Here is a 144,179-nt window from a genome sequence, read left to right on the forward strand (position 1 = left end):
GGCTTAAATCTAGGAATTGGCTTTCTCCACTACTCATATCTTAAATAAGATGAAGATGATAAGGTAGGATAGTTAGAAGGAAGAATAATGAAATCCCTTAAACCCTCTTATCTTCCCCACTTTTGATATCATAGCCCTTGTAGGAACTCAAGTCCACTAGCCTTGGTCATCAACATTTTATTAACATTAAGTAAAAAAAATGCAATGTTTGTAGCATAATGTATATCTACCTCATGGTGATCAATATAGTAGAAAATAAAAATATCGATGCATTTTTTATCACAATTTTAATTTCAAACTTTTCAAGGATAAAAATTGGGATGTTATAGGTTTTATAATGTACTCGCCCCTTATGGTTTCCCTAAGACATGGTTAAACTCCATCTTGATTATTTGTTTTCATTCGCTACATAATTAATGAGTTTTTTCTCCATATGTTACCCTAGAAAACCAGCATTCTTTAACCTTGGCTATTTATCATGCAACATGGTGGAAGAACCATGAGTGATGTTTGAAATTTGTTTCAAATGTCTCCTCCCAATGTCACCAAATAACAACAATTGAATGGCAAATATGAATATTTTTATAAAGCAATGGGTTGGGATGGGAAACATACTCAATCAATCTAAAATAACATCTCATTATACCCATTTAATTCAAATCCATCCAAATCACAAAACAACATTGGCCCAAAATAGAGGCCTTATTTGTTGCACTATCATATCACATGTTGTGGAAGAGACACTAAATCAAAAGCCACGAGCCAAAGTTAATAGTGAAAATATTATTTAGCTCAAGATAAATCTCTTAAATAACTTCAACTCCAAATGCTAATTTAGCACCAAGATCACTCAAAGGCTCAAAGAAATACATTTTTCCATCCTCATCACTTATAGGCTAAAGTGGGAAACAGGTGAGTATGAAGGTGATGAAGTAACACATCTTGATGCACTTCATTTGGATATAGAATTGGATGTCAACTATGTTGAAGTGGAACTCTAGTGGGAAACTAATTTCATAAAAATCATGTGCAACAAGAAATCAAAAATTTGCAAGATCATCGTTTTGAATCATAATTTCCAAAGTACTTCATGAGTTGAGAAACTTAGTTATCATGTTGCAACATAGTTCATAGGAGCCAACTTGTACTTTTTTTAGTTTACAACACTAGTGTTACTAAATCAGATTAGTTGTTTCAAATGTTTGTTCACTTTCAATTTTCCATTATCATATTAGTGATTTCTCTGAGAGGGAAAATTTGTTGGATTATTTGCCTAAAGTTTGGTGGATATCTTACATTTGGCTCCTTGTGAGTAGTGAGGGAATCAACATTGGTTCAACTGACGTTGATGTATCTAATAAACATATATGGGATAAAGAACTTGGCTGAAGATATGAAGGTTTTTGGAATCATTGGAAATCTAGTAGGTCACAACAAAGCCTGGTCAATTCTACACAATCAAGAAACCAATGGCATTAGACTTCATGTAATATCTGTATCTTTCCTTATTGATGGCCTTTCAAGTTTTTCTAAGGACTTATTTCTCCCCTAATTTTATTGGTTTCAATGTTACAATACCCCATAAGGAGGTTGTTGTTAAATATTATAATTGTTTAGTTTATTGGAGTAGTAAATACAATAGTGAGGAGGTGAAGATATTGAAAAGTTATTGGGTATAACAAAAACTATATAGGTTCCATTTATGCAATTGAGTATGAACTAAAAAACTAGTTAAATTGGCAAGTTCCCACTATCATTAGTAGTATTGTAACTTAATTAACAATTAGTTGTAAAATTATTTTTCTCATAAATAGACTTGAAAATTCTACTGTAAGACTTCAGTTTGATTATCTAATACATGAAGTATATTATATAAGTATTTGTTGAGAATGTTACACTAATTTCTAGACTATTTCTCAATAATATATTTTTCAAAGTCTTAGACCATTTTCATGATATTCGACATATTCTTTAGACAATGTCTATGGTCTTCCTAGAAGGGTTATCTTCCAAAGTGATAAAAAGTATAACCTTTATTTTCCATGGGACAATGTCTACATTGGTCCAGATATGTGTAATATTTTCTTCTTCTTCTTTCTCCTTTCAAAACCTATATATATATATATATATATATATATATATATATATATATATATATATATATATATATATATATATATATATATATATATATATATATATATATATATATATATATCAAAAAAAGTAGTTAGTGATAACACCCAAGTACATAGGTCTTTTTTAGAGATTAATAGCACAAATTATAAGAAGCTCTTTGATATTACATAGAACAAGTTACTACAAGCTACAAAGAAAATAGTCCATCTTCTTCTACATGTTTCCATTGTGACAAAAATACATTTAGTACATGAATAGAATCACACAAATTGACTACAAAGAGAAATACGCAAATAGAAAATAATTATCTAAAATAAAGTCAATGATTTTCTGATTCCTATGTGAATATTATTTTATGTATCTTGATCTATCTTGTTAATATTTGACTTCCTTTCCCCAAGTTAAACGAGAGGAGGGGCGTAGAATTTATTTCAAGAACTTCTACAAAAGAAGGTTGAAACCTGAATTATCATTGACCTTCAATTTATCCTTCATCCAATTCATATTTTGGTTCATCCTCTTAGTATCCCAAGTCCTTCTCTTGAGGGGTGGAAGGCCCCAAATGATGGTTCTTCTGCAGTTGGGGGAGAAAAATTTTGTATTTCCTTTTGAGATTTGGCCACTGGAACAAAGTGATCCTTTGTACTTTATTTTCTTCTTCCTCTTGATCATTAAGGATTTCAAATATATTATTGTTAGGATCAAATAGTTATTAATGAGGATTTGCATGTTAGGATCCTTTGGATTGTTGCTTCTTCTTACACCTAGAAATACTTTTCAGTTTTATTGTTAATTGTTGTTTTGAGAGGGTGGAGTTTGCTTCAAGGGAGGCTGTGATTTTTGTTTATTTAGGCATCTCTTTGTAAAATGGTTGTATTCATGGAAATTGTTACACTTAAATGGAATTTTTTCGTAATTAAGGACTTGAAGGTGACTATAGTGTTTCATATTAAGTTGAATTGCTTCCTCTAAGTCCACTTCCACAAATATTGTGGTGTAGATATACATTCTTGGTTTCACCTTAGCTTGGTCAACAAACCAACCCAACTTGTCTCCAATCACTTTGAGAATGGATTTGTTCCAAAAGAACATGGGGAGATGTAAAATCATGACCCATATATTGGTAGTTGAGATGTCCATATTAGAATCAAAATCAATGGTCCCATGGGAAATAAATATTCCCCTATAACGCATGAATTATGGTCATGCTTTACAGATATGACCTATATCCTTTTCACTTTCAAATATGAACAAAAAACCCATTGCCTTATTAAACATGTTGACATGGAAGGTCCAAATGCTCTATGGTCCATATCTAAACTACTCAAAGGTTGGGCCATAGACCTATAAACTTATTGGTTATAGCTTGATAATGCAACTTAATGAATTTTTTGTTTCCTCTAGAGTTGAGATTTTCCAGCTTAGGGATGTTTTCTACCCTTTTAACAAATTTTCTCTTTGTTAGAAATTTTCCTACTATGTATTATCATTTATGATAAGAGAAGCAAAAGATTCCTCCTCAAATATAATGGAGCTTCCATTCTTTGAAAACCCCACCAAAATCTTATTTTAGTGTATTAATGATACCCTACACACTTCAAACTCCTTCACAAGATCCAAGGAGATGGGTATTTGTGCAACTCCCTCCCAAGAAATACAAACTAGACCCCAACATTCCTGCAAAAACCAATTGTTATCCTATGAGCCGACCTCTCAATTTTTTCCTACTAACATAGACGACAATTATGGATTAGGGTAAACCTTAGCTACCTAGGGAGCTTGACCTAAGAGCATCCATCCAAGCCATTCCAAAACATATATGCAATTTTACTAACTATACAATCTGGTGATAAAATAAATGTGTTTAATTATAAGTTTGCAATATTTATGTATGCCTAATGTAAGTGATAAATGTAATTCAATATATTTCATAATGTGTCATTGAAATTTTTGTACTATGTGCTAACATGTCTAAAGTTTTAATGTTGATGGATACAATTATTTCACATCATCAACAACAAATTCTATTGCTTCTCACACCTTCCAAAAAACCCATAAAAATCGTCACCCCTCCCTCAATTTGAATTAACATTTCCATCTACATTTATGAACAATAATATAGTCTTGTTAATTGTAAAAGCAATAGGCCAAAATTTATAGGTCTCTTGCATTGACCATGTGGAAATTGTAATAACAAAACTCCCTTGATCGTGTGCCTTGTTACTTTTTGGTTACCAAAAGTGGCATTCCTTCATTTTGGAGCTACCTTATACTTTACAACTCAACTCCTTTTAGAAATCATATAGGACTACTATACAAAAAGGAAGTGACGATTGATAATATTCGATAACAATAATTTACACAAGCCACTGACAACATTGCATTTCCTTTATTCTTCTTAGCATTGATCCACTTTGGCACTGTTATAGTGAAAAGATTACCCTTATTCTCCCCTTTCTGCCATAAGAATGTGGATTGATTTGTTGTTGGTAAGCCTTTTTTCTTCACCATTCCTTTGTTGTGTAAAAAATAATTATATCATTTCTTATGACTTCAATAGCACATATCATACTTTCTCTAAGGCCATATAGATTGATTTGATGTTGGAAAACCTTTTTTTTGCACTCCACTTTCATTATGTAATGAATAACTCATGTATCTTTTCATATGAATTCAATAGGGCAGATTGTACTTTCTATAAGGCCATACTAGGATGTCCAAATGTTATCAATTATTCATCAATGGTCTTAAACTAGTCAATACTCGACATCTTTCTTTTATAAATATTGATTCTCACATAATGTCTTGTAGTAACGTCATATGAAATGTACATTCTTATTAGCCAACCCCTTGCATTATGTATCATTTACAAAAAAATTACGATGCATGCAACAACATTATTATTTCTATTTATTCAATGATTTTTAATCATTGGTGCTCTTAGGACTTTGCATTGCACAATCTTGAACAGATCATTTTCAAAGAGTATACATGTTTTCAAAATGTGTACTTACATGAAATTTATTCAATTTTTATGCTTATTGTCTATTTCATTTTTTGCATCATATTGAATTTTAATGATAGTGAAATCAATTAAAAGTGCCAACTTTTGCACATATGTATATGTATTAATATTAGAAAGTGAAACCTTTTGCACATAGGAATATGTATTAATAGATATACCTATGTTTGTTCAAGCAAATATTTGTTTTGTAGGGATTCTAACCAAATCAGTTGTGATTACTGATTAATTCATTTTCATTTGATCCTAGATCAATTTCTTTCTAGGTTGATAATTTATGTAGCAATACATGTTAGGAATCCCAAGTTAGTGGTTTGATTTCAATGATTTATTTGGACCTAGGGAAAGGAACAATTGACTTTTACGATTGTTTCTTGTTGAATTGGAAGTCCAACTTGATTTCTTATTCATTTCATGAGTAGATCCTTTCTAATTTATAATTATTCACTAATTCATATATGGTATGTTGGTCATTGTAGAACTATATATAGTTGAGAATGCCTTATTGAGTAGGTGCAAGGGTTTCTTATGCTCATTAGAAGGTTTGGTCTTGAAATATTATGTCAACCCTTCAGTAGAAAGGATCACTATAATAAATGATAATATTTTGAAGGTGTAATTCCTAAAAGTAATTATAAGTTGTTTGACTCCAATGAAGCAACTCGCTAAAAGGCATAATTGTTGGGCGCAACTCAACTTGGCCTGGTTTTTGGCAAAGACTCCACATTTTGTGGAGAAAAGTGCGCAATGGAGCGTGCAGCGGAGTGCGAAGTGGACCACGTAGTGAAGCAGTTATAATATACCATGCAATATAAGGTTCAGAGTGGATCGAATCCACTCCTTTTTGTAACATCATGTGATAATGTAAAGGATCAATGGTTTTAGTTGCTTGTTTTAGGGAATCCATGGTATGTGGACCATGGTATTGTAATGATGTACCCTTGATGTAATAGCATATATAGGGTCAAATAATAAGAAAAGAATAATCGAATTGATCAATATATGTGTTATGGTCGAATTATTGTTATCTGTAGTTGGAAGAATACGTGAGGCTATGCAGCTGAGTGCGCAGAGGCCTGAGCCTGCAGTTGAGTGCACAGATGATCTACAACTTAGTGTGCAGGTCAATAATTGTTTCTTGTACAAAGAATCATTATATTAGCAAAAGTTCTTGTGGACATAGCCCCACATTGGGGTGAACCATGGTAATTTGGTGTCTTCATGTGTATATTTTCTTATTATCTGTTGTAGCATATCCGTTTATTACATTTGCACTTTATTTCAGCACAGTGATGATTTATGGCTTTATATGATATGTTTAAGTGGTTAAATGAATGTGGCAAAGTAATTTGTAAATGTTAGGAATAATAAAACATAATAATACCACATCTCCACATCCTTCAAGGCTACAAAACCTTGTTCTACATCCTCCCATAGTCACTTCGTGTGAGACTACGATATGTTTGCAGGTCATTGCTGAAAGGGCCAGTGATTGAGGGTTTTCGTTGGTGTGCTATATAGATCGAACCTGGGTCAGCCCAAACCATAACGAAAAAATGGTTCCATTTCTAGGACCAGGATCTGTTTGAGGGATGTGTGGATGTGGCACCAGTGGAAGAAGGAAATTCAAGACTGGATAGAGCTGAAAGAGCGAGAATTTGCAGATCAATAGAACAGAAACCCTAGTCTGACATCTAAATCTTGGTTACAGAAGTATATTTTCAAAGATCAATACGAAAAAAAAAAAATGCAGCATTTCATGTCGAACTGTACAAGTAGATATCAAGGTTGATTAAAAGAAAGACTTGTTTTAAAGGCAAAGAACCTACAGTGTGGGCTCCTGAACTGATACAGCGATTCTAGAGCACTAACAATAGGATTTCAAGGGTTGTTGATTTCTGGATTTATAGCATCTTGGGAGGATTCACTACTAAGTTTGCACTAGACTCGATTATGTCCTACAGCAAAGAAAAACGATGATTCTTCAAAGGACCATGAGGAAAGTATTTAAAATATTTGGAACATTAGATTAGGATGCTTCTATATGAAAAGGGAGTTTTATGGAAGTAATCAGATTGTTATTTTACTTATGTTTGGAAGAACAGAGAATAAATCTGAGCCAGAGATCGCAATAATGCGAAGTGGAAAAAGATATAGAATAGATACCAGAAAAAGAGCTCATGGACAAGACCCGAAGACCTTTGTAGAGACTGAGTATACTCCTCTTTTGAGTGCATATGAAAGTGAAAGAGAATATAGTCACCCTAATAAACCCTAGGTAACTTCGCAGTATTCATCTTACCAGCCTGAGAGTCCACAGAAGCTAGAAGCTAGGGTGTTTTTGATTCTCCCCCTCCCCCTCCCCCTTCTCCCCCTACTCCCCCTACCCCCCATCCCCCTCCCCTTACTCATCCCCCTCCCCCTCCAAGAATAAATATGGTTGATGATATTAAGCTACCTATTTTCAAAGGAACTGGATCGGAGGATCCATAACAGATTTGGTTCTTATGCAAAGTTGTATGGACTGCGAAGCAAATCAATGATAAAAATATAAAGAAAATGTATCTCATCACTATGTTTTGATTCAAATAATCATATCAGAACATTTACAAATATTAAAGAAACATTGATCAAAGAATTTAAGAAGCCAAAGTCTGAGTCGCAATGCATCATTGAATTGAAAGAAATTAAACAGAAACTTACTGAGTTTGTTTGGGAATTTGATCAGAGATTTAAGGTATTGCTGGATCAAGTGAGCTTCGACAAAGCTCTGCAACAACATCAAGAATGGCTTATAGATGCAATGTTATCGCATATCGGATTACCATTAATGAAACAAAAGATAACAAGTCAAGTCGAATCTCTACAGATTGCGAAGAAGTTGGAAGATTTTCCTATAGAAGATACTAATGCAGGTATGCAACAGATTCAGAGTTAGATGGTGAACTTAATCCTACAGATACAAGATATCAAGAAAATAAAATAAGTCAGAGAAGAAGTATGGTGTACGAAGTGCAAATCGGAAGGTTGTTCTAAAGAACAATGTCATATCTTTAGTGATTACATGGCTAGTGGGGCACCGAATCCCTTAAATGCAGGATCCAGCCTATGGTGTGAGATATGTAAGACCAGAGGCCAACTCAAAATATTGTTACCTGTTACAAAAATATGTGCAGAATCCAAGGAACCTATATTGTAAATTATGTAAATCACTAGGATGTGATGAGAATAAATGTCGAGCTTATGAACTAATGATGGAGCACTGTGCTGACACTTATATAATGCAAGAAAAAGAACATGGACATGAAAGCAGTGGAAAGTGTGGTGGTCGAGGAGGCTACCAAGGAAGATTTCAAAGTGATAGAGTTGTTCGAGGCTGTGGACAGATCATTTGCTACAACTATGGCCAAGCAGGTCATTTTGCGAGAGATTGTCAGAACCCTACAATGACATGTAAGTATTGTAAATCCTTTAGCCATGTAATTGAAGAATTCCCTGTACTTATGGTAAAGATGCAAGAAAAAGGGAATCAGCAGTTGATACATAATATTTAAATGATGAATGTTGAAAGGAGGACCGATGAACCTCGAATTAGTATTGTCACTAGAAGTGAATTTGCAACTAGAAGTGATAAAGCAGAAGAGAAGAAAGAATATGAAAGTACATGGGTTAGAAAAATTTTTGAGAAAGTTCTTGCTTTTTATATTCAGAAGGAAAAAGAAGTATTTATGGAAGAAAAGTGAAGATTTATGGATGATGGATCTTTGACCTCCAGTGCACAGCCAAAGCAGAGAACTAGTTGCGACGTGTCATCAGCTTTGGCATAGAATCAAGCTTCGACATAGAATTGAGCTCCGACACAGGATCGAACTCTGACACAAGACCAGGATTTAGTAAATCAAGTAGGTATTTTAAAGTCTTTTCTGCAGACTTGTATGAAATTATTAAGAGATCAAAAGTTTGTAGAAGGGCTTCAAGAGTTGATAGATTCTTTTGCATCTAAGGAAACATTGTGAATTGAGATGCGCGCAGTCAATAATTTTCATTGACATAAGAGAACTGGAAGAGAAATGAGGCTTAGTGCGCAGATAGAATAATATGAGATGGATCAAATTATTTTGGATCTTGGGATCTGATGCTAATGTCATGACGAAGAATACATGGGAATTAATGGGTAAGTTGAAGCTACAATGGTCACCTATTCAGTTAAGGATGGCAAATCAGCAAAATATATTCCCCTTACGAAGACTACTAGGTGTAATAGTGGACATTGAAGGAGTTTGCACTACTACTACGTAATAGTGGACATTGAAGGAGTTCACACTACTACTGATTTTCAAGTAATAGAGATCGTTGATGGCAGTAACCCTTATCTTGCATTTCTTGGACTTGATTGTGAATTTGAAAATATGGCTATAATTAATCTAAACAAGAGACAGGTGATATTTGAAGGGAATAATATGAGACTAATTACTCCCTTGGGTCCATTAGAAGGAGTAAGATATGCAGGACCAGTTAGAGAAGAATATTGCGTAGCTGATATAGATAATATCTATCAAATAAAAGCAAAGGAACATGATTTTGTTAACCCTACTGCAGAGGGAAAGGTTAGTTGGGAACATGATAGTTCTTGTACCTTAGACTCAGAAGAAGAGTTGGAAAACTGGCAGAATAGGTTGCACGAAGTATCCACAAGGAATTGTGAAAGAATTACCAAATCAGTTCGATGTATGACATTTGATGTATGTAACATACCTTCTTATTATGGTTTAGGTGATGTAAATATTTTTCTTGATGATTATGAAGAACAAGTTCCAGAAGATCAAAGGTTGCCAGCCCTGGATATATCCCTAAAATCTACCCCTGCTAGATGGTGGAATGTACACAAGAAGAATATAGAAGGCTGGAAGGAATGTCAAAGATTGATTTAGATAAGGGTTGGATATATAGATAGATAAATAGAGATAAAATATGATGATGAAACTAATCGTAGGAAGCATATCCAGCTATGCACTACATCATGGAAGGAAATTCCACAGCAAGAATGGGTACATGGATTCATTCATACATTAGAGACAATCCTTAAGAACAGGTACCTAGGAACATAGCTTTGACATGGTATAATAAATTGGGCAAACATGGTTGATGGCTTCATATTAACATTCATCTTTGATGATGATTATCCATACATAGATTTTGCTCTTCAAACAGTAAAGAAGAAGATCTTTGAGAATGTAACCCCACTGACATGGAAACAACTTGATTGGGTTGCACAGATAGAAAATGTACTAGAGTGTTATAACCTCACTGCAGAAGAAGAAGAAGATCCTTGCAACATTGACATAACAGAATCAGAAGGATACCGCGAAGTAACTGGACATGAGCCTGAAATACCAGATATAACGAAACCATTGAAGACCAAGAAGGTGAACATAGGATCAGAGAAGGAACCTAAGTTTGCAACAATAGGAGACTATTGGGATGAAGAGATAGTCAGTAAAGTTACAGAGTTACTTCATGAATACCAATAAATGTTTCCCACCAAGTTTTCAGAGATGAAGTGTATAATAGGAGATCTAGGAGTCATGAAGATTCCCCTTAAGCCTAACGTGAATCCAGAAAAACAAAAACCTTACAGGATGAACCCGAAGTATAAGGATAAATTAAAGATAGAGCTTGATAAGATGATAGAAAAATGAATTATTGAACGAGTAGAAGAATTAGAATGGGTGAGTCCTATGGTGGTGCAACAAAAGAAGACTCAAGGAGAGCTTAGGATTTTTGTGGATCTAAGAAAGTTAAATGATGCATCTTTACATGATCCCTTCCCTACCCCTTTCACACATGAAGTCCTAGACAATGTAGAAGGTCAGGAAGCTTACTCATTTACAGATCGATTTTCAGTTTATCATCAGATTAGGATTACACCTGAAGATCGAAATAATACCACATTTTCTTCAAAATGGGGCTCATATCAATACACGGTAATGCCTTTCGAATTAAAGAATTTCCCTGCTATATTTTCTAGAGTGGTGGTTACAGCTTTTAAGGAATATATCCTCACATTTTTAGAGGTATATTTTGATGATTGGATAGTATTTGGGTTGCTAATAAAACATACTGGAAGTTTAAGACTTATGCTCGACACTTGTAGACAGTATCAGATCTCTTTGAACCTAAAAAAGTACATATTTTGTGTACCCTTCGGCATGTTGTTGGGACATATTGTTTGCAAGAAAGGACTAATGGTGGACCCTTACAAGATTGTTATCATTGTGAATTTGCCTCCACCTAAGACAGTAAGACAAATTTGCACTACATTGGGACATACTAGGTATTACAGGAAATTCATCAAGGGGTATGCTCATATTACTGCGTTTACATAGAAATTGTTGAAAAATGATGCAAATTTTCAGTGGAATGAAGAATGTCAGAAGAGACTCGACACATTGAAAGAAAAAATGGTAGTTTCACCTATATTAGTGTTCCCCGATTGGAATAATGAATTCCATGTCCATGTGGATGCATATTGTATAGCTTTGGTAGTAGTATTGGCACAACCTGGTGTAGGAGAAATTAATCATCCTATATCTTTTGCAAGTAACAAGTTATCTAAAGAAGAAACAAAAATTACAACACTACATATAAGGGAAGGATTGGCCATGGTGTATGCTTTACAGGAATTTAGACACTATGTGCTAGGATCACACTGTAAAATGTTTACAGATCATTATGCACTAAAGTATTTGGTTAATAAGCATGTCTTAGGAGGAAATATTTTCAGATGGTAACTGTTATTCCAGGAATATGGATTTGGAATCATTGTTAAACCAGGAAGATTGAATGCGGGACCTAATCATCTATGAAGATTAGAAACAGGGGAAGAACCAACCAGCATAGAGGATAATCTCCCTAATGCGTAGTTATTTGCAATCAGAGTTGCAGATGACCATTTTGTAGATATCATTCAGTTTTTTACCACAGAGATGGCTCCTTCAGAGTATACTACGCAAGCAAAAGAAATAATTAATGGTTAAGGCAGTTGAATTTTCATTAATAGAAGGAAATTTATATAAGATGGGACCAGATGAAATATTGCACAAATATGTTCATGAACATGAAAGACAGATAATTCTAGAAATATCTTATGGTGGGGCGTTGGTGGACACTATGTAGAAAAATCTACTACACATAATATTTTTAGAGCAAGATTGTGGTGGCCTACACTACATAAAGATGCAAATGAGTATTGCAAAACATGTGATATGTGTCAAAGGCCAAGAAAACCTTCAAGGAGAGATGAGATGCCATTGGTAACACAAGTTACATAGCAGATATTTGATAAGTGGGATATTGATTTTGTTGGACCCATCAACCCACCTGGAAAGAGGACTAGTGCAAGGTAGATAATTACAGCAACTGATTACTTGACAACATGAGCTGAAGCACAACCAGTAAGGGACTGCAGCGCGGAGATTGTTGTGAAATTTATATTTTAGTATATATTATCTAGATTTGGATGTCCAAAGGTTTTGATGAGTGACCAAGGTTTGCACATCCTGAATAAGACTATTGAAGCATTGACTGAGGAGTTCCAAGTCTATCATTAGAAGAGTACCTCTTATCATCCTCGGGAAAATGGAACAGTAGAAGCATTTAATAATATTTTGAAGAATGCACTTACTAAGGTATGTAATGTGAATAGACATGATTGGGACCTTAGAATTCCCACAGTTTTATGGGCTTATAGGACCACATGCAAAAATTTGACATGTCAGAAACCCTTCAAATTAGTTTATGGGAAAGAAGTTGTGATGCCCATGGAGTACATCATGCCTACTTTGAGGATTATATCTTTTAGAGATATGGAAGGTTCTAGTATAATGAAGGAAAGAATGGCGCAGTTGCTTGCTTTGGAGGAAGACAGATTTATAGTAGGAATTCATCAACGGGTACAGAAAGCAAGAGAAAAGTCTTGGCATAACAGACATATTAAGAAAAATAAGTTCCAAGTAGGAGACCTTGTTCTCCTCTATGACAATAAGTTTGTAAAATTTCCAGGAAAATTCAAGATGCATTGGTTGGGCCCATATATTATCAATCATTTTACTGATGGAGGCGCAGTTCAATTAGAAAAGTTAAATGGAGAGTAGATTCAAGGAAGAGTAAATGGAAGCATGTTGAAATTGCATAGGGACAACCTTGTCCCTACAGCCTCGCTCCAAACTAGAAAGGGGAAAAGTCTTAGTGCCACTTGCAGTTGAAAATAGGCAGTGGACTATAAACTACGTTGCAAAGAGATTCGACGTAGGAATTTACTTCGCTGCAGTATGGATTATGTCGAAGTACATAGGAGTTGCGACATAAGAAGGGTTGTTCGCTACAATATGGGATGCGTCGAAGTTTGCTAGAAAAATACGACAGCGAAAAGGGAAAAGTTAACATTAAAACACGCGGAAAGTTACATTATGAGGATAGATTGGCAAGATCTAGGGATAGATATGTAGTTAATGAACACAATATGAGCTAATGATGAGGTTAGAAACTCGAAATTTCTATAAAAACTGTATCCTACCAAGATTTAACACTTTGTTGAATTAAGAATTTGAGAGTTTCTATTGTGAAGAAATTGCAGAGAATTTCCACATCAACATCCTATCCACTAAAGAATTTTTTTGTATATTCAATGAGAAGGGCTTAGCCGGAGTTATGAAAGCAGTAGCTGGTACACTCGTAGCATCATTTGAGATGCCCACAATAGCATCAACCGCAGCAACATCATCAAAAAAACAACGGAGATCTCCACGGAAGAAACCAACCAAGGAACAGAGAACAAAGAAGAGACAAGATAAGAAACTTGTCGAACCTACACAACAAGCCAAGAAATTCAAAGACAATGAGGAAGAAGTGGAGCACACAAAGTAGATGGAAACAAATGGCGCGTCAATTCCATCGACTCTACCACCATACATTCCACCAAGAAAAATGAAATCTAAGCCAGTGAAATACTCGAAGGATGCGAAGTTTGGCACCTTCACACCCCTATTGCCAGAGGAAGTATCATTCAATAGGGAATTACTTGGGAAACTACCGCAGCTGAAGTTTGCAGACTACGACTTCAACGACATGAAAAATACCCATAGTTCACACTAGATCGATATTTGAAATAAGTAAACTACCCAAAGAGTGGTGTGACAAGGTTAGAGCTGGAGCAGTGGGAAAATGGATTGGCACAGTCAAGATTGATGAACATCCTGAATGTGTTGCATTTTGGCAGAAGTTCAAGGAGCACGGCTTGTGTGTGACAGTTTCTCATGCTGCTGCATGATGGATGCTTATGGATGGTAAATAAGATCCCTATATATCCAATGTTAATATGGAGAATCACCAAACTTCCATATCAAGGGCGAAACCCCACGGAAGAATTCATTGGAAAAGATCAGGATGGCGCCATCGCTAACAGCATGAAGAAGAAGTTTGGTCTGACAAAAGGAAAAAGGGGATATGATATAAACTCAATCAGAGACCAAGAAGTTCGCTTCACAGCACACATATTGTCTGGGAAGATCATGAGAAAGTGTTGAGCTAATAAAGTCCCTGCAGGGGTAGTTTCATTAGTTGCGCAGTGCCCCAATGAGTTTTAGTACAACTGGATCGAATACCTTTGCAAAGAATTTTTGGAGGATTGTCGTGAAGCCCAGGAGAAAGGTACCACATTTCATTATGCATCGCTAATTTTTATAATTGCAATGTTGGCATGGAGAGAGTCGGAGGATTCATAATTCCCTCCAGTAGCTTCAAATGTCTGTGAAGTCGTGCGGTATGACTTACTATGGTATATCACTTAACCATCGTGAGAAAATGAGAACAGGATGTTTTTCGTGTTATACCATATGGATTTGCATATGTTGGTGAACCATCATCCTCACCTTTCATCGAGATTATACAAGTAGTATAGCGTTGTTGCGAATTATAAGGTCGATTTCCACAAAGTCTATATACAGGCTTGCAGAGATGCAAAGAAGAAATGGCATCCCCTACCATATGTGGTAAAATAAGATGATATCTTAGTGAAGATACAACGGTGGCCGACAGAATGGATGATTGTGCTATAAACACAAGAAGAAGATATTGTGGCAGAGGAGGACACATCGCAGCATGGGGAAGCGAGTGGAAAGGACAAGGATAAGGACTAGGATGAGCACAAATTAGAGGAAGAGGAGCAACATGATGAGGTCACTAGGATCCTCTTGAATGATATGAGAAGAATAAGGAGTCAGAAAAGACAGAGACAGACCCACTATCGCAGAAAAGAGGAAGGCAGGTGCCAAATTTGCCTCAAGAACTAAAAATAAGTAGAAGGCAAATAAGACGAATAATATCACACCAGTGGTCCTTACTGATGGGGACCTAGAGAAGATTGGGGATACAAGTCAGGAGGAAAAAGCAGAGTCGTGGAATAAGTGGGAAGATCGCTACGGTGCACTTCTCATAGGTGTGCAGGAGCGGATCGCAGAACATAAATTTTTGGCACAGATAGTTAGACAGCTCGCGCAGGTATTGAAGAGGATTGGTGAAGAGAGGAAAATAGAGCCTACACTTGTAGTGAGGTTAGCACCAATAGCCACCGGAGCCCTACAATTTGAATCCGTTGAGGTACAGTAGCAAGAAAAAGGGTGGAAACATGTCAACATGAACATCACAACACTACCATTGTAGAGATTACATAAGCTACACTAGGAAATAATAAAGGAGTTGAAGTTGTGCGAACAGCACACTTCGCAGCTGAACATTCAGGTAGAAAAAGAGTGGGCTTTGCTACAATAGAAGCTCGAGCAAATGATCCAGGAAAGGGATCAAGCATTTTAGCAAAAATATAATATCAAGGAGGTGATTGAAGCGACATGCAGAGAGATTTTGGACCTTGAAGTCCAAGAAGAAGAGCTAGTAGAGGACAAGGTCGCGAAGCTCGGCCTTGCAGTGAAAGGATATAAGGAAAATATCAATGCATTACAGTTTAAATATGAAATGAATATCAGTGAGATGCAGATGAAGATGTAGCAAACTATGCCATAGGAAGTAAGAGAGCAGAGGGAGACTAACCTAAAGGATGCAATGGCAAGCATCTCCGCAATAGTGGAAGACTGTGGGAAACTTTTAGACGAGAGTCTATAGATTTGTACTTCGCTATACGAAGATCCAAATTAAATAAACTATAGGAAGACATTCAGTAGAGGCAGCAACAATTGGAAGAGATTCGGGTAACTTCGAAGACCTTAACAATCTCGCAAAAGCTTACCAAAATCAATGAGGGAAAGGCCCTCCAGAAAAATATTAAGGAACTGAAGAAGGAAAATGAGTTTTAATAGAGAGGACTCATCCATCGCAGGATGAGGCTCTCCAACTATCACAGGTAGTAGATGAGAAGCTTCAAGAGCTTTGATAGAGGGAGACAGGGATCGTGCATAATGTTATGAAACTACCTCACAAAAATATAGAAAAGATAGATCAACGCCTTAGAATTGAGCCTCTTCGAGGGGGCAACCTCCTTTACATTACACAAATGAACAATTCTTGGATGATACAAATGAAAAAACCTCCTTTCTATATATAGGAGTCTAAGGGGTCACAACATAATACAAAGGCACAAAAATAACAATAGTGGGATTCTATGAGGCACAATAATAATAATAAGGGATACAATGACAATAGTAATGGGGGAATCACTAGTATTATAGGGACCTAACAGCCCCTCTCCTTCAAAAAAGTGTTGTCCTCAATAATTGATTAGTTTTGGATGCTTCTATATAAAATTCTCATCCTCCCATGTGGAATCTTTAACAGGTAAGTTCTTCCACTTGATGAGATACTCTGAAATTGATCGATTTCGTAGCTGTCGAGTTCTTTTTTCTTTGACTTCTTTAGGTTCCAATATGATTTTTCATTCCTCATCAAGTTCTGGCAATATTGTTTGAACTGGAATCTTGTCACCTATAACCTTCTTTAAGCATGAAACATGGAAAACTAGATGCATTCGAGAAGCTGCAGGAAGCTCCAATTTGTATGCCATAGTACCTATCTTTTGCAACACCTTGTACGGACCATAATACTTTGGTGATAATTTATTATCCTTCTTAGCTTTCTTGAGGGACATTTTTTTATATGGTTGTAGTCGTAGGAATACCCAATCACCTACAACAAAACTTCTTTCGTTGCGATGTTGATCTGCCTACTGTTTCATTCTATTCTGCACAAAGGTGAGGTTATCCTTTAAGAGTTGGAGAACTTGTTGATGATGCTCGATGTGATCTTCCACTGCTTGAACCTTATAATTTTATCTTAAATATGATGTGATGTATGGTGGATGATATCCATAAAGTGCCATAAATGGGGTCATTTTTGTTGCAGTATGGAAGGAAGTGTTATACCACCATTCAGCCAGAGGCAACCATTTGACACATTGTGTTTGTTTATCAAATACAAAGCAACGAAGATATCCTTCCAAACATTTGTTTACTATCTCAATTTTCCCATCAGATTGAGGATGATAAGATGAGCTATGAGCTAACTGAGTACCAAGACAAGAAAATAATTTTTTCCAAAAATTTCTAGTGAAAATGGGATCTCTATTGCTTACAATAATCTTTGGGTTTCCATGTAGCTTTTGAATTGTTTCCATAAATGCAGTAGAAACTGTACTCGCTTTAAATGGATGAGATAATGCACAAAAGTGTGCATACTTGGCAACTCTGTCAACTACCACCATGATAACACTTTTTCCTTCGGACTTGGGTAAACCTGTGATAAAATCCATTGAAACCTCCTCCCAACGTTGGCTTGGAATCGATAAAGGTTGTAATAGTCTTGGGGTCTTAATTGTTTCAACTTTATTTTGTTGGCAAACCAAACATTCTGCCACAAAATTTTGAATATCCGATTTAAGGCCATCCCAAAAAAAATCCTTCTTTACCCTGTGGTAGGTATTTAGAAATCCTGAGTGCCCTCCTAAGGGAGAGGCCTGCAATTCCCTAAGAATATTTTGTTTGAGTTGGGAATTCTTACATAGGTATAACCGATCCTTGTACCATAATGAATCATATTTCCAGCTAAATGTATCAGATGTACTAGGATCTTGTTGTATCATTTGAATGAGTGCCCACACTTTCTCGTCATTCTTCCATTCATCCCTTGCTTTGTTTATCCAATCTAGTTGGATAATAGAAATGGCACAAAGAAATGCTTCCACATCCTCATCCTTTCTTGAGTGTGCATCTCCCACAACATTTTGCTTCCCTTTTTTGTAGATGATTTCAAAGTCATATCCCAACATTTTTGTGACCCATTTTTTCTGGTCTTCTAAAGATAATCTTTGTTCTAAAAAATATTTAAGACTGTCATGATCTGTTTTACCTTGAAATGTCTTCCCATTAGGTAGGGTTTCCATTTCTTAAGTGCATGTAGTATTGCTAGCATTTCCTTCTCATAAATAGCTTTGTGTAAATACTTTCCTTTGATTGGACAACTTTCGAAAGAAATGGGTCTTTCTTTTTGCATTAAAACATCACCAATTCCATTCCCTGAGGCATCTCATTCCACAATAAAGGTTTTTATGAAGTCCAGTGTAGCTAAGACTGGTGCTTGGAACATTGCCTCTTTAAGATGTTCAAAGGCCTTTGTTGCTTCTGGAGTCCATGAGAATGCATCTTTCTTCAATAATGTTGTTTGAGGTGCTTCTACTCTCCCATAATTCTTAACAAACTTGCGATAATACCCTGTCAACCCGAGAAATCCTCGTAGATGCTTTATCGATGTCGGGATTTTCCATTCCTTAATTGTTTTAATCTTGCTAGGGTCTACCTTAACACCTTCATGAGATACAATATGACCCAGATATTCCACCTCTTGTACTCCAAAGAAAAATTTGGAAATTTTTGCATATAATTGTTTCTCCTCCAATAGTTTGAGCACCATGTCAACATCTTGGACATGATCCTTTCAAGACTTGTTGTGGATTAGTTTATCATCAAAAATTACTAACACAAATTTTCTAATGAAGGGTTTGAAAATGGAATTCATCAAACCTTGAAATGTACAAGGTGCATTAGTAAGGCAAAAAGGCATGACCAAAATTTCATAATGACCCTCATGAGTTATAAATGATGTTTTTGGAATGTCTTCAGTCTTCATTCTGATTTGATGATATCCTCAATGAAGATACAACTTGGTGAAGTAAATTGATCCATGCAATTCATCCGATAATTCATCAATGACAGGAATGGGAAATTTATCTTTAATAGTGAACTTGTTGAGCTCCTTATAATCTGGACACATGCACCATGATCCATCCTTCTTGTGAACCAATACTACTGGAGTAGAGAAAGAACTTTGACTAGGTTGAATTATACCTGCCTCTAGCATTTCTGCAACCATACGTTCAATTTCACTCTTTCGGACATAGGGATATTTGTAAGGCCTGATCTTTGAAGAAACACTTCCTGGAATCAAATTGATAGCATGATCATGATCACGAATAGGTGGGAGGCCTTTGGGAGTCTCAAATACCTTGGAATGATAGTCCAAGACTTTTTGGAGATCTGGAGAAATGGATGATTTCAATGTGGGAACCTCTAGTGAAAATAATTGTGCAATTATGCCTCGTTGTTCTTTCTTTAGAATCTTTTCATTCCGTTAGAGCTTATTATCTTTCTCGGTTTCCCTGCAATACCCCTTAATTCAACTTCCTTTCCTTCTACAGAGAATTTCATGAAAAGTTCTTGAAAATTAAAAGCTATTGTACCCAAGGATTGTAGCCATTGGACTCCTAGTACAACATTAGCACCACCCATTGGAATGGAAAGCATTGGGCTATTGAATACATATTATCCCATGGATAGCTTGATATTATGGCACTTTCCTGAGCAAATTATGTTCCCTCCAATTGCAACCATCACTTGACACTCTGATGCTAGATATAGGAAGAAATTCAATTCCTTGGCTATCTTACAATGAATAAAATTATGGGTATTTCCCAAATCAATCAACACTATTACCTTTTTCTTCTTGATATGCCCTTATATCTTGATAGTTTGAGGAGTGGTAATTCCAACCAATGCATTACAAGATATGGTCGGATTCATTTCTTATTTTTCTAGGGTTTGTTTCTGGTGTATATCCTCTTCTTTTGACATTTCTTGTTCCTTTTCTTCCTCCTCTTCAAAATCTATGTAAAATAATTTCTTCTCGGCACACTTATGACCTTTAGTGTATTTGCTATCACAACTGTAACAAAGCCCTTTTGCTCCTTTTTCTTCCAACTGTTGTGGTGTCAACCTTGTAGGTTGTGGATGGCTAAGGGCAACAACACTTCCATCTTTATGACTGTGAGTGGTAGAATTCCTTGTTGCCATAATTTTGCTTTCCATTTTTCTTGCCAACCTGAATGCCTTCTCCAATGAATCTGGTTCCCAAAGGCGAACCTCATTTGGATGTTATCTTTTAAATCCCCTATGAACACATCAATCCTATACTCCTCTAGAATATCTTTTACCCTTATATTCAATTTTTGGAAGTCCTCAATGTGCTCCATCATTGAAAACTTTTGTTTGAGATTTATCAATTGGCTAAAAAAAGTGTTGCTCTATGTATCCTCATAATGTGCTATCATTTCATCCGTAAAAATATCCCAAGTGACAATTTGTTTACAAGAGTAAATCCATCGATGCCATAAAAACTGATTTGGTTCCAAATATAAAGTTGCGATGCATACCTTTTGTGTGTTTTTCACATTATGGAGATCGAAAAATTGATGCATCTGTATTATCCATGTTCCGGGATCCTTTCCATCAAACTTCCTCATATCGATCTTTGGAACATGGTGGTTCTTTGATCCAACATTAGAGTCTATGAAATCATGATTAACATTTATTTTTTTCTCATCATGGGTTTCCTTTACTACCCTTTCACCATTAGTAAGCATTTCTTGTAGAAACTTTGTCAAATCTGTCTTCAAATCTTCCATGCTTGTCTTCAAATCTATCTTCAAATTTGTCTTCAAATCGTCCATCTTAGCTTGCATGCCGTCCATCTTAGCTTCCATGCCTTCCATCTTAGCTTCCATGTCATTCATCTTAGCTTCTACGCCTTTCTTTAAACCATCCCTCTTAGCTTCCACGTCTTTCTTTAAACCATCCATATTAGCTTCTACGTCTTTCTTTAAACCATCCATCTTATTTTCTGTTACTTTTTGTGCGAGTGAAATGTATTTCACTTGGTCTCATAATTTTAACATATCATGTTGCATTTCTTCCTCTTCTTCATGAGTCATGCTATAGCTTTCATGTTTCTTACTAGGTGTTTCCATTTTCTTTCTTCGGGGCATCAATTACCAATAATAATGCTTCACTATGCCCTTTGAATTCCTTCAAACTAATTTTTCAAACCAAGGTTATGCAAAAATTTAAAAAAAACTACACACATTTTTTCACTTTGTAGGAGCTTGATATTGAATCTGATGTATCTCTGTAATTTTGGATCTCCCAGGTCTGAAATTTCTTCTTGCGGTAACCCTCTGAGTAATATTTCTAACCCCGCAAGTCTGATCAAGATTGGATTCTCCAATGAAGATTTATGCCAAATCTCCCACGATAACCTGAGTATAGACTTGTTCAGTAGAGCAAACTTGTACGACGTGTCGTGGGTCAATGTTTCAACCTTATGTTATGAAAATGGTACCAAAAAAACTACAATCTGTCCTATTTCTGCAACTCCTTACGAAAATTCAATCTGATGCTCAGAGAGAAATTTATGACGATTTTCCCAAGGTGATCTATTTGGAATGTAATTCGGGGGTCTACAAAAACCCTAACTTCCTCATATTACATCTCTGAAAATATAGCGATACAGTATCTAAAATTCGGAGCCGAGGTTTACACCGATTTCTTCTCAAATGGGTTTTTTTGTTAGCATCTGAAACTTCGTAGAGAAAGCGTTATAGCGAACATTCGATGATGACCTGTTTTAGATGAAATTCTAGAGCTTGCAGAAATCCTAATTTCCTCATATCATATCTCTAAAAATATAGCGATAAAGGATATGAAATTCGAATCCAAGGTTCAACAAGATTTCTTCTCAAATGGGTTTTTTTCACTTTTGAAACGTTGCAGAAAAAAAGTTTATAGCGAAAATTCCACGATGTCCTGTTTGGAGCAGCGAAACCCTAGAATTGAAAGATCTGATACGAAATGTTATGAAACCAGCTCACAAAAATATAGAAAAGATAGATCAACGCCTTAGAATTCAGCCTCTTCGAGGGGGAAATCTCCTTTACATTACACAAATGAACAATTCTTGGATGATACAAATGAAAAAACCTCCTTTCTATATATAGGAGTCTAAGGGGTCACAATAGAACCAAGCCGACCTAACAATAATAATATAAAGGCACAAAAATAACAATAGTGGGATTCTATGGGGCACAATAATAACAATAAGGGATACAATGAGAATAGTAATGGGGGAATCACTAGTATTATAGGGACCTAACACATAAGGCTGCAGAACATGTGACAAAAGCACTATTGGAAGAGGTGCACAACGAAAAAAAGCAGGTCACAGAAATTTTGGAGCAGTTTACCAATACCTACAATAGTATTGCAGCAAAAATTAGAGGCAAAGTAGTTGAGTGACTCGGGAATATTCACATGTGATTGTTGGGGACCTGTTGGGTGCAACCCAACTTGGCCTAGTTTTTGGCAAAGACTTTGCTGTGGAAGCGAAGTGCGTAGTGGAATGTGCAGTGGAGTGTGAAGTGGACCATGCAGCGAAGAAGTTGGAATATATTGTGCAGTATAAGGGCTTCGGAGTGTGTCGAAGCCTCTCTTTTTTGTAAAAGCATGTGATAATGTAAAGGATCAATGGTTTTAGCTGCTTTTTTTAGGGAATCCATGGTACGTGGAACATGGTATTATATTGATGTACCCTTGGTGTAATAGTATATATAGGGTCAAATAATAAGAAAATAATCATCGAATTGATCCAGATCTATGTTATGGTCGAATTCTTGTGATTTGTAGTTGGAAGAGGAGGTGAGGCTTTGTAGCTAAGTGCGCAGAGGCATGAGTCTGCAGCTGAGTGCGCAAACGACGTGCAACTTAGTGTGCAGGTCAAGAACTGTTTGTTGTACAAAGAATCATTATATTAGCAACATTTCTTGTGGACATAGCCCCACATTGGGGTGAACCACAGTAATTTGGTGTCTTCATGTGTATATTTTCTTATTATATGTTGTAGTGTAGCAGTTTATTACAGTTGCACTTTATTTCAACACAGTGATGATTTATGGCTTTATATGATATGTTTAAGTGGTTAAATGAATGTAGCGAAGTAATTTATGAATGTTAGGAATAAGAAAACATAATAATACCACATCTCCACATCCTTCAAGGCTGCAGAAACCTGGTTTTGCATCCTCCCATAGTCACTTCGGGTGAGACTGCGATCTGCTTGTAGGTCATTGCCAAAAGGGCCAGTGATTGAGGGTTTTTGTTGGTGCGCAGTATAGATCGAACCTAGGTCAGCCCAAATCATAACCAACAATAATCCCTAGTGCAACATTGTGGGTTGTTTTATCTTTGGTTTGTGTGTCTTGAATTAACTATGATATAGTGTAATGATATGAATACCAAAATAAGCACAATAAGAAATGTGTATATCAAAATAATCACCTTATGGTAGAGAAATAAATTACTGAAAACTAGCTAACTTGAAAATTGTGTTGACAAAACTCTTCAATGGAGATCTATTTGCATAAATACCAATAAAGATTGAAAAAGATGTAATCTTTGAAGTGGTGAAGCAAGCTACAAACAATCGCAAGGCATGAGAAGCCAATACTTAATAACATAATCCATTGGCATTGATACTATGTTGAAATTATAAGTAATAAATCAAGATCAAAAAGAGTCTCCACCCAAAATGCATAATACTACCCAAGACACAATATCTAGGAAATTAACATATCATCCAAAATATGCATGAAAAATCAATTGACAATGAATGAAATAATAAAGAAGATCTCATAAGTTGATTAAAGTGGAGCATGATTACACATGTATATGTATGTTAGAATCTAACCTTAAGATGTGGGAGCACTATGGCCACTCACAAGAAACCAATGCAACCATAGGCCAACCACTAAATATTGAAATGTGTAACCTAGATGGCACACAATATGCCCAATAAGGACCGCATGCCAAGTCCCAAGACACTCCTTTGTGTATGTGTTATTTTTTTGGACATCTAAATACCCATAACATGAGTGTCAAATACTCACAAGACACATGTTCCAATTGACTAAGTGGCATGGATATCAATATGAAAATGGCTAAAAAAAAATTATAAGGATATGATACGATTAGGGTATGTCAAATACATACAAACATATATATAAAAGAAACTAGGAGGAAAATTTCAAAATACTATTAAAGAATTTCAAATTTGGAAAATAAGACAAAATTAAAGTTATCATAAAGAGAGGCCCGAGCTCTTTATCAACCAGTCGATTTGTAAGGAACTACCTTAGCATTCTTTTTTTTAACATTGAATGTACTCATTTTTTTTAATAAGTGTCCAAAAAACCAATTGAAACGATCGATAATCCAACTAAAATCACTAAAACATCAACTGAAATGGTTGATATCATTTCAAAACTCTAAAACACTATTGAAACATTTTCCATTGTGTTCTAGAGACATTTAGTAACAAGGAAACAATTTCAAATGAGGAAACATGTTTTGAGCACAATGAGGAGGAGTTTTTCATAACATAGTTTGATAGGAAAGCATGGGTAGTGTGTGTCCAACACTCAAGTCACACACCTTCTAATGTTGTCCAATGGATAATGAGTTGCGCATTGGAATTGGTTAGTTGCATTCAAAGTATCAATACTAGATCTTAATGAATCAATCTTCAACGAGTCACTTCTAGTGATGGTGAACCTCTCAAGTAATCATTCCACATTAGATGTGAGCTCACACTAAATACGTTGGATGAGGGAGGATAACACAATCATAGTGGCCAATGGTGATGATCCTAATGATTTTTATTATGAGATATAAGGTGTAGAAATTAGGTTGTATATTTGCAACTGCTCATGAAAATTTAATCAAAATCACAAGACACAAACCTACACCATTTCTCTATGGACATTAAATCACAATTTAGAATAAAAATCTTAGACATGCAAGAAGGAATAGCACATATGCAACCAGTATTTTTATCTAGGGAAAGAAATCTGCTAAAGACCCTAATGCCATCTTGCATTAATCAAATGAATAGAGATGTATTACAATTGTTTTTTCTCAACTGAGCTCACCCTGCAAGTGCACAAGCTATCTCTCTATTCATTGAAGGCCTCTAACCTAGACTTACTCAAATTTTGCCTTGGCTTGAGCTCCTATTTCCTTATGTTGTTCCTTGAGGAAATAACCCCTACTATTTAGGAAATTCCTCTAATTGAATTGCGTAATTCCTTAGGTTGATCATCTTGCTGCATGAAACACTTGTACACTCAAGACTAGTCTACATCTGATGTTACATTGCCTTGGAACTTCCACCTCAACTAGGTAACTTGAATTATTTGCATGCACTAGCTATTTTTGGTTGATTGATCAGTTAAATAGATGACCATTGAGTTTGACTAAAGTCCTACTACTTAACTGACCTTCCACTAGTTCCTCCAAAAGTTGGAACTAGTTTAATTGAAAACACCCCAAGATAATTGACCTTGATTGCTACAAATTAGCAATCACACATGAAGAACTGAACTCTAACTCCACCAACTCGAATTTACTAAGTAAATTGGGTGAAACAAGCCATGTCACACAAGTTAACATCATCCAAGTTATCTTTTGATGTGGAAATTCAAATTTTCTCAATTTAATCAAGGCAAAATCAAATTGAGAATTTCTTGCTACATTTTTCAACGCTCCCTCTCAGTAAGAAAGGGATTATCAACCACCCCTATCCTACACCTATGGAACTCAAACTTCCCTCTGACAAGGACTTTGTCAAAATGTCAGCGTCTTGTTCCTTTTTCAGAATATACTGCAACAACATTATCTGCATATACACACAATCTCGTAAATGGTGATTACGGATATCTATATGCTTGGATTGATCGAGAAAAACAAGATTTTCAGAGAGCTTGATGCAACTCTGATTATCACAGTAGATCACAGTTGGATCCATTATCTAACCAAACAATCCAACAAGTATCTTTCTCATCTAGATCACCTCACATGTTTCTTGAATGGAAATGATGTATTCTACTTCTGCTAAGCTAAGTGCCACAAATATTTGCTTCTAGTTGTACCAGGAAAGAGCTGCAGACCCAACACTGAAAATTCCACTTGATGTACTCTTTCATTCTAATGGACTCCCTACCCAATGTACATTTGTGAAGCCACATAGCTTCACTCCCTCTATTTGTTTGTAACATATTCCAAACTGGGTAGTTCCTCTGAGGTACCGTAGAACATGCTTAGCTTCCCTCCAAAATAGTTTGGTTGGCCTAACCATAACTTGGCTCAGCTGGTTGATTACATAGCACATATATGGTCATGTGTTCACACAATACATTAGTAAACCTACCAATTGTCGGTAAACAGTATCATCCACTTCCTCACCTGAAGTGGAATCCTCTTTCCTCTAGTTGGTCGCTAGAGGTGTCTCCATGAATTTGTAATTTTCCATGTTGAACCTCTAAAGTATCTTGTTGGCATACTTTCCCTGAGAGACAAATAGTTCCCCATTTCCTTTCCATACTTCCAATCTAAGGAAGTAGTGCATGATACCCATGTCCTTCATTTCAAACTCTATTGCAAGATCCTCCTTGCAAGATCTGATTAGCTATTCATCACTAGTTAAAATCAAATCATCAACATATAAGACAATAATCAACAATTTACCTTCTACCAAGATGTGATAGAGGTTTGCATCCACTTCACTTTTGGTGAAGCCAAAACTGGTGAGATAGTTATTGATCCTAGAGTACCAAGCAAGGGGTGCTTGCTTGAGACCTCACAACACTCACTTGAGTCTGCACACATGAGACTCTTGATTAAAAGTTTTGAAGCCTTCTAGGTTCTCGATGTACACCTCCTCAATAACTCCATTTAGGAATGTTGTTTTTAAATCCATCTGGTGGATCTTCCACCTCACCTGTGCAACCAGAGAAAGAATTGATCTAATGGATGAGTACCTTGCTACAGGAGAAAATTTCTCATCATAATCAATCCCATCAAATTTAGAATACCCCTTGGCCACAAATTTTCCCTTGTAATTTTATATGCTTTTGTCTACTGCATGCTTTACCTTGAAGATCCATCTCGAACTCACAACTGATTTATCTGCTAGTCTTGGGACCACTTCCCAAACACTATTATTTATAATGGATTTGTATTCCTCCACCATTGCACCAACCCATACAAGTTTCTCTATTGTTTCCTCGAAACAGGATGGCTCAGTCTCTACAAGCTCAGTCATTAGAGCCATGTAGCTAGTGTACTGATCTGGTGACATTTTCTGTCTAGGTCAATTTAAATGAGCACCCACATTATCCCTTGCATCCCTCACAAGCATCTCAACTTCCCTGGTCCTTTTCATGCCTTCTTTGGATGTTTTTTCTTGAGTGGTTGTCTCCACTCTCTGCTCCTCAATTTGTGGTTACTCCACAACTTCTTGAGGTTCCTCCTTTAGAGATAAAATCTCATCTTCTAGTGGGATTTGAAGCTCCCTCTCAAGAGAGCATCGCATGGCTTTATCTTCATCAAATTTTACATCCCTTCGCATAATTTTTATTTTGGGTGCGGAGTTTCTTTGTAACCCAAAAATACCCCCAATTTTGTTGCCAGCTCTAGTTTATTCCTTGATTGTTTGGAGACATGGTAGTAAACAGAGGCTCCAAAAATCCTGAAGTACGACACATCTGACTTTATCCCTGAGAAGCATCCTTTAGTGTAATCATATCAAGAATACGATGAGGACTCCAGTTCTGTAATAGAACTTTGTGTTGCATGCCTCGTCCCACATATGCATAGGTAGTCTTTGATCATGCAACATCTCCCTCACTTCTCACGCAATGCTACGGTTCTTTCTGTCAACCATCCCATTCTGCTATTGGTTGTGGGGTGTTGTCAACTCTCGTTTAATGCCTTATTTTGCACACAAAAAATTAAATTCATTCGATATGTACTCACCTTTATTATCGCTCCTGAGAGCCTTCACCTTCTTGTCAGTTTCTTTCTAAACTTGTGCCTTGAATTCTACGAACTTGGAGAATTTATCATCCTTATTTTGCATGAAGAAGATCCAGCACTTTCACGAGAAGTCATCAATAAAAATGACAAAATATTTGTGCCTAGCAATGGAGGCTATCGAGGAAGGTCCACAGACATCAAAGTGGATCCTTTCAAGCACTGCATGTGCTTTGTTGTCCTGGTCATGGAAGGTGGCTTTTGTGTAATTCCCCAAAGTACATCCTTTGTATACATCCTGTTGCTCAAGTGCTCCTTTAGGGAGGCATGTGGTTATCTGCTAGATGATCTTCAAAGTGCCATGATGCAAATGGCCAAATATTCTATGCCAAAATTCATCGACATCACTGTTATGCACCTTCTCCACCTGTGTGCTCAATGCAGCATAATTCTCCACATCTAGCTTGTACAGGTTCTTCACATGAACCTCAATATACTTCACCTATCTCATGGATATGTGCCTTAGGAATGCCTTTACTTTGCTTAAGATCACATCATAACCACGGTCTTCATGATATTTTTCTTTAGCCCCAAAAGAAACATGACATCCTTGAGCTTGAGGAGGGGCCTAACTCCCTCTAAAATGTGACTTTACCAATATCGGTCGCACTATATCTTCCTTTGTCCCCCATATCAATGTGCATCTGCAAATATTTCTCCTCTTCCCATCATGTGGAACGATGCACCTGATTCTAAGTACCACACACTCCCCACCATTATTTTGGATATGCATGCAATGAGATTAAATTCAAGCTCGAACCGTGAAGCAAAATATTCACATGTTGCTCCTCTTGATGTCTTTTTGCTTGCCTTCTTGTGTGGAAACTTTGTGGCATAGTGCCTAACTTCATGAGAATGGAAATAGTTCATTTTTTAAAAATATTTCTTCGTGTCCCCTTGACTGGATTCTGGTTTGGATTGGGATTTCTTCCCTTTTCCCTTCTTTGCCTTTCTATCCAATGAAATTTTTTCTTCATCCTCCCCCTTGGATGAAGCCCCATCTTTGGTATTATGCCTTATCTCCTCCTATACCAAATCAGACCACAAGCGCTCCCAACTCAGTAGTTTCTCCCTCCCATCATCGGATCTTGATAGTTATGCCAGCTCTTGGGAAGACCCAGAAGGACTAGGGTTACTAAGTCTTCTTCGGGGACATTAACACTGACCCCACCAAGTTCATCACGACATTGTGTAAACTTGCTCGAATACTATGTAACTGTGTCATTCTTCTGCATCTTGATACTTCAAAGTTTATCCTTAAGCACCAGCTTCCTGTGGTCAATACTATTCTCAAACAATCTTGTCAGTGCTTTCCACATCACGAACGAAGTTTCTTTTCCATGGAGATTCAAGACAATATGATCTTTTACTCCCTCCAAGATTATTCTCCTCACCTTGGCTACATCTTTCTTCCACTAAGCAAGGTTTTGCGCATCATATGCTTGAGGTTTTGCAACATATGTCTCGGTGTATTCTAGAAATCCACTTTCATCCAATATTGCCTCCATGTGGTCCTTCCATGCAGCAAAATTAGAGGTGCCTTCCAAGGCATACTCTAGCCTTAGTCCATTGAAGGCCATCTTCTCATCTCTGAAGAAAACTTGCTACACCGATCTTCAAGTTCGAACCTCTGAGAAACAACTTCAAATTTCCTTCTCTAATGTCAATCCAGATCTGATACCATGTAGAAATTAGGTTGTATATTTTCAACTGTTCATGAAGTTTTAATCAAAATCACAAGACATAAACCTATAGTACGACTACTCTACAGACATTAATTCACAATTTAGAACAAAAATCTTAGACATGCGAGAAGGAATAACACACATGAAATAAGTATTTTTATCTGGGGAAATAAATCTGCTAAAAATCCCAATGCCTACTTGCATTAATCAAATGAATAGAGATGCATTACAATTGTTTTTCTCAATTGAGCTCACCCTGCAAGTGCACAACCTATCTCTCTACTCACTAAAGGACTCTGACCCAAATTTAGCCAAATTTTGCCTCAGCTTGAGCTCCTATTTCCTTTTGTTGTTCCTTGAGGAATTAGCCCCTATTATTTAGGAAATTCCTCTAATTTAATTGCCCAATTTGTTAGGTTAGTCATCTGACTGCATGCAACACCTGTACACTCAAGAGTAGTCTACAACTGATGTTATATTGCCTTGGAATCTCCACCTCAACTGGGTAACTCGAATTATCTGCATGCACTAGCTATTTTGGGTCGATTGATCAGTTAAATGGATGATCACTGAGTTTGACTGAAGTCCCACTATTAACTGACCTTCCACTAGTTCCTCCAAAAGTTGGAACTAGTTTAACTGAAAACAAACTAACATAGCTAACCTTTATTGCTACAAATTAGCAATCCCACATGTAGAATTAAACTCTAACTCCATTTTTACTGAGTAAATTGGATGACACAAGCCATGTCACACAAGTTAACATCATCCAAGTTGTATGTTGATGTGGAAATTCGAATTTTCTCAATTTAATCAAGGAAAAAACAAAATGAGAATTTCTTGCTGCATTTTTCAACACAAAGAAACAAGTTATTGGATTCTTCTACACTATTTTGTATTTTATATTGGAATTTCCACCTATTGTCTTACTTATGCAATCAATTTTGATGACATAAAATGAAAATTATATAGTCTATTACTTTATATGTATGATTTATGATGTATTCTTGTGAGTTTATTACATTGTAGTTTTATTTTCAAAATGTTGAAATATTTCACGTCTATATGTCTTTGTTTTATTTATTTTATTTTAATATATGTATATATGTCTATGTCCCCTTTCCTACTAGTATATATGTTCCTATGTCTTAGTGTCAAATTCCTTAATCAAGATTACATTAGCTTCTATGTTGTCAAGGACTTAATCATCATATAATCATGTGTGGGATCAACACTGTAGACAAAATATGGTTTTCTCAAAAGTGGGTTTCATGAATGATTGAACATGTTGTTTGGGAAAGATGAGCAAAACAAATTCTGCAATGTATATGAAATCACATTGTTAGATTTGGGGCACTAGACTCAATGGACACACTCACAAACTAGATCTCGTAAGAGCGTCCACTTAACTTAACTCAGCTAATAAAATGAAACACACTAATTGTCTAACTTTTACATAGCAGAAAATTTAAAACTAGAAATTAGATCATGCACAAAAAAATTCACCCCCAAAAATAGAATTCTTATTAGTTCTTCAACAAGAATATGGTCTCTTGTACAATGGAAAATGGCCCTTTTACATGCTCGATAAAATTCCAAATACAAAGGAAAACATACACATAAAAACCCTTGTCTTTACTACTAAAACCATCCTCAGTCTCCATGCCACAGTTTTCTCATTGTACTTTCCATAGGCTGCTCATTATTAGTTGCTCCTATAGTTGTCCAATCACTAGAGTTTAAGGGAAAACTCATCCCTCTTGTTGTCACTTACAGATAAATTATTCGAATAGTGCCAACTGATGTCAAAAGAGTGCAAAAGACTCACAGAAATGTTTGTAGTCATCTTCCAAGCCACAAAATGACTCAAATCCTACATCGGACCCTCTCCATCGGAAATTTCTCTGAACTAGCTTTCCAATGATATGTGGAAGTCCAAAAACAAACTCTTGGATCAAAAGACATGGTCTGCTGAAGTTTCAAGGATTGAAGCCTTAGGAAGGTCGAAAATATTGGAGATCCAGAGATATCAGCGATCGCAACATCAAAGCATCAGAGATATCGGTGATCGCATATCGAAGGTCGAGAATACTAGCGCATCGCAACATCAAAGCATCAAGCATATCGGCGCATCGCATATCGGAGGTCCAAAGACATCAGAGATCAGCATTCACAACATCGGAGCACAGAGGAGATCGAAACATCGGCAATCGGAGGATCGGAACTTCTGAAAGTGCAAACCTTTAAAAAGTTTTAATATTTTTAAAAGTTATAATAGTGTTAAAAACTAATGGGGAGCGTCGATAAGGATTAACAAAAGATTTCATCTCATAACCAAAGGTGGATAGGCCCTTTTCTCTCTCCTCTAGCAGGTCACGTGGTAGCATATGATTGGTTCTGATAAGCTACAAGTGGAAGCATATGATTGGCTCTCATAAAGACATGTGGCATCTAACGTCAGCATGACGTGGTGGTACGGCCAGACACGTGGCAAGCAGTTTTGGCGTTTTGAGGGGCCTAAGGGGGGAATTTGGGTGAACGTGTCACGACTCAGGAAGTGTCACGTGGAGTGACGACGCCATATCAGAGGTTGAGGATGTTGGCACTTTATAATAGTTGGCAATTGAAAAAGTGTCGATAAGGGACTCTGAAATGCTCTAGCAACCCAAGGCTAAGCGGAAGGTCAAGGCCCTCGATCGTATGGTGAGAAATGAGGGAAGGGCTAAGCAGAAGTAGCTCGTCATATCGGAGATCGACAATCGAAAGATTAAAATATTACACAATTGTGAAGATTGTGATATGGAATTTCTCTGATAAGCACGGTACAGAGAGTTAAAGGTGTATGGGTCGATAGTGGCAATATTGAATGTGGGAACAAAGGAGTTGGTCTCAGGAGTAATGGAAATTGTCTAAGATCGTTGGGTCAAGGAAGCAAGGACCACGATCCACAGGAAAGAGCGTTGGGCATGCCTTGAAGTGATACAAGCCATCTTTGTGCTCTAACGCACATCTTCAATAAGATAAATAGAGGTATGGGACTCAGGGAGCAGTGTGTAGGTCACTTGACAATTAATTTTTCATCTTAGAGCTCCACACAATCAGATAATGAAGGACTACCATGTCGATATCTGCTTCTTCTCTATGACAAGCAACCGACAGTTGATCGCTCCTAGCTCTAGGGAGTGGGGAATTCAAGCAGTTAAGGCGAAAGCAATAAGTGAACCGACCAAGAAACTAAAGAGGAACATCATGGAAAAGGCATGGCCTAGTCGTAGGAGATATTTTCCTCAACCATCATTCAATTTTTTGTCTTTTATTCTGTAATTTCTGCATTTTAACAGAAAGGAATCAAATCCTTTGTAATGATTTTGGCAGCAGACCTTCACACATCGAGACAGCTAGTCGATCAAACAGTTGGAGCTCGACTGAGATATTTTGTAACTACTTTCAAAGCTCCCCCTCTCCTTATAAAAAGAGGGAAGAAACACTTAAACAAGGTTACCAAACTCTGCATTCTAGAGGCTCTCTATTTACAGAGAAAGTAGTTCCACTTTGGTTCAAGTTTCCTGTTCACGAGGTTCTTGAACTCATACAATTGTTAAATGTAATGGACTAGTGATTTGGACTCCATCTTCAAAGACTAATGAAGTTGCTTTGTTGATTCCAATCGGAGCAATATGCAGTATGTTTTCCCCTTTCTATATCACTTCATGTATGTATTTCTTCCTTTGAAATCGTGTAATGGAGTTGTTGGTTTCACTCTCATTCATGGTCGTATGTTTGAAGCTAAGTAGTAAAAGTACCTGTGTAATAACATATTTACTTGTGTCATTTAATAGCTCATAGTACATGTATTTAAACACATATTTATTTATGCTAGTTGGTCACAAATGTATTCATGAGGCATAGAGCTTGAGACCTTAATTTGCGCTCCACTTTTTCTGCATTTTTCACCTTCTCACTCTTCCATATTTTTGTTGGAGATTGTTGCTAAAGATTTTTTCCTATGTCTTCTACATCGATTTCCCTCCTTTCCTTCCTCCTATTCACCTATACTGCAACAACAATGTTAAGTTGCATATTGTTGTGTGTCAGCCATGAGAACTAAGACATTTATCTTTGAGATTAGCCATACCTACTACTTTTTGTTTGCTTGAGTTTACCTTGGCAAAGGGCTATTGAACCAAGCCCCAAATTATCACTTTTCCAATTATGTGAAATATGGAGTGCAACAGAACGCCCCTTGGACAATCTTCAAAATCGCTCCTCTCAGATTCCCTAGGCACTTGTCTCCTATCAACCCAAAGGTTTTCTCTAGGATACTTTTATATCTTCTGAATAAATTGTGTGACATGGGAAAGAAAAAGTTGCAACATCTCTCTGGCATCGTTGCCACGGAGCGAATCAGAATATTTTTCCTTGGGTACGACAATTTTTACATTCCCTCTGTCGAGTGAGAAATGGAAGTGTAGGTTGAAGATATCTCACCTTGGCGACTCCTTTGTTTGAATATTATTGTAAACACTATGGCGAAACCATTGTCTATATCTTTATTTGGTCATCCTAGCTTTCAAAAGGCCTCATACTCGCTCTAATGCTAAACAGCAGAAAAATTCCCCTACCTCTGAACTTGAGATCACTCACCTAAACGGGTTTTCAAAATGGTCATTCCTGCATTCTTGGCCAACAAATTTTCCCCACTATACTTTTTTTTTGTTGTTGGTTATCACCATCATGTCCCTTCATTTCATGAATGGTATACTGATTTTCTAGATTCAGTGGAAACACAAATAGTTAGCCAGACCAACACCTCAAGGATTTTCATGAATGCATGGAATAACTGGGTATTATTTTTGAAGATGTGAAAATGAAATTGTTCATGCTTTATTTAGATGAATATGCTAGAGATTGGTACAAAAAAATACATTATGGAAGCATATATTCCTTAAAGATCTTTCACATAGCATTTAATCTTTTTTGTGAAAGATTATATCTACCGAGTGCTTTGTTTGAAGATTGTTGTGCACATTTTAATGTTGAAAATATTTATGAGGTTAATGATCCTGTTGAATAAGTTTGTGGGGCTCAACTCCAAGAAAACATATACTTGCATCAAGAATCATCACCCAATGATAAATAAAGGGAAGAAGGAGACATTATCAAGATTCAAATAGACCCTCAAAGATCTTATTCTCCCGAATTTGATGATTCTCCTCCTTATGATTCGTATGACTCCGATGGGATGTTGAGAAATGCAGGAATACAACAGTCCCAGTGATGGGAAGTTTCACAAAAAGAGGAGGCGCACTAGGAGGTTAATAAAGAGGCTCTAGTCTACGATCCACATCCTTCAAATGGAGAACAAGTTCAAGATGTTGATATTAAAATCGATAAAGATTCTTCGATCTATGATTCATGTGATTCATAGGAGGATGATATTGTTGCAGACTGTCAAAGGGATATGCTTACAAACAAGTGGGGATAAAATTATCAACAACTCCTTCAAGAGGAGCCCAAAGTTGAAGAGTCCAACAATGTCGGTGGTTTCCTATTATAGTTTGATTCCTCCTTGGAAACTGTTCAAGAAATGGAGACAACGATAAATTTTTCTCATCAATTCCATGATCTAGTGGTTGACTATATGGCATCTTTCTTTGGTCAACAATGGATCTCAATTATGGGGTTCATTGAGGATATTAAAAGAATTGAGCATCAAATATTAGTTTTGGGGCAATGGTGCATGCATGTTTTAGTTGTTGACTTTAAAGAGAACAATGGAATAAGGTGTAGTACTCAAATGCTGGGTTGATATCATTGGAAGGTTCAATTCACCTGGGTTAATTTATCCCTATGCATAAGTAGGAGATTTATATAAATAAGCTCACTAAGTGAGTGTTTAATTTCCAGTTTTAAGAGTTTGTAATTCTGCATTTCAGTTTTATGAGGAAAGGAATCCCAGCAAATAAAGTTCCATGGAGATTTTCTGGTTTTACAGGTTCATTATATTTTTGACTCCATGCCCAATGGTGAAGGCTACTAGTATGCAAGTTCTCATCACCTTGCCAGCAAGGCACTTGTCCCCAATTGGAGCCAATGTGTCACTTACTGAGAAATTGTTCGAACGGTGCCACCTAATGTCAAAAGAGAAAAGAAGTTTGTAGTCATATTCCAAGCCACATAAGGACTCAAAGCCTACATCATACCCTCTCCATTGGAAATTGTTATGAACTAGATTTTCAATGATATGTGGAAGTCCAAAAATGGACTCCTGGATCAAAAGATATCGTCTGTTGAAGTTTCAAGGGTTGAAGCCTTAGGAAGGTCCAAAATATCGGAGATCGCATATCGGAGGTCTAGAGATATCGACAATCGCAACATCAAAGCATCAGAGATATCGTCAATCGCATATCATACCATTACATCGCAACATCAGAGCATCAAGCATATCAGCGCATCACATATCGGAGGTCTAGAGACATCGGAGATCGACGATCGCAACATCGGAGCTCAGAGGAGATCGAAACATCGTCAATCGAAGGATCGGAACTTCTAAAAGTGAAAACCTTTAAAAATTTGCGATATTGTTAAAAGTTTCGATAACGTTAAAAACTGTCAGGGAGAGTCGATAAAGATTAGCAAAGGATTTCCTCACAAACCAAAGGTGGATGGGCCCTTTTCTCTCTCCTCTAGCAAGACATGCGGTAGCATATGATTGGTTCCGATAAACTACATGTGGTAGTATATGATTGGCTCCGATAAAGACACATGGCATATGACATCAGCATGATGTGGCGGTACGGCAAGACACGTGGCAGGCAGTTTTGGTGTTATGAGGGGCCTAAGGGAGCAAATCTGGGTGAAACGTGTCACCACTCAGGAAATTCCATGTAGAGTGATGACATCATATCAAAGGTCGACATATCAGAGGTTGAAGATGTCGGCACTTTATAATAGTTGGAAATTGAAAAATTGTCGATAAGGGGGCTCTGATATTAGGGCTAGCACACGGTTGCAAAGACCCAAATAACCAAGGACGCTAAGCACTTAGCAAAGGAAAAATAGCCCCTAGGAAGGAACAAAAACGCTCTAGAAACCCAAGGTTAAGCGGAAGGTCACGACCCTCATTCCTATGGTGAGAAATACGGGAAGGTCTAAGCAGAAGGAGCTCGTCATATCGAAGGTCGGCAATCGAAATATTAGAATACTACACCACTTTGAAGATTGCGATATGGAATTTCTCTGATAAGCACAATGTAGAGATTTAAAGACGTATGGGTCAGCAGCTGCAATATTGAATGCAGGAACATAGTAGTTTGTCTCAGGAGTAATGGTGCATGTCTAAGATCGTTGGGTCAAGGCAGCAAGGACCATGATCCATAGGAAAGAGTGTTGGGTTTGTCTTGAAGTGATACAAGCCATATTTGTGCTTTGATGCATGTCTTCAGTGAGATAAATGGAGGCATGGGACTCAAGAAGCAGTGTGCAAGTCACTTGAGAATTAATTTCTCAACATGGAGCTCCACACAGTCAGAGAATGAAGGAATGCTATGTCGATCTTTGTTTATGTTTTGTGACAAGCAACCGAAAATTGATCACTCCCACCTCTAGAGAGTGGGGAATTCAAGTAGTTAAACTGAAAGCGACAGGTGAACCAGCCGAGAAACTAAAGAGGAACATCATAGAAAAGACGTGGCCTGATCGGATGCCATCATAGGAATTGCAGGGACATATTTTCCTCAACCATCATTCAGTTTTCTTTATGTCTTTTATTCTGTAATTTCTACATTTTTTTTAAATGAATCAAATCCTTTGTAATGATTTGGGCAGCAGACCTTCGCACGCCAAGACAGTTAGTCAATCAGACAGTTGGAGCGTGGCTAAGATATTTTGTAACTGCTAGTCTCCCCCTCTCCTTATAAAATGAGGAAGAAACACTTAAACAAGGTTCCCAAATTCTGCATTCTAGAGGCCCTCTGTTTGCAGAGAAAGTGGTTCCACTTTGGTTCAATTTGCATGTTCACGAGGTTCTTGGGATGATACAATTGTTAATTGTAATGGATTGGTGATTTGGACTCCATCTTCAAATACTAATGAAGCATTTTTGTTGACTCCAATCGGAGAAATGCACAATATATTTTCCCCTTTGTATATCACTTCATGTATGTCTTTCCTCCTCTGAAATCATGTAATGAAGCTGTTGGTTTCACTCTCATTCATGGTTGTATGTTTGCTGCTAAGTAGTAAAAGTACCTGTGTAACAACATATTTACTTGTGTTATTTGATAGCCCACAGTACTTGTATGTAAACACAGATTTATTTATGCTAATTGGTGACAAATGTATTCATGAGGCATAGAGCTTGAGACCTTAATTCACGCTCCATTTTTTCTGCATTTTCACCTCCTCACTCTTCCATATTTTTGTTGGAGATTGTTTCTTAGGATTCTATGCTATGTCCATCCCTTTGCATCAATTTCCCTCCTTTACTTCCTCATGTTCACCTATACTACAACAACAATGACAAGCTGCATATTGTTGTGTGTCGGCCACCAAAACTAAGACATTTCTCTTTGAGATTATCCATACCTACCAGAGTTTGTTTTCTTGAGTTTACCTTGGCAAAGATCTATTGAATCAAGCCTCGCATTATCCTTTTTCCAATTACGTGACATATGGAGTGCAACAGAACACCCTTAGAAAATCTTCAAAAGTACTTCTCTCAGATGCCCTAGGCATTGGTCTCTTATCAACCTAGATGTTGTCTCTAGGAGGCTTTTATATCTTCTGAAGAAATTGTGTGACAGGAGATAGAAAAGGCTACAACACCTCCAAATTGTCCAAGTAGGGGTAAATTCAACCCTTCCTCACTACAATCCTCCACAAGGGTTACGACCCTTCCTTTTTAGCCCTCTCAACCTTGCTTTATCCTACTCAACCTCTCCCTTTTTTCGACCCGAGTCTTGGGGGGAGGCCCACAAGATCTAAAAAGTTGAAATGGATTTTGGGGGAGAGGTCCCCAAGATCTGAAAAATTAAAATGCCAGAAGAATTGAGAGAATGCCTAATAAACGAAACCACAAATACATTTTTTATTAAAATAGAGAATAGCTGTAAAAACTACATTATGGCGGACAAATTGTCATTTTACAAAATGCGACTTGTTACTTATAGTATTTTTCAGTTACAATACCATGGGTCAATTCCATGAATGAATTAATATCATGGGTGTATGTCACTTACAATACCATGGGAAAATACCATGGGTGAATGAATACCATGGGTGAATGAATACCATGGGTGGATGTCACTTACAATATCATGGGTGGATAAATACCATGGGTGGATGTCACTTACAATATCATGGGTGGATAAATACCATGGGTGGATGCCACTTACAATACCATGGGTAAATTCCATGGGTGGATGAATACCATGGGTTGATGCCATTTTCCACTCAGATCATTCCTTCCTCCTTAAGAAACAATGGTCCCCATTGCATGAATTTCCCTCCTACGAAGCCTTTGTTGAATATGAAAAGACACTGAAGAGAAGGGTTTTATCTGGTTAACCCATAACCATGATGAACAAAGATCCGAGGATAGAGATACCCTATAATGCTTGTGACCAACTGTGATACTGACAGTGTGTGTCCTAGAAAATGGACTTCGATGAAGTGTGGGTATGTGAATGACCCATAACCATGACGAACGAAGATCTAAGGATAGAGATACCCTGTAATGTTTGTGACCAACTGCGACACTGACAGTGTGTGGCCTAGCAAATGGAGTTCGATAAAGTGTGGGTTTGTGAATGCCCCATAACCATGACAAACGAAGATCCAAGGATAGAGATACCCTCTAATGCTTCTAACCAACTGTGATACTAACAATGTACGGCCTAGCAAATGGACTTCGATGACAAGGATTTTGTGCGGTTGACCCATAATCGTGATGGTGGTTGTTGATGAGATATGAGGTGCCTACATAGCCTGGGGTGGGAGGGCACGTCTCCAAATAACCCAAGCCGAATGATGCTATGCTGAAACTGATGAATGTGAAAAAGGTGCCTACTAACGCGAGGTGGGAAGGCACATCTCCAAAGGGAACCCGCTCCGAATGCTGCTCCAGAATTAAAATGGACATAACTCGGTCAATATAACTCAGAATATTTATTATAACCTGTTTTTGGAAACAGAAGGACCATTTTGCATCTTCTCATGTGTTGGAAATCCTTATCTGGACACTCTAGAATCTCAAATTCGTGTTGCAACTTTTTTGTCGTCACAAAAGTTCTGAAAAATAGCTAATTTTAAATCAATGATATCTCCCACATCCGAACTCCAATTCGACCCATTTTTTTTTTAAATTGAGCGATTTTTTGAGAGGAGCTCAAATCTACAATCACTTTTCTGAAATTCTGCACCAAAATTGCATAAAAATATAGGAGAGCCGTCGTCCACGAATTGTCGTCAGAAACATTTTTGCAACATAGCTGATTTTAAATCAGTGATATCTCCCTCATCCAAACTCCAATTCAAACGAATTTTTTTTCGAATTTGGGTATTTTTTCGTAAAGAATCCAGATCTATTATTTATTTTTTTGCACCAAAAATTTCAGATCTGATCTGAAAACTCACCGCCCAAAAACATTCCTGCAAAAAAATGAAAAAAAAAAAAAATTCTTCCCGTTTGGCCCAAGAAAATGGTTTGTGGAAGACGTAGCACTTGCCTAAAGTTTGTTGAATATTGCTACAAAATTTGAAACTGAAATATGCATCAAACCCTCATTCTCATGGAATCATAACCTACTCTGATACCACTGATCCAAGTCTTGGGGTGAGACTCACAAGATCTAAAAAAATGAAATGGATTTTGGGGGAGAGGCCCCCAAGATTTGAAAAATTAAAATGCCAGAAGAAAATGCCCAATAAACAAAACCATAGAAATTTTTTATTAAAATGGAGAATAATTGTAAAAGCTACATTATGGCGGACAAATTGTCCTTTTACAAAATGTGACTTGTTACTTATAGTATTTTTCAATTACAATACCACATGTCAATTCCATGAGTGAATGAATACCATGGGTGGATGTCACTTACAATACCATGGGTGGATGTCACAATATCATGGGAAAATACCATGGGTGGATGCCACTTACAATACCATAGGTAAATTCCACGAGTGGATGAATACCATGGGTTGATGCCATTTTCCATTCAGATCATTTGTTGTCACAACGACAATATACTCAATAACCTTACCTACCCTGCCTAAGGCCTACTCGACCTCCTCAAAACATCCCTAATCAACCTTCATACACATCTCCCCTTGTTTCTCCAAATTTGGGTCCTACTCAGCCTACTCCACAAGACACCTCTCTTAATTTTGTCTCCACCTCCCATAAACCCTCTCGTCTCTCCACAGGTCTAAGGCCTACTCGACCTCCTCCTTCACAAGATGCACTTTCCAACTAGAATTTGCCCAAAGAAAAAAATTCTCATTAGTTCTTCAACAAGAATCTAGGGCTCTCATACAACGGAAAATGGCCCTTTTACAATGCTCAATAAAATTCCAAATAAAAGGGAAAAATTACACTGAGAAAACCTTGTCTTTACTGTTGAAACCCTCCTCGATCTCCATGCCACATCTTACTCAATAATTTCCACAATATGCTCATTATTAGTTGCTCTTGTAGTTATCGAATCACTATAATTCAAGAGCAAACTCTGCCCTCAAATATATCCAAACACTATTGTAACTTTGTCCTTCTATAGCCCCAAGAGTTAGCTCAACCGGTCAAATCAATGCCTCACCAATCGGGAGGTCACAGGGTCAATTCCCGAAAGCTCTTAGGGTCAGGTCTAGATATAGGCCGAGGGGTGTGATCCCCTTCAGGGTTGATCTACCCAGTTCTTATCGCAGACGTAGCAGCTACCCAGTGACCATGGGTATCCGTGAACCACACGTGAAAAAAAAAAATGTCCTTCTATGTTGCCCAAACAAGGGAAAACTCAGCCCTTCTATATTGTAGTTCTCCACAAGGGCTATGGCCCCTCCTTTCGAGCCTTGTTTTAGCATACTCAGCATCTCCCTTTTGTTATCACAACGATAGCATACTCAATAGTCTTACTTGGCCTGCCTAAGGCCTACTCGACCTCCTCAAAACTATTGAAAAATGTGTAACTAGGTTTGGTCTTCATAAATATTAAATGTACTTTTGATTCTTGTATATTGTAAAATGAAAGAAAAATTATTATTATTATTTTTTGAGCATGGGTTTCATGCTCAAGGTCTTTTATTTTAGAGGTCAAGCACCCATTGAGTGCTTCTAGGGTTTGTCTTAGGTCAAGAAGTCAAAAGAGTCATTGTCATATGTTGAAGACCCCATCGGGCACATTGTAACTTGTAAAAAGAATTATTTTTGTATTTAAAAGTGTCAAAATACCCTCCAAGACCAAGTCAACCTATTTTGAGGAGCCACGTCCACCTTAGAAGTTTATATAAAGGAGAGAACTTGACCTCCTTTGGACACACATTCACTTCTCATCATCTAAGCAAAGGAGAAGCACAAAAAGGCTAGCGAAGAAGGAGAAGGACGAAGAAGGAACGTTTTTGGGCTAGTTCTCACGTGTGAAGAAGGAAGGTTAGGGTTTACTACTTCAAGGTTGAAATTCTCAAGTTTTAAAAGAGGATCAAAGTTGTTGGAAGAGGAGCCTAATAGGTCACTTACCAGCCCTAGACAAGGAAGCAAGCCAAGTGAAGTTGTTGGAAGGCCTTGGAAGCCTAGATTTTACTCACATGTGTGCATGCAGTAGCAGTTGTAGGGGCTGAAAATTTCAAACCTGCAGTAGAGGCCGAAATTCTGAAGTTGGGGGTCAAAATTGTGTTGTTGGAAGAGATTTGACTGGGTTTGACTTGGACAAGTGAAGCACATCATCAAGGAGGTCAAACTTGGTCTTGGTCTAGAGGTCTTGGAATTCATTAATTGAAGAATCTATAAGAATAGAAGAGTTTTACAAGTTTTCCTCTTAAATGAAGATGTTTTGGCCCTGGCTTGCAGCGTATATTCTGTGTTCTTGTGTACTATTGTTCTTCTTGTTTTACTAATTGTTTGATGATAAGAACAAACATAATAATAAGAGAATAAGTTAATAAGTAAGAAAAGTAAAAAGACATCACATGTAGTTATCAAGAAAGAGAAACCATCCTAGCTACTACCCTATAGATTTCTCAACATGGTATCAGAGCTAAGGTTGGCTAAATGCATGATGAAGATCTCTACTACATTGAAGAAGTTCTTAAAGAAGTGTACAATGGTGGCATGCCATCTCAATAAGGGCATTAAAGAACTATGGGATCTCATACTTTCTCTCAAGAAGGATATGACCAAGACATCTACAAAGGACGAAGTTCTATTCTCAACACTATTGTCACATTTGAAGATGAGAATATTTGGGTGATCGACAATGGAGCATCAAGATATATGACTGGTGAGAACAAGCAACTAAAGACATTATCAAGAGGAAAATCTTCTTACTCCACTAAGCTTGGTGACAAGAAGAGCTATCCTGTGGGGGGAATTGGATCAACCTCGCTAGAGCTGGAGAATGGAGGAAATATTCATCTCAATAACATCCTATTTGTTTTAGGTTTGCATAAGAATTTGCTTTCCATTTCATGTCTAGAAGATAAGGGAGATAGAATTTCTTTCATAGATGGAAAGGTTGTAGTATGGGATAAAAACTCTAGCATCAAAAATGAAAAGATGATTGGGATCCGTGAAGGAAGACTCTACAAATTGTTGACTCCCCTCTCTCAAGCTTTGGTTCACATTGAAGTTAGCCCATGTGAACTTTGGCATAGAAGGTTTGGTCACCTTCACTACAAAATCTTACCAACCCTAAATTCAATGGTGAATGGCATCCCTGAACTCAAGGGGGATCATGAAGGTGTATGCATGGGATGTGCATTAGGTAAAAATAACAAAGGACCATTTGGAAGCAATGCTTCAAGGTCAAAAGAAATTTTGGATCGCATTCATTTTGATGTTTATGGTCCTATGTCTCCAAAGTCTCTTGAAGGTCACTTATATTATGTAACATTCATTTATGACCATTCAAGGAAAACTTGGGTTTCTCTGATGAAATCCAAGGATGAAGTATTCCTCAAATCTCAACAATTCAAAGCTGAAGTGGAGAACCTTATAGAAAGTAGAATAAATATATTAAGGTCTGATAATGGAGGAGAATATACTTTAAAGGAAAGCATAGCCTTCTATAAGGAGTATGGTATTAAGAGGGAGTTGATAGTCCCATACAATCCCAAACAAAATGGAGTTTCAGAATGAAAGAATCGATCTATTGAAGAAAGTGTTAAAGCCATGTTACATGATCAAGATTTTCCAAAAAAATTGTGAGGTGAAGCAACTAACGCTGTTGTATACATTCAAAATAAAAGTCACCATAGGTCACTAGATAACATGATTCCCGAAGCAGCATTCACTAGGAAGAAACCAAGTGTGGACCATCTCCAAATTTTTTGTTGTCCTATCTATATTCATATACCGAAGGACAAGAGAAAGAAATTGGACCCTTCAAGTATGAAGGGAACATTTTTTGGATACAATAATTCTTCTAAGGCCTATAGGATCTATATAAAGGAAGGACACCGAATAGAAGTTAGTAGCAATGTGATATTTGATGAAAGTATTGCATTTAGGAAATCGAAGGATCTCCTGATGGAATCTGATGATGAATAGCTTCCTATATTCGAAGAGGAAGGCACCAGGAAGGAAGAAGAATCAAATCATGAAGATGAAGATCCCACTGAACCCGTGTAACCTGTGGTCATCCTTGAAACTAGAAAGAGACCTAACTGGTTGAAATCTACTCTTTTAGATGCAAATGGACATGGAGTAGCCAAGGGCACATTCAGGGAAAGTAAGAAGCCCAAAAAATATTCTAGGTATGTAGCATACGTGACGAAGCTAATAGAAACAGAGCCATCCACCTTTGAAGAGGTTGTCGACCATCAAAAATGGAAGGACGCCATGAATGAAGGGTATCAATCGATAATGAAAAATGGAGTTTGGGAGATCGTACCTAGCCCTGAAGACAAATCTGTGGTGACTTCCAAATGGCTCTACAAGATTAAACATGTGGCAGATGGAAGTATTGATAAGTATAAAGCAAGATTTGTGGCTAGGGGCTTCTCTCAACAAGAAGGCATTGATTATGAAGATACATTTGCTCCCACGGAAAGGTATACAACTTACGTTCATTGGTCTCTTTGGCAGTATTGATGGGATGTAATATTCATCAAATGGATGTCCAGACTGCATTCCTAAATGGCACAATTGATGAAGAAGTATATATAGAGAAACCCTTGGGATTTGAAGTCAAACATAGAGAGGCCTATGTTTTCAGTTTAAAGAAGGCATTATATGGCCTTACAAAGATTGGGCTTCACAAAGAGTTTTGTTGATCTAAATATATATATTAAGGTTGTGAAGAATGAGCCTGTAATCACTCTTTTGTATGTGGATGATCTTCTCTTAACAGGTGTGGAAGGTCAAATCAAAGAGTGTAAGAAGAAACTAGCAGTAGAATTTTACATGAAGGATCTACAGTTGATGCACTACTATTTGGGACTAGAAGTTTGGCAGGGACCTGATGATATTTATCTAGGTCAAGGAAAGTATGTGATCGAGATGTTGAAAAGGTTTGACATGATGGATTGCAAACCTATGACAACCACCATGATCACAAAATTGAAGAGGCTAAGGAGTTCATAATCGAGCCCAGTGTATCCGACCATGTATAGACAATTGATTGGCTCACTAATGTACTTGGTGAATACTCGACCAGATATATGTTTTGTAGTGAATGTTTTCAGTCAGTTCCAAGCTAATCCGAAGCATTATCATTAGATAGCATCCAAACATATATTGAGATATCTACAAGGAACAATCCACTACTACTTGAAGTATGATAGGAGGAATGATGTCCACTTGATTAGATATACAATTTTTGACTGGGGAGGCAATGTACAAGATGGAAGAAGCACTATAGGAGGATGTTTTAGTTTGGGATCCTCCATGGTCCCATGGATGAGCCGAAAGCAAGAATCGGTTGCTTTGAGTAGTGGTAAGGTTGAATATATTGCAGCCTATGAAGTAAGTAGGGAAGTTGTCTAGTTGAGGAAGTTGTTGTCCGACTTGTTTGAAGGACCAATGGACCCTATAATGATACATTGTGATAACACCAACTATATAATGTTGTTTGAAGACTCGATGATTCATGGAAAGACAAAGAATATAAATAACAAGTATCATTACATTCGGAAGCTAGTACAAGATCATGTATTGCAGCTACAATATATTTCCACCGATGAGTAGGTAGCTGATATATTGACAAAATATCCTCCTAATAAGAAGTTTGTGTATTTGAGGGACAAGCTTGGTCTAGTTGATATATCCTCCCTAGTTGAGAGGAAGAGATAGGCACATCATTATTGTATTCACTTGGGAAGAAAGAATGGAGGATTGGGTAAGCATCTGGCATTCGATACTCTTTGAGGATGAGGTAGGGCATCCAAGATAAGAGTAGTCGTAGAGGATTGATATTCTTTGAGAACTGGCTATCCAATATAAGAATAGTCCTGGAAGGACATATTTTGTGAACACCCGGGTGGGGAATGTGTCTTGAGAGACAATGATAATGGTGTCTATAAATCATTGGTCTCGTTAGCATTGTGCTCTAATATTGTGGAGAGATGGAGTTGTTAGTCAAGGCATTGCTATGTGACAATTTTGGTTGGTATGATGCTAAACAGATGGATTACCAATTTGACTCTTCTTATGAGATCTCTTCAAATTTAGAATGTCCATGTACCATTTATGAATACCTCCCTAGTTAAGAGGTAGTGTTGAAAAATGTGTAACTAGGTTCGGTCTTCATAAATATGAAATGTACTTTTGATTTTTGTATATTGTAAAATGAAAGACAAATTATTGTTGTTATTTTTGGAGCATGGGTTTCATGCTCAAGGTCTTTTATTTTAGAGGTCAAGCACCCATTGAGTGCTTCTAGGGTTTGTCCTAGGTCAAGAAATCAAAAGAGTCATTGTCATATGCTAAAGACCCCATCGGGCACATTGTAACTTGTAAAAAGAATTATTTTTGTATTTAAAAGTGTCAAAATACCCTCCAAGACCAATTTAGGAAGAAATTGTGAAGTCAACCTATTTTGAGGAGCCACGTCCACCTTAGAAGCCTATAAAAAGGAGAGAACTTGACATCCTTTGGACATACATTCACTTCTCATTATCTAAGCAAAGGAGAAGCACTAAAAGGCTAGCGAAGAAGGAGAAGGACAAAGAAGGAACATTTTGGGCTACTTCTCTCACAAGTGTGAAGAACGAAGGCTAGGGCATACTGCTTCAAGGTCAAAATTCTCAAGTCACAAGTAGAGGATCAAAGTTGTTGGAAGAGGAGCCTAATAGGTCCCCTACTAGCCCTAGACAAGGAAGCAAGCCAAGGGAAGTTGTTGAAAGACCTTGGAAGGCTAAATTTCACTTGCACGTGTGGATGCAACAGCCGTTGCAGGGGCCGAAAATTTCAGACCTGCACTAGAGGCTGAAATTCTGAAATTGGGGGTTGAAATTCTGTTGTTGGAAGATATTTGACTAGGTAAGGAAGCACATCATCAAGGATTTTGTACTTGGTCTTGGAAGAGTATTGGTCTTGGTCTAGAGGTCTTGGAATTCATCAATTGAAGAATCTATAAGAAGAGAAGATTTACGGGTTTTCCTCTCAAGTGAAGAGGTTTTAGCCCTGGCTTGCAGCCTATATTTTGTGTTCTTGTGTACTATTATTCTTCTTGTTTTGGTAGTTGTTTGATTATAATAACAAACATAATAATAAGAGAAGAAGCTAAAAAGTAAGAAAAGTAAAAAGACATCAAGAAAAGAGAAATCATCATAACTATTGCCCTATAGATTTCTCAACAAAAACCTTGTTCAACCTTCATACACAGCTCCCCTTGTTATTCCAAATCTACTGCCTACTCGATCTACTCCAAAAGATGCCTCTCTTGTTCTTTTTTCCACCTTCCATAGGCCCTCTTGACCCTTCACAGGTCTAAGGCCTACTCAACCTTCTCCTTCACAAGATGATATCTTGCCAACTACAAGAATGAAGCACTCACCCTTGTACTCATACTTTTCCAAAGGGTGCACTACCATGGGTCTATGGGTGCAAATCCCCATCACCTAGCCCCTTGCCTTAGACGTGAGAATACTCTCAATGCTACCCAAAACATTAACATTATGTCTTAGCGAGGGATGTATTCTCACAACACAACTCGAAATGGCTTTACCTTTGAACCTAGAACACATTTCCAACCTTCATCTGCAACCACAACTACTCCATATAATCCACAGCTGCAAGGGAGCGCGCCCCCCCCCCCCCCCCCCCCCCCACTCCTGGAGTGTGCTCCAAACGGGTGCGTTCAGGGAGCGCACTCCTGTTCGAGAGCGCTTTTCAAGAATTCACTCCCACAGCCCAAACTTGGAGGTTTTGGGAGCACTCCAGAATTGCTCAGGGAAAGTCACTCCCGGAGAGTCCAAAATGCTCCCGGGAGCATGCTCCTTGACTCCCCCTAGCAATAAAAAAAATATCTCAGCCCTTTAGCCCACGCACGGATCAGAGTGGGTTTTTTTTGTTTTCAGAGGTAAGTGGGAGGGCCAACGGGAATAAAAGGCCTCCTCCCCTCCCACTTAACATCATTTTATGAGTTTGTGAGAGAGATTGAGAGGGTTTGAGCCTTGAGGAGAAGATTTGAGCGATTGAGAAGATAAGATTGTGGGATCTTGCAAGGGAGAATTAAAGGCTACCATTTGTGAGAGCTTGGGAGATTGAAGGCTACCACCACCATTGGAGAGCCAAAGAGGTAGAGTTTAATCCCACTCTTTTTTCCATGTAACATTTGTGTTTTTTATGTGTTGAATGAATCTACCAAATATAGAAGTAGAAACTAGTTATTAGTATCTAGATGTTCTCTTCTCCTATTCTTTCCCATTCCTCCCTCATTTTATTGCAAGCAAGAATCTCAAGTTTCAACAAACATTATGGCTATATGGCTTAGCCTTATCTTGTTAGTTCCATTTTTGGCTATGATGGTGTTGTTAGGAAACAGAAGAAGAAGTGGGTAGTGGTGGATTTGGATACCATGGAGAACGAAGAGGAAGAGAAGGAGGAGGATAATGGGAGTGAAGATGGTGATGGAAATAAAACCAAATTAGAGCAAACACCCTTGTGGAAATATGTTACGAGGCTTGGAAGAGGGAAATGAGGTGGGACCACTAAATTTATATGCCCCCATTGCAAATCTACTTATTGGTTCATATACCCATGTGAGAAAGCATCTATGTGGGAAAAGTCCATGGGTTAGAAATAAGCCAATAAGAATCAAAACCTATGCAAATGTGCTAACACAATAGAGATCCAAATATACAAGGGAAGAGGAGGAAGCACAATACAAATCAAAAGGATCAAAGGTTGAACATGAGGCCACTAGCACACATACAACATTCAGTGGTCAAACAAGAACTCCATCCACCCATGGTAGTGGATTCACAACCACAGGCACAAACATCCCTTTAAGGCGTAGAATAAAATCGTAACTCCTTGATAAAGGTTGTAGGGATGACGTGGATGCAAAAGTTTATTGGTTTCTCTTTGCAAATATCATACCATTCAATGTGCTTCGCTCACCTTATCAGCTTGAAATGGTTACTGCCATCAATGAGGCCCCCAAAGGATACAAGAGCTAGATATGATAAAGCTAGAACCGTGGGACTTGGTTAGGAAAAAGCTAAGGGTAAATTCACAAATGCTTAAAATGAATATGGGGTATTCACTGTATCTGATCGTTGGACAAATGTAAAAAGAAAGTCACTCATAAGTGTTATTGGTGTGTTTATTATCAGTGCAGTCTTCTTTTCATCTCATGACTACTGAGATAAGTTCAATATTGGCATCAACATTGCAGAAACATTAATTCAAACAATTGAAACTATTGGGCCATACATTGTCATCCAAGTCATTATTGATAATGCTTCTAATTGTAAAGGCAGTGGAAGCAAGCATTGAGGATAGATACCCAAACATATCTTGGTCTAGGTGTATGGATCACACAATGAACCTTTTGATGCATGAAATTATCAAGATAAAAGACCCTGAATACAAATGGATTGGTTCATTGTACAAGAGAGGCAAGTACATGATAAGATTTATTACTAGTCATAGCAATTCCCATGGCCTTTTTCGCGGTCACTCAAGGTTGGAGTTATTGAAGATTGCAAAGACTAGATTTGATAGTTATTATCTCACATTCAGATGTCTTTTGACGGTAAGAGAGGCATTGGTTAACATGGTATCAAGTGAATCATGGCAGGTATTAAAGGATAAGGCTACAACCGCATCTAATGGGGATGATTTTCAAGAGGTGGAGGACATCGTTCTTGATGGTTAGTTTTGGGCAAGTGTTAAGTATGTTTTGTAGTTCACCAAGCCCATTTATAACAAGATTGGTTTTGAAAATACCGATGCACCCGCGATTGGGGACGTGTATGAACAAAAGGACAACATGCTAGGGAAAATCAAAGATATTGTTCAACCGAAAAATGCCATCTTGTATGATCATATTCACAAACATGTGGTCAAAAGGTGGGATAATCTTGATGTTCCACTCCATGCCTTGGCATATGTCCTTACGCCAAAATTCTACTCTCCATATTGGTTGGCCAAACCTACACCTTAGGGTGGGGTTAGGAGAAAAACCCATGGAAATCCAAATATACAAATGGGTACATGCTAACATTAGACAAGTTGATCCCTGGCAGTAGTGTGCTAGTCATTGTGTGGAGAATTAAGCAAATACTTCAGTCAAATTGGAATGTTTGGTACTTTGCATGCAATCAATGATAGAGATAGATTGGATCATGTTGAAAGGTGGAACGTGTATGTCTTTGTGGGGCCTTTGGAAAAATTGGCAGTCAAAGTGCTTTCACAGGTGGTTAATACTTCTTCTACAAAGTGGTGTTGGAGCACCTATAGCTTCATCCACAATGTCAAAAAAACAATCCTCAATGAAAACCAGGGATAAAGCTTGGTTTATGTAAACTACAACTTGAGATTGTCGACACATTATTGTGAGCAAGCTCGATTTGATAGAGCATATATCACTTGGGACAACAACCCGGAGGAGGGATGATGGAGCCTTACATTTCAAACAGTTGGAAGCAGAAATTTTGGATGATGAGGATGACGGTCATCAAGCAATAGCAACACCAACAACATGCCACCCGCATCCACTAGCAAGACTCAAGTTGCACCAGCTTTGCTGCCACCTCCATCTACAGTATTGTGTGATCATATGCCTTCTAGTTTTGGGTGTGGTTCATGATCATTGTAGAGCCAGACTATGCAGGAGGAGACTCCCATTCTTCATAGATCACAAGAAAAGAAATTAGAAGTTTCTCATGAGAAGAAAAAAATTTAGTAGATGATAGATTTACTTGTCATTTTCTAGTCTCTAGTATTTTTTATAACTATTGACACTTTCATATTTATTATCGTATTTTTCGTAAACAATATATGCTAGTGGAAGTTTGAAGTTGGCAATTATAACTCATTAGTAATGAATTATGAATATGATGCTTCGTGAAACGTTTCATTTCATGTTTGATATTTTGTTATAGTTTGGTAATGGTTACAACTTTAGTGATGACAAATGTTATAGATTGAATTTTGAAGCTTTGAAACTTTAAGGTTGGTGAGAATCGAGATGGTGTGGACCTGTGATTGATGAAGATTATAACTACTAGATGATTGATGTTATATGGTTTAATCCATGGTTTTATGTTTTTTATAACTAATTCATCACTCTACATGTTTTTGTTGACATATATGCATCAAAATATAGAAAAATATATATTATATAAAAAGCACTTCCGACTCAGAAGCTTCTGAAAATCATTGTTGCCACTCTCGCTCTTGCTTCCAAGCAGCCTTGATACAACACAGAAGCAATTCCTGCAGTATGACTGGGACCCTTCTTCAAAGACATCCTGCTCCTAGAAGCCAGTTGTTCCTGAGCATCCAAAATGACCATCTTGTACCATGATACAATCTTGGAAGACTAATTCCTCACATCTGCATGGCCATCTTGTACCATAACTCTTGAAAGACTACTATCTCCCACCTACATGGCACCGTTTGAAATCTGACTCCCTCTGACTCCAAATTGCAGGCCTTCTCGGCCCTCAAGGTCTCTACTAGACCTTCACTCCAAGTTTCTCACGTGTATATCCAATGGCTATCTCAGCCCATGTCCTATCACAAGAATAGATCCAGCCCTTACTCGACCCCTCCAAACTTGGATCTCTTCACAAGACCTTCCCACCTACATCATAATGAATCTCTCATTAATTTCTCCAGACTGCAATTGTCCACAACTCCTCGTGTGAATGATATATTCCATGTCTCTCTAGGCCTATTGATCCTAGTCTTCACAGCCCATACAAGCAGTCTACTATACTTAGCCAACTCTCTCAGCTGGTTCTTCAAAACACTGTTGCTGCCTACAACAGTTCCTTCAGCTCCCTCTCAAAGTTTTCACCTGTGCAAATCTCAGAGACCATGCTCAAACACCATGTTATATTTGAGCACTATACTCAGTGCGAATGCACACACACACACACACACACAAGATCTGGTAACAGCTTCCACCTACCTTTACTTAGCTAATAAACTGGAACACGCTAATTTGTCTAACTTTTACACAGTGCAAACTTTTAAAACTAGTTAATAGATCATGCACAAAACAATTCATCCCCAAATACAAAATTCTCATTAGTTCTTCAACAAGAATCTAGGGCTCCCGTACAAGGGAAAATGGCCCTTTTACAATGCTCAGTAAAATGTCAAATACAAGGGAAAACTTACACAGAAAAACCCTTGTCTTTACTATTGAAACCCTCCTCGATCTCCATGCCACAGTCTGCTCACTGTTGGCTGCTCCTGTAGCTGTCCAATCACTGGAAGTCAAGGGCAAACTCAGCCCTCCAAGCTGTCCAGACTCCAAATGCTGCTGTAACTTAGCCCTTCTCTGCTGTCCAAACAAGGGCAAAGTCAGCCCTTCTCTGCTGCAGTCTTCCACAAGGGTTATGACCCCTCCTTTCAATCCCTCTCAGCCTTCTTTTAGCCTACTCAACCTCTCCCTTTTGCTGTCACAGCTACAGCATATTCGGCAGCCTTACTTGACCTGCCTAAAGCCTACTCAGCCTTCATACATAACACCCTTTGCTGCTCCAGATCTGAGGCCTACTTGGCCTGCTCCACAAGATGCCACTCTTGTTCATTTTGCCACCTTCCACAAGCCCTTTGGGCCCTCCTCAGGTCTGAAGCCTACTTGGCATTCTCCTTCACAAGATGCTTTCTTGCCAACTACAAGAATGAATAACTCACCCTTGTACTTATACTTTTCCAAAGGGTGAAATACCATGGGCTATACCATGGGTCATCAGAATACCATGGATCTATGGGTGCAAAGCCCCATCACTTAGGCCACTTGCTCCGTACATGAGAATACTCCCAATGCTACCCAAAACATCAACACAGATTTCTTAGAACAAAGAAGAATATTATAATGCTGCAGAAAGAAGACTGGATTACTCTATCCATCCCCTTCCTCTTTTATATCTTACCCAAAATCCCCATTTATACAGGTTCCAATAAGAACTTCAACTAATCAATAGAGTTGGTTATAATCTAAAATTAGCCATTGGCATTTGTGATAGGAAAAGTGCAGACTTACATGTGCCTTGCAAAGATTAACCATTTCTAGCTCTAAAGAAAGTAACGAAGCATTTCTTTACCTTTATATAATATTGGAATCTGATTTGAAGTTTAATAAACCAAGATTCATTTGCATATAAAAATATCAAAGTTTAGTAAGATAACTGTTGAGTGTAGCTAAAATAAACTATAAGCTAAGCCAACCACAAAATCATTGATATGCCAACAACATACCATTCAGAGAGACAACACTGAAAATTTGTATGGTTCAATTTGCAACTTTAAACCATACAGTATTTTGGGCATTGAGCTGATCAAAGGTTAACCCATACAATTCGATAAAAAAGGATTTTTGCAATCCATTAATCAACTTCCAACTGTATTTACCATAAAAATTACTGATAATTTTCATTGGAAATGGTACTGATTTAATGAACACAAAACATTCCATCTAGCTTCGCATTAAAAAATCTAGAATAAATTGATGTCAAGGTGAAGTCCACTCGAGGAACCAGTTTTACTTTATTATCAACGTAAGAAAGAGAATAATCAACAACATAGTTGCATAGCCAAGGTCACAGTTCAACAATACGAGTTTCGTAGTCAAGATCGATAAAAACATGCTCCAGATGGAAGTATGTAAAACTGTCCAGGTCAAGAAGAAACTATGTGGCTATTCAGGAGTGTTCCCACCATGACAAGCACTGCACTAGCCTGTAAATTTACACGCCCTCCAACTTTATCAACTATCACACTAATTCTGCCTCCACGTTCTGAAGCCTGTTTCAAGATCACCCAGAATTGCATTTTAACATCACTGATTTTTTCAAATAACCGTATTGAGACAGATTAAAGATATTGCACAAACGATAAATGGTTTCAATGCATGCAAGGAGACATGCAAAGTCGATGAGCATTGCATCTTTCTTCCTTGGAAAAAAGAGTACAAAACTTTTTGTGAGATAAAAAACAAGAAGACAGAATTCCTCTAATTCTAGCATTTTCTTCAACAGCTGTTCATTACTTTTCTACCTACAAAGAACTAATAAAAGTGCCAAACAAACAGTGTGAACAGGATTGTAAATTTTCAACTCACTTGATAAGCTTCCAAGGTGTCCTTTTGAAGTTTGTCAGCCCAGTAAGGACCTAATGTACAATGAGCACTGCCTGTAACTGGATCCTGTTTCAAACAGCTTGTCACTTTATGAGCAAATAAAAAACCGGCAAGCCCAAGCATATCAGAAAATATAAAGCAATTAATGAGTGTGCATTTAGTTCAATTAATAACATAAACGTCCTGTAGACAAACAACTCTAGCACTGAAAGTAGGTTTCATTCGTTAGAGTTTAGATATTACTGACAGCTTAAGAAATAAAGAGGTCCATAATTCAATTTTTGAATGATGGAAATCTGAATTTAGACTGGATATCTGTAATACATTTATCATTAAAACTATCCTCTTCGACCAGTTCTAATGATGATAATAGAAGATAATGTCCTATGTAACATTAGGAATTGGGTAATAGCATTTTTATTTTAAAAAAGCCTCTGAACTGTAACATCACTGGCAAAACCTGATATGTCTTCGAAGCTCAAATAATTTAAAAAGAAAAAATGGCGGTAAACTTGCTACAGGCTCTGCCTAATACTTGGAACTGGGAATCTTCATTAATCTCTAAATTTTGAACAGCACCAAATTTGGTTTGATGATTGGATTTCCCAGCCAAAAATGAAAAATCTCCTCAGACAAAATGATGATGATATCAATCCTTACTTTGTAGATACGGCTGTTTTACATGTGCCCAATATTCTGAAAGTGGAAACTAATTGATAAATTGATTTCAATAACCATAATTATGTCTGGGTTTTAATTATTAAATCTTGACTGGAAATTTACATTTTCCTTGTCCTTGTTAACTACTTTGATGCACAAAGAGGCAAAAAAATACTCTCTTCACTAGGGATTGAGGAAACAAATAAAAGCATTGAGTTGCCTCGTCTACTCTTATAAGGTTTTCTCAGGAATTCATACTTCATATGTTATCCCATTTGTTTGTTATCAAAAATATTATCATTCCTATATTAACAACGAGTGTTCACTATACAGGCTTTAAAGAAAATTGAACAGGAGCAAAAAGATAAACTAATATAAACCTGAGACTCTTACAGTGACTCTGAAGGGCCGTTTCTTTAGTTTCAAAAACAAAATTGCAATGCAATTCTTGTTAACTGAGTCAAACTGACTCATGCAACTCGTCCTAGACACAAATAACCGTTGAGACTTCTAACTTGCACTAGGAGATAAACAACTGAGCCTCCAACTATTCGCATGAGTTAAACTGCTTCATGAACTCATCCTAATTTTTAGGAACTCGTCCTAACGTATAGGACCTTGTGCATGCTAAAGGACTGATTGTGGTCTTCGTGACTAAGGCACAAGTCAAAGAAGACCTTACTCGCTACTATTTTCAACAACTAGCCATCAATGAAGTAGATCTTCCACCTATCATGGTGAAAGCATACTTTCATCACAAGAGAAACTAGGCATTCAACCCATCAAACCCTTCAAAGGTGCAATTCCTCATCTCAAGCACACCAGAGTTTAGCCATCCAATAACCTTTATCAGATTCAACAACTGAAATATCCAGCCTTCAAATCAGCAGGAAGACAATCTTAGTCCAGTCAGCATTGATACCATGTGGAAGTTTCATGAGCCCATGCACAAGACAAATTCAGAAATTTCACCTCATTTACTTGAGGTTTCTTGGATCTATTTCTTGTGACCTTTGATCCTTATGGCCAAATATGGAATATAAATTACAGCAGCATATCTTTCACTTGTGTCCAACCAAATACATAAAGTCGCACAAGAAGATGAACACCAAAACAATGTACTTCAATGAGAGAAGATTCGCAGCCCTAAGGGCTCAACCTCCTTGACAAATCAGATCTGGAAAATACTTTATAACAGCTGACTTATTACACCCTAAATCTCCCTCCTTAGTTCCTTCTTACCTTGTCAAATCACTTAACAAATCTGTTAACTGTTCGTGATAAATAAGCATACAAACAGCCCTGATTTTCAGATCTGCAATGCACAATATTTGGATTGGAAAGGTACACTTACACATTACAACATAATGAAGATTTTAGTACATGCCATTTGCTCATCACAAGCCTTTAGAACATGTCCTATCTGCTCTTCACCAGCTAGGACACTCCAATTGCATCCAAACTCTAGCTAAGGCATCCACTATCAACAACAAACCCTATCTAGCAATCATGGCCTAGCAAGGCATCACACCAAGCTTCTCCTAGCTGCTCCAAAGGCTCGACAATAAAAGCTAGCATCAACACCACCAAGTCCACCCTTGATTCCACTTGCATCACAAAAGTTTTTGAGCAGATTTTCGAAGCTTGCATTACAAAAGCACTTTGTCTTCTTCACTCCTCTAGCACCGTGTTGCTGCACAAACTAGCAGGCCTTGTGAAAGGGATGCTTTGCAATGCAAAGGCTAGAGGACACAGCAACACTTGGGATAGAGCCCTGTTGAAAAATATAACTAGGTTCGGTCTTCATAATGACGTGTAATTGTGATTTTATGTAATTGATGAAAAGAAGAAAAATAAATTATTATTGTAATGCTTGTCTCATGGGTTTCATGAGCAAGGAATTTTATTTTTAGTTTGACTCCCATTGTGAGTCCTTAGGATTGGTCATAAAGTCAAATTGAGTCAATGTCATGTATGAAGGACCCTTCTTGGGCATATTATATTTGTATATGAGTCAATGAATATGTCAAGTAGCCCTCCAAGACCAAGCACAAGCATTAACCTCAAGTCGGCTTCAAAGTGGAATTAATTGTCTCCTCCAACAGTCACGTCGGCTCACCTACATGTCAGGTCGGCTAATTACCTTGGGCAACAACTATAAATAGGAGTGCTCGGCATCATTTCAGAGGCAGATTTTCGCAGATCACAGTCTGAAGTGCGAGGGTCATCAAGGGAGCTGAGTTACCAGCGAGGAAGGAAGAAAGAGCAGCGAGGAAGTTTGTGTTGATTTGGGACTGTTTTGTGGGCCATCTTACCTCCACACACATGAAATTGCAGACCTGTATATTGCAGCAGTGAAGGCCAAGGAAAGGTGAAAGTATATTGCAGCAGTGAAGGCTGAGGAAAGGTGAAAGTCTATGGAAGCAGTAAAGGCCGAGAAGAGAAGTCTATTGCAGCAGTGAAGGCTGAAGTCTGTTGCAGCAGTGGTGCAGTCCTCCTAGGGAGCTGAAGTGGAAGAAGGCTGAAAGTCTAAAGCAAGCCAAGGTTGAAGAAGAAGTCGAGAAGGAGGAAGGAGCAGAAGGTGGACTATCGTTGACAAAGGAGCTTTGTGTCTTGGTCTTGGAGAGGCAAATAGGTCAAGGGTCTTGGTCTTGGTATTCGTCAATTGGAATCTCTATAAGAAGAAGAATTTGTTCGGGTTTTCCTCTCAAAGAGTGAGAGGTTTTGGCCCTGGCTAATAGCCTATATTTTGTGTCTCTTGTCTCTTTATGGTTTATGCATTGGTAGTTGTTTGATGAAGAAGAACACTAATAACCTAAGTAAAAGAAGATCCTAATCTAAAGAAGTAAAAAGCACTCACAAGCAGTTACTAATAGAAGAGAAATCACATAATTACTATGCCCTAGATTTCTCAACATGGTATCAAAGCTAAGGTGACTAAGTCAAGGAAGGGCATCTTATAAAGGGACACTCAAGGATCAAATCTCAAGGAAGGCATCAAAGCAAAGATCATCTTGAAGCATCATAACCCTAGATCAAAGAAGTCTACAAAGAAGTATTGGGATCATCATCAAGAAGGAAAAGGCCAAAGCCCTACATCTACTCAAGTTGAAAGGATCTACAAATCAAGTTGAAATGTTTTGAAGTCTATTCATCCAAAGGAAGCTAAAGGCGTTGTCATCAAGACTCTAAGGCGATCTCTCTCAAGCAAGATCCCTACCATTGAAGACATCATCATCATTAAAAGATCCAAGGGATCTCCCTCTCTGTGGGATCAAGGATCATTATTGAAGAAAACTATCTTCATCAAAAGGAAGTTTTCTATCCTCTATATCATCATCAACATCAAGGAAGTAGCAAGAAGAAGGAACATTCTATCAAGTAACTATATCTGTCAAAATGTCTTTTTGCAAGGAAAGCAACAAATTCGTTGGGGCTTCAAACTATCTTGCATGGAAGAAAAGGACAAATCTGAATCTCATTGAAAATGAGGTTATGGAACATGTCAAAGGTTCTATCACTAAACCAAGAGAGGAAGATGCTCAAGCTCTTGCCAAGTATATGAAAGGGGAAGTTAGGGCTCAAAGGATTCTCATAGAATCCATCAAGGATCCCCTCATCCCATATGTATCTAAACTCAAAACTTCAAAAGAAATCTATGACAAACTGGTAGAGTTATATTTCGTAAGCACTGTTGGAGAAGTCATCCCATTAAGGTGAAGATGGAATGTCCTGATACTTTATGAGGATATCTGAGATCCAAGATCAACTACAAGATCTGGGAGAAGTCATGTATGATAGTGAAATGACTACAGTTGTATTAAATGCACTACCGAAGGAGTGGGGTAACTTTACTTCAAGTATTTATGGGAAGAAAGAAGCTACTCCATTCCAGGATCTATGGTCACTATGCAAGATTGAAGAATCTAGACTAAAGGCCAAATCTGATGTGGGAGCAGGTGAGCAAAATCAAGCTTATGCTGCAATGACAAGAAGAAAAGGAAAATTTGGAAAGTCTGAATTTGGAAAAAGAAAAAGGACATGTCTAAGATTTAATGCTATGGGTGTCAGGAATATGGGCACTGTAAAAGAGATTGTCCTGAGGTCAAGAAGGACAACAAAAGAGGAAGAGAAGAAGCCCATATCGTCAAAGAAGTAGAGGAAGTTGAAAAGAAGTCCAAGAAAGAGGAAGTAAGAGATCTTTATTACTGAGATAGTCTTCCTCACCTAAGTTCTTCTCAAATTCCTAAGTCTTCTGTTGTAAGATATGGCTATCACAATTCACTAAATGGAATGCATCAAGGCATCATAGAAGCATTGAAAGCAAGAGCTCGGGACATCATCATAGAGAAGCATGAAAGATGGTTAGAATCTATGGAAGTAAAGGATATAGCTCTTGGGAATCTCATTGGGAACATAAGTGGCAAGGCCATCTAGTACAAGGTTCATCATACATTTGTCAAAAGAAAACATTTGTTGATGAGGATACTTTAGATCCTCAAGATTCTCTGATGGAATCTTTATTGAAAGGTTCACCAATCATAAGGAGAAGTAAGTGTTTCATCAAGAATTCCAAACTTGCGGAATTCATGGGATGATGGTATGATGACATAAAAGTGAAGCAGATCAAAGGATTGAAGCTCTTTCAATCAAGAAAGTTGTTGCAGGAAGTCTAGATGACCCAAAGGAAAAATGAGGTATGCTTACATTTGATATTGTGAAAGTCTTGTTATATGGTTGTAGGTATCATGAACCAATGCTCTATCTTGAGAGAATGATCAAAAGAAAGAATCTCCTCCCTCAAAGGAATGCAGGAATGCATGGGTCACACATTCACTAGATGAAATCAATATAATATGTCCTCATATGAAGTATGAGGTGGTTGACTACAATTGAGGAATTCTGATTGGAAGTTCCTAGGAATGTAATGTGCAAAGAAAGGAAGGAAGAGATCATGGAATATGCAACCATGGTAAAGGAAATCAACATCCAAAAGACCAAGAAGATTTGACTAGGATATCTCCATGGAAGATATGAAGACTCTAATGGAGTCTGAAAAAGAAAAGAGACCCTTGACAATATATATCTTTGGGAGATGTGTCGATATGTATGAAGGATGCTGATGCAAACAAGAAGATGACATGTTGATTTTGATGTTCATTCCTTTATTTTTTAATATCTGGATGGGTTTATGCAGGGCTGCCAAGGGAAGATCTATGGATATCTTCCACCATCGATGCACATGTAATAGGATGAAAGATCCTTGAGTAAACATGGCATGAAGATAGCAGCATGGCATGAAGGAAGGCCAGATATGGACTGATGGATCACTTTCCGATGATGACATGGCTGACTCATGGATGAAAGTGATGGATGATTTGTGCCCTAAGAAGTCCTAAAATATGAAGACTCCTAAATGACGAAAACAAATTCATGACATCGTGAGGAGTTCTTCAACCAGTTGGTTGTCCCATCATCTCGACTTGAGGAGTTGTTGTAGATCCCTAATTAAGAGGGAACCTGGAAACAAGTTTCTTACTTGGAAGAAATTTGGAAATTCCTAAGCCAAGAGGGAGCTTAGGTACATTCCTTCTGTAGGAATGAGTACATTCCTTTATTGGAATAGATATGTCCTCCCTAATGAAGAGGGAGAGATAAACACATCATTCTTGTCTTCACTTAGGAAGACAAAATGGGGGATTGGGTAAACATCTGCCATCTGATTCTCTTTGAGGATGTATTAGGGCATCCAAGATAAGAGTAGTTGTTAAGGACTGATATTCTTTGAGGACTGGGATCCAAGATAAGAATAGTCCTGGTGGAACACACCCTGAGAACCCGGGTGGGGTATGTTCCGAGAGAGACAATGATCGGGTGTCTATACATCATTGGTCTCGCCAGCAATGTGCTCAGATCTCGTGGAGAGATAGATTTGTTAGTCAAGGCCTTGCTATGTGACAATGTTGGTTGATATGATGCTATAGGTTACCAATCTGACTCTTCTTATGAGAAATTCTTCAGATTGAGAATGACCAAGTACCATTATGAATACCTCCTGTTAGCCTCCTGTTGCAACAGGTGTTCATATTTCATGATTGACAGTTTTACATGCCAAATATGTCATACTTTGCATACTGCAATGCTCCATATTTCTTAGAGAGGCCAAAGAAGAGGCCATGAAAATGTGCCAGTCTAAATACCACAGCTGTATTCCAATTTTGATGACTTAACCATTTTTGAAGAATGTTTTGTAAAAGGGAAGTCCAAATAGCTTAATCTTGGCTTCCTTAGGTTTCAATTTCTTGTTTTAGAATGTAGAGAATTGATATCTGTCCAAACAGTTTAATCTTGGCAGATTTGTAGATAGGTAGAGAATCAAAGGAGCCCAACTGCTTAATCTGGGCCCTTGGCAGAAATAAGTGTAGATTTAGATAGCAGGGCAGTCAAAAGAAGAATTGTAAAGCAGGGTCTGCAAGTCTAAGTGCACCCAAACCAAAAAGAAGAAAAAATGCTAGGTAAGTAGGCTGGGTAGGTAGTTTTTGAGGTTGCAGAATGTTGATATGTGATCAATTTTGTGTTTTAAAGTGATATTGTACTTCAGATCACAGGTACAAGGCAGTTTTCATTTGGAGGAGCTCAGACTGGACATCTCTAACCTCCCCTTCCTCCTCTTCCCCCAAATCACTCACTAATTTCCCTGAATAGGTCAAGATCTGCTTCATTCCTCTTAGTTTCATCATTTTCCATATCATTTGCCTGGTGAAGATCTCCTTCACTCAAAGATTTCCATTCTTCCTCTATGAGTCACTTTTTCCCCTTTGATAGCCTAAGATCCACATACTTAGCGCTTTCTTGTCATTTCCATATTAACTACTGACTCTATTATGTAAATCCCTATCTGTGTTCCCCTTCCCCTACTAAAATTATGTTAATAGCTCCCCTATATACTTATCCCCTCCCCCTGGTTGAAACATAACCATAAGTTCATTGGGAATTGCTAAGTTTATCTGAAACTCAGCAAGAACCCTCATCTCCACCCTCAAACTATCTCTTCATGCATATTACTCCATCACACAGCATAAAATTCCTTTCATGTGTATAAAAACCATCTTATTTGACTTATTTTCACCCTCCCAAGGCATAAACCCCTTGTTTTGCCTTAAAACCCTTCTCAAACTGCATAAATCCATCTTTCTAGGCTTTCGGACCCCTTCTGATGCCTTTAAAAATCTGTTATAACCCATAAACCCACATTTCTAATGTTTAAAACCCCCTCCGTTTAATAAATCATTCAAATCGCGCCGCGGGCCCCGTCCCTAATCCTTCGCCACCTCATCTTTGCCGCCAACCGTTAGATCTGGCGCGCCACAGATCAATGGTGGGCGGGTCCTTTCCCCAGCAAAGCCGCCGAGGGTTAACGCCCGGGAGATCGGCGGTTTTGCCGTCGTACTCCCGCCACGCGTCACCCTCCCGGCTGTGGCGGAGCCCCCTCTGCCGAAACCACCTACGCGGATAGGCGGTGCGCCCGAAACCGGATACCGCTCTCTCCCCCTTCCTGCATCAGCATGACGTCACCCTGCCGCATCACCATCCCGTGCCAGCCTCCTGCCACCGTGTCCTTGCCACGTAGTTGCCGCCGTACCACCAAGTCACCTCCTCCGTCGTACCGCCACGTCACCTGGCCGTACTGCTGACGTCATCCTGCCACGTCACCGCCGTACTGGGACCCACTGCTGACGTCATCGTCAAAAAGTGCGAAAGGCACAAATCGCAGCCTAGGAAGCCCGGAATCAGAATCTGAGGCAGTTTTTCATGCGCGATTAGCGCCTAATCATGCATGGCTACGGGAAATAGGCCAAAATGGAAAGCCCCTCACCGCGCGGCCCCCAGCAAGCCCGAAAGGCGCAGAATGACCCGATTTTCTTCGCGAAGCATTCAGAAAGGGGCAAACATAGTTTTTAAAGCAACAGAGGGCCGAACAGCTTCCATGAAAGACCGATGGGACAGTCTAAACCACTCAGAAGACATTAAAGAGGCCAGGTTTAGCGCCAAAGAGTATCAGAGGAAAGATGAAGCGGCAAAGAGCATCAGTTCAGCAACATCAAAGTAGGTGAAAATTAAAAACCTTCATCAAAAGTCAGCAAAGCAATTAAGGCCATTTAAAATCCTATCTGGTCGGGATTAGTGCACATTAATGCCAGCAAACAGCAGCAAAACCAAGTTAGAGGTGGAGATAAAAGACAAATCACAGTTATTACAGGAGGACTGCACCGAGCCACCCAGGACAGACATTAACTCAGTTTGATACAGCTACCCTCAGCGCAGCTCAAAGATATTTTCATGCATTTATTTCTGGATAAGATTAGGTTAAAGTAATCATTTTCTTTCAGACCTGTTTAGGTCGGCTGTAATAGATTAATTTTTGGATAATTTTCCCTATTTATACCGACCCTCTGTATTGTTTAAAGGGTTGGTTGGTTGATAATCTTCATTAGAGACTCGCACTGGATATCTGAGATGTTTTACTTAATCAAAGATTGCTGAAAAGCTTTGGGGAAACGACTGTCTGCTCTGTGTCTAATGGTCTGAAGAATTGAATGTGGAATTCTTGTCCTGCAATATGAATCAATAAGTGTTCTTCACCTCTGTTATTTCAATTTCATTTATGCTCAAGTTGCAGAACGAAGGATTGGTTTAGAATTTGCTTAGCTGCACTCTATGCTCAGTTTCTGTGGCTTCTTAATGTTTTCTTCTTGATTTAGGCATAAATATGAATTCTGTTATGGCTCATGTTTGACCTATTTCACATATGGATGACTGTTATCTAGGAATTCTTAACTGCTCCTAGATAGGGCTCATTTATCTTCTTTTTGCTAACCTAAATGAGAGATTCTTAATTGCCCCTCATTCCTTAGCCTTTAATCCATCTCTTTTACCTTGAATGATTGTTTCATATGCAGCTAGCTTGCTCCATATTCCTTCTTGTGACCAAGAAAACGCACTAGCAATCCTACTCCTTGACTCCACGCCCAATGGTTCTAAAACTTTCATGCTATCCCTGCCTCTTTACTTGAAAGCATCATCCTTCCCACCAAAAAACAAAACAAAACCCCTTGAACTCGATAACTAGCCTAAAAACCTTATCAACAAAGCTAAATCAGAAAGACAGAGCCCTCTCTGATTGCAGGTGGGCTAGAACCTGCAGTCCAAAGATTGGTCTGTGGTTACCTCGGCCGTATCCTTTTGAACCGACCAGAAGGACAACCTGAGTGATAACACCTCCCTAGTTAAGAGGGAGTGTTGAAAAACATAACCAGGTTCGGTCTTCATAATGACATGTGTAATTGTGATTTTATGTAATTGATGAAAAGAAGAAAAATAAAATTATTATTATAATGCTTGTCTCATGGGTTTCATGAGCAAGGAATTTTAATTTTAGTTTGACTCCCATTGTGAGTCCTTAGGATTGGTCATAAAGTCAAATTGAGTCAATGTCATGTATGAAGGACCCTTCTTGGGCATATTATATTTGTATATGAGTCAATGAATATGTCAAGTAGCCCTCCAAGACCAAGCACAAGCATTAACCTCAAGTTGGCTTCAAAGTGGAATTAATTGTCTCCTCCAACAGTCACGTCGACTCACCTACATGTCAGGTCGGCTAATTACCTTGGGAAACAACTATAAATAGGAGTGCTCGGCATCATTTCAGAGGCAGATTTTCGCAGATCACAGTCTAAAGTGCGAGGGTCATCAAGGGAGCCGAGTTACCAGTGAGGAAGGAAGAAAGAGCAGCGAGGAAGTTTGTGTTGATTTGGGACTGTTTTGTGGGCCATCTTACCTCCACACACACGAAATTGCAGACCTGTATATTGCAGCAGTGAAGGTCGAGGAAAGGTGAAAGTATATTGCAGCAGTGAAGGCCGAGGAAAGGTGAAAGTCTATGGAAGCAGTAAAGGCCAAGAAGAGGAGAAGTCTATTGCAGCAGTGAAGGTTGAATTTTGTTGCAACAATGGTGCAGTCCTCCTAAGGAGCTGAAGTGGAAGAAGGTTGAAAGTCTAAATCAAGCCAAGGTTGAAGAAGAAGACGAGAAGGAGGAAGGCGCAGAATATGGACTATCGTTGACAAAGGAGCTTAGTGTCTTAGCCTTGGAGAGGTAAATAGGTCAAGGGTCTTGGTCTTGGTATTCGTCAATTGGAATCTCTATAAGAAGAAGAATTTGCTCGGGTTTTCCTCTCAAAGAGTGAGAGGTTTTGGCCCTGGTTGATAGCCTATATTTTGTGTCTCTTGTCTCTTTATGGTTTATGCACTGGTAGTTGTTTGATGAAGAAGAACACTAATAACCTAAGTAAAAGAAGATCCTAATCTAAAGAAGTAAAAATCACTCACAAGCAGTTACTATTAGAAGAAAAATCACATCGTGGGAATTCCACCAAAATTTGAGGTCCTTTAGGAGACAAAGAAAGAGTTCTATCCAAGCAAAATTCAAAAATTCCTCGTCCAAGAGATTTGGCACCAAGCCCTAGATGGCATGTTTACCCTTTAAGGGGCAAATTTTAGAAGAGAAAAAGAAGGAAATCTTATGGTTTAAATATGTGTGTGACCACCAAGGGGCTTGATTAGTGCCTAGACCATTGGGAGTATGGAGTCATGGGTGCTTATAATTGGTGAAATTGACCTTCAAGGACGTTAAAAGAGGAATTCCTAGTTACCCCTTTCAACAATTACCTTCTTTAGCATTAGTTAATGGATTTTCATGGATTAAATACAATCATTATCCACGAGGAACATTTTTTCCACGTCATCAATGAGTAACACATGCAAAACTTCCCAAGATTATAATTTTGAAAGATATTCAATAAAATAGTCTGAATTTTTATCATGAGAACAAATTCCATGCATTAGACATTATTTGCAAGATAATTTAACCATAAAGAAACACTTGCAAGACAATGTAGAGTATATCCATCCATCAACAATACCTTGAAGCTCCAAAAAGATAGCAATAAAGATCCAAACGTCAATGTGCATCCCAAAAACATCCAAAAGTCTCCTCAAATTGCAGGTCTGAATTCTCTAATGAGGGATGTGAAAATCCCCCAAGTGTGATTATCAATACAAATGAGGCTTAACCATTATTTATAAAAGCCTCTATGAGTTCGGTTTAGCCTAACATGTCCCTAGACATTATTATTTTAATGTGCGAAATACATGTCTTTCAGTAATAAGCCCCCCAAATAGCTAATAAGTGAAGAATAAGCCATCTACAATGAGCCGAAATGATAAAAAAATTGGTGTAGAAGGGCCATTAGAAGGCCGAAATGAGTCCTCAATGTGCCATGATGAAAATGAGGGCTCCATGATTGATGGACCTGTTGAGAAATCTAGGGTTAGCAACATAGGATGATTTCTCTTGCTTTGATAACTATTTTTGGTGTATTTTTACTTCACTTTATTAGCTTCTTGTTTCACTTGTTTATTATTAGTGTTTTCTTCATCAAACTGCTACCAAAACATAAAGAACAATAAGACAAAGGACACAAGATATAGGTGATCAGCCAAAGCCAAAACCTCTCCAAATCTGAGAGGAAAACACACAAGAATTCTTCTTCTTATAGAATCTTCAATTGATGAATTCCAAGACCTAGACCCTTGATCAAAAATCCCTCCAAGAACAAGTCAACCTTGCCTCTTTTGCCAAGTCAAATGAGTTGCTTCTTTCTTGTTTTCAACTTCGGCTTGGCTTTCCCTGCAACAGATTGAAGCCCTAATTTCTTTGCACGTGTGGAGAGAAGTAGCCCAAAAACAATTCAGAAATCTCATCCTTCTTTTCTTCCTTCGTCCTCTTCTACTTCGCACTTTTTCCTCCTTATGATCGAACTTTTTGTGAGTGAAGTGTGCCTCTCATGTGTGGTCGAAGTCTTCCTTTTATAGGCTTTCTGTCTATGCATTTACGCTGACATGAACTGTCTCTAGGCCGACTTGTTGCTTGTATAGGTCAACTTGCTTCTTTTGGAGGTCAATTTGATTGTAGCCCATAGACAAGGTCTTGGAGGGTCTTTTTACTCTATCTTTGACTCAAATAATTTCTTTTACAATATGTAACATGCCCTAATTGGGTCTTTCATACATGACAATGACGTAATGACTTGTAGACTCAAATGACAAGCCCTAGGAGCTCACAATTGTAGCTTGACCTAAAAATAAATTTCCTCGAGCATGAAACCCACGTCTCAATAACAACAATAATAATTTTATTTTTCTCATTACATCAAATACATAAAATCATGATTGCATATGTCAGTATGAAGACCGAACCTTGTTACATATTACAACAGGACCAGGGGTTGGTCCCTTGATCTCAATGCAAACATCAAGTTGTGCTCCAAAGTGGCTTTGGGGCACAAGTAGTGGTCTCATGGGTCTCTTGGTGTAAAATAAGCCTGTAGACTGCTCCAAATGAGGGCACAGAAGATAATGCTCGCCCTCCCATGTCTCAAGGATGAGACAAACCTCCTTTGGGCCTCAAATCAGCTGCCAAACCCTATATACAATGCTAAGTCAGTTGGGGGCATTGTTGGTCCAAGTGCATCATCTCGCATATAATGTGGGGCAATGAACAAGCTGCTGAAGGTGTTGAGGTTGCCCATGGCATGAGATAATGCTTTGTCACATGATGGAAACCCATGGCTCTCAATGCTTCCCCTACAAGTGTCAATATGATCCTTTAGTGGGCTTGGATCCCATATAGGGAGGCCAAGCCCAAAGTGAAACCATCTGCCAATCCTATATAAGATCCAATGCGTCTCCTCACCTTCAGATACAATAATCATTAGTGCAATTGAGTGAATAAGCTCGTTAATCAAGGGCAGAAATGGAGACTTCATAGTGGGTTTCCCTTCCAGATTTGGGGCTTTGAGCATGTAATGGTGTTACCTCCCTAGGTAGGAGTAGTTAATGAACAACCCTATTAGGTGTTCTTAGCCCCTAAAGGGAAGGACATGTCCAAGGTACATCCTTCAAATGGTAGGTGTCATGTGGATAATGATGAGGTGGATTGGGACACAGGGGTCTCAAGGCCAAATGCCATGGGCTCAAGGATGGTAATGATGAGAGATGTCCACATATTTGGGTATATGAATGTAAGAGGGAGCAATCATGGTACATGAGTTACCCCGGCCTTTGTTTTTCCACCCTTCTTCATTTTCCTTTTGCCTTTTATTGATTTTTCTTTTATTTTACTACTCGGGGCTCCAGGGGATGAGAGCATGATGTGTATGATATAGCAATGATTACCCCCTTAAGGTGGGGCAGTTCATTGCCCACCAGGGGTTGGGACATACATGGGTTCCTTAATGATGCAAGGGGCACTCATAGGGGCCCTAGGAACTAGGGTGATGGCCATAATGATAAGGGGTAGAGCTCATGTTTGGTTTTTGCCCATGTGCTAAATTTTATTGCCTCAATCGTCGTTTGCATTTTATGGTATTATTTCTTTTTGTATGCGGCCATATTATGCTTTTATCTTCTTTTTTTAGCTGCATCAACCTCTGGGGCATCGTTTCAAGCCCGACCTGGACATGTGGACAAAGGAAGGGGGAGTACCAGAGCCTTGTATACCCAATGGTCATGTGGACCCAGAAGGGGAAAATGATGAAATAAAGCATGTAATGTGTGGAAGGGAGTAAAAAATGTGGAAGGGGAAAACTAGACCACACTACTAAAATTGGGGTTTCCCAAGTAGTGCCCATCCTGAAGTTATAAGCCAGTAGGGAAGATCCCACAAGACTAGGGTTGAGGATTAACCCCCCAATTAAGGTAAGAGAACACGACTACAGTCAAAACCCTTCCTCCTTCGAAGTCACCCAATAATCCATAACCAAATGTGCCCAAGAAAAACAAGCTTAAGCACCCAATTGCATAATGAAAAGCATACCTTGTAAATAACTTGTTAAGTAAAATAACAAGTAGGGATAAATCAGATAAAGTGCATGGAGTGTTTCTAACTAGTAGACTTAGCAACTTCAACAAAATGAACAATTCTTGGATGATACAAATGACAAGAACCCCTTTCTATATATAGGAGTCTAAGGGGTCACAATATAGTCAAAGTCGACAATACAATAATAATGTAAGGGCACAACAATAACAATAGTGGGCTTCTATGGGGCACAATAATAACAATATGGGGACAACATGGGCACAACAATAACAATAAGAGGCTACAATGACAATAATAATAAGGAAATACACTAGTATTATAGGGACCTAACACAGGGTGGGATCACATCCACCAAAACTAATCGAAATAAGGGGTCTTTAAACCCTCAGAGCCTCTAACTCAAGAAAAGAGAGACCATTCAATTCCAAACCGATGATCCAAAATGATTCCAACTCCCCTTTATTTATAGATTTTCTCGTGGGGTTCACTCTCATGTGAGGGGTTGCAAGTGCGACCTCCAATTTGGGCTTTTTTCCCCAGCAGACCCAAAATTTACCCAATGTTACCCCAAACATTATTTAATTGGGTTTTCCGTCTTTATCAAGACTATAGCCTACAGTGTTGGATAGGCTGCTTCGTAGTTCCATAGGCAATTAATCCATAGGGTATTTTACATGATGTTGAATCTATTGCATACATCTACGTTCAAGGAGAACACAATCTAGAAACAGGGAAAGCTAACATAAAATCGTATCAAAACTATGTTTTTTGACAACTTTGATTAATAAAAGAAAGTTTTGACTGGTTTCTGTAGAACCATAGCTATTGAGAATTCAGTCAAGGCGAACTACTCCCTTTCATTGGTTGATTTAGATTTTAGGGATTTTAAATCAACGAGATTAGATTTAGGATCACCTTGCTAATTTCCTTCTTTCCACCTTTCTCCATTGCCCATCTAGACTTTGCACCAATCACATAAAAAGAGATTTGATGGTTAAATTTTACAACAATTAGTTTGCTGATTTTTTAAGTTCGACATGCAGATTTGAGAACCTGACTAGGGATGCCCCCCCTGAGGTTAGCATGCACTAACTCCAAAGCAAGAGATTGTTGGTGGTGACATGGAATGAAAATCTAGATGTTCTCAGGTCCCCTTGGGGCAAACTTCCCCAAAGAATCATTACAAGTATGAACAATTTTGGGAACCTTGTCAGGGAGCAAAGACTTGGTCATGAAGCATAGTGCCTACTACAAGCGATGTGTAGACGAAGATATTCAACAGTAAAAAGCACGTGGATGAACAAGATTCTAGATCTCCTCTAACAAGTCCAATTTAAAGGATCTGATAAGTTGGAACATTGCTGCAAGCAAAAGGGTTGACTGCATTGTATGCCCCATTGGACTTCACTCTTATACCCAAATACCCTAATCCACTCCCTAGTGGAAGTTGGCATCATAGCTATATTCCAAAGAATCAAAGTTATACGAATATTTCAGTTTAGGGACATCTTGGAGCATTTGATAAATTTGTTGATCGTTTTGATGTTCTCCATAAAGATGTGTTGATGAAGTTGATTTTGATGTACCTAAATAGGGATGCACATAAATGGTATAGAGAATTACTACAAGTAGTATTGATTCATTATGGTCTTTCTTGGAAGAATTCATATATTATTGGGAGTTCATTCATGAGGATGATGATTATTTTGAAGATGATTCCAAGTCTATAGTATGCTTTAGGCAAAGATGAGCATGATGAGGATGCTGGGCTTAGTATGTTTGCTTCTTCCCTTGACTGTAAAGGAGAATCAAATGAAGATCTGGTACCAAGTAATCCTTGAGGCTCTGGAAATTAATGAAGATATGCCTCTTTCAATTGGTTGAATATATGATAAAAAGCAAAGTTTAGTGCATGGAATACTTATTTTCCTTGTCCATTGTTCCAGATTTGAAGCTGAAATACTTATACAGAATAAATAAGTGTTTTTGTTTCATGAAGGATTTTTCCCACGGTGAGGATGCTACAGATATTTCTTAACAGTAGAAGAAATCTGCCTTTTTAGTAACGGTTTCTCAATATGATTCTATTTCAGCACCTAATTTTGTGTTCAATCATTCCCTTGATTGTGGAATTTATGTTGACCCCGAGCATTGCTTGGAAAAGATATTATGGAGGTCAAGACAAAAGACTTTTGGATTTTCTACCTTCTTTCTTATTAGTAATCATGCTATGAGGTGTAGACAATAGTATGCTTGCCTTGCCTAGTTGTCTTCGTGGTTAAAAGTACGGCAACAGCAGAATTTTCAATTTTCAAGGCTTAAAGCACTATTATAATTTCAAAATTATGTAAGTATGGAATGTTGAGCAAAGAGTCTTTGCTCAACATCCTTTCCCGTTATGTGTGGAAGTTCTAATGCTCAATGGATTGGGTGATGGCTTGAGTAGGCATATATCAAGGAAAAGGAAAGTGAACACACTAAGGCAAGAGAAGTACATTGTTGATTTGGGGTGGCATCGGATGTGCTCTAGCCATGAAAATTGGTAGAGAGGCTAAAGCACATGAGATCTCCAAGACCCAGAAATGTCTTGGGAAAATTCTAACCGGTTTGGGAGATATTAAAATAATTACTATTTTTAATGGAGTTCCTAAGTCTAAACCTTAGAAAAATAAAATATTAATGAGTATTAATATAAAACTGGGTTAGAAGGTTCCAAAAGTCATGGATCAAGCCAAATCTAATCTTAGCCATTCTTGATCGTTGAAGGACTAACAGGAAAGGTATAAGAGGAGGCTTGAGGGTCAGCTGGAAGATACACTAAGGGAGACCAGTCAGTTCGATTTCTAGAGCGGGGTTAGCTAAGAAATTCGAACTGGTGGTCTAGAGAGCAGCAGAAGGCAGCAAGTACGGAATAGAGAGTCGAGATCAGCAACAGAAGACCAGCGCAGAGGCAGGAGAGGCAGACACAGAGGCAGCAGAAGACTGCGCAGTCACTAGAGGGCATGCATGGGTGACGCAGAGAGGCCCAGGGCTGACGCAGTCAAGCAGGGGTTGACACAGAGCGTCTGGGAGCTACGCAGAGGTTAGCCAGGCTGACGTTGGGACAAGGAGAAGTGTTGGAGAATTTTTCTCTCTGTTGGGTAAGTGAATTTGGCACCCTCTTGCACTGAAGAATTGCAGAATAATAAAATCCTCCATTGTTGCACCGATTTTCCCACATTGGGTTTTTCCGAGGAGTGTTGTACATAATATCTGTGTCGATGTGTTGATTCTTGTGCATGTGTTTGTTTCTGTATTATGGTGTGATATTTGCAGCATAATTTATTTTAATGTTTATTGAAAGAATTTCATAAATAACTTATTGAAAACAAGTAGGCAAAGTAGATCAGATGTTGCAGTGATAGAATTTTCACATCCATCAAGGGACCCAATGCCACACGAAAAGGTGATGGATAAAGTAAATGTGACTAAGTATTAGTCATTGAGCAAAAGGGTCCCTACTTAGAACTTTTGCTCAAAAACTAATTAGAGTGGAAAAAAAGGGCGAAGGAATGATGAGAACAATGAGCAAGAGCTTGAAGTAGGATTTGTTACCCACTACTTTGTGGGTGATATCCCTAGGAGAAAAAAAAAAAATCTCCAAGATGGTCCTCAACCGACTTCCACCAGCTAGCTCATTGTGCCATTTCTCCGCCACCTGAGCCAGCCATGTGGTCCCTCGCCCATCTGCCATGATCGTATGTTTGAAGGTGGGCCTCCCGAACCTAAAGGTATGCCTTGTCATTTGGGAATTGAGTATTGTAGTTTTCTTATCATGGATACCTTTGGGCATGGATTAATGGGGGGACTCGACAGAAAGAATGGATTAGGTATGTGCCCTTGCCCCCTAGACCCCTTTTGGATATTAACCTTGTATTCTAGTCCCATGGGATCTCTTTTACTGACCATTTGGCTTTAAGGATGGTATTTCACGGGAAACCCCAATTTTGGTTGCGTGGTCCCGCTCCCTCATCCGCCTATATTACCCTCTTTCCACTCATTCATCATTTCTCCCACTTCGGTCCACATTCCTCCACTGAGTCCACATAAGGTTAGCTCGACCCTTCCCCTTGCCCACACCTTGGGTCAGGCTTGGAATGATGCCCCATAGGTTGATGCAGATAAAAAGAAAGATAAAAGCATATTTGGCCACATTCAACAAGAAAATGTACCACAAAATGCAAAAGATGGTCTGGACAAACACATTCAGCACGTGGGCAAAAGCCAATACATGAGCTCTACCCCATCACCCTGGTACCTACAGGTTCTATGAACCTCCTTCATCATAAAGGAACCCATGATTGTCCCAACCCTTGGTGGGCAATGAACCGCCATGCCTTAAAAGGGGGTATTCACTGTCATATCTTATGCATCATGCTCTTACCCCTCGAACCCCGAGCAATGAATCAAAGAAAAATCATAAAAAAGCAAAAAGAATATAAAGGAGGGTGGAAAAATCAAGGTCGAGGTACCTCATGTACCGCGATTTCTCCCTCCTATACATTATAAACCCAAGTGTGGCATTCCCCTTTATTAGCTAGCCTTGTACCCCAGCTTGTGGCCCAGGGCTGCCCCTTCTCATCCCCTACTTCATTCACCAATCTGTCACATAACACCACCTTTTGAAGGATGTACCTTGAACATATTATCCCCTTTAGAAGTAGAAACCACCTATAGGATTCTTGGTTAACCCCATTTGGAGTTGTTGTGGCCAGCAACAACCCCCCCCTTTTTCATTTAAGTGTTGTCCAAAATACTAAATGAATGGGGACCCTTAGTTAAAATTTAGGAAAAGCAAGAGTTTCCTCTCTTCAAAATAAGGTTACCATTGTAAGCTTAGGAAGATCTTTTGAATACTTTAAAACCTAAGTTTATGATAAAGAAAAAATCTTTAAAAAGCCGCATCATAAAATGATAGAAAAGCACCTCCATTTGGGTATAATCCCGGTATGTGCAAGATTCTCGTACTAAGCAATATATCGCATTGCAATAAAGTAATGCTAATAAGAAAAAACTTCAAGATTTTCCGATTTGCGATAACATCGATCGCATATCGCAGGGAATGAGCTAACAAAATTTGGCAAGCATAAAACTTTTGCAATCTGCGATGTTGCGATATCGCGATAAAACAATGGTTGCGATATTAAGCCAAATCAACTCTGCAATGTTATATTTGTGAGTCGGTGCGAGAGCGCGATAGTGCAATAATGCGATGTCGCGATCTGCGACGATTGCGAACCAAATCGCAAAATCACTCCATCACGAATCTTTCGGGCACGCTATTCAAGAAAAGCCACTTACCATAATCTGACTCAAGATCATGCGCTTTTAATGATAATAAAGGAATTAGTTGTCATCTATTAATAAAATGTAGACGCGTGCTTTTGCAAAGAATTACTTCACGTAAGGTGGCATATTTGATATATCTGCTGCATTTAAGACTCTCCCATCACCTTTCTTGATCAGTCATTTCCATTTCACTTGTGAGCTGCAGGAACAGAGAACGAAGGACGATACAAAGCCATACGCAGGAAGAAATGGGAAAGAAAAATAAAGCTCAAGGCTCTAAGGTGAAGGAAATGGCACCTTTATATACAGACACAGCTTGTAACAGAGACGCAGGGATATCGACGTGGGAAGGCATGTACAGACTGCTTGAAGAAGAAAACCCCAGAATAATGAAGGTTACCGTTGTCTCAGACTCACAGGGCTCTTCCGAAGCATCCTTAGAAGAACTAGCGTGCTCATTCCTTCATCGGATAGCAACAAGGCCCAAAATTCTCCCATATACGGATATGATCAAGTGGATACTTGACAACGCAGAAATGAAGAACAGACAGTTCAAGATTCAAGGACATGGGCTCATCGGGTCATTCGCTGCACAAGATTTAAAGCTCATGTATCATCTTCCTGAACCGCAGGCGACTTACAATGCACAATTCATTGAAAAATTTGTGGCGGAGAACCCAAACCTATCAGAGACCACCAAAGATTGGTCCAGAAAAGATGAACCGCTCAAGAAAGACAAAAATGGTATGTACAGCACTGGTTCCCTCACCTCTCCGTATTGTTTTGCTGCGGCCATGCTTTGTAGATTGTTTGGGATGCCAGATATCAATAAGTTTTCGTCTGAATGGTTACCATTAATAGATGCTGCCACAAATGCCGTTATTGTAGATTGGGCCAAGATCTTTTCTGATAACCTATTCACGGCTATTGTCAATTACCGGTCTAAAAGATCCATGTCTCAAAGGATCTATCCTCCTTTTTACCTATCCGCATATGTTATGGATTCTATTTGTTATGTGTCTAAATTTCCCGTTATGGGTTGGAAATGGACGACTCAGGACCCATTACCCATCCATGTTTATCATAAGATATTATGGGATTCTCAGTTCATTCCACATTTCTACCAGATTTGTCACGGGCTTATCTTACCCTTGTATAGAATGATGTATGATAAAGACCCCCCAAGGTGCTCACCTGAGGCACAGATAAATATCATCCCCATCGCAAGATGGTTCGGAGAAGAATGGTTCACCTATATTAGAGTATTTGGAAGCACCGTCCCCCCTCATGTCCTACCTTTGTATATCCCTGACAAACTTCTGGCTCGAGAAATTGCATATCAACCCTGTTCAGAAGGCGACCTAACTAAAGACCTAAAAGACAAAAAGAAGGCCATATGGCCACAGTTTCCTGTGGCTTGTGGGGTCTTTTCGTTGTTCGATGTAGGTCACGCGTTCACCGAAGTACAGAATATGACGTGTCTACAATTATTTAAATTCCCGGCAAGACCATTTGACCCAAACGAGGTTGCCTAGAATTTCACAACGACAGTCAAGATAAAAGTGTTCGTTGTAAAAAAGGATTTATTTGATGATATATTTCAGAGTAAAAGCTCACTTCAGGAAATTTTGCGAGAAGCCCAATCACAATTGTCTCCAGATGACCTCCAAAGATTCATGGTATACAGGGAAAGAAGACTAGCCAGTGTTCCTCTAGAAAAGTTGCGACTATCTGCCAAAGAACCAACTCCAAGCGTTAGCCTCAGTGGGAATTCAAGCACTTCCGGATCTAAATCTAAGACTATACAAGAGATGCCTGAACATTCTAAAAGATCCGAAAACAACCAAGATAGGAGCGAAGAGTCAGCTAAAGACACCGCTCAGTCAATGGAACTTCCACAACAGAAGGTTATCGCCTCCCCGCAAAGAGATGTCCCCCTCTCGTCATTGAAGCACCACCCGTCACAACAAAATTAGATAAGGAATGGGAAACCTTCAATGAACTAATCAATCTTGAAGGACAAGCCCCAAAAACACCTGTGAGCAATACACAGGTAGCACAAGAAATGAGCTCAACCATAGTCAGCAATGTCACAGAAACGGAGCATATTCCTATCGCTCCATCTTCTGAGCTTCTACTGAATGTAGAAGAGATTCCCCCTCTGGACATATTTTATAGTCCCCAACATAAAGTAGTTGTAAGAAGACAGAGAAAAAAGAGGAAGTTAGAAAATACACTTTCTCAGGATGTTGAGCAATTAGACGTCCTATGGAAAGATCCTGCCAGTAATCCGACTGAAAATCTCACCAAACTGTCTCTATTGACAATGCGTCAGAAGTACAGCAATTGTTGAAAGAGCAAAAAAATCAGATACAGGTACTGCAACTACAATTGCAACAAGCCAATACTAATAATGAGGCACACAAACAGCTTGAAAAGTTGCAGGAAGACTTCCAGCAAATGCAAATAGGTTATCAAAGAAGTTTGGACGAAAAGGGAAAACAGTTGCAGGATGTACAAGAGATGCACAAAGACGACCCTAAACTTACAGAGTTTATTTCAGAATCTATTGTCTTGAATGAACAACTACTGCAGCAACAGGAAGTGTTGGGACAAAAGATATCACAGTGGAATTATTATTGCGAAATGAGTGATAAAATCACCAATCAAGTGGTCGACTTACGAAGTGACTATGATCAGATTGACAAACGAGTGACGGAGTACTTGGCTTGGCAGGATGAAGACGAGGGAAAAAGAGCAGGCGCACCCAGGATAAATGAGAATCATAAAGAGTTGCTCTTCAACAAGTGGGACGATCAAATCAGGGAGGCAGAACAAGCAGCAGAAACAGCGGCCACGACAGCAAGCATTCTTATCGACTGTGTAAATGAGAATTTGCACAGAGCAAATTTAATCGCAGAGACCACCCCGGGGTATTTACCAAATAAACTACGACTAGAAGCAGAATGGAAGCAGAAGGCGCAAGAAAAGGGAAAAGCGATCCAAGCACTAAACAGGTTAAATTGGGAATGTTACTGGGCATACTTGGTGAAGCCGCATAGTCAGTGGATGACTGTGAAATGTATCATAAATGCGGCCGAAAAAGTGGTGCCAGCTCTCATAGATTCTGTTTTCTCAGCCCAGCTCAAAGCAGAAGTCAGCCAGCCGGCTCTCCTTAAACCAATGTTGAATGCATGCAGCTTTAAAGACCAGATACAGAAGTAGCTTAATTTGGAATGTTGTTTTTACTTAAAAATTAGATTAGAAAAAGGACGGTCATTTGAAAACCGCATCCTAAATTTTGTAAATAAACTATTATTAGAATTAGGAAGTAGTATTTAAACCCTTCTCATGCATTTAGAGAAGGGTCCAGAAATTTGTCAAAAACTTGTCCTCAGAACATGCACTTTTGCACCCTCAGAGGAGGTTTTGGTGAATGAATGGATCAAGGTTTATTGATGTTTGCATTTGATATCTGCTACTGATGTTGCACTTCTGTACTCTTGGTAGATATTAGAACAAGGAGAGATAAATCATTGTTGCTTGAAGCTTATGAGTAGGACCAGTCATAAATGGTACTTTTATCTCTTGACCATTTCTGCTTATATTCTTAAAGTGATATACAGTTTTTTAGTTGTTTATATGTTATTGCATGAATGTTTGAGTTACCATTTGGCACTTTTGTACGGTGGAGCCATTTATTTATGTTTGATATATGAATAACTTATTATGCGATATGTTGTTCACAACTGTTTTGCCTAACTTTTTATGCAAAGTGGTTCATCTTAATTGATTTCCATTCTTATGATAGCTGAATGATCTTTATTACCAGTTATTATTTGAAATCTCTTTAGATCGCATAATAGAAGAAATACATCCCGGGTTAGCATAGATTAGATGTGTTGTTTTCATTAGATTACAATAACATAGAATTAGATTAAAGTAGCTCAGATTAGAACTCTTAGATCAGCATCATCCAACTCTGCACACACACACACCCTTAGATTGGGAAACTGGTCCCATTATCCCCAGTCGGACCCGCTATACCAAATGGACAAGGAGCTGCCAACCAAGGTCCGGACCGGGCGGGTATTCCCCTTGTTGTCGACCCGATTTTCGGGGCTTCAACAGGAGTTTAGGAGATATTGGCACATCCTGAAGCCCACTATGGAAGCGCAGGCCACTATGAAGTCCCCACCCGTTTTCCATCATTGGTAAGCTCATTTACTCGATTTATCTAATGACTTGTTGTACTAGAAGGCTAGGGGACACATTGGATCTTATGCAGGATTGCAAATGGTCTCCATCTTGGGTTTGATTTGCCTATACGGGGTCCTAATCCTCCAAAGGGCTGCATTGGCACATGTAAGGTGTGCGTTGAGAGCCATGGGGCTCCACAGCAATAGACAGCACTCCATGGATCCCCGAGGATGGTCAGAGATGCTCGAGATACTCCCATTGGACGAGGATTATGCACCTGGTACACCTTTGCCCAGACAGCCCCAGAGATGTACCATGCACTTGGCAGCTGACCCGAGACTCGTAGGATGATGTGGCATCCCCTACAAAATCATTAGAGCCCTTGCAGACAATCTACAAGCATCCTCGACTCATTTGGAGACCCATGAGGTTATTGTTGTGCCCCCACACCCATTGGGAGCACCACATGTTTATTGTTTGGAGAACAAGGGACCAACCCCTTGTCCATCACTTTTTGAGGTCCTACTCTTCATTATGGCACCCGTGGACCTCATTAGGCCTCTTAGAAGTCCCTACGACATGTATAGATTATTATTTGACCTCTTGAGAGGCTTATTCTTTCATTTATGAGCTAGTTTGGTGGGCTTGTCACCAAAAATTAGATTATTAGAACATTATTTTATTTTTGGGGCTTATGTAGGCCAAAGAAGTTAATTCCAACTCCTCATTAGTGTATAAATACAAGTGAGATGAGTTCATTTGTTCATCATCACTTTGGATTGGATCTTTTTCTCTCTTCAGAATTTTGTACTTTTTCCAGAGGATGAATTGGAGCTTTATGGATGAATTTTGATGTGTGGATATTGATCTATCTTCTCTTGGAGCTTCTCTTTTGTCAATTGTGGATGGTTGGATATATTTGGTTACATGTAAGTAAATGCTTTTAATGTTATTCTTGCTTTACTTTGTCATATACATTGCACTGAGATTTTCGTTATTTCTAGGGCTAATTGTTGCTATGCACTTATTGCTTAAAGTTGTGGAATTTTATCTCTATTATAGCACCTCTCAATGTATGGGCCATGTAATGTGAACGAAATATCCTAGGGGTAATTCTATCAACGAATTGACCTTGATAAGCCATCTCCTTTGCACATCGAAGTATAAAAGCTACAAGATTGCTTCTCCTTGACCTAGAAGGCTAGCGAAGTGGTCTTGAGGCCTCCTTGACTGGGAATCAAAGATCCTCACTCATATTCATCATAGACTCCATTCTCCCAAGACTAAGGCACTGATCTACCAAGAGGTGGTCACCTAAAAACATATATTTTTCACCTTTCTCTAGGTCTAGCCAAGTTGGGTCACCTACGGCATTGTTTTCTCGACAAACTACCCATCCAAAAAGTTCGATCTCTTGGGGTCTCCTGTGCTGGTGTTTCCTCAAGTCCTCCTCCAAATTTGAGGCCATTCCGACAGTGGAGTTGTGAGAAAAGCCAAGCCCTAGCTTCGGGATCAAAACTTTCCCTAACATCCCCAAAGGCTAGTACCTTATTGGATCAATTCCAACTCTTAAGTGGATACTCTTTCTTTGAGCCATTTCCATACTTTGTCTAGGTTAGGGAAAGTCATTGATTGCTCTATATTCTTCTCCCCTACTCTAAATTGGGTCCACTTGGTCCCGTGTGGTCTTGTTCCTTTAAAGGGACAATTCTTCAAGAACCATCTGGGATACCAATTTTAATAAGGATTTTAGGGATTGGGAAATTCCTTCACAAGTCATATCCTATCAACCAAACCCTAAAATCCTCCTTGCCTTTCCCTAGAAGACATTGTACCTTTCTTAGAAAGCAAACAAGCTCTACCCTTCTAACTCTTCCGAGAAAGAAATTATTTGGGTCACTCTACATCATTTCATTGACTTATCCTTCATCGTTGACTCCATAATATACTGGGTCTCCTCCCATCGGTGAAAGTCCATAAATAGAAGGGAGCCTTAGTTGAGGTGACAGTAGGCTAAGCCTCCATTTGTTGCCCTTGGCCTAGCATTTACCCTTTAGGCATCCCCTTTAGGTCCCCTACTAGTTTGAACGGTAACATTTTGGCACCATTGCCAGGGACACGAAATGTGTGTTTGGTTCCCTATAAGACATATTGACATAACATTATTGGTGACTCCATTGGAAAAACGAAGCCCTAGTTCTTCATTGAACTAAAAAGTCAATGCTTGTAGGGTGAAGCAAGCATTTGTTAAGGCCTTCACCCTGACAACTCCCATGTCATTCAGGACCCAGCAACATGTTCACGACATATATTCTCGCAATAGATATGACAAGGACCCCAAGATATCCTTCATCCAAATCCATGAAGAATATGCCAATGTTCGATGGATATCCACATTCCACAGCCAACCACGTGGCAAGCTTCATAAGGTACCTTTCAAAGCAAAATATAACTCAACCTTGTGACCAAATTGAATTGTTTCTCCTATCCATTGCCCCAAGTACAGATTGGCTTTAGTCATGTAAACCTAAAAGCATTCCTTCTCTTCCAATGTTGACTACGCACTTCTTGTTGCATGAAGGGTCGAGTTTCCAATCTCATGAAGACATATCCCAAATGTTAGATATGGCCCTTCGAGAGGAGTAAGTTATTGAATATGGTTTTATGCTCGAGGAAGAGCCTCTTATTGATACATACTTTAATGATGGTGCCAAAGGAGAGACTCGTGAATTGAAAAGCATGTCCTCTAAGGATAATGAGGAAGATCTCACTCCCGAGAGCCCTCAGACATTGCAAGAATGGATGATGGAATATGAAAAGTCTTGCAGGAAATTGATGGCCACATGAAAATTCCAAGAGATTTTCTCCCATTATTGTGAGCAATCGGAAAGGCTCTATAACACGAAGAGTCAACATAAAGAGAGTCCTATCAGTGCCCTTCTCCTTGAGGCATTTTATCAAAATCATGTAGTAAATACCTTGGAGATCATTCTTCGGGAACGGATGAAGGAGGAAAAGTCCTCCCTATCTAAAGAAGAGAATGAATGGCATCCTAACCAACACCAAATATATAGTGAAGAATGAGAGGATTTTGAGTAAGATCATGGCAATCGAATAAACAAAGAATCTACGAATGACTTTTGGGTTGTTGATTGGGGAATTGGGTATGATTATAGAAATGAAGACCCCATGGTTTCTCAAGTCCATAAGAATGAGCTCAAAGAAGAAGAAAATGCTCTGCCCCTTCTAAATAACAATGTTGGTCCTTATGAAGCCCTTCCTAGTGATTGGAGAGGTCTCTTCTTTATGTTCCAAGATGATTCAATCAAAGAAGAGCCTTCCAAGATTGTGGGAAATTTTGATGACTCTAATATAGAAGAAATTGAGGAAGATGCTTCCTTAGGCCATGCCCCCGATAAAGGGTTTTTCTTCATGTTTGAGTATTCCTCCCCTACCCTGGAAATAGAGGTTTGTGATGATGTTCATTCCCCTAGTCTTGATGAAGAGTTGTTTTCCCCTATGAAGAACTAGGAATCATGGTTTTTCCCCAAATACAATGATGAGTCCATTTCTTGTTTTCCCAATGACCAAAATAATATCATCCTAAATATGTTTGAGACATTCAATCCTTCTTACCTAGAGGGTGATAGGCCTGAGATAGCTCTTCATCAAAGATTCATGTACTTGATCATTAACATTTCTATCTCCTGGTTAGGAGACCAAATTCAATCTTCTCGGTTGATGTCTTTCCCTTCTTCTAGGGTTCCTTTCTATATAATATGGGTCTCCTATTTTCCCACCTCCCGCCCCCGTAACTCCTCGCATCATTATTCCCATTTATATTGTCGAGTCCATTGCAAAAATAATCATGGAAGCATGCATTCTTGTATTGATCAATTGACATGTTGGTTGCATTGGGTCTATGATTATACCTAGCACTTGACATTGTATCATATGCATGGTAGAGTAGGGTGCATCGCATGTTGATTTTGCATTAGAACTAACATCATATGATATTTCTCATGGTAGATTAGATGCATCTAAATTAAAATTTGCATATTTTATTTTTTGTTGATTTTATGACCTAACATATAGCATGTGCGATCATGAGACGTCGCGAAAGCATGCTGCCCCGTGTTTTCCATTGATTATATGTGCAGCTGGCAGGTCTACAAAAACCAAGAGATTGTTGGAGTTCTCGTGACCTCCCATTCAAGTAGCTTCACCCACTTCTTCAAGATCTCACGTCCCAGTTGAAGCCAAATGTTACCCACCATTTTGTGGGTGATATCCCTAGGGAAAAAAAATTCCAAGATGGTCCTCAGCTGACAGCCCCTTGCAGCGACCAGCTAGCTCATTGTGCCATTTCTCCACCACCTGAGCCAGCCATGTGGTCCCTCGCCCATCGGCCACGATTGTATGTTTGAAGGTGGGCCTCCTGAACCTAAAGGTATGCCTTGTCATTTGGTAATTGAGTACTGTAGTTTGCCTATAATGGACACTTATGGGCATGGATTAATGGGGGGATTCGGCGAAAAGAATGGGTTAGGTATGTACCCTTGTCCCCTAGACCCCTTTTGGATGTTAACCTTGTATTCTAGTCTCGTGGGATCTCTTTTACTAACCATTTGGCTTTAGGGATGGTATTTCATGCGAAACCCTAATTTTGGTTGTGTGGTCCCGCTCCGTCATCCACTTGTATTACCCTCTTTCCACTCATTATTACCTCAATCATCATTTCTCCCACCTGGGTCCACATTCCTCACCTGAGTCCACATTCCTCCACTGGGTTCACATAGGGTTAGCTCGCCCCTTCCCCTTGCCCACACCTTGGGTCAGGGTTGGAATGATACCCCGAAGGTTGATGCAAATAAAAAGAAAGATAAAAGCATCTTTGGCCACATTCAACAAGAAAATGTACCACAAAATGCAAAAGATGGTCGGAACAAACACATTTAGCACATGGGCAAAAGCCAATACATGAGCTCTACCCCATCACCCTGGTACCTATAGGTTCTATGAACCTCCTTCATCATAAAGGAACCCATGATTGTCCCAACCCTTGGCGGGCAATGAACCACCCCGCCTTAAAAGGGGGTTATTCATTGTCATATCTTATGCATCATGCTCTTACCCCTCGAACCCCGAGCAGTGAATCAAACAAAAATCATAAAAAGGCAAAAGGAATATAAAGAAGGGTGGAAAAATCAAGGTCGAGGTACCTCATGTACCATGAATGCTCCCTCCTATACATTATAAACCCAAGTGTGGGCTTCCCCTTTATTAGCTAGCCTTGTACCCCAGCATGTGGCCCAGGGCTGCCCCTTCTCATCCCCTACTTCATTCACCTATCTGTCACATGCCACCACCTTTTGAAGGATGTACCTTGAATATATTATCCCCTTTAGAAGTAGAAACCACCTATAGGATTCTTGTTTAACCCCATTTGGAGTTTAGGAGACATTGGCACACCCTGAAACCCATTATGGAAGAGCAGGCCACTATGAAGTCCCCACCCCTCATCCATGATTGGTAAGCTCATTTACTCGATTTATCTAATGACTTGTTGTACTAGAAGGATACGGGACGCATTGGATCTTATGAAGGATTGCAAATGATCTCCGTCTTGGGTTTGATCTCCCTATACGGGGTCCTAATCCTCCAGAGGGCTACATTGGCACGTGTAAGGTGTGCGTTGAGAGCCATGGGGCTCCACAGCAGTAGACAACATTCCATGGATCCCCGAGGATGGTCAGAGATGCTCGAGATACTCCCATTGGACGAGGATTATGCACCTGGTTCACCTTTGCCCAGACGGCCCTAGAGATGTACCATGCACTTGGCAGCTGACCCGAGACTTGTAGGATGATGTGGCATCCCCTACAAAATCATTAGATCCCTTGCAGACGATCTACAAGCATCCTCAACTCATTTGGAGACCCATGAAGTTATTGTACCCATTGGGAACACCACATGTTTATTGTTGGGAGAACAAGGGGCCAACCCCTTGTCCATCACTTTTTGAGGTTCACCTCTTCATTATGGTACCCATGGACCTCATTAGGCCTCTTAGAGGGCCCTACGACATGCATAGATTATTATTTGACCTCTTGAGAGGCTTATTCTTTCATTTATGAGCTAGTTTGATGGGCTTGTCACCAAAAGTTAGATTATTAGAACATTATTTTATTTTTGGGGCTTATGTAGGCCAAAGAGGCTAATTCGAACTCCTCATTAGTATATAAATGAAAGTGAGATGAGTTCATTTGCTCATCATCACTTTGGATTGGATCTTTTCTCTCTCTTCATAATTTCACACTTTTTCTAGAGGATGAATTGGAGCTTTATGTATGACCTTTGATGTGTGGATATTGGTCTATCTTCACTTGGAGCTTCTCTTTTGTCAATTGTGGATGGTTGGATATATTATGTTACATGTAACTACATGCTTTTAATGTTATTCTTGTTTTACTTTGTCATATACATTGGACTGGGATTTTCGCTATTTCTAGGGCTAATTACTGCATGCATTTATTGCTTAAAGTTGTGGAATTTTGTCTCTATTATAGCATCTCTCAATGTATGGGCCATGTAATGTGAACGAAATCTCCTAGGGGTAATTCTATCAATGAATTGACCTTGATAAGCCATCTCCTTTGCACATCGAAGTATAAAAGCTACAAGATTGCTTCTCCTTGACCTAAAAGGCTAGCAAAGTAGTCTTAAGGCCTCCTTGACTGGGAATCAATGATCCTCACTCATATTCATCATAGACTCCATTCTCACAAGACTAAGGCACTAATCTACCAAGAGGTGGTCACCTAAAAATATATATTTTTCACCTTTCTCTAGGTCTAGCCAGGTTGGGTCACCTAGGGCATCGTTTTCCCGAAAAACTACCCATCCAAAAAATCCAATCTCTTGGGGTCTTCTACGCTGGTGTTTCCTCGATTCTTCCTCCAAATTTCAGGCCATTCCGATAGTGAAGTTGTGAGAAAAGCCATGCCCTAGCTTCGGGATCAAAACTTGCCCTACCATCCCCAAAGGCTAGTACCTTATTGGATCAATTCAAACTCTTAAGTGGATACTCTTTCTTTGATCCATTGGGTCCACTTGGTCACGCGTGGTCTCATTCCTTTAAAGAGAAAATTCTTCAAGAACCATCCAGAATACCAATTTTAATAAGGAATTTAAGGATTGGGAAATTCCTTCACAAGTCATATTCTATAAACCTAACCCTCAAATCCTCCTTGCCTTTCCCTAGAAGACATTGTACCTTGCTTAGAAAGCAAGCAAGCTCTATCCTTCTAACACACGAAAGGAGTAATTGTTGCATAGAATTATTAGTGAATGTGTTGAAGGAAATGTAACTAGGTTTGGTCTTCATAAATGTACTTTTGATATTTGTATTTATTCAAGAAAAGAAATATTATTTTTATGATATATGTCAATGAGTTTCTTGCTCATTGAAATAGGTCTAGCACATGTTAAAGTGCTAGATGTGAGTCAGATGGTCAAAAGAAAATTTTGAAGACCTTAAGGGCATGTTACACCATGTATATGTTTGTATAAGAGTTAAAGAATAACCCTCTAGGCAAAGTCAAGTCTCCTCCAAGCATGTAACACCACCAAAGAAGCAATCTGAATTATAAATGTCAAGTCGACCTGCAGTCTCCTAGTCGGCCTTCAAGTCGGCCTAAAAGGAGGGACAGTCCTCTATATATAGAGGTTGTCCACTCCATTACAATGTCAAGCAAGCACCTCTGAAATCTGCGAAGAGAAGGCACAAGGAAAGGGTAGAAAAGAGCGAAGAAAGGGTCTCCAAGTGTAGTGAAGAAGAAGGGTACACAACTGAGCTCAAGAGGATTGTTTCTAGGGCAAGCTGCAGTCACACATGCGAAGATAAAGAGGGTATCTTTGTTGTCTTAGCATCCCTCCACCACAGTCACACGTGCGAAGATAAAGAGGGTATCTTTGTTGTCTTAGCAACCCTCCACCACAATCACACATATCTCATTGGTTGGGCTAGAAAAGTAGGCCTATAAGGCCTCTCACTCAAGCGAAAAGGAAGCACACTCAAGCGAAGAAGAAAGGAGGACCTCCACACAAGAATCTTGAATCACACATATCTCATTGGTTGGGCTAGAAAAGTAGGCCTATAAGGCCTCTCACTCAAGCGAAAAGGAAGCACACTCAAGCGAAGAAGAAAGGAGGACCTCCACACAAGAATCTTGAAGGAATCCCCTCACACGTGCGAAGAAACAGTGATACACTATTGTCATATCAGACCTGCATCTACATCTCAAGAAGGGGCTCGGTTGGAGGAAGGATAAAGTGCTCTTCATATGTAAAGGAATCTACCAAAGAATAAAGAGGAATATCTCTTATAGAAGATACCTAACAAAGACTAATATCAGTTGTCGAAAGAAGGACGAAGTGTCGGGAAGAAGGAAGACTAAGTGTCAGGAAACAAAGTGCAAAAAGGAGGAAGGACTTGACTTGTGCTTGGAGGACATTCTAGTCAGGGGTCTAGGGTTTGGCATTGATCAATAAGAAGCTTCAATAAGAGAAACTTACTAAAGGTTTTTCCTCTCAAGAGAAGAGAGGTTTTGGCCCTAGCAAAGAACCAACATCCTGTGTTCTTCTTCTTATGGTTTTGGTAGCAGTTTGATGAAGTACACAAACATGCATTAATAAGAAGAAGAAGATTAAGCTAACAAGAAAAGCAAAAAGACTTCACAAATTGTTATCTAGTCAAGAAGAATCACACTACACCTAATTGCCCTAGATTCTTCAACATGGTATCAGAGGTAAGGTGACACATCAAGGAAAGGGCGTCTTAAGAACACTCATAAGGTGACTCATCAAGGAAGGACATCTACAAAGTTGAAGCATCAAGCCAAGAAGTCTCTATCACTTCAAGAACAAGAAGGTCTACCATCTATCATTCATCAAGGAAGACTACAAAGCAAGAAGAAGAGCCTTACAAAAGGGAAACTAGAAAGAAGAGCAGATCAAAGAGGGACCTACATCATCTACAAGTCATCAAGCAAATCTCATCATCAAGTCAAGTCCACTTGGAGAAGGCAACGTGAAGAACATCAAGATCCTAGGAAGGCAAGCCATCAAGTCTTCAAGGAGAAAGCAAATCCACTACATCTAAAAATCTAGCAAGTATATGTCCCCTTCTGAATATACATCAATGTCTTTTTGCAAGGAAAGCAACAAATTGGTAGGTACCAATAACTTTCTTGCATGGAAGAAGAGGATTGATTTACTTCTCAAGGAGAATGAACTCCTAGAACACATCAAAGGGAATGTTACTATTCCTGCTAAGGAACAAACTCAAGCCTTAGCCAAGTATAATAAGGATGAGACAAGAGCTCAAAGGATTCTAATAGAATCTATCAAGGACTCTCTCATTCCTTATGTCTCCAAATTTGAAACATCAAAAGAAATCTATGATAAACTAGTAGAGCTATTCTCAGTAACCATAGTTGGAGAAGTGATATCTCTAAGAAATGAATTGTACAAGGTGAAGATATCAAAGGAAGGAATAGCTCCCTACTTCATCAAGACATAGGATTTCTTGGTTCACAGTCAAGGAGCCTCAAGACGACTTCGCTAGACTTCTAGGTCAAGGAGAAGCAATCTTCTAGTTTGTATACTTCGATGCACAAAAGGAATGGCTTATCAAGATCAAATTCTCTGATAGAATTACCCCTAGGAGATTTCGTTCATATTACATGGCCCATACATTGAGAGATGCTATAATAGAGACAAAATTCCACAATTTTAAGCAGTAAATGCATGCAGCAATTAGGCTCAGAATATCGAATATCTCAATCCAATGTATATGACAAAGTAAAATAAGAATGACACTAAAAGCATGTACTTACATGTAACAGAATATATCCAACCATTCACAATTGACAAGAGAGAAGCTCCAAGAGAAGATAAACCAATATCCACACATCAAAATTAATCCATAAAGCTCCAATTCATCCTCTGGAAAAAGTGTGAAAATCTCAAGAAAGAAAAAATCCAATCCAAAGTGATGATGAGCAAATGAGTTCATCTCACTTGTATTTATACACAACTTAGGAGTTCGAATTAGCGTCCTTGGCCAATATAAGCCCCAGAAATAAAATAATGTTCTAATAATTCAACTTTTGGTGACAAGCCCACCAAACTAGCTCATAAATAAAAAAAGTGAGCCTCTCAAGAGGTCAAATAATAATATATGCATGTCGTAGGGCCCTCTAAGAGGCCTAATGAGGTACATAGGCGCCATAATGAAGAATAGGACCCTTAAAAGCAATGGACAAGGGGTTGGCCCCTTGTAATAACCTATGGTGCTCCAAATGGCATGTGGGGGCACAAGTGTCCTCATGGGTCTCCAAACAAATCAAAGATGCTTGTAGATCATTCTGCAAGGCTAGGATGATGGTGTAGGTGATGTCACATCATCGTGCAAGTCCTAGATCATCTGCCAAGTGTATGGTGTAGATCTAAGGTCAATTGGGCATGATGGATCAAGTGCATCTTCCTCGTCGAATAAGTGAACCACGAATAATCTTTGAATGGTTGTGGGGATCCATAGAGTGTTGTCTACTGCTGTGGAGGCCCATGGCTTTCAACGCACACCCTACAAGTGCCAATGTAGCCCTCTGAAGGATTAGGACCCCGTATAAGGAGACCAAACCCAAAATGGAGATCAACTGCAATCCTGCATAAGATCCAAGGCATCCCCTAGCCTTCCAGTACAACAAGTCATTAGAGAAATCGAGTAAATAAGCTTACCAAATCATGGACCACAGGTGGGGACTTCATAATGGTCTGCCCTTCCATAATGGGCTTCGGGACGTGCCAATGTCTCCTAAACTCCAAATGGGGTTAACCAATAATCTTGTTAGGTTGTTTCTACTTCTAAAGGGGATAATATAGTCAAGTAACATCCTTCAAAAGGTGGTGGCATGTCGCAGATAGGTGAATGAAGTAGGGAATGAGAAGGGGCAGCCCTGGGTCACATGTTAGAGTAACAAGGGTAGCTAATAAGAGGGAAGCCCACACTTGGGTTTATAATGTATAGGAGGGAGCAATCCTGGTACATGAGGTGCCTCGGCCTTGATTTTCCCACATGTTAGAGTAACAAGAGTAGCTAATAAGAGGAAAGCCCACACTTGGGTTTATAATGTATAGGAGGGAGCAATCGTGGTACATGAGGTGCTTCGGCCTTGATTTTTCCACCCTTATTTATATGTCTTTTGTCCTTTTATGATTTTCTTTGATTAACTGCTCGGGGCTCAAGGGGGAAGAGCATGATGTATAAGATATAATAGTGAACACCCCCTTTTAAGGTGGGGCGGTTCATTGCCCCCCAGGGGTTGGGACAATCATGGGTTCCTATATGATGTAGGAGGCTCATAGAACCTGTAAGAACTAGGGTAATGGCCATGATGATGGGTAGAGCTCATGTATTGGCTTTTGCCCATGTGCTAAATGTGTTTGTTCCGGCCATCTTTTGCATTTTGTGGTACATTTTCCTGTTGAATGTGACTATATATGTTTTTATCTTTCTTTTTAGCTACATCAACCTCCGGGCTTCATTCCAGGCCAGTGTTCCAGGAAACGTCCCCCCCCCAGATCTAAACCCCGATCCGCGATCCATACAGATGCATGGGGGAAGCGTCGTAAGAAACGCATTTTGAAAAAACCAAAACGCATTTCGGACTGATAAACACGCTTCCTGGAAATTCCGGAAGCGTGTGACCGAAACACATTTCGGTTTTTTCGAAACGCGCTTAGTACGGCGCTTCGGCCGTACGAAGCGTCGCACTTAGGAGTGCGAAGCGTACGGATCGCGAGCGATTCCGTACACGCTTCCTCCATTTCCACCGCGCGGCCAAAAAAACGTTGTTTTTTAAATTTTATTTTATTTTTTGGCATTTTGACTTGTTAGAGGTGGGTCCACCTTGGGTTAGAGTGAGGAATGAAAGGATTTAAGCCCCCATTCATCTCTCATTTTCTCACTTCGAGTTTATGAGAGTTGGAGAAGAGAAGAGAGGAGAAGAGAAAGAAAAGAAGAGAGGAGAGGAGAGGAGAGGAGAAGAGATGAGAGCTTGGAGGAGTGAAGGAGAAGGAGCTAGGAGGAGGAGGAGGAGCTTGGAGTAGGCACTTGGAGGACTTCTGTTAAGTTATGGTATGTTCTATGCTTATAACAGTTTACTTCTTTTTCTTATTATATTCCACAAATTAGCAATCACATGTACATAAAGTAAAGTGCAGATATAACATTAAATGATCGACAGAAAACAAACCAAGACAAGAGACACAAGATGTGGCGGCTAGCAAGGGACAAACCCCACAATGTGTGGGGAAACCCTTTGATCAAATCTTCTTTTATCTTCAATAATTCAGCAGAGAGAAATAGTACAATAAATATGATTCATATCAGCAGTAACAAACCCTAGATCAGCAGCATCAGCATTAGTGGCTTCATTATCAAACTAGGGCAGACGATATCTCACAAACCGACAGTCGGATCGGTTTGAATCCACCACCAAAAGTTGCGGCTTCCAGAGGAGGTTCAAATGAACCTACAACACAGTTCAGATGAGGAGATCTTCTAGTCCATGCAGGTCAAACTTTACTTCTGCAGTTGCAGCTTTAGTTTCGACAGCTTCCGGCTTCAAACTAGGGCAGTCGATATCTTGCAAACCGTCTGTCCGATTGACTTGATTCCACCAACAAAAGTTGCAGCTTTCAGAGGAGGTTCAGATGAACCTACAACGCAATTCAAATGAGGAGATCTTCTAGTCCACGTAGGTCAAACTTTACTTCTGCAGTTGCAACTTCAGTTTCGGCAGCTTCCGGCTTCAAACTAGGGCAGTCGATATCTTGCAAACCGTCTGTCGGATTGACTTCATTCCACCACCAAAAATTGTGGCTTTCAAAGGAGTTTTAGATGAACCTACAGCGCAGTTCGGATGAGGAGATATTCTAGTCCACGCAGGTCAATCTTTACTTCTGCAGTTGCAGCTTCAGTTTCAGCAGCTTCCAACTTCACATGTGTGAGAGAGAGACCCTTTTCTGCACAATAGAGAAGAGATTCTTTTCTGCGCAGTAGAGAGAGAGAGATGTGATGAGATGAGTGAGTCCAAATGAGGAAAATTCCTCTTATATTTATACACAACATTGGTGTTTGAATAGATGCGACTGTTGGGCTTCTGAGCCTACATGAGTTGTAGGTCGGCTTGATAATAATTCCATAATCAAAATAAATTCATATCTCCATGAATACTTATCGGAATCGAATGATCTTTATATCAATCCTACACCTCTCGACGAGAGGAATCTAATAAAAATATTATCAGCCATGAATAAGATGACCCACATGAAGTTTTGCCCTAGTTGCCAATTTTAACACTCCCTCTCAACTAGGGAGAACTTCATCTGCAATCTGTCTATCGGTCGTTACTATTCATCCATTAAATGCACTGCCCTGTACAGCCTGACCCTTGCCCTACTCTGCTCTATTCTGCCTGTTCTGCTTTGTCTTGTTCTGCCCTGTATTGATCTGTATTGTTTTGCTCTGTTCTGCTCTGCTCTTGCATTGTTCTGTTCTGCTTTGCTTTTGTCCGAATTATGAAGAAGAAGAAATGATCGAGGATGTATCATACTGACTCAAAGTCAGTCTCAGAGTATGTACCACTGGTCCCAGACCAGTCTCAACCAACCCGAAGTCAGTGTCATAGTGAGTACAACTCCACTGGTCCCAGACCAGTCTCAACCAACCCGAAGTCAACTTCATAGTAAGTACCACTCCTACCACTGGTCCCAGACCAGTATCGCAATCTCAGAGAGTGTACCACTGGTCCCAGACCAGTCTCAACCGACCCGAAGTCAGCGTCATAATATGTACCACTCTCACTGGTCCCAGACCAGTACTGCACTGACATGAAATCAGTCTCAAAGTATGTACCACTGGTCCCAGACCAGTCTCAACCGACCCGAAGTCAGTGTCATAGTATGGTACAACTCCTACCACTGGTCCCAAACCAGTATCATTGATCCCAGATCAATGGAGGTCATCCTAGCGTAGGGAGTACGGTAGATATAACGATGCATCCATCGGTACTACTATGGTCCCTAACTTCATTTCCCTACTCATTGATCAGATGAGAGGTACTTCCCATGAGTCCCAGACTACATGGGTAGGATGCTTCGACAGTAGAACTTAATCAATCCCATCCTCACAGGAGAACACATCAATCCTGCTACAATCGCCATGGAGAACACATCAATCCAGGCCTCACAGAAGACCTGATCATCCTGCTACACAGGAGAGCAAATCATCCTGTTCCACAAGAGAGCGAATCATCTTGTCCCACAAGAAAGCGAATCATCTTGTTCTAGTACGCACCACCAAGGGAGGGTGAGTCACCCTATGGTCGTATGTTGCTCCAGTAAGAACTGCAAGCCCTCAGAGCTCCCAGAGCTCAATGTATGCAACATGCAGGATCCTTGTACAAGGATTTCTTGATGACTCCAAGTCGTTTAGGAAAATCACAGATTAGATCTTTCCTCGGGGCTTTGACAAGGTGTATCGACCTGTACATCATCTTAATGCGATGGAGCCTCCTTGCTCATCGACTTACCATATCTCAGATGACGTCTATCTGCTAGAGCAATTGACGAATACGGGATTCCTCAATGATCGAATCCCAACTCTGGTTGTTACAGAGAATCACAATGGTATCCAATGTAAATTCAAACAACTCACTGAAGAGCTTTCGCAACCAGACTGCCTCATAGGAGGCCATGCTAGCAGCAATATACTCTGCTTCGACGGTGCTCAAAGCCACCGACTTCTGCTTCCTGCTCATCCAGGATATCGAAGCAGATCCCAAGGTGAAACAGCACCTAGAAGGCTAGAAGTGCTCTTACGGTCCACCACACTGCCTGCCCAATCAGCATCAGTATATCCAAGTAGTCTCACATCTCTGACAGTGTATCTTAACCCATTAGTAATTGTGCCACGAAGATATCTCAGAAGATTCTTTGCATCAATCTAGTGAGGCTCAACCAAATATGAGCTCACAATGCTAACTGCAAAACATATGTTCGGATGGAGGTTCACCAAGAACATCAATGCGAATGAGTTTATGAAACTCAAAGGCACTTCCCAAATCTGGTCTGACATCACTACCATATAACTTCTAAAAGTTAAGATCCTCGAGGTAGTCACAGGCTTGCAGTCCATCATACCGAATCTTTCCAATATCTTTACCACATATTTTCCTTGAGATAGGAAAATTTCCCCTGGCTTCTACCACACTTCAAGTCCTTGGTTCTTCATTTCAAATTCAAAAGCCAACTCCCTCTTACATTTGTGAATGAGAGGGTATGCACCTGTTAGAAAGAGGTCATCGACATACAACACCAGTATGAGAGGCTTGTCATCTTCAACCTTAAGGTAAAGGTTAGGATCGGCTTCACTCCTAGTAAATCCTAGCTTCATCAAGTAGCTATCGATCCTCTCATACCATGCTCGGGGTGCTTGCTTCAGCCCATAGAGAGCCTTCTTCAACCTGCATACATGAGATTTTCAATCATAAATCTCAAATCCTTCGGGTTGCTCCACATAGACCTCTTCTTTGATCAAACCGTGCAAGAACATGGTCTTGAAATCCATCTGATGTAGGTTCCATCCTTGTGAAGCCACAAGGGCTATGATCAAGTAGATGGTCGTATATCTAGCAACAGGTGCAAATATCACATCATAGTCTATACCTTCCTTCTGGGAGAAACCACGAGCAACAAAACGAGCCTTATACTTTTCCGTACTTCCATCTGCTGCAGCTTTATCTTGTAAAGCCATTTTGAAGTTACAATTGTCTCATCCGGGGGTCTGGGAACTACCTCCCAAACATCATTCTTCATAATAAACTCATGTTCTTCGGTCATAGCATCCTTCCATATTTGATGCTTGACGGCATCTGAGAATGATGAAGGCTCATTTTGTGTGATCGTGCTCATGATGGTCAGGTATCCCTGATACCTGTTAGGTTTCTTACTTTCACGGAAGGTTCCTCGGGGTGCAGCATGTCCTTCAGCATCATCAAGTATCCCCCTATGCCATGAAGGCCTCTTCCTAGAAGAGGAAGGCTCAGGTGGATATGGGTTCCTCCACATCAGGCATTGTTACATCATCTACCCATAGAAACTTCAGAAGTTTCTGGACAGCTTTAACAATCGTACGGTTCTTCCTTTCCACCACACCATTCTGCGCAGGAGTATGTGGAGTAGTAGTCTCGCTCTTAATGCAAGCATCAGGTATGCCTGAGTGAACCAACTGTAATATATCGGAGGTCTTGCTTAGGCTTGAGGGGAATGGTCCCCTTTTGAGCTTTCCTTCGGCACATCCCGAACATACACCTTTTTTTCTATTCGAAATTCGGGCATCCCTGTCACCATTTGTCTTATACCAAGTAGAGCTTTATAATGAAGGTGGGCAAACTTCCGATGCCAAAGTTCGGACTAAAGAGATGTGTCATAAGACATGACACTTAGCGGACTTCCAGCGACCTGATATAATGAATCAACACGAAACCCAAGAGTAAAGGCATCTTTAACATTATTTTTCCATATACGTACCTTGCCATCGCTGAAGGTTACCTTGTAGCCTTTGTCTTCCATTGCCAAGATGGACACCAGGTTCTTTTGAGGTCAGGTACATCTTGGAATTTGTAGCCTTCTTGAATGGTTGTCCTCTTCCTTGATTCCCAGCTCTTCCTCTTACGTTTGCTATTGAATTTGTCATTCCTTTGATTGCCATCAGAGGGATTTTGATCATCGTCCCAGTGTGAGTCCTTTCTATCAGGGCACTCCCTTGCATAGTGACCTGTTTTATCACAGATGTAACATTGTCCTTTTCTTCCACCCTTAGGTCTAGTTTTTCCTTTTGATTTAGTCCCGGAATTATTTCTTTTCTTAGCATGAGAAGAAAAGGCAGCAAGAGGACCTTTAGGCATGGGCATTTCTTGCTCTTCTACCCTTGTTTCTTCTTGAATGCACCTAGCCATTAATTCCTTGAAACCAAGAATTATATTATTGTTCAGAAGAATAGTCCTGAACACGTACCATTCAGATGGTAATCCTCCAAGAGTCGTGAGTGCCATTTCTCTATCAGTAATAGTCTCCCCAATAGATAGGAGATCGTTCTTGATCTTGGTGATTCTTAAGAAGTATACTTGCATACTCTCATCTTTACCCTTCTTGATTTCCCTCAGTTTATTTATAAGAAACAAAACTTGATTTGCATCATTGACTTTAAATAAACTAAGCAGTCTATCGTAAATTTCCTTAGAGGTGTCCAGTTCAGAAATGTAGCCCACCAAGTGCTTGTCGATAGAGTCACGGATGATCTTCTTTGTTTTGACTTCTCTGTTTTTCCATTTCTTCCAGGCAGCAGCGGATGCATTTGATGGAGACTCAACAATATTGCCTCTTACATGGTCCAGCACTCCTTGATCTTCTAGGGTTAGATCGATAGACATCTTCCATCCGTGATAGTCAGCTTTCTCACAGAGCTTGTCTTCGGCAGGAAAGAGTGTTGAGGACCCAATAGTTCTTTTAGGATAACCTTACCAATCTTCTCTTCGGTGATTGCCCTTGCTCTTGCTTGGGCTTTGTCTTCACCTCAGCTCTGATACCATGTTAAGTTATGGTATGTTCTATGCTTATAAGAGTTTACTTCTTTTTCTTATTATATTCCACAGATTAGCAATCACATGTACATAAAGTAAAGTGCAGATATAACATTAAATGATTGACAGAAAACAAGCCAAGACAAGAGACACAAGATGTGGCGGCTAGCCAGGGACAAACCCCACAATGTGTGGGGAAACCCTTTGATCAAATCTTCTTTTATCTTCAATAATTCAGCAGAGAGAAATAGTACAATAAATCTGATTCATATCAGCAGTAACAAACCCTAGATCAGCAACATCAACATTAGCAGCTTCATTATCAAACTAGGGCAGACGATATCTCACAAACCGACTATCGGATCGGCTTGATTCCACCACCAAAAGTTGCGGCTTCCAGAGGAGGTTCAGATGAACCTACAACACAGTTCAGATGAGGAGATCTTCTAGTCCACGCAAGTCAAACTTTACTTCTGCAGTTGCAGCTTCAGTTTCGACAGCTTCCGGCTTCAAACTAGCGCAGTCGATATCTTGCAAACCGTCTGTCGAATTGACTTGATTCCACCACCAAAAGTTGTGGCTTTCAGAGGAGGTTCAGATGAACCTACAACACAGTTCAGATGAAGATATCTTCCAGTCCACGTAGGTCAAACTTTACTTCTGCAGTTGCAGCTTCAGTTTCGGTAGCTTCCGGCTTCAAACTAGGGCAGTCGATATCTTGCAAACTGTCCGTCGGATTGACTTCATTCCACCACCAAAAGTTGCGGCTTTCAGAGGAAGTTTAGATGAACCTACAACGCAGTTCAGATGAGGAGATCTTCTAGTCCACGCAGGTCAATCTTTACTTCTGCAGTTGCAGCTTCAGTTTCGGTAGCATTCGGCTTCACATGTGTGAGAGAGAGACCCTTTTCTGCACAGTAGAGAAGAGACTCTGCGCAGTAAAAAGAGAGAGATGTGATGAGATGAGTGAGTCCAAATGAGGAAAAGTCTTCTTAGATTTATACACAACGTTGGTGTTTGAATAGATGCCACTGTTGGGCTTCTGAGCCTACATGAGTTGTAGGTCGGCTTGATAATAATTCCATAATCAAAATAAATTCATATCTCCATGAATACTTATCAGAATCGGATGATCTTTATATCAATCCTACACCTCTCGACGAGAAGAATCTAATAAAAATATTATCAGCCATGAATAAGATGACCCACATGAAGTTTTGCCTTAGTTGCCAATTTTAACAACTTCCATCTACGAGAGCTAAAAAGGTAAGTGCAAACCCCAAACTCCCTTATTTTTTTGACATTTTTTTTGTATTTTTCTCCTCCCTCTCCTACTCTTTCCCATTGTTTCTACTTGCTCATTTAATTGCAGGTTGTCCACCACCTCTATCCATATTCCAAGATGGTGTTCTTTTGGCTTCTATGTATCATTCCACTTTTGGTTTTAATAATGGCAAGCAGGAGTAGGAATAGAAGGGAAGAAGCACAAGAGAACAGTGGTCCCAATATGAGTGACCCAATGTATGATGACGAGGAAGGGGATGAAGTTGAACCTGAAGGGGAAACTGAAACACTAGAGGGAAAAGCTGCATTAACACCCTTGTGAACTATGTGGAACTATGTGGTGTAAGCTACATTTTTTTGTGCCCTCATGGTTATCATGGAGGAAAACCATTTAGTGGTTCATATACCCGTGTGAGGAGGCATCTTTGTGGGGTGATGGACAGTGATGATAAAAAGGGTGTTGTGGGGATACAAATTTGCCCAAACATTTCATCTGAACAAAGAAGAAAATACATCCAAATAGAGGAGGTTGCACAACAAAAAATCAAGAAACAAAAAACTCATTCTGAATCAAGTGCAACCTCTAGATTTGGTAGCTCATCTCCTCATGGTACTTCTGGAAGCTCTAGCGGTAAATGAACAATAGGGAATTTCCTTAATGTTGCTGGGAGCGATGATGTGGATGGAAAGATAGTCTGATTTCTTTGTGCTTGCGGTGTACCATTTGATGTGCTTCGCTCTCCCTATTGGCATGAAATGGTAAAGGCCATCAATGAAGCCCCAAAAGGATACAAGTCCCCCAACTATGAGAAAGCTAGAACAGTGTTATTAGAAAGAGAAAAAGCAAAGGTTCAAAGAGCTTTGACACGTTTTACAAATGAGTGGGTAGATTGTGGGGTATCCATTGTATCAAATGGGTGGACAAATATTAGAAACCAACATTTGATAAATGTTCTTGGTGTTTCTGCTAGTGGTGCAGTATTTATTACATGTCATGACTCCTCCTCCATCAGTGTATCTTCCCAAAACATTACAGATCTCCTATTGCAATCAATCAAAGATGTTGGTCCGAATAATGTGGTTCAAGTGATCACAAATAATGCAGCAAATTGTAAGGCAGCAGGAAAAATTGTTGAGCGTACTCATCCACACATCTTTTGGTCTGGGTGCCTGGTTCACACATTGAACCTTTTGATGCATGCTATTGTGAAGCATAAAGAACGTGGGTGGATTAAAGAGCTTTACAGGAGAGGGAAGCAACTCATTAAATTCATCACAGGGCATACAAAGGTAAACTACTTCTATGGCACTTACTCCAAGTTGCAGTTGCTTAAACTTGCAAAAGACAAAATTTGCCAGTTATTACCTCACGTTTAGGTGGCTAGTGAAGGTAAGACAAGATTTAACTAATATGGTGTGTGCTGAAACATGGGATGAAATTAACACTGATAGAGATGGTGCTAATGCAGCCAAGGACACTATTCTTGACATGTACTTTTAGTCACAGGTTAAATATGTTTTGCAATTCACCAAACCAATTTATTACATGATCAAGTTTGGAGATTCAAATCGACCAATAATTGGGGAGGTGTATGAACAAATGGATAGCATATTGGGGCAGATTAAAGACATTGTTGAGCCTAGAGATATCACCTTGTACAATTATATTCGTGCAGAGGTGGAAAACCGATGGGAAATGCTAAATGTTCCATTGCATGGATTAGCATGTGTTTTGACACCTAAATACTATCATCCATCATGGTTTTCAACACCAGCACCTGTGGGGGGAAGCAGGAGAAAACCACACCAAGATCAAGAGGTTCACAAAAAAATATGATTGCATTAAGTAAATTAGTCCCTAATGAGGAGGAGGTTGCCATGGTACAGGGACAGTTGAGCAACTATACGCTTAACATTGGTCCATTTGGGAGCATGCATGCAATTAGAGATCGAGAGACTTTTTCTTCTCTTGAGTGGTGGAACATGCATGGAGGGGCTACTCCACTTCTACAGACTTTGGCATTGCGGGTGCTATCACAAGTGGTAAACACTTCTTCTACAGAGAGGTGTTGGAGCTCTTATTCTTTCATCCACAATGTTAAAAGGAACAGGTTGAGTTTAGACCGAGCAAAGAGCTTGGTTTATGTTCATTACAACTTGAGATTGTTGTCCCATTACTGTGATGATGCAAAGACTAATAAAAACCTTAAGATTTGGGACAGGAATCCAGAGGAGCCCAATTTGGAGAATGGAGTGTTGCGATCAGAGCAATTAGAGGATGCTTTTATCCAGGTATGTCCATTGTGGTATGAATTTTCCTTATAAAGCATTTCTCTAATTCAGGTTTTTATTTTTTTTTTGTTAACTAGCGTTTTTTTGTATGAATTTTTTGAGCGATTCCAGGATGATGATGATCGTGTTGAGATGCCACCCCCATCTGGTCCCTTGGTTCCTAGGTTCCATGGTTCAACACCAACAGCAGGGGGTTCATCTTCATCAGTTTCAGTGCCACAACTTCCACAGGCACCATCTTCTTCATTGCCACCACGTGAAGGCCCGCCGCCATGTTCTCTTCGTGGTGGAAGGAGGAGAGATTAGTAGATATATTCACAATTTACTACTTTTGTCATAGATTAATTATTAGACTTGTAAGCTTGTAAATTTGAACCTTTTTGTCTTGGCCGTGACCAAGTGACATATTTTGTAAACATTATTATTTGAATTTTGGACATGACAAATGTTGACAGTTGCTCACTTGCTAGATAAATCATAATATGCTCTATGTTTTACGTTTTATAATATGCTTAAATGTTTTATGTTTTATAATATGCTTAAAAATTTGATGTATGTTTGTAATTGCTAGAAAATAGATGGTTGATGTTCGAATAATTAATCATTGATGTACATATTAGTAACTACAATGAATCATGGATGCCATATCTATCTTGATTTATGCAAAAATATGCATGTTTTCATGTCTTCTACAACTAATTTGGTATTTGAGATCTTTGTTTTGAGTATAAATGCAAAAAATATTAAAAAAAAAAATATATATATATATATATAGCAGATGCTTCCGCAGATGCTTCGCTTCGTACATTTTTGGAAAATGATGCTTCCACGTCCCCACTTCCAAAGAACATCCCCGCTTCATGCAACATTGTTCCAAGCCATGACCCAAGGCGTGAGCAAGGGGAAGGTGTGTGCTAACCCTATGTGGACCCAGTGGAGGAATGTGGACCCAAGTGGGAGAAATGATGAATGGGGTAATAATGAATGGAAAGAGGGTAATAATATATGCGGATAAGGGAGCGGGACCACGCAACCCAAAATCAGGGTTTCCCATGAAATACCATCCCTAGAGCCAAATGGTCAGTAAAAGAGATCCCACGGGACTAGAATCCAAGGTTCATACCTAAGAGGGTCTAGTGGACAAGAGCACCCATTCTTTCTACCAAAGCCCCCCATTAATCCATGCCCAAAAGTGACAATGATAAGCAAACTACAATACTCAATTTCCAAATGACAAAGCATACCTTTAGGTTCGAGAGGCCCACCTTCAAACATACGATCATGGCAGATGGGCGAAGGACCACATGGCTAACTCAGGTGGCAAGGAAGTGGCATAATGAGCTAGCTGGTGGCTGCAAGGGGTTGTTGGCTACCGGCTGAGGATCATCTTGGGAAAAAAAACCTCCCAGGAATATTACCCACAAAATGGTGGGTAACAGGAAGCATTTCTTGCAGCAACTTTGTCAAACCTTCCTTTAAACCTTCCATTTTTGCTTTTAAACCATTGTTCAAGCCTTCCATGTCCCTTTTTATTTTTGCTTCTAAACCATCCATCTTAACTTTCATCGTTTCCAACTTATTTTTGGTTGCTCTTTGTGAGAGCAAGAATTGTTGCACTTGTTCCCGTAATTTTGATATATCATGTTGCATTTTTCCTCTTCTTTATACATCATAGTAGAGCTTCCTGTGGGCTTAATGGGTGTATCATTCTTTTTTTACGAGTCATTTTGGAACAAAAAAATGATATCTATACTTTGTTATGCCCTTTGAATCACTTCAAACTGATTTTTCAAACAAAAGTTATGCAATTTTAAAAATGCACACCTTTCTTGTTTTTAAGAGCTTGCTTTTCAGCTTTTTGTTATAGCCAGCCTTGCAACTAATGTATCTTTGTGATTTCAGCCTCCCAAGGTCTAATATTATGTCTTGAGGTAGCTCTCTGTGTCTTCTTTCCAACCCCACAAGTTAGACCGAGATTGGATTCTTCAAGCTAAAGTTATGCCAAATCTTCCACGTTGCCCTGATTATGCACTGGTTCAGTAGAGCGAACTTGTACAAGATGCCACATGTCAATGTTTTAACCTTCACCCTTGAAACCCGTACCCAAAAAACTACAATTTGTGCACTTTCAATTACTTTTTACAGAATTCAAATCTGATTCTCGATGAGAAAGTTATGACGGTTTTACCCAGGACACATGTTTGATACTGAATTTTGGAGCATACAAAAACCCTAACTTCCTTGGACCATATCTTTGAAAATATACTGAAACAAGGTTTGAAAGTTTAACCAGATATTCATCAAGATTTTGCCTCCAGGTGGTAAAAAGTTCACAGTCTAAAGCTTCACAGAAAAGAAAAGAAAACGTTATAGCGAAAATGCCACGATGACCCGTTTAAAGTAGCATAACCCTAGGATCAAGAGCTCTAATACCAAATGTTATGTATCCAGATCAAAATAATGTAGAAACATAAGAAGAAAAAAAGACCAACGACTTGATAATAAGACACTTCGAGGGGGCAACCTCCTTTTACATCACATAAATGAACAATTATTGGATGATTCAAATGACAAGACCTACTTAGTATATATAGGAGTTTAAAGGGTCAAAATATAATTAGGGCCTACATAACAATAATAAGATAAGAGCACAACAATAACAATAGTGGGCTTCTATGAGGTACAACAATAAAAATATAGGGGCTATACTAGTATTATAGGGACCTAAAATATGATGAAATCTTAAGTTTAAACAAATTGAAACCAGAAAGATGTTGCTAGTAGCATAGCATAGATTTATCTCCTTAACATGCAATGTCCAAATAAGTCATTTTTACTTCAAAATTTTCAAATTCAACTAAGAAGCTTCAATAAAATTACTCACTGGCCACCCATACAAGACTATGCTTATTGCCTATCCAACACATCCCACCATGCATTAATTCAACTGCAAATACTGAAAGTCAAGCTTGCACAAGTTTGCTCACATCACTTTTAATCCCTGTCAACATGTGTTGCAGGTCTTATGCCAAACATCCTTGAATTGATAAATTATATCAGTTACTGATGTTAGCATAAGTACTACGCTATTTTAAAGCATACAAAACCTTACTCAAATGCAAAAGAATGACCATATACAAATGTCTATGGAAACATTTATGTCGTCGTAAAAATGCCTTTATTCTCTCTTTAGTACCCTGTTCATTTTTAGTTCCACGAATAATTTGATTTTGAAGAATGCAAACTATTCCAATTTTATATTTCTTATAATCTAGTTTATCTTTACCATATTCAATTATTGCCCTTGCCACTTTTGATTTTGACTTCACTGTTGGAATATTTTGGCATTCAATTTCTTTTCTATCACTTTTAAGTTGTCACTTTCAAATTTGGTATCAGAATACTCAATATCACCCGAAGACACAAAATAGTTTTTCTCCTGACAAGGAACTTCTCTATTCCAGTAAATGGTACTGGATCGATACTAACTTTGAAAACAGATATATCTTTTCAGTTCAAATTTTCTTTTCATTTCATCAAAAAAAAAATTACAAAATTATAACAAGAATTTAAACCATTATCACAATTACATAATCTCTTCATTTTGCTTTCATATGTTCACAGTCCACATGCTATAAGCCTCTTATTTTCCCTCTTGCTCTCCAGATTTCAGTCTCAGTTATTAAAGTCAGAGAAAATCTTACAGAGAGAGTTTTAATTGGGAGTATAAATGTCGGTTCACATAAGTACAACGTTTAGAAATTCAAAATGGTACAAAGATAGCACATTAGAATTCAGCACAAGTGTCCAAAAATATAAGACAAGAGAACAGCAAACTGACAAAGAAAACAAAACAAATCCTGTGAGAGATGCAATTGTACAGCCAAACCACGGCTGCAAAGCAAAATCTGAGAAAGAAGGAAAGGGCTGACTTCCAAAAGGAACTCTAACTCATTATGGATATGGTTGATAGCGGCTTCCAAATGTATATTTAATTTTTCATCCCGGCCAGAGGCTCCTATTGTGTGTAATTTCGCTCAGTATAGACTGTATATTTATCAGGACATTCTGAGTCACAAATGCAGCCAGCTTTGCAGGATAAGATATTAAGGAGGTTACCCAAAAATGAATGAGCTTTCAAATAAAAACCGTACATTTTTGGTGTTCAGCTCCATAGTTGGAATGGATGGATTCATGCAAACACAAGCAGTTAGTCACAGAAAAAATAGGGGTGTAAACAACGACTATCAAAGGAACAATTTGAAAGGTGATGCCATTTTGTAGTAAAACAGCCATACGCAATCAAATGGGAAGTGACAATGCGGATAGGCTTAAAGTCAAAAGAAAAAGAAACCACTCGAACAAAGGAACAGGGAGAGGTTAAATAAATAGGTAGCACATGCCAGAGTCTTACCGTCGGATATTAAGATTAAATTTTTAAAATAAGAAAGTTTAGAAAGAGATAGCATCCAATGTACCTCGGGGATGCCTGCTTTTGGACAAAAGAATCTCGAAATGAAATCAAATTCAGTATCCGGATCTGCAACTGATGTTACAATGAGACCTCCCCGCCCTTCAAACTCTAACATCTTCCCAAAGTCTGGTTTCAATTGTTTCACATCATTGGCACTTGGAACCTCGACCTTCAATGCCATCAAAACACTAGACGAAGTCAATTTGCATGGTAAAGGGTGGCTCTTTTGCTAAATTATGATGTAAATTTTGACAATACTGATTTTCTATGTAATCAAATAGTCCTTCCTAGAAATATGAAACTTTACTTATTCCAGCTTCAATGAAAATCAGTGTAATTTATGTATTATGTGTAATAAGAGACGCCGAGGGTAAATTCTAAAATCCAATTACCAAGTAATCACCCAAGCTGTTTAGTCCTGCCCAAACAATTTGAACATTTCCTAGTACATCTGACAATTTTTCAACTTCAGCAGACTGGCATTTAGAAGCTGCGACCAATGGAAAGTCAAGTTCAACAACGCCAGTTCCAGGTGGCAGTTTACAGTTTTCCACCCCTTCTGGCGATGGCTCACCATATCCTCTGATTTTTTTTGCCTTTAAAACTCCTGATCTTGTGTGAAAAACAATAACGTCGTCCTCAACTATTCCAGCTGTAAATAAAAGATGGGCGGCCGCTAGTGTAGCATGTCCACATAGATCGACCTACACGAGGAACCAGAAAAAACACGACATAGAAAATAAGGTTTCCGCCATTTAAGATTAGGAAAAAAAATTCAAGCAACCAAAAACAGGTATTATGTGTGCATATTTTCGGTCTAAATAAACGTAAAAAAAAGAAACATTAACTCTACACAAAGCTACGGGAAACCTTGCATTATCCATATGGGTTATAACCATACCAACATCTTTTCAGTTCGATGTTTTTTCTTGCTGCAGCTCTAATCAACTTGGCATTTCAATATTTCCCGGTATTTATAAAGTGGCAACAACATTTATATATGACATTAGCGTTAGAAAATCAGAGATGTGCAGTCCCATAACATGTTATGGACAGAGGCAATAAACAACAAAAAGGAACAGACATTCAAACAACAGAATAAACACAGATATTAGGAGAAAAATGAGACGGATTGTCTCAAATCAATACACCCTACAGCTCTTTTCAGTTTCATGTTTTTTCTTGCTGCAGCTCTAATCAACTTGGAATTTCAAAGTTTCCAGGTATTTAGAAAGTAGCAACAACATTTATATACGATACTAGCGTTAAAAAATCAGGGATATGCACTCCCATAACATATTATGGACAGAGGAAATAAACAACAACAAAAGAACAGACTTTCAAACAACAGACTAAACACACATGTCAGGAGGAAAATGAGACAGATTGTATCAAATCTATACACCCTACAGTAGATTCAAATAAAGAAATCTGCTTATAAGAAGGATCCCTATCTCACCTCTTCTTCCATCTAATGGGCCTAATGGTTAAGAGTATGTGTTTCCATCTCATGGGTCTAATGGTTAAGAGTATGTGTTTCCTCCTAATAAGTCACAAGCTCAAAACCAGCCTCGGGTAGAGTATGTATGCTTTTATAGACTTAGCAGTCAAATCACTGCACAGAAGTGGGTCCCTTATCCCACAAGGAAAACGTCTGATACACCAATTTGGTGTCTGACTTGGCGGTAATCTTAAACTTGGTTGTGACCTTAAAATTAGATAATAATAATAATAAATACAATGTACCACGTTCCCTTTTATAAACTTCCAAGGGAACTTCCTATGGTTCTATGTTAGTTATGTTGGAGTATAACGCTCCATTACAACGTTCAATGTAATAAAGTCATGTGACTTTCAATTTTTATTGCATTAGAGATTCTAGTAATAAATCGTTATTAAGTCTTCATGTTTGTTTAGTTATAAGCTAGTTATAGGAGTAACCTACTGACGTTTGTTTAGTTACAAGGGAGCATCTCTATCTCACTCCATTATCTATATTTCTAAATGCATTTGCTATGCTTCTATCAAAATTATGCTCAAGTATAACACTCCAATACAATGTTCAATATAATAGTCATGTGACTTTTAATAACAATGCTATTGTGTTAGGAATTTTAGTAACAAATTGTTATTATGTTTTAATGTTTGTTTAATTATAAAATGGCTATGTGAGTAGTTTACTACATGGTATATAAAAGAAAAACATGCCAACGTATTTGATGGCTCTTTCGATAATAAAATATTTCTTTCATATATTTCTAATTTCCTTCTTGTTCTTAAAATGTTGATGGCCAAAATGTAACATGGTATCTAAAGGGTTTGAATATAGAGGTAAGCTTCTCTGAACAATAAAACAGAGAACAGCAAAATCTAATTCAAGGTTACATTAAGGATTAGAGAGGGTTTAACAACCTCAAACCTGGTCAATTTTTTAACAAACTTGCCCTTCTACCAAGATTATTTCAGCGGCATATCCTTAACCATCCTTGCAAAAACCCTAATTATCCATCAAAATAATAAAAAGACAAAAATAAATAAAAAACACTCATACTGAACCCATCCTTTGTTCAATAAGTGCTTACAGGGGAACTCCTAATGAAATTCTCTATTTATATGCTTCCATCCTTTATACACCCTAAAGCGGGGTTTAGTCCTTTTAAGATTCAGAAAGGAGAAAACCATATTTAATCCCTAAATCCAATATTTGAAGCATACCTCAACTTGGGGTGTAAACCATCTGAGGTCAAACTCATTCTTCGGTTCTGAAGAAGCCAAATTTCTCTTGACTGCTTTGAAAGACTTTCCACTGCCATCCACCACCAGTAGCGCTTTCTCCCCCTCTAAACTCACCTTCTTCGAGGAGGGCCATCTCTTCACCAAGAAAGCTGTTTCTGAAAGATTGAACTGTCTTGCAACTAGCTGCATCCAGGACGATCCTCTCACATACGGAAGATAACACACAGCTGCTGGGTTCCCGCCAAATGGATTCTCAGTGAAGGCATTAATCTGTAAAGTTCGACAAAATCAAGCCAGGAATGTTAATACTGGACTAAGGGAAGATGCTATGGCATCAACCTTGAAACTTCATCTTAAAATCAGCTTATATCTTGGTAAAACTTCTAGTATGGCTATAATGCTTTGTAAATTATTTATATACCAAAATTGATGGGATTATTACCCTTGTTATGTGTGAAAGATTATTCACAGAATCACAACACAAATGGTTACCATTATTCACAACACACACAGTCGGTATTATGAACAGTCTATATGTTTGTTATGCACCCAACGGACATAGTTACCATTATGAACAGTCTATATGTCACAATTATTGTTATGCAGGTGAGATTATTCACAAAATTAATTCGAATTGGAAAGGGAGTAATGATCAAAATAACTAGTTTACCTGCCCATAATCGATTTTTGCATATAGCTCATCTGCTAAGTTGTACTTTTCAACTGCAACGTCCATATCTTCCTCTGTGATTCGTCGAACTGCTTCTTTCAGGACTTCCATGTTGGACTCTTTCGCTGTCAATGGGGATGCTTCTTCGGCGGCTTCTTCTTCCTCCTCCTCCTCCTCCTCCTGTTCTTCCTGCTGTTGGACTGGTGAGACGGCATCTGAGAATTGATCTCCATCCACCCGCTGAGATGAAGCGGAGACTCTCACTGGAACCATTCTCCTCCCCTGGTGTTTTATAGCGACAGCAACCGTCAGGGGACGATGGGGATTCTGAAATAGCAGTCTACGACTTCTTCCATAGTTGTGAGCGGTAATGTAGGAGGGGTTAAGAGGAGATAAACAAATGATGTTCTGCGAGGATGCTTCCGATACATTAAAAATGGCTGATTTCAATACTCCTCCCAATATGGCCATTGTCGATGAAAACGTTATTGGCAGATATGAAGCACACACCACTAGAAGAGTCAGTTCTATATAATTGGAAATACACGCAGCTTACTGCCCTTGAAGTCCAATGAAAATCTGCCCTCTCTGAAATTAATCATTTCGTTTCAGGTGCAAACCCACCACATCCCCTCTATACTCGACTCGATCCCGAATCCTCCCCTCCATTTTTATTTTTCCAGATTCTCAATGCTGACCGAACTTCTAATGCTGATGATAAGAACAATCACATGGCGAAACAACACCTTGAACTTTTTGTCTCACCTCTCATGCTGGACGGGAACGCTCGCAGTTCGCTCACCAAGATCTTGAACTTTTTGTCTCACCTCTCATGCTGAACGGGAACGCTCGCAGTTTGCTCACCAAGATCTTCCCTTTCAATTCGTCGGAAGGAAACTCATATTCCAAAGCGTGACTGGTTACCGCTTTTAGCCCAGAACTTAACCACTTGCCCTACTCGGGGTAGGAGAAAAATTTCAGCACCCTGGTTATATCTACAAGTTAAATAAGTTAAAGATGGAAGCTAAAGTTACTAGGACAAATTAAGAGATTGAGGCCGCGTAAGCTTTTGCTTGATTGGAATTATAAGAACAAATGAATTTAATTAATTTTATACACGTTTCAATCCCATCACCATTATTTCGTTGCTTAAGGAGAAACTTATCAATTTAACTATTTCTATATTTCTTAATCTTTTTAAAAATTTATTAGCACAATTACATTAATAAATTTGGTTGATATATTCTCAACCACATTATTAATTATGAAAAAAAAGAATGATTATCAAAGAATTTGAAAATGCTTAATTTTTTTTATTGAAACAAGGTAATAGACATTGAATTGTAATAATGTTGTTGGTGAAAATTGATTAACACAACCACATTAATAAATGTTGTCGATACTAGTTATGGAAAAAGAAAATGATTATTAAAAGACTTGAAAATACTTATTTTCTAATTAAAACAAGTCACACACATTGAATTGTAATAATATTGTATGAATTAAATTCATGTTGGATTACCTTCATTTTTAATCATGTGAAGTTGAATCTCCTCTGAGTAAATTTTCTGTCAATTCATTAGTGCACTTATTATTATTGTTAGTTTATTTTTTGTAAACAAATAATCACTCGTAACTATGTGCTCCAAATGGTAACTAATTTATTTTTTTTTTAAATTAGCATGTCTATATTATGCTAGTAGTGTGGATGAGTATTGAGCCTTTAATTATTTATTTACTAACCATATAGATAAAGAAACAAAAAGGTATAACAAAATTAGTTGATTGAGAGCACATGCATTATAATTGGATATAAATTCTCTCTAATTTAAATAGTTTTGTATAACAATGTTGGTTTGGTTTATTGATACTAAAACTATTTACTCACTTTTAAGATTTTTGAGCATCACATTATTAATATTAAAATTATAATTATAGTTCAGATGGTGAACAACTTAGCCAGTTTTTATGCTTGTCAGGTGAATTGTGTACAAGTAAATTGCAAGGAACGAGTCGCGGGCAACTTGCAAGCAAGTGGTTCAACCCGTCAAAACGCTTCCACTACCATAGAGTATATTATCAGGGGTGAGTTAAGATGGTTCGGGCAGTGCCAAGCACACGCAGCCTAGCTCCGTGCGGCCGAGGTAAAGGTAGAAAAGCCAAAGGAAAATATGAGGAAGGGGAGTCCCGTAATCTGGGAGGCAAGCCGATGTGAACATTATCAATGAAGCGGCAGAAGCATACCACGAGGACATCGACGAGGAAATCCAACAACTCATAGAAAAATGGGAGGCCAACCTAAATCGGCAGGCAGGCTCCATGGAAATTGAAGCTGAGGATTGGCAGGTCTTAGTACCGCATCCCAGTCACACCCGCGACAGAATAACATTGTTCAAACACACCCTCTTCCTTTACTGGTCAATGAAAGGAATCTTGGGCAAGGCCCTAGAACAAATTGACTTGAACATGGCCGCCGCATTGCATACATTCCCGGACTACAAAAGGGAATTTCAAACAATTATGTTTCAGTTGCAGATGCAAGATGGCCGCCTCCCGCAGATTGAGAAACATTTGCCTTACATCTTGCTAGCAGATGAGCTTCCGGGGTCAAATGTCAAAGACTCAACACCAGTGGATTCTGCCTAGGCTGAGGATGCAAATCAGTGAACCAAGGTCTCTTGTATTAGTTTTTGATGCGGATAGCATTTACTTTCAGTTGTAATTACAGTTATGTTAGTTTGCAGTTAAATAGGAAAATAGATATGGACATACAGTCTTACATAGCTTGGATAGGAAGGATCAAACTACTTCGGTTTTGGATGGTATTCCATGTTGTTAGGTGGCCAACAGACTTGGTTTCCCATAAGGCAAGTTGAGGCCACCTAAAAAATCTCTCAGATGGTTGTAACTTGTTGATTAAATTTAATAGAAAAAGAGGACCTACCAAGCTTAACAAAAAAAAATTATAGTTATAGTTCATTTTTTATAATTAGATATTTTATATATACAATTATGAGTTAAAGTTTAAAAACATTAATTGATAATGTGTAACTAAATTACCAACATATCAAGATAAAAATATGAAGAATTAAAAATTGTCAAATATCATTGATATACATCATATATCAACTACATTTATTAATATAGTTGTGCTAATATTAATTAATGTATTAAATGTTTATATTAATGATATATTCCTATTAATAATATATATAGGCATATATATTAACATTGTTAATCATATGGTTAAACTTAATAGATTTTATATAAAACTAATATTACATTATAAACTTGATATTCCGTATTATTACTAAAACACTTAAAACCACTACATAAAATCTAATATTATTATAATCCTAAAATAATCTACCTAAATAATAAAACTTAAAAACCTAAAATAACTACATAAAATCTAATATTATTATAATCCTAAAATAATCCACCTAAATAATAAAACTTAAAAACCTAATTACCAAACGTAATAAACATAAATAATAAAACAACGTACAAAATAAAACATAATAAATCAAACACATAAAAACTAAAAATTATAAACTATTAAAACCCAAAACCTACTATCCTGAAAGCTAACTCTAAATCATAGCACAACCACATTAAAACCTAAAACCTATTAAAACCTAAACCTAAAACAATTGAAATTATTAGCTCTAGATTTAGGTTAGGTTTAGAGTTAAAATATATGGTTATGTTAGGGTTAGGTTTAGAGTTAAAATCTATTAAAAATATTAAAACCTAAAACTTAATAGAAATAAGTGCATAAAATCATTTTACATTCACCATTGTCGTGCGGATAGTCATCTAGAGAAGTACTGTTACTATTAAAACTATTAACTTTAGGTTTAGGTTAGCTTTAGAGTTAAAGCCTAAAGCCAAAATATAAATAAGTGAATAAAATCATTTTACATTCACCATAGATGCGCAGATTGTCACCTAGAGAAGTATTTTTACGTGCGGAGCAGAGTAAAATTATTCTTCTAAGAGATTGAGTAATGGCAGGAAGTGGGAAATCAACCAAACTTTAGGAAATCGATTTCTCGAAGCAGTAAGGCATGTCTTTAGTTTTGTGTTAAGGCGTGTCTTTAGTTTTGTGTTAGATGTGCAACATATGAAACATATATGTCATATTGCACTCTAACATGGTTAGATATTGCAAAACATTGAATGGATGTTTATTTAATTTATGCATATACCTTAGGAGAAAAATCAGTATGGTAAATTGAAATGATTGATTGCTCAAGCGGATCGATGGTAAATCAAAATGATTGATTGCTCAAGCGGATCAATGGTAAATCGATATGGTTATGTCCATGCCTTGGCCATTTGTAATTTCTTAACAATGAATATATTTTAGAATTGGACGCTTGTTATTTCATTTATTTTGAAATTGAAAATTTGTTGAGATTCTTTTGATATCCTTCATGGGATTGTGTATAAGACGAAGAATATTCTCAAATCATTAAAACTTAGCCATCTATAATTTTTTTTAGTACGAAAAAAGCTTGATAGTATTATAAATCATTGTATCCAAATACAAAAATAGTAAGATAGAGAGGAATATGCTTATAGCCCAATAAACAGTCTATGCAGCAAAAATGCTGGATACAAAACAAATGTTCTAGATACCAAATATAGATAGATTCCAAATACGAAAATAGTAAGATAGAGAGGCATATGCTTATAGCCCGATAAATAGTCTATGCAGCAAAAATGTTGGATACAAAACAAATGTTCTAGATACCAAATATAGATAGATTCTGGGGATAGGAGACAGAACCCATAGCTGGCGATATTTGCAAAAACTGAGAAACATGTGCTTTTGGAAAATAATATAGATAGTATTATAAATCATTGGTTCCAAATACAAAAATAGTAATATAGAGAGGCATATGCTTATAGCCCGATAAACAGTCTATGCAACAAAAATGTTGGATACAAAACAAATGTTCTAGATACCAAATATAGATAGATTATAGGGATAGGAGACAAAGCCCACAACCGGCAATATTTGCAAAAACTGAGAAACATGTGCTTTTGGAAAATAATCTGAAAAACAGGTCATGAAACATACCAGGGCCTGTAGAATGATCACTATATACCCGGAAGAGAGAATTCCTGCATTTGATGCGTTTCGTTCCCCACTGTTATGTTCATATTCCATTTTCCAATCTGTGTATGGAGCCCTTTCTTTGAAAGTTCATCTGCAAGTATATTTTGGGATCTGTCGACATGGTTAATGGAAAAATCCTTTGTAGATTTCCAGAGAGAAGCGATTCTGTTCATCCAACCGGACAGATTGTAATTTTTTATGGAGATCTTACCATTTACATGGTCTATAATGAGTTTTGAGTCTCCATAGATCTACAAAGATTCTAAATTAAGGAAGTTACAGAATAGAAGAAGACCAGATAGAGCCATAGCTTCCGCTTTGTTGTTTGTTCCTTCTCCCCCATTCCAACAGATAGCAAAATGTTGATCCTCCTGTATGCTAATGAAGACTCCACAAGCACATATTCCATTTTGAGCAGCCCCATCAAAATGAGCCCTAGGATAACTCATTTGGAAAGGTAATATTTCCTTTGACTTTTCTTTTTTCTGCTGAGGGATGGAGGGTAGAAATGCATTATACTGGGAAACAATATGTTCAAAAACAGTTTTAAAACTATCATTTCTATCTTGAAATAAAACCTTATTCCTCCATTTCCAGATTGACCAAAAGACTAAAAGAGGGATAGGTCTCCAAATCGCTTTCTGTTTACTCCACCATACAAATGCTTCTTTAATAGAGGAATGAGTAATATAATTGAAGCCAAAATAAGTGGCTAGATTCTTCCAAAGCTCCTGAGAATGAACACATTTTAAGAAAATGTGTAAATTGTATTCTTCCTTAGATTTGCAAATAGAGCAGATAGCAGGACCATACCAGTTCCTCTTTTGCAAATTGTCCCATGTAAGATTTTTATTGTGAAAAACAAGCCATGAGAATATGATAATCTTATAGGGGCACCCAGATTTCCAAAACGTGTATGGGAAGATGTTTTCAGAAAGTGGAAAATGGACCTCTAGAAGAGATAGATATATGTCTTTTACATAAACATTCATCTTCTCTCCCTTCCCCTTCCAGATAATACCATCCTCAGCTTCAGATCTGCATATCCCCCTGTTTTTCATTTTCCAAATAATCTGATTCCATTGAAGTGCTAATAAACCATTAAGGCCCAGCGCAAAGGCATTTTTCCAGATGGGAATAGAACCCTGCCATTCATCAATAACCTGTGCCCAGTTAAAAATTCCCTTTTGATGGAGGAAATGTAATAACTGAGGAGAAAAAGGAATATCTTCTTCTCTGCCCATAATGGGATCAAGACCAATAATAATGTTGTTCCCTGTCTGAAAGCTCCATACTAGGTTTTTGAAAAAGAACTGTTGTATCTTATGGAAGCTCCTCCATATGGCAGATCCTCGGTCAGACCCTATCGATCTTTCCCTGTACCAATAAGTAATATCTCTATTGCCCATGTATTTCATTCTGATGGACTTACTCCATATATTGTCCCCTAAAACAGCTCTCCATAAAGATTTACACAGCAAAGCATAACCAAACATTCGTAGATCCATGATACCCCATCCCCACATCTTCTTTGGAAGGGCAAGGTTTGATAGTTTAGACAGGGGAAATTTCCTTTTTTCCTTGTTACCCCCCCATATAAAATTTGTTGTTAGTCTATTCAAATTATGAATAACACTTGCCGGTATATAAAATAAATGGGCCCAATATACCATTAGCTGGGCCAACACAGATTGAGTTAAAATCATCCTCCCGGCCATAGAAAGACATTTATATTCCCATCCTGCTATTCTTATAAAGTACCTGTTGAGGATCCACGTCCAGTCAGCATTTGTATAACCCAATGGTTTCAGATGATACCCCAAGTATTTCATGCCCTCTTTAAGTGGTTTCGCTTGTATATTGAAGAGATGGACCAGATAATCTATTATTTCCATATTTACATCCCCATGATGAAAGGAAGATTTGCCGACATTTATAAGAAGACCTGTAGCTCTTTGAAAAATTCCCAAAATTCTGTGCAGACAGTACTAGGACTGCCGACAGAAAATGCAAAAATCAAAATGTCATTGACAAATAAGTTATGAGAAAAATAGTTTCCCCTGCTGATTGTTAGTGGGCGACATCTACCCTCCCTAACAGCTCTTTTTATATGAAGGCTTAAAGAGTCCATAACAAGAATGAACAGAAGGGGGGAAAGGGAACACCCCTGACAAAGTCCTCTGGCAGCAGAGAAGAAGGTAGATGGAATACCATTGATAAGAATGGCATAATTGACATTTTCCACACAAGCCATTATCCAATTAGTACATTGATTATTGAGCCCAATTTTGATAAGAAGGCACCTCAGAAATCCCCAATCGAGACAGTCATAGGCCTTCTTAAGGTTTATTTTCAGGATGGCTACTTCAATATTTTTGTGTGCATTGAGTGCAGGAATTCTTGAGTAATAGCAACAGCTTCCAGTATGTTCCTTCCGATTAAGAAGCCATGTTGTTCCTGGGTTAAAAAGCTAGATAGGATGCCTCGGATTCTCCCTGATATGATTTTAGAAACTATTTTGTATATGGTATTGCAAAGAGGAATGGGTCTGAAGACTGAAAAGGTGTGAGAAACCTTTTTTTTTGGGATTAAGGTAATGAATGTAGAGGAGATAATATGGTTTATTTTGCCCGTATTCCTGGATTCCTCTACCATACCCAAAAGGTCATTTTTTATCAGATCGAAGAAATGAATAAAAAAGTCTATCGTCCAGCCGTCCGAGCCCGGACTTTTATTTTTTATTTTTTAATATTTCATGATCGACAAAAGCTCCTCCTCTGTGACATTAGCAAATAACAGATCATTTTGTTCCTCGTCAAACATGGATGGAAAGGGTTTGATACCCCAGATGATATCTTCAATCCCGATGTCCCGGTTCCTTTTGTATGAATTCTGAAAAATACTTGACTGCTTCTTTTGTAATATCATCCTGAGTCTGCAACAGGTTGCCCTCCTCATCTTTTATCTCCCATATTGTATTTGTTTCCCATCTTTTGTTTGCATATCTGTGAAAAAATTTTGTGTTCTTGTCACCCTCTTTTAACCAAATCGCTCTGCTTTTCAGTCTCCAGGTTGCTTCTTCAATGGCTAGAAGGTTATGTTTACTTCTTTCCAGCTCCCTAATCCGGGCACACAGATCCAAAGAAATTTTGTTATCAGTCAATCTCCCCGCGATCCTGTCAAGCTCCCTATTTATATCTAGAAGAGCTATTATGTTAGTACGCTTCTTTTTGAATTTCCAATCTTTTACCCTTTTCCTGAGTTGTACCAGGCGACACAGTAAGGATTCAGCATGAGAGGATGGGCCACGTGGAGAGGATGATAGCCAAGAACCCTGTACAATTTTATTGAATGTAGCATCCTCTAACCATATTCTGTTGAACTTGAAAGGATAACCCTTCCTGTGGCTCTAAACAATCCATTGCAGGGATATAGGTCTATGATCAGAAATGAAACAAGGTAAAATATTTGAGGAGGGTAACCCAAGACGATCCATCAGCCTGTCATGGATTAAGAAACGATCAAGTCTTTTAGCAAGATATGCATTCTCGGATCTCCCATTATCCCAAGTAGGAGCCAACTTTGAAGGACAAATATCCACAAAGTTGTACTGGAGAATAGCCTCCCTAATGATACCCCCCACTGGATCATTTTCCTACCTCTGCCCCACACTTCATCATTACTCAAAGTACAGTTCAAATCACTTGCTATCAGTAAAGAGTCAATTTCCATAATCTCAGAGGACAAGAATCATTTCCAGAATGAAAGACGATCCTTATATGGGGCGTAAACATTCAGAATATGTACAATACCAGCCATGCCCCTGAATTTTGCAAGAATCAGGATGCCATCAAAACATCTAAAAGCCCTGGCCAATATCCAGGCCGGGTCCCATAGAACAGCCAGGCCCCTGGAAAGACCAATAGCCCCCGTCATAGCAATATGCCATGTAGGAAACATGCGCCTGAAATAGGCAATTGTTTCAGGACTGCCATGCATGGTTTCTTGAATAAGGATTATTTTAGACGAAGATGAATGAAATAAATTCTTAAGAGCCAAAAATTTTGGGTCCGCTCCAAGACCTCTAATATTCATAGAGAGAATTTTAATCATGAGGTCTTTTCTCCAGGCTTACTTGCTCTAAGAGGCCCACTTACTGCAAGATCTATAATAGGAATATCAATAAGGGATGGATCATGAAGATCATTTTTGGACTTATCCCTCCTGCCACGGAAGTGCCTACTACCTCTGTTCTGCTTCCTTCTAACCGTGATATTTCCCGCCGAGGTAGGACTAATAATAGGAGAGGAGGATTTCCGTGGTTTGTGAATGGTGAGAGGGTGAAGATGAAGGGATTCTCTTCTCAAAAGCATATCAAGATCGCTTCCAATCGAATTAGTAGGGGAAGATACAGGCGAATTAAGAGGAGTGACAGAGACTACCGGAGCTTTACCTTTTAAATCAGTCTTGTTTTTATCCTGAGAGGAACCATGCAAGATTGGCGGAGATAGGGATACACCCTTTGAAACAGGTCTGTCTTTGACAGGAGATGGAGAAGAAGATGGAATGAAAGTGATGTGGGATGAAGAATTGATGTCAAGATAAGGGTGTGGCACAGGAAGAGGAGACCTAATAGCAATCCCTAGGGAAGGTTCCGGAGGAATAGGATGAGAGTGAAAAACCTCCTGTGTACCCAATGGAGGTAATGAAACTGGAGCCTTACTAGGAGAATAGCCAAAATTAACCAAAGAATCGGATCGCGGATAGGATGAAGGAGCGTCTAAATTCTCTTTTGAGGAAAAGGAGTACCGGTGAGAAATCTCGCATGATAGGCCTATCGACTTTGAAATGCTTCTAGACAGTACCGGTGAACCTTTATTTGCAAACGAGGCCGATCCTTTTAAATTATTCCTCTCCCCCCTAGCATCACAGTACTCATTATCTGATAAGTGGGAGAAAGATTTCACATGAGATTCCATCCTTTTTGCCTTTCCTCCCGGACGTCGAGGACAGTGCCATTTTAAGTGCCCTGTTTTATGACAGACTGAGCAATGAAAAGGAACACCCCAGTAATCAAGTCTCTGTTGAATATATAACTCACCCCAATTAAGGTCAATGTGCTCAGGAAAACCGCCTCTGTATTCTTTCTCAATAAGAATCCATGCTACCCTTTTATCCTTAGCTCCTAGACATTTGGGATCCACAAAAACAAATTTCCCAATAGCATTCCCTATATCAGAAAGCGTCTCCTTTGTCCATAATTCAATAGGGAGGCCTGGTAATTTGACCCAAATGAGGTTGTTTTGTGGGGTATTTCACAATGGATTAAAACCAATATACCATTTGTGAAGGGCCAGAAAACTTTTCCCATGCCATTCAGCCCCAAGGAAAGACAAGAGCAAGGTACATTATCACCGCGACGGAGTATTTGACTCGTTGGACGGAGGCACAGCCTGTGAAGGATTGCACAGGTGCGACTGCTGCAAAGTTCCTCTTTGAGAATGTATTGACGCGATTTGGCTATCCAAAGATTTTGATGAGTGATCACAATATGCACTTTCTGAATGAGACGATCAATGCGCTAACAGAGGAATTTCAGGTATATCACTAGAAGAGCACGCTTTATCACCCACAGGGTAATGGGATGGTGGAAGCATTCAATAAAGTACTGGAGATCGCACTAACCAAAGTTTGCAACGCTCAACGAAGTGATTGGGACCTATGCATACTTGCAGTACTATGGGCTTATTAGACGACGTGCAAGAAGTTGACAGGACAAACTCCTTTTAGGCTTGTCTATGGTGTTGAAGCGGTAATGCCTATGGAATATATTGTGCCTAGTATGCACATAGCGGCGCTCACGGGTATGACGGATTGTGGAGCCTTGGAGGAAAGGCTCGCACAACTGGATGAGCTCGAGGAAGAGAGATTTCTAGCTGGATTTCACCAACAGGTCCAAAAGCAGCACATAAAAACATGGCATGATCAACACATTAAGTTGCACACCTTTAAGGTAAATGACCTGGTTTGGTTATATGACATTAAGTTTGATAAATTTTCAGGGAGATTCGGAATGCACTAGTTAGGGCACTATGTCATTAAGGAGATTATCGATGGAGGAGTAGTTTAGTTGGTCAAATTGAATAAAGATCCCTTCCCAAGAAAGGTTAATGGCAGTCGACTCAAGCCATACACCGACGGTCCAGCCATGTGACTAGATGAAGGTAGTATAGTCTTAGCGCTCCAGGCAGCTGAAAGCAGGCACGGGACTATAAACTACATTGCCCAGGTTGGGGAGTTGCACGATTGGAGGATTGCACGAAGCAAGGAAGTGTCACAAGGTTCGCGGCAACGCGAAGGGAGCTACGCTACCCATGGAGAAATCGTGCAGGATGGTCGGAAAGTGACCGTTAAAGTCACTGTTCATGATTTGACGATAGAAATGCAGCCAAATGGAATGGGCGATCAATATTTAAGACGAAATTTATAGTTCAGATCCTTGCAAATTTGCTGCCAATTCGGCATTAATGAACTGAATTTGGGGGGAACAGTTGGATTTGAAGTCAAAATGCCCTATAAATTACAAGTGGTTGTCCAGGGAAAAACACTTGGCATTTTGAGAATTGAGTTGTTGAGCTCTCAGGCACACATGAACCGAGAATTCTTCGAGGCTTTGAAAGAGACTCCATCATTTGCAAACTTACCAAAGACGTAGTGCATACTGTTGGAAAGCGTTATGTCGGCACCCATAGAAGCTATAGACATTGAAGTAGAGGATTCAGTGCCGAAATTTGAGGTGGAAGCAGAAGTAGCTACTCCAGAGGTTGCCGAGGTACTAGCCGAAGTCCCTAAATCACTGAGGACGCCGAGACCAAAGCCAACCCCCACCAAGGAGACCGCAAAGGATAAAAAGGGCAAGCAACTTGCCATACTAGTGTGCACATCACCAAGGAGAAACCCACCAAAACCCACCACACAAAAGAAAGGTAAGGCCATAAATTTGGAGCTGGAGGAGGAAGAAATTGAAGACATCCCGATGGATGATGAGGATGTGGGAGTTGAAGTGGAGGAGGTTGAAGCCCAGGGTGTTGACCCTATCACTCGGTTGCCTGAGTATGTCCCTCCGCGCAAGCCCAAGACCAAGGTGTCGAAGGACATCGATGAGAGAAAGACCCCCTTGCAAACCTCGCTACTGCCAGATGAGATTGTTTTCGACAGACCGCGCTTGGCGCGGGTGCCGCTGCTAAAACTTGAACACTGGGACTTGTCCGACCACAAGAAGTTCCCACACTTGGTGACCGAGAAGTTGATGCACCGGATCATCGATACAAACACTGGAATGACTGCATTGGAGCCGCTAAGGTGGCTCAGAGGAGTAGACAAGGCAGGGTTACTCAACTTGCTTTGGGAGTCGCACTACAACCGCACCTCGGTGATAGTATTGGTCATCAAGCAACTGTTGTGCTTGGTGCATGATGGGTACCTGTGGCTGGAGGAGCCAATAACCATCACAGATAGACTGATTCATAGAATAACGCGATTTCCGTATATAGGAGAGAATCTGGCCATGATATTTGGTAGAAAAGGTGGTGAAGAGGCCCTCGTAGAGTCTATGAAGGAAAAGTTTAAACGGGTGAAGAAGCTGCATGGATATGTTATATCCAACATTTGCGACCCTGCTGTGAAGGTAGCCACACAAATCTTAATAGGGAAGGTGATCAGGAAGTGTTGTGCTGATGAGGTGTTGGCGCCTGTCATCGTGCTAGCAACCCAATGTGCTGAAGGAGTCCAGTTCAACTGGGCGGACTACCTTCGTGGAGAGTTCTTAGCAAACTGCCGTGAAGCACAGGAGATCAGTAAGACGTTCCACTACACGTGGTTTTTACTGTCAATTGTGCTGGTTGCATGGGAGCTTCCAGAGGACAGCCAATTCCCTTCGGTCCCGCTAGACCTCCCAGAAGTAGTGAAGTACGCTTCATTGTGGTTGACCAAGGACGCACAACGAGTCAAGGACAACAAGATCTTCTAGATCTTGATGGAGATGAACATTCGCATGGTCATCAATCACAAACCTCGATTATCGCCTACGGTGTATGCCAACCTACAGGGCTACGCAAAATTTAAAGCAGACTTCCATCATGTATCTATGAGGGCGCGGAAGGACCCTGCGCATAAATAGTACGACTTGCCTTACCTGGCAACGGACGATGCCATTGATGCGGTACTTGATCAATATCCGGCAGAGTGGCGCGTTCCAACAGACTTGGCGGTGGGAGGGAGAAATTTCGTTGCACAGAAAAAGAAGGAGGAGGCCAAGCTTAAGATGACACAACTGGCCAAAAAGAGGAAAAGGAGGCCGTTGATAGGGCCTAGTCGGAGCGCGAGGCTGCGCAGGAGACAATGAAGTAGACAGGTGGGATAGAGTGAGGCTCTAATAAAGGCATGAGGTCACCTTCACCTGTGACAGAGGAGGAGACAGACGAGCAGCACGACGCGGAACCACAAAAGACGTCCGTTCACATCAAGTTCCCAAGGGAGCAGGAGAGAGGAGGGTCCAGCAAGAAATCAAAGGCTACCAAGTCATCACTGGACCCCATCACACTAAGAGAGGGCGATTTGCATGTTGTCAGTGACACAGTGAGGGATGTCACTGCGGAGGCCCTACAACAGTTCGAGCAACAACATTAGATAATCTTGGGGGATATCCAGACAGGGTTACAGGAGCTACAGATCTACGTGTCGCAGGCTGGCACAGTGTCTACCAACCTGGCTATCGACACTTTAGAAACTGCCGAGATGTCGTGCACGAAGGCCTTTAGTGCAATAGTGCTACCTGATGGAGCACTGACCACGAAGAACGAAGCTGACAGGCTCACTTTCAGTGCCCTAAAGGGAGCAGGGTTGAATTTTCCAGCACTCCCGCGAGAAGCGCTCCACCTCTTGCAAGATGGAGTAATTGCAGAGCTGAGGGTCTGTGAGCACCGCGCCGTCCAGGTGATCAGTGAATGTCGAATTAACAACGAGCAGATGACACTACATCGAGATTATTCCATCACCTCTGAGACTGAGGCGACTAATCAGAGCAAGCATATTATGCAGGTCATCAAGGAGGCATGCCGAATGGTCCCAGAGTTGGCCATTCCAGAGGAGGAGCTAGTCGAGGTGTGCATCCGCAAGCTGGCCATAGGGGTGCATGACACTCATATTGAGATGGCGAGGGTTCAGTTGGAGTTGAACCTGCAAATCATGGAATTACAATTGAAGGCCCAGCCTTCAACTCCACCAGAAGTGAAGGAGCAGCGGGCGACTGTTGTCACAGAAGCAGTAGCGGCGGTGGATAGTGTAGTAGCAGACTGCATGCAACTTTTTGAGCAGTCATTTGAGGTCCTGACAAGCTTGCAGGAGGACCCCAATGTCCAGTGACTAGAGATGGAAGCGCGTAAGCTACAGTAGCACTATGATGAGGTTAAGGGCATAGCGCGAACCATCGTGCTGACACAAAAACTAGCAAAGTTGTAGGAGGCCAAACAGCTGAAGGAACAGGTGGATGCAGCGCTGCACAAGGAAGCAATGCTAAAGGAAAGAATGAAGCCCTACCTGGATGAGGCTTACATGGTGACAAGATCTATTGAAGGAAAGCTTGTGACTCTGCAAGCGACGCAACAAAAGCTTTAGGCCGAAAGCTCAGGAGCGGTGACTGAGCAGATTGTCGAAGACGTGAAGCAGGCAGCAGCTCAGTGCACTGCCGAGGTTGCGGTCATACGGGTCAAGCTGGAAGGGCTTCGCGCAAAGATCTTTGTGCTTGCCGAGTGACTCGAGGGCGAGTCATGATGTTTGTGTTGGGGGCCTGTTGGGAATGGGATCCCCTAAGGATAGTTTTGGGGCTAAAAGCCCATGTTTTGAGTCGAATTTTGTAATAAACTAGTAAAGTCTCCACATTTTGTGGTCGTAGAGCGCGAAGGTGTCATGAGTCATAAAGGGTTGTCTGCCCTTAGTTTTGTAAAGTAAAGTCAGCTGTAAAAGATCTACCCATGGTCTGTGGACCATGGGATTGTATAAAAAGAGCTAAGTAAGTAAGCTCTAGGTAGTTCAGATAAGTCTTAGAGAGTGATAACTCTGAAGTAAGAAGTCTAAGTTTCGGGTCATAGCGTAGGTAGAGGCTTTGTAGCTGAGTGTGCAGAGGCCTAGGATAGAAGTCTACAGTTGAGTGCACGGACCCCTGCAGTTGTGTGCGCAGGGCGGATAGAGTCTGTTATCACTTGAAGATATCAATAAAGAGAAGTATTCTGCAAATTCTGTGTCTTTGTTCTGGTTAATGCATCTTGTTGTATTGTGTATGAATTTCATTTATAATGCTTATGTGATGCGTGAATGTATGTAATTACGCCGATTAAGTGAACGCAAGTAAGAACATTTATTTACGCAGTGCTAACTCTGATTGTTTAATAAGATAATTAAGACACTTAGACTAGTTGGGGAATCTGCACAAAAGCACCTAAGCCATAGGTTAGGGCTGTGCGGAGGTCAATCATACCTTTTTGTGGAGGTATTGAAGGGCGGAATAGAGGGCTAGTCTGGCAAGAACTAGAGCTAAGTAACCTATGCGGAGGCAGGAATAGAAGAAATAATCTGACATCACGACCATCTCAGGGTGCGGAAACTTGGTTCCAACATCCCCCCATATTGCTTCGAGTGAGACTTCGGTCCACGCTCCACGAGCTGATGCCAAAAGGGCCAATAGTATAGGGATTTGTTTGGCTAAATAATGTTGAACCTGGGTTAGGCCCCTTAAGGCAACATAGGTCCTTCCTATCTGCACCATTTCCAAACCAAAAATTAAGAATCAAGGCCTGTACACCCCTCGTCCTAATCTAGACAGGCCCTAGGAATCCATATTGATGGACTACATGTTTGGTGTTCCTTTAATGAAGTAGGTCAATGACTGTTTCTTTGTGGTTGCTTATCGATTGCCTAAGATGGCCATTTTGACAACCTACAAGAAGAATATCACAATGGAGGCCACCGCTAAGCTCTTCTTTGAATGAGTGTGGGTACATTTTGGGATACCACGAACCATCGTGTTAAATCATGATAGTAGGTTCCTAAGCATGTTTTAGTTGAGCATCTGGACACTGTTGGACACCAAAATCACCAAATCCACTTCCTTCAACCCCCAAACTAATGGCCAAATAGAGGTTGTTAATAGGATAATCATGCATATCTTGTGCATGTAAAAATCCAAGCATCCACTTACTTGGGATGAAAGTCTCCCCTATGTTTAGCACAACTACAATTGGGCCCTCCCTAGATCAACTGGTCACAACCCGTTTCAGGTGGGCCTAGGATTTCAACCATTGGCTCATGTTGATGTAGCACTACCCCTTGAATCCACATAGGTTGAACCTTCCCATGCTCACTCCGAGGTCGAAAAAGCCACCAAATTCATTGAATAGATTCAACACATCCTACAATAGGTCCATGATATTTTATAGAAAGCCAATACTAAGTATAAGAAATTCCATGATCAACACTAGGTGCCACATGATAAAGGTGTTACATTTGTAGAAAAAGCACGTTATAAGGCCCCATCAAAAGATTTTTTCACTTCGTTATGGGTCTTACAACAACACCAAGGTTTTGGGTGACAATGATTTTGAGCTAAATATTCCCTCTTCCTTGGTTTACACCCGATGTTCAATGTGGACCTACTTCAACCATACTTTCCACCATTATTAGATATATTAGATATAACAGATTAATTGACCCCAACATAGCTCAACCGTAATTGCATGGAACATGCAACCATTGATGAGATCATGGACACATGGGATAAGGGAACTTGCCAATATAGGATCTAGTTGTATTGGGTCATCAAAGCAAGGGAGCTCTTGCATCAAGGAAAATGGCTAACGTAGGGCCAAGTTCAACAATAATTTCTCCATCTAATGGGTTCCTCAATGCAATGGAGGCCATTTCTTCCTAAGGGGGGAAATTGATCTAGGTGGATATCAGTGGCCACCCACATATGCCACTGGCTCAAAGCACAATTCTCCATCTTGGCAATTTTCTATAGTTTTTTCAGGTCCTAAAATTGTAGGGCATTTTGAGGCCCCAAACGACATTTTTTTGACATGGAAGGGTCCTAGGTCATAACCCTAGGCTTTTTCTTGGGATTGATCGGAATGTGTACTTCTCAGCTAGGACTTTCCAACATGTTGCCTATCATGCCGCGTGAAGATTGTATGCAAAAGTAGTGACCTTGGGAAGTTGATACCAAGTAACCCATCAGGGCCACAAATATTTTAGTGTTTCATTTGCTAGGATGAGATTTTTGGATGTTCAAGGTTTCCTCATTACTGCTTCATGTTAAAAAGGGCTTTTTGGCCTCATTGTAATGGACTTTGGTGAATACACGTAGCCATCACATCTCTTCTCAGAGACAAGCTACCACAATTCGAGTGAGTTTGTTTCGTTCCACAAAATGTATAGTTTCAACACATTTCATTTATTAATACAAGTCAAGTGTTATTGTATCTTTATTTTTTTGTTATATATCTATATTTCATGTCATTCCCTTCATAAATTTGGATGAATGGTAATCATCTTATTGTTCTTTGTTGTAGTTGACAAGATCAGTTAATTTTGTATTTCCAAAAAGAAAGAGAGGAGCTAGCTCCTATTACATTCGATAGTGTTTGGAGTCAAGCCATAGGAGGAGAATGGGAGCGTAGTCCCTGAGACCTGTAGGCTTGATTCCCAAAATTCTTGTAGAGCCTAAAACTATTCTAGCATATTCCCTTACAAACTGGCATAGTAACAAGATAAACTTACATGACATATTACTTAGAGACTTTTGTAGAACTTAATAGCTACTTAGTATTGGTTTACAAAGTGTTCTTGCTGGGACCTCTGCTTATTGCCCTGATATGTTGAGTTTTCTCCCTCCTGGCTCAAAGTGGTGTTTTTGAGGAATGTAACAACCTCCTCCAAATGTACACATTTGTTTTTGAGGGCTATGATTTCAGCTTTCTGATTCTCAAACTGCCTCTTTTGGTAGTTGATCTCCATCTTCATCTCAGATCTAAGGTCTTGAATTGTTTCTTTAAGTTTGCTAATCATGAATTTATTTTCCTTGCAAGTGGCGCAACTATCATTCTGCGTAGCTTTCTCCACTGGGTTGAACTCCATTTTTGTAGTATGGTTCATTATGGTATTGTATTGCTTCCTGAAGTTCCTGTTTGTGCTGAGCCTTACTCGATTTTCACTTTCCTTGTACAGATGACTCCACTTCTACTTTCTATTGTTTGGATGATTTCCCCCCTTCTTTGAGCTGTTAATAGAGAATGAATTAAGACACCAATGCGAAGCTTGATTAGATTGCGGGCTTGTTGAAGAGTTGAATTGAGCGCTGCGTATTCAAACAAACTCTCTCCCTCAATATACTTAACACACATAGGATTTATATTTAGTCTGTCAGCAATGTGAATGCATGAGGAGGAGGACTCTTTGCATTGATAAATTGATAGAGAATTGATGAGGGAAATGCTCAGGCTTCTTAGATGGGTTGTGCAACTAGGGAAACAATGAGGAAAGTGCGAAGCAGAGGCTACAGGATTCTCATGGACAGGGCTGCGAATGGGTAAGGAGAAGGAGGATTGGTAATTTAAAGAAGGAAGGCGATTGAGATAACGATCATGAAAAATGTGGTTCGTGCATATCTGCAGGGGAATGAGTGGCTTATCCTCCTTGGACTTCGGGCTAAGACTGAGCCTTGATTTTCTCATGATTTTTTGGTAGAGATCACGAGACCTCCATGTTGTTTGGGTTGTTGATATCTCTGTGCATTGATTTGCTATGGTCCTTCGAATCTTCCTCTTGTTGATCTTCTGATTTGTTTGGAGAAATGTGATTTTTGTCATGATCATTGATTGGATAGTAACTATGGGATTGAGTTATGATAAACCTCCTCATTTTCTCTTATTTCTCCTTCCTTTCTGGTAACTGCCATGTTAGCATAATGATCAGTTGTGTTGTTATTCTCTCGTAAGATGTGTTTGAATGTGACTTTGCCTGCACTTGCTAGATTGTTCCTGATTCGTTTGAGAATCCTATTCATGGCTGTGTTTGAGGGATTTTTATTTTTGGACATTGCTTCAATTATGATTGTCAAGTCCCCCAATATTATTGTGTCTTTGATCACTTTTTTTTAAGTATCATAGAGCCCAATAACAAACTATAAGCCTCTGCTTTGTTGTTTGAAGTTTCCCCCAGTCCCCATTCATAGTAGATCAACATTTTCCCCCAAGGATCATTTATGTTGCCTCCAACACCTGCTTTTCCTGGATTATTTTTAGAGGCCCCATCAAAGAATAGGTAAAATATTTTTTGATTTCCTTTCCAATTTTGAACTCTTCCTCATTTAATATGATTTTCCAATTCGGTAATCATCTTATTGTTAATTTGTAAGTTCATTGACAAATTCCAACCATGGGGCTAGATTCCTCTTTTCGAGACGACCAATCTTGACTATTGAAGCACTCAATTTGGACAATGGAAAGTGTACTTATGAAGAAAATCACACATATGCACATTTGGACACGTTAAACCTAACAAGAAATTGGTCACCCTTGGAAGCCTATAAATACAAGTGACCTCAATCTCATTTGGACATCACCAAGCATATTCTTCTTCTCTTCTTCATTGTTTGGTTCACGCAGGTTTGAGGCTGGGTCAAGGAAAGTGGTTTGTACAGGTTCAAGATTATAGGTTCCGAAGCTCGCACATGTTCTAGGGTTTTGGGTCACAACAACAGGCTCATTAAAAGCAATTTTTGGTAGTAACAACATGTTTGCGGGTTCAAGGGTTCGGTTGGAAGCCCTCATCCGCACACATCCTTCTTCCGCTGTGCGGTTGGAATCTAGGGCTAAAATTTGACATTTGATCGTAGTTGACCACATATAGGAAAAGCTATCTCTTATCTGATTGATGCTGGAAATGTATTTCAGAAAGTTGTTGGGTTAATTTTGCTGGATAAATTTGTATTGGGCTCATTGTACTCTCATTTGAACATTTTATGACAATCTAATGGAAGAAGAATTTTTCAAAGGGTTTTCCCCCTTGTGGGGTTTTCCCCTGGTCTTTTACCAAATCTAGTGTCTCTTGTTGATGTATTGATTCTCTCCTTTATCATTTCATTTACTATTCCATCTTCAATTACTATTGATGGTTGGAAATATTAATTGTTATTGAAAAGATTGCTAATTAAAGAATTGAATTGGGCTAAATTAATTGAAAAAACATAGAGAAGTGTGAAATTTAAGACTTATAACAATATAATACTCCAGGTCTTCATTCATGCTATACACATGTTCATTCATTATTATATGCATCCAACATGTTTTTATGCACTTAGCATATCATTATCCTATTTCCTATCCATACATGTGCATTTTTTTGGCTATTCAATGTCTAACCACTCTATGAGGCCCATGCTCTTGTTTATTAGCATATTGCAACCTTTTCAAAAATGGAGGAAAACATTTAAAATAACAAAAGATTAGTTGAGAGATCCCCCCTTGTAATTATGGTTGCATCATTTGGTCAGGAGATTTTGCAATTATCATTTTATTGAGTTGTTCATGGAAAATTTAATCAACCTACTCATTCTATCCTTCATAACGTTGGCAATCAACATTTAATTGGATTTATTTAGTTGTTGCATATTCACTAGTATTTTCTCAATCTCTTAACAAAGATCTATCACACATGTCACAATGTTTGTGACATTCTTTTCCTGCAAATCTTGGGTTTTTACAAACTTTCTGTTGTATCCAATAATCCTGGTCCCCATGTCATACAACTTTATTTTTGTACTGCTTACTTTATAACGTTTACTCTGTGATTTACCTTTGATCCACACTGGCTCAATTCCTAATTTGTTATTCTGGAAATTCTATCTATGTGGTCTACCTTTCACTTCAGGTCTCATGTGATCCGAACTTATGCAGGAATGCAACAAAATAAAGATATAAACATAAACACAAAGATGTAGCATAAATAAATTTTTATTTCATTGATATCAAAGAACTGAAAGATGCTTACAAATAGAATGGAAATAAACCAGCATGGACGATGGTAGCTTATCCATGAGAAGAGATGTGGTAGCTAAATGCCTATGAACTGTGTTACAATGAGGCTCTATGGCCATTTTATCATTGAGAAACAATGGGAGACCCTAAACATAAAAAAAAAAACCTAGCCCTAGGAGATGAAGTGCCAAAAGCTTATGGGCCCTGTTGGGGTTAGTTGGAACATCAACTTCACGGGGTTGTAACTTTGGCATACGATCTCTGTTTGACTATCATAATACCTCGTTTCAAATATTTGCAAGAGGAGAGTGAAAACAAATAAATAAACTTGATTGGCACTGTTAAGATCTCTTTGTTTTACCTAAAAACGTCTTTTAGGCCTTCAAAACGACTCCAAAATTTTAGGACCAAAAAAAGTAAGTTATACTATAATCAAGGAAAATGAAAAGAAATGGTGGGGGTCTAAGTTGAATGGGTGGGTGGCCACCAATATCCACTTGGATCAATCCTCCCCCCTTAGGAACCAACGGTCCCCATTGTGTTAAGTGCCTCCATGAGATGGAGAAACTTCTGCTGAGCTTGGCCTTTGGTGAGCCACTTGCCTTGGTGAAGGAATTGGTCTGCTTTGACTACTTGATATAGCTTGATCCTTTGCTGGCGAGTGTTCTTAATACGTGTGTCCATGATCTTATTTGTTGTGTCCTACTCGATGCAGCTTGGGTTGAGATCTGTTGGTGTCAACTGTTAGTAACGTTGGATGTGTCCAATAATGGGGGAAAGTATGGTCGCAACTGGACCACATTGAATACTGGATGCAGGCCAAGGAATGATGGAATGCTGAGTTCGAAGGCATTGTCCCCTACAACCTTGGTGATGGTGTACGACCCATATTGGAGCAAGCGAAGCTTGCGGTGGGGCCCATCAAGGCGCTCCTTCTTCAAATGTAACCAAAATTTGTCACCCACCTAGAACTTGTGTGGCACTCGATGCTGATCATGATGCTGCTTGTACTTAGCATTGACTCTTTCCAATGTGTCATGAACCTGTTGGAGGATGTGCTAAATGTGATCAATGAAGTTGTTAGCATGGTTAGTTTCAGATTAGACATAAGCCGAAAACACGTGAGTAGTTGCAAGTGGTATGGCCACACCAATGGGACATAGTGGCTAGAATCCCAACCCCATCTAAAAGGGAATGTGGCCATTTGAGTTATGGAGAGCTTTGTTGTAGTTGTGCTGGACATTGGGGATGCTTTCTTCCCATGTGTGTGGATGCTTCAAGTTGTACATGTGAAAAATGTGCATAATCATCCTATTTATGCCCTCTGTTTGGCCATCCATTTGGGGGTGGAAGGTCGTGGGATTAGTGAGCTTGGTATCCAACATCGACCAAAGGCTTGACCAAATTGTACTTAGTAACATGCTAACCCGATCTGAGATAATGGACTATGGAATCCAAAAATGTACCTATACTTGTTCAAATAAGAGCTTAGTAGTGGCTTCTACTATGATACTCTTCTTGCAAGTTGCCAGAATGGTCATCTTAGAGAATTTGTCAATGACCACAAATACGCAGTCGTTGCTATGCTTACTAGAAGGAAGGCCTGACATGTAATCCATGGAGATGGATTCCCAAGGCTAACTAGGATTAGGCAGAGGAGTATATAAGCCTTGCTTATGTATTGTCGATTTGGCAATGGCATAGGCAGTGCAGTATCTGATGTACTTCCCAACATCCTATCAAAGGTTCGGCCTATAAAAATACTTCTGCAACACTGCCACAATTTTCTTTACTCCGAAACAGTGACCGAACTGTAGTGCGCCTCCCAAATAATCTAGGCATGCTCGCTAACACATAGGTGTACCAGGTGGCATAACAATGTACCCTGGAGGTGAAAATATGGAACTTGCTTGCCTTCTAGGAGTATCTAGTATGTGTTTTCGAATTCTGGATCACTCTTGTAAAGATGCAGCTACCTCGAAGTCCCGTGTCCATAAGAGTCTAGCGCACTGGTCAATGCCATAAACGATGGTTAGTTGAGACAATATACAACATTATTGGTGTTGCCCTTCTTGTACTTGATGTTCAAATGGTTCTGCTGCAGATATGTGGACCATTTCTGATGGCGATTGTTCTACAACTTCCCTTGTGTCTATATGAACTACAAGGGTCGGTGGTCTGTGTGGATGACCATTTCCTTCCCGAGAATGTAATGCTTACTTTTTCGGTTGACCTACACAATAGAATACTTCTCTATGTCATAAGTGGGATACTTTCAAACTATATCTGAAAGTGTCTCACTGTGACATGCCACTAGATGACCCTGCTGGGTAAGAATTGCACCAATAGCATAGTCAGAGGCGTTTGTCTCAATTTCAAATGGCTATTGCAAATCTAGTAATGTAAGCACTAGTGCAGAGTAGAGGCGATGATTAAACTCAACAAACACCTTTTGTTGGGATTCAAATGAAAAGAGATTTGCTTTCGATCCTCCCTTGGTGACTTGACTCAAAGGCCAAGTGATATGAGAGAATCCCAACATGGACCTATGATAGAAATTGGCAAGACCCAGAAAAATGCGAAGATCTATTAGAGTGTTTGGGGCTGGCCAATCCCGAATAGCTTGTATATTTTTTGGGTCCACATGCACACCCCACTCATCAATGATGTACCCAAGATATTGAACCTGGGTCATACCAAAAGTGCATTTCTCAAAATTGGCACATAATTTGTGTTGTCGCGGGGTTTGGAGGACCTGTCGTATATGGTGTATGCGCTCTTCCCAACTTCGGATGAAGATCAAGATGTCGTCCAGGTACATTACCACGAACGATTTGGTGAATGGTCGCAAGATGTCGTCCATTAATCGCATGAAGTTTGCGGGGCCATTTGTCAACCCAAAAGGCATGACCAACCATTCGAAAAGGCCCTCCTTAGATTTGAAGGTGGTCTTCCACACATTAGAGGGCTCAATTGGTACCAGGCGATAACCAAACTTCAAGTCAATATTGCTGAAATATTCTGCCCCCTTGAGCTGGTCCAGAAGGTCATCAATCTATGGGATTGGATACCTATTCCGGACAATGATCTTATTTAACAACTGATAGTCAATGCAGAGTCTCCAGGTGTTGTATTTCTTCTGTACCAACACGATTGGGCTCCCACAAGGTGATGAACTTGGCCTAATGTTCCCTTTCTACAACAACTCCTGAATCTAGCTCTTAATTTCGTCGTTCTCCAGAACAGAGCGTTGGTAGATCGGTCCGTTGGATAGCGTTGCACCTGGGGTCAAATCGATGGAGTGGTTGACCTGACAGTGCAGAGGTACCCTTGTGGGTGAGGTGAAGATGTCCCTGTACTGTTCCATGAACTTGTCCATCAACTGCTGTTGTGCGGAGGAGCCCTGTCTGGAGGCTGTGTATGTGGCCACATTCTTCTTCTTACCCTGAGGGTGAATCATAAGGAAGACAAATTTCCCAATCTGAGAAATGATCTTACTGCATGGCTTCACAGAGATCAAAGATATGGTGGTAGGTAGTGCTAAACACGCTAGCCATCAGAGCCCTTCGAATTTGCGACTCAGAGCACCTGGACGAAGAGAAGAAGCATCTAATTTTAACTTTTAAAAGTATAGGCTACAAGGAGCAAGAAATTAAAAAGGCCATTGAGAAAGCTGAAAGAAAGATGTTGTCTCATGAGCCTAAGGCTCAAGACCAGCCTAATTGTGGTATTGTTTTTCTACCGTATATCAATGGAATTACAGACAAAATCGCTAAAATCCTAAAAAAGAAAAACATTATCACTCATTTCTCAGCTCCAAGTACTATCAGACAAAGTTTAAAGTCTGTTAAAGATGATATCGACAATCATCAGCTTAAAGGAGTATATAAAATAGAATGTTCTTGTGGGAAGAGCTACATTGGTGAAACAGGTCGCTCCCTCCAGACAAGACTCAAGGAACATGGCGCTGATATTAAGAACGGAAGATCTCGTACTTCAGCCCTAGCAGAGCACTCCTTAAAGACTAAGCACCATATTTGTCTGGAAAGCGCATCAATTATCGCAAGGGAAGAGCAACATCAGAGACGAAAGATCAGAGAAGCGCTTGAAATCATCAAACATCCTCATAATCTAAACAGGGATAGTGGTGTGGAGATTAGCGGGAGCTGGCTTCCCTTGATCAGGGAAATAAAAAGCGCAAGCACATTCCCTGGTAAAGGCCTCAACAGGTAAGTTACCCCTCTCCCTTCTCATGTCATTTGTCTATGTTTTCTTTTAGATCTAGGTTAAAATTTCCATTAAATGCTAGGATATATTAATTCCTATATTGCTATTAAGTAATATATTAATCACTATATTAATTAATTATAAATATTAATTATTTATAATGATTAATATAATTTGATTAATATTTTAATTAAATTATATAAGAATTAATATTTCCCTAGTATGTAGTGTTTTTAGTTTAATCAACCTATTTTTGTTTTAGTTATAGCCCTTAAAAATTTATTAGTTAGCTTTATTTCCTTAAAATAATTTCTGTATAACTATTAATTAATATATTAATTATTATATTAATAAATTATAAATACTTATTAGTTATAATTTGTTAATATATATTAGGTTAATACATTATTTTAATTTTATATTGAAATTATTTCTTCTTTTTAATTTTTAGGCTTTCTTTAGTCTTAGTTTATAGTTCATTTCCATAATTTCTATATAACAATTAATTAATATATTAATTATTATATTAATAAATTATAAATTACTTATTATTTATAATTGTTAATATAATTAGGTTAATACATTAAATTAATTTTATATTGAAATTATTTCTTCTTAGTTTATTAGGCTTTTTTAGTCTTAGTTTAGTCCTTAATTAATCTTTAGGGTTTTGTATTAATTTACTTTTCCAAAAATTTAAATAATAAAATAATAATTTATTAAAACATATTAATATTAAATTATATTAAATTAATTAATGATTATTTCAGCCGACAGTATATTGTTCTAAAATTTATCCTCATCACTATTTATTACTTCTTTGTTGCTCTTCTGTTATCATCATTCTCATATCCTGATGATGGATCCCAGTTGGGATTTGAAACGTTGGTACAAAAATGTTAAAACTGTGGATTCTCCGGTCAATGATTCAAAAGATTCAAGCCACAGATCTCTGAAATCCAAATAATAACATTCCGAGGCCTAGACTCATAATAAACATGATGCCTCCAAAAGTATAGTTGGCCTAATAATACATCACAAACTTCAAGAGGAGCAACATCACACGGTACCTCATTTGTGAAGGGCTTGATGCTATAGGGAAGGCATCACTGCTGGCTGACGCGAAGATCTTGTCCTTGGTGAAGCCGTCGAATGGTGTATGGTTGCGGGTGTGGTGTGGTTGGTAGGCCCAACCGCTTCATGAGCTATGCTGAAATGAGGTTCTTTTGGCTTCTGCTGTTGACAATGAACTACACCAGAGAGCCCTTCACCCACATTTGTGAGTGGAAGAGCCATTCCCCCTCCTCTAGATCTTCGGGCTCAATATTCTGGATCTTTGTGGTGGCAATGGTGGCACTGGGCTCCACATCAATAATATGCTTCCCTTTGTCATTCCCCTTGTTGGTTTCCGACTCAGAGTCAGAACATGCATCTAATTTAGAAGCCTTCAACTTGGCCACTAGCGGCTGCCTGGCTCAACACTCACTTGTGTTGTGAGTGGGGCTCTTATGGAAATCACACCATTTCCCTATGTCCTTCTTTATCTTCGTAGTGTTGTTATTTGCTTGCAACTTCAACAGGTTGTCCTGGTTGCCTTACCTTGGATTTTTCCTTTGTTCTGTGGTTTGGGGGAACTTTTCCCTTGCTTTAGATTCATATATCCAAAGTCTCACTTCTTTTGTTTAAATTTCTACTCAATCTTGACAGCATGTCGATAGGCGACACCAAGTGAGGAGATGTCCAGGAACTCCATCTCATCTTGGATGTACTTGTGTAGATAGTCGCAGTACTTGGGTACCAAATGTCGCTCAGAATCCTTAATACCCAACTTCGTGCGAAGGGTACGAAAAATAACACATCTTGGTCCCTTTCTCGCCGCAACATGGTCCACTTTATATATTTATCTTGATAGCTCCTGATAGGGTAATATTGTTCCTTGATGGCGTCTCAGAAAGACTTCCAAGTGGGTGCGCTAAAAACACTTAGCATTCTCTCTTGTCCTTTTGTTCAAAATAGGTTTCCCGCCAATCCTTGACATGGGGGGTGACTTTGAGGAGTGAAAAAGTAATATTTTCCCAATTGGAAAAGTCATGAACCGAAAAATATCATTCCAACAATTTTAACCATCTATCTACGATGCCTGCATCTATCTGGCCTTTAAACATGGGAATGCCGAAGTTGACTTATACCTTAAAAGGAGTGGTTGCTGGATGAAGATGTGTCACCTGTGGGTAGTTGCCAAAGGATCTAGAAAAAGTTATCCATCATTGTGTTCCTCTGTCGCTCGAGGGATTCCTTGAGCAATATTTTGAAGGATCTCATGCTCCCTCATCTTTATTTTTTTCTGCCATTGGAGGCTGTCACGGTTTGTGAGGTTGGTCTTGCAAAGGTTCAACCAGTTTGAGCCCTAACTCCTTATACCTTAACCTCGTTGGGGACATGCAAAGAAAAACAGAGAAAGAGCAGACCGCTCTAATACCACTGTTCTAGACTTATGGAGGAACATAACAAAATACAAATATAAACATAAACACAAAGATGCAAAAGAAATAAATCTTCATTTCATTAATATTAAAGAGCTGAAAGATGCTTACAAGCAGAATGGAAATAAACCAGCATGAGCGATGGAAGCTTATCTTTGAGAAGATATTTGGCAGCTACATGCCTTTGAACTGTGTTACAATGAGTCTCGGTGGAATTTTTATCATTAAGAAACAATGAGAAACCCTAAACATCCAAAAAATATAACCCTAGGAGATGAAGCGCAAAAAGCTTGTGGGTTCTGTTGGGTTAGTTGGAACATCAAATTACCGGGGTCGTAACTTTGGCATATGATTGATGTTTGACTATCATAAAAAGCTCGTTTCGAAGATCCCCAACGAGGCCGAAAACAAACTAGTAAACTTGTTTGCATTTTTCTGGTCTCTCTATTTTCCCAAAAAAATTATTTTAGGTCCTTAAAACAGCTCCGAAAATTTAGGACCCGAAAAACTACTACAAATAGTAAGTTATTCTACAAAGGAAACTGAAAAGAAATGGTGGGGGTCCAAGTGGAATAGGCGAGTGGTCACCAATATCCACCTGTATCATCATGTTGATCCACAACGTTGTTAATTTACCTTCTTGGCTTATCTCTAGCCCATCTAGGTCCAATGTTGAACTCTGCTATGATATGCAAAGCTCCCCTAAACCACACTACCATTTATCTTCTCTATTGAGATAATAAATCCTATTCTAGTCTCACTTTAGGATTTATAACAATAAAATATCAGTGGTCTATTCCAGTCCATCGAGCCGTTGTGTCGAGCCACTACTTTGAAAACATTGTCTCTTTGGTATATTTCTTGGCCCATCTAAGTCCATTGTTTGAATTTTTATCTGATACCACTCCATAAGATACCCAAACCCTTTTGTACCCTAATGAGGGTACGGAGTATCAAATTTTCTTATTTGCTAGCTTAATAATGAACTATTATGTAATAATTATATAGTCCCTTGATGTCCGATTAAAAATACAATGTACTAAAATTTCCCTTTCATTATTCAACTCAAAACTATTTTTGATATTGCCATCACCTTCTTCTATGTGAGAACTTCTTGGCAGTATAAACATTATTAAAATTTGATTATACATCAACAAGATATGGTCATTTGAATATTTTCACTCTTGACACCATGTTAATGCTATTGGGAAACTACCACATGGAAAATCACATGGAACCCTAGTCCATGTGTTACACCAAGTGGGGTGTTGAGTTAGCACCAAGACCATATATCTCAGTCATGTCATCTACGAGATCCAATTAATTTACTTTATATGTATACATGAAATTTTAAGTAAAAATTTATCCATTAATTCCACGTAAAAATATTTCACCATTATTAAGTAATAAATAAATCCCACATGCAAACTTTAGATTGATTGCAGATGAGGTCAAACCTCAATTTTTTTGTCAATAGCTAATGAGGTCATCTTCAAACATTTTTTTTGACAGCTGATGGACTCATTAACAATGGGTGATTTTTTTTTTTAAATGCTAGAGGAATCCACTGTTAGACCCTCTTGAAACCCTTAAGTATTGCTTGCCCAATAACATTATCGACCATTGGTGAAATTTAGTATTTTTACCTTCTGAAACATTTAAATATTCCCCCATCATCAATGCCATCAGTGAAATTCCACACTCATTGATCATCAATAAAAATCGAGGTTTGAAACTTTGGACATTATATTGATAGTGAATGTTTTTCATTCACCGCATCAAATCTAAGAGAATTTTCATTAAACATTAGAAAGCATTATCTTTGTTGGGGAAATTAATCAAATTTATGAAGAGAATTCCATTGAACTCGAAATAAGAACAATTTGGGTAAAAATTATAGCCCAAAATTCCCTTCTTCTCCATGTATGAGAAATTCATGAATGTAAGAATATATGCATCTAGATATTCTCATATACATAATGTGCTAAAGAAAATTTCACTCCTTGAATGGATTACCACTATAATTTATCACGTTCAATTAAGGAAAGATAATTTCTTACCAATATTTACTATCCCTAAACTTTTTGTAAACCTTGCTCAAAATTCATATGAACTTATCTATTTGAAGTTTCAAATTCCATTACAGGGAATAAGATAACTTCAAGCATTCTTTATACTCATGTAAATAATCATAATTACCATGAATTACTTCCCACTTTAGACATCAATTTATTACCCAAAGAGCTCTTGTAACCTTGGTGTATTATACGTCCATGCTAAATTATATATTGAACTCAAACATAATTTTAGATTATTGCATGAATATGTATATATGATATGATAATAAAAAACAAATTTCCATTTCTAATTTTGCCAACAAAAAAATCAAAAGTGAATGAACAATAATCACATGAACATAGGCAACATTTATCTGAAATTACAAGCCAAAAACTGATTTGGGAAGGATTCTTTTCCACCCAACCAGAGGTTTAGTAGTGTAACAACTTTCTACGTCTAGCTACACCCTACCTATGTTATGCTACCACAAGGGGAAATACAATAACTAATTGGTAATTGGGATATGTGAAAACAACTTTCCTTCACACATATGATAGAATTGGGGACACATGGTCTCCACTTAGTGAATGTGTGGCAGAGCATGTGCATCCATGGATACTAACAAATACCTCTAATTTCCCTAGATATTGAAAAATACCTCCTAAATTTTTTGTTGTTGAACATGCCTCCCAATACATCATTTTACTAAAAACCCTTATTTTTACCACATACTCCCTTTTGTACCCCCTAATACCTATAACTTCACCTTCTACTTGACATTTCCCTCCCACCCCCCCACACTACCCCCACAATACTATAATATATTGACCCTATTTTTCACAATTATAAAACCCCCTTTATGAATGGATGTGACAAGATATTAGTCAACAACGTGAAGTCCCATGGTTAGGGATCTCCTTTCTCAACCGATCCTAGGCCTCCATGATATCCATATTCCTCGCATTTAGTTAGCAAATCAAATCAAGGATCCCCTTCACTATTCTATAGTCCCTTGGAGATTTCTGCACCTCTTGCTTATCATGCTCAACCAACATACATCAAATTATAGTGCACTCTACCTAGCTAGATTCCAAATCTCTTTTGTATCTGTTTAACAAGAAAAAATAATTTTTAGGGAGCCTAAAACACACTAACATAATTCCAATCCATGATTTGCACTATTCTAGTATATTTATGCACCAAAAACACAATATAATTACTCAAAATGTCCTAGTGAACTTTCCACTTGGGAATGGTAGAATTCTATTTCTGAATTTCACTACTCATGCACTCATGTGTCTTTGCTCTCTATGGGTGTTTCTCCCTATGTGCTTAAATGAATGTTTCACATCCTTTTTCCTTCACAGGTCTCTGCACCCTTCTAAAATTTTCCATGTTTAATTCGATATGCTATTGTACAGTCTTCAATTTTCCTTAGTCTCTCAAACAATCCATGGGTCAAATTCAAAATCTAAGGAATGTGTTCAGTACATTCCTTTGATTAAATTTTGAAGCAAGATTGCAGGTACGACCCTAACTTCCATATTTATGAAGGTGGTTATTTCATTTACCTAGTCCTTCAAAATCAATTGGTAGTTGGGTCAGAGGGAAAAGGATCAAATTTCAATTTCAATTTCATGGAAAGGATTTGGGAAGACAAGTCCATGCAATGCCCTTATTGTTTCCTCACGTTACATCATATTATGTATCCATTTTCACATGTTCCTAATGCTCAACATTTTTAATTATCAAAGGAATATTTACATATATATCTTTTGGACTTGTCTAAGCAAGCAACAATTTTGCCCAAATGAGAATTTTATCATCGGAATGTGACATTTTTTTTCAAAAAAATTGAAACTGGGAGTGCTTGAATCATTTTTTAATGGTCTAAATTGATTCAACACCCTCAAGAACCCTTTAGCACCTAAAATTTTGAAACTTGATATTTGTAACTTCGATTTCCCAAAATTTCTGCCATATTTCATCAAGTGCATGCCGAAAAAACCATTATTTTCTAGGTGAAATCATCACTTGTTTAGACTATGCTTATATATTTTAAATTCCTCAGTTTAGTTTGTTGCAACAACAACATTTAAATTTCAACACAAGGAATACAATACCATTAACATACTTAATTACAATTAATTGCAACTTAACTCAGGGGCCAAGATAGGGATGTTACAATCATTATGTAAGTTTTGAAAGATGTGCCACTTGACATGCCTTAACCCCTTTATTGCTTGTTAACAATTTGTCTAGTCCACTTTCTTCTCATTCTCTATCTGATTACAAGTAATTCTTAATCTAACTTCATTGATGAATTCTCTAGACACACTTGGGGGTTACTTAAAACTTAAGAGTGAAGTTCTTAAGCTATTTTTGGCCACAAGGCCCTTATAAAAAAACAATATGGACATAAAATTCATAGGTTAAGAGCAAAAAATTGAGGTAATGAAAAATCACAACTTACTACATTACATAGGGCATTCAAATGCAACATACAATTCCATGTACACCACAATAAAATGATGTTGTTGATATAAAGAATCGAACTTTGAGGAACTTAGAGTTTAGATACCAACAACACCAAACCACCCTATGGTGCGACAATTATAGGTCCATCCAGCTGACTAAAGATTTAGTTCAATATAAACACAATGAACACATTGAGATACAAGTGAACTTCATTAGGAAGCTCATTCATGAATGAGTTCTTGAAGTTCTCTTTTACCTATAGAAGATGAAGTTGTAGATATTTTCACATTGAGGTCTCTTACAAAAGTGAAGTTTTCCAAACTTCGATTTACATTAGGAGTTTAGAAAACTTCCATTAAGGGAGATAGGCTTTAATTCCTCCTTCCTTCTAGTATTGTGTCACATTTGTAAATTCTTCAATCTTGTCCTAAGTTGATCTTACAAGGGACTTTAAGATATTTGGAAACTCGAGAGTTAGTTAATATCAACTTAGTATAATGTGTCTTTAGGTAAAGTGTGGGCAAAGTGTATTATTTAAAATGCTTCTTTTATATGAATTTGTAGTCTTGTAATCTGATGGTCAGAAAATGCTCTAGGCACATAGTGACTTGATTGCTTATATTCTTCTTGATACTAATAACTATTGATTTGTGTCTTAACACCTGATTGGTCTATGATCTCTTTTTAAAGAGCATGGAGAGTCATTTGCTAAATATTATAGTGAGAATCTCTATTATGTACACATTTTTCTTTTGCATTAATATATTATCTCATGTTGCCATGTTGGTTGGGGTTGTGGATTGTTTCCCTCTTGGAGTGTTTTAACTATGTAAAAACAATGGTGTTATGATTTTTTTTTGGTTGTGTGAGTTGTTATTTATGGTGTTTTTCCTTTTGGAATATCCTATTTTGTCAAGCAATAGGAAATAAAAGGTCAGGCCTATTGACATTCCCATTACTCCAACTCCTTATATTTTATTATAACTTCACTCCCAAAGGGATTTTTTTTATGATTGTTGGCCAAAGAGAGAAGAATGCGCAAAGAGACATAAGCTACATTGTAACTAGATATTATCTCAATAAGAGCACTAAGAAACCATTGAATTTTGATTTTCCCATTTGGGTTTCCATGGTAAATATGTGTCCATGATGTGATTAATTTTATGTATCTCTCATATGTGTTTGATATGATACTCTTATTTTTATTCAATTATTTCCTAGTTATTTGAATGGTGAAAATTCATTCTTGGCTATAGTTTGAAGATTTTATTTCATGTTTTCATTCTATATTAGCAATTGAATATTATCACGGACTCTCTATTATCCACCATTAGCTTTTCTTTGAGGAAAAAGGTCCAATGCTACCATTAATTGATTGTTGCAAGTCAAAAATTGTGTTTATAATTATGAGGAATAATAAGATTGTTGGTTGATGAGATCATTGGCTAGAATTTCTTTTCTTAATGACACTGTCGGCTATAGCCAAACTCCCTCTTCATAAATGTAACACACCTCGAGGGTCGCTAATACAATTAACCAAAATTACATTGTAGAATTTGGCTGGGGTTATGGGTGTGCCTATGTAGGTCACACATATAATGTATGGGTTGTACATAAACTTAACATGCAACCCCTCTCATCCTTGCCAAGCATATGCTTGCAGAATTATTGCAGAGAAGCATATATTATCAAGCAATTGTATGGGAAAAGCCATAAACATCTTTACTTTTTGTCCCTTTTCATTCATTTTGGCATTTCATAGTTCAAGTCTTCGTGAGTATATTATCTTCAACATTGAGGTTTTGTGGTTTGGCTTTCCTTGTTGACATTCATATAAATCCTTTAATATATATATATATATATATTATTTAATTTTTTTTTTCATGGAAAAATCGTAACATTATATTACTTATAAAAAGTTACATATGTAGATGCACATAGTGCATTCCTTTACTGTCCCAAGCGGCACCACTCAAGAAGTTGGTGCCCATATAATCAAAACCAAAGAACAAAAGAATAACAAAACAAAAAATAAAATTGGGCCTAAGCAAATAAGCTTAGTCACCCTTTTCTCCCTTTCTTCTTTTCTACTTTTCGCCATCCTCCTTTTTTTTTTTTGTAAAGGTTCAATAGGACTTTATATTAATAGAATACAATAAAATACATGATGCAGAGTGGGAGTCGAGGGGACCTCCTTGTGTCTGCCTTTATACAGCTGAGCTGGTCTAGTATCTGTTTTTTTCTTTTTTTTGATTGATTAGAGCATGTACAACCTGTAGAATTATCGAGAGATGCATACATAGAAGAATCAAAGGAACACTACTTTTCGCCATCCTCCTTGATCAGGAGTAGTTGTAACAATAATTAGTTAGTTCTCTTTTTTCTTCCTCAAATATTACTTATTTGAGTCAGATCTCTTAGATGTATAAGGACATTTGAAACCTCCTATCTCCTTCTCCTTCGACATTTCTTGGCTTGTGTGTCCTTCTTCTCTGGGATTTTTTGAGGTTGATACCACTGTTCCTTCCTAGTTAAAATATTCATTTGCTGAAGATGTCTATGGATTTGGATTGTCCTTAGTGGTGGGTGGTCCCAAGTCCTCCTCTTTCTTTTCATGTTCAGGTTGTGGTGTTGGAAATTTCTATCCCTTGGGATTTTTTACTGGTTTATTTTTCTTCCAAGGGTCTTTCTTTGCCAAAGGACACGTGGATCATAGATGTCCAGTTTGAAGACAAATACAACACCTGATCCATGTGGATATTGGTGGGCACCCACCTATTCCACTTGGATCCCCACCACTGTCTCTTTCAGTTTTTTAGTTTCCTTAGTTGTGGCACAATTTACTATTTTTTGCAGTTTTTCAGGTTGTGAGCTTTCAGAGCCATTTTGAGGCCCTAAACGATGTTTATGGGAAGGCCGGAAAACCAAATTTTTTTAGTTAATGTTTGCATTTGAAAGTTATAGTCCTCGGATAGATATTTCTAGCGAGGTATTGTGCACGTCAAACAGAGATCGTATGCCAAAGTTACAACCCTAGGAAGTTGATGTACCAATTTACCCAAATGGGGCCCATGTTTTTGACGCTTCATCTCCTAGGGTTAGGTTTTTGGATGTTTAGGGTTTTCCATCATTTCATAATAATAAATAGGCCTTCGAGCTTCATTGTAAGACAATTTAGAGGCATGTTGATGCCACATCTCTTCTCAGATATAAGCCACCATCCCCCGAGCTAGTTTATTTCCATTTTGTATGTAGGCATATTTCAGTTCTTTAGTATTAATGAAATGA

General features: G+C 38.7%; 1 protein-coding gene across 1 annotated transcript; it reads right to left on the reverse strand.

The window, feature by feature from the left end:
- Positions 1–54,480: 54,480 nt before the first annotated feature.
- On the reverse strand, positions 54,481–109,424 carry LOC149168866 (uncharacterized). Its single transcript, XM_089428455.1, has 6 exons — positions 108,430–109,424; positions 107,739–108,029; positions 105,416–105,727; positions 105,028–105,192; positions 55,115–55,198; positions 54,481–54,798 (listed from the first exon to the last, which is right to left on the reverse strand). The coding sequence occupies exons 1-6, from the start codon at positions 108,898–108,900 to the stop codon at positions 54,673–54,675; spliced, it is 1,449 nt and encodes a 482-aa protein (XP_089284581.1). The 5' UTR covers positions 108,901–109,424; the 3' UTR covers positions 54,481–54,672.
- Between the last annotated feature and the right edge of the window lie 34,755 nt (positions 109,425–144,179).

This window comes from Pinus tabuliformis, chromosome 4_2 (assembly GCF_031772625.1).
Source record: "Pinus tabuliformis cultivar Carrire ecotype Pingquan chromosome 4_2, CPIR1, whole genome shotgun sequence".
NCBI classification, from domain to species: Eukaryota; Viridiplantae; Streptophyta; class Pinopsida; order Pinales; family Pinaceae; genus Pinus; species Pinus tabuliformis.

Coding starts and splice junctions, on each gene's coding strand:
- LOC149168866 (XM_089428455.1), bottom strand. CDS start 108,900: ATGGCCATATTGGGAGGAGTATTGAAATCAGCCATTTTTAATGTATCG. Junction 105,728..107,738: donor GGTTTACACCCCAAGTTGAG/GTATGCTTCAAA, acceptor TTCCTCGTGTAG/GTCGATCTATGTGGACATGC. Junction 55,199..105,027: donor CAAAAGCAGGCATCCCCGAG/GTACATTGGATG, acceptor TGTTTGAAACAG/GATCCAGTTACAGGCAGTGC.